We start from the raw sequence: 144,179 nt of genomic DNA on the forward strand, positions 1-144,179 counted from the left end.
ATGCTGTTTTTGCTACCAGAACAGAAATTGAACAGAAATTAAGTGGAGTCATCCAGAAGTGTTTGGCTGGCTGAAGCATTTATGTACATGGTTACTGTTATCCTGCCTGGATTACTTTCTTAGTATTGTGAATTTTACATGAATTCTTTTGTGGCCACTTCTTAACAGTAGTGGAGTGGCTCGTGGCCATTAAATTTGTCTGTTCATGGACTGTTCCTGTGAGGCCACTGTATTGCTTTCCTAAATAGGAAATTCAGTTCCAGGTAAATGTCATACTTAAAGTCATAAATTTTGTGGCAGATTCCAGGTCTCTAGGAGCCCTAATCAATGGCTGCAAAGCAATGACATATTCAATACATCTCAGGTTACTTTATATCACTGTTGCTTTATATTACTAATTACTGATATTGAAATACTTGAAGATGGAATTAGATTAAATACCATTTAGATACAATAATAGTTTCTAATTGGACCACTCTGGTCCAACTTCTGTCCCTACAACAAACAGCAGTTTGCTTCTACTGATAATTGCAATGAAACTGAAAAGTGAAAGTTGACAAAACCAACAAATCCTGACTCTCACCCCAAACTTGTGTTTTAAAATATCACTTGTTAAGCACCTGCAATCCCTTTAATAAAACAATGCCAGTCAGTTCTGCAGAAAAAGGGAAATAGCAGTCCCAGCTAATAAAACCTGGAATTTGTTGGGGCTATAAATATGGAAGTTCATATCTGAGTGGTTTAGAGAGTAAAGTTTTTACTTGCCCTGGGGATCCATGAAAATTTTGCAGGCAACAAGAGAGACAAAACAGTAAGATCTGGTGGTACATGATGTCAGGCAGTCATGAGTAGATGCGGGTAAATAGAGCTTCTCTATTTCTAGCTTAGAAGAATTTAATAATAGAGCTTTCTACTCACTTCTCACCACATAGCCTGGAACAAGTCTGTGTTTACCATTATACTATCATATATATATGTCTGCAAGTGCAACGCATGTAGCACTTTGGAAACAGGGATTTTACAGCTGTTTCAGCCTTCATTTTAGGACTGCAGCAACATTTTGATCTTGTCAGCCTTGAAAATGCCTCTTGAAACTTTTGATTTGTGGAAGTTCTTAAGCTGTACAAATGCTAATAGGCACACAAGGGAAAAACTGTGAACTGTATTACATTTTTGGTTTTAAATGCAAAGAAAGGCTGGCTAACAGGGCAGATAATGCCATATCCATTATCCGTTGGGTAAGGAAAGCAAAGACTATAGTACTGCATCGTCCCCTTTCAAACTAGCTCTTGAGAAACTTATTATAGATAATGCAGCCAGAGAGCTATGTAGATGAGAGGGGAAGATATTGGGCAAAGGCTGACAAAGTCAGCTCCTAAGCCGTGACATCCAGTATTCAGATAACACAGCCGAGAATGGAAAATACAACAGCTGAATGGAGTGAGGTAGACTTGCAAAATAAAAAATACTGTTCATTTGTGACCTCGTATAATGCACCTCTTTCTTCAGTATCACTTTTGCTGGGTTGATAATTCCATGTGTAGAAAGAGAGAAATTATTGTCTACTCTTGATGGAATAGAAAGAAGGTAACAGGTATGTTTAAATTAATGTATTTATTTTTGTTTGCATTGCAGTGACACTCAGGCCACCTATTCAAGCCAGGCATTAGAGAGCAGAGGGAATTGCAGTTCTGCATCTAGTTCTTGCATGTTTTATCCATTCAGTCATATATATATATACATATTTGTATATATATATACACACACATGGACACACATGCATTTATATATGTGTGTGTGTGTATGTGTGTGTGTGTGTGTGTGTATATATATATATATATATATGTATGCCTAAAATCTCATGTGCCTGCAAATGGGACTTGATTCTTAGTATATTGCAAATTCAGAATCATTTAAGGCTAAACTTAGAGCTTTTGGTTCCTATTATTTTTAAATGAAAATGACTTCATATCCAGTGATGCAGCAAGGCTGTGCTGGGATTTGCATTGGAAGGGTAAAGGAATGAACATGCATTTTTCATGGAGTCTTTCAGTTCCTCAAACTATGCATATGAATCATGGAGTGTGGAGCCACATAACATCCATGTGGATTGTTTCAGTAGAGTTGCAGGGAAAACTTACACCTTTGGGAGTAAGGAGTTCCCTTTTCCTATTGCAGTCTTACGTCTCCACTAGCCTTAGCGGAGCCTTTATGCCATCACTCTGCCGTAGCAGAGCATCTTTTTCAGTATTCGGAAACCTGATGTTGTTCAGTATAATGGAAGGAGATCCTGGGCAGAAAAGCTTTATTTATGAAAACATTTAGCTAGAAAATGTTAGATCTAGAGAGTGTTTAGCTAGAGCTTGTTCGAAAACACTCCTGAAATTGAGTGAAGGAGCTGATCAGGGAGGGATGTTTTTCTGTCCACTGTCACAGGTATCTCAGACCTGTCCCTTCCAGATCTACTGGTCTTGAACTCTGTAGATTACCCAGTGACTGGCTTCTAAGAAGCCATCCCACAGAGCTGAGTTTCCTTCCTGGGGCTTACTAGGAGACCCAGACTGGGTTTCAGATCGCAGAATTGCGAAAGAAAGGAGCTAATAAAAAGACACTGCAGTTGATTGCCTAGTCGCTAGGTGGAGTTGGGACTGTAATTTACAGGAAAATTGAACAACCGTCCTACTGCAGGAATGAGCAAAATAGAGGACTCATCCCTGTATTAAAGTAAGATAGCTCTCAAGATACCTTTATTTTACATATCTCTTGAGTGGACTATAAATCAATTCTCTTTAGTGGACTCTAAATCAATCCTACTTAGCAGATAATAAATATTGTAAAATCTGATTAGTGTCTAAGTTGATGGCTTTATAACCCTAGAAAACTTCTTTAGGAACCGGTTCTATAAGCAGGAAGAGTGATGTTTTGAATTGGTCTTGGATCACAATCTGCAGTTACTAAAGAATGATTGACAGCTCACAAAATCGTAACACCAATTTTTTCACCTCCTATGTATGGAGGGATACATATTTCAATCCACAAAACTTTAGAAAATTCAAAAGTGACTTAAGCACCATGTTGTTAGCTCATATGCAGATTTTACTCAAGCAGAATTCCTTTTTGGTTCAGAAAAATTGGGCAAGGATGACAATGTTCTGTCCTTAATCATCAGAATAGCATACACTGCACTGTAGTAATTTATGTCCTTGGCTAGACCATGTACAAAACTCTTTATATATTCTTTATCTCTCTGCCAAGATCTGAGTCCTGAGAAATCCAAGGTTGGATGAGTGAAAGTAAAATTAATTTTTGAAATGCTTTGTTTTAAAGTAATTTATCAGTATTTAGGGGCCCAAAGTGGCTTCAGCCTGTTACTTCAGCTCTTGGTCTGCTGAAGACTTGCACCAGGCTTGACTATAAGCACATCTGTCATCCTTTAGATGTAAACATGTCTGGTAAAGTACAGAAAGTAAAATACGTGTTTTAGTCCTTGCAGGATGAGGGCTTTCAACCATGGGTGAAACTTTGCAAATTGTTTTGTCACTGAATTGTTTTACAAGAGTTTACGAAACACATTGAAATACCAAGAGGAATTAATTTGCAGCCTATGTTAGTTACAGGAAACTTTGTTCTTTATGCAGTGCTATAAGACCTCAAAAACATCTCAAGCCAACCCGGTTAGTAGCTCTAAAAGGATGCAAAAATACATGCAGCTGCATGCCCTTCTTCAGCTGTTTTTAAGCACATTGTTTTGCTTATTTAAAAATCCCTAGAAGCAGGTGTTTCGAATAGATCTCCTGATAGATCCTGAACCAGAATGGCACAAATGGCACTCTATAATTAGATGGGGGGAGGGGGAGTGAATCTGATGTTCTTCCAAAGCTCATTAAAACAGGTCATGCACTCCAGTGCACAGAATATCACTGATGAGTGGTAGCAGAAGAGCATACTACTAGCTTGATAGGATGGAGAACATGAAATTATTTTCTAAAATCCAAGAGCAATATTAGAGAAGAAGGAGGAGGAAAAGTGTGAATCTTCATTTAAAGGGCTAAGATGTAACTGTTCCTGGCCGTATGGTGCTGAAGCAAAATGCAATTGAGCTTTGCCATTTATTAGCAGGGCAAATGTTTAGTGTTCAGAGATGCCAAAGCCGGAGTCAGTGTCTGTGCTGCCTAACCTGACTGGCAGTTATTTGGCAAGGTGCACAAAATCCTGGCAGATCTGGTTGTTCCCGGTGCTAACCATGTACTATACATTCCTGTACGTTTACTTTGACAGTGGTATAAAAACATATGTAGTGCCTGGAGCTGCTATTTCTTACTAAGGCTAATGCAGTTTTAGGAAGTATTTGACTTCAGTACAACTTCCGTGTGTGTTTTCTCATCCTTGCTTTCCAATGGCTGTTTTTTTCTGAGCCTGAAGGATACTGTTAATATGTAGATTGCCTGCCACATCACCGCTTGCTCCAGCAATGCCAAACGAAACACAGATTGCTAGCTGGCAGCCTTGGCTCTGCTGTGTTTACTTTGGCCAGTCAGAATGACCGCCCTGCATATGATAGCAGAAGAGGGAGAAAATATTGTTGAGTGCAGCAACTCACCCATGAAGCTTATTCTGAAAACAAACATGCTGTGGTTCATAGAAAGGTAAAAAACAGTAAAGCAGGGGTGTTCATGTAGAAAGCAAAATAGCCTGGGGTGACTTGAATACCTGCTGGAAAATATAATAGAAAGTAAATACTGTATAAAATATTGATAAATAGTTGTAAATGAGAGGAGATCTGGGCTTTAAAGGAAGAGTTAAGATAAACTAATTAGTAACCAGCTAACAAAATTAGTATCATGAAGCTTTGCATTAAAAAGGCAAGAATATTTCCTTGCTGTTAAATCCCACGCAAGTGGAAGCTTTGGAGAGTTCAAAGGTTCTTTCATGTGTGTCAGGGCAGAACGCCAGATTTCTGTACCTCTTATGCCCAGATATTAAGGAAGAACATTGATCTTTAAAAATCTAACATTACCTATTTAGACATGTTGCCTGTGTCTGCACCTCACAGTCAGTATGAGATTTTCTTCTCTAAATCTTCTACCAAGCAAAATATTATTCTCATTTCTACAGGGCACATGAGATGATTTGTCCCCACTCACAAAATAAATTCGAGCTGAAGAAATGAATGGAAATCTCTTGAATCCTGTCTGGTTCAGTGTTGCCTTATTAAATGATCTTTCCCAACAAACTAGTTATCCATACCCATATTATATGAACTGTATTAGCACTGTTTATTAGTTATCAGTTAGAGATAATGAAAGTACCTGTAACCAGGTCTGATTTCACCTGAAATCCTACAAATCCAGTGGAACAACAAAGCTGATGACCTTTTCCAGGCTGAAAGACTACCAGCCAGTCCTAATTCAAACCAGGAACAAATGACTACAGACTAATGTATCAGCATAAGACTATGTACTGTCACACTTAGTACTGACAAAAATGTTGCTTAAAAACAAGTCTTCTTTATTCTAGGGAAAGCAAAGGGCAGAATCATTACTGAGGTTGGCTTGGGTAGCTGCTGCAGAGTTGATGGAGTAGATGGAATTACATTGATTGACGTTTGCTGAGAATCTGAGGTAGAGGTTTTCCTGCACTGAATGATCTGGCAGGTTGGCTGGAGGTTGCAAACCAAGGAGACCATGGAAATCATGGCTATTCAGAAATGTGGGAAGACGCAAAAGGCTTAGTAGTTTCTCTGCTTCTACTGCTCTGTTGTGCTCCCAGCAACAGTCATGCCTGCTTTCCTCATCCAGTTGGTTCAGCAGTCCCCGCAAACACGTGAAAAATGCTCATGAGAAAAGTGAGGGGACAGCAGAGAAAGTCCTTGAGAAGGCTGAATTTATAGGCTCTGTGGCATGCACACCTGGTGAAATGGAGCAGTTAGCTATGCTACTATCAGCTTTGGTCTAGAAGATTGTGAAGTTTGTGTGATGTGTAGCATCAAGGAGAAGGAAGCTGCATAACAAGAGTTTGATGTAGCATACAAATTCATGACATAGAATGACTGAAACCTTCAATCATTCTTTATATTTAACATGCAACTTAATGGTAAAGCGTGGGAATATGTCCAGATCTCCACAATACATGCTATATTCCCAGACTGGGAGTTTCTCTTTGAAAATGGATGAACAAGTGTTAAGATGGATCAATAAAGAGGTCAAAGAACATTAGTTGCTAATTTGAAGTGTTGATCTTTAGGGAAGGTAAATTAAAATATAAAGAACACATGTGGTAAGTCTTTGCTCCTGAGGCAACATTTAAGACTGTCTGGGAAGCTTTAGGGACCTGAGTGACCCAGAATCTTACTGCTGTTGGGAGAGACAGAAATTAGCCAGTCCCTGACTTAAAGTATAAAATCAAAGGCTGACCTCTAGCACAGTGACCATTCCTGAAGCCATAGAGGTGGATTTAGAATAGATGCCATTTCATTTTCAGGCTTTTTTGAAAAGGATAGTTCAGAGCTGTTATGCTAGATCTTCACCAGAGGACTATAGGACACTATACCACCCGAGGTGGCACACCAGAGGACACTAGCAGAATATGTGTGTGACTAGCTAAACAAGTGCTACAGCTGTTTTGTGCTGCAAGACCTATCCAAATAGGCTTAGTAATATTAGCTGCCTCTCTGAAAGCCTGGCCTGCAATGTAGCAAGAGGCCTGGCACGCTCTTTGTTTACCTGTGAGCTTCTGTCTGCTTGGATATTTTAGAGCTGCCTACTTGAGTTACGTACTGGGATGCTTGGATACACCTCTGTCTCACCTGAGATTGCATTTGCAGCCTTGAAGTCTACCAGGCAGATGAGTTTAGTTTGGAAAGAGACAAGAAAATTATTTTTTTCTCTACTGAGGTCAGGAATATTTTTACCATCAAATTCAATGGCACTGGAAAAGTATTTTGTCCAGTGTGTGTAGCTCTGACTTCTTCTGATCACAGGGTCCTCTTGAGCTTAGTTGTATGATGTGACCCTTTCAGAATCACAGTGCTACTGTTACAAGCATCAGTTATTTTGATGATGTCTCTAGCCCAGCTTTAGATTCTCTTGTTAGCCTTTGGTCCTATTCAGTGACTGCTGTTTCAGTTCTGGGATTTGACATTTCATATTAGTAAGTGGTGTTTGTGAGACAGTGGGCATTTAGAGTAGGTGTGAGCTTGGCTGAGCCTCACATTTGATGGAGATTTCGTCCGTGTACATAAATCAGCTTGGTTATTGCAAGACCTCGTGATGTGCTCATTTCTGAACAGTAACACAAGCCAAAAAGATACATCAGTAAAGTGAATGACAGAAAGCAGATATCAACAGGAGTCTGAATGGAAACCAAATACTGATGAGAATGAAACCTTATCTCAGGATGCAGCATTCCCTGCTGCCAACAGCATTCACAAACCAGAGAAGGGAGAAAAATATTTTATAAAAAGTATAAATATATAAAGTTGGGAGATTCTCTTAGCTAACTACCCCCCTACATGCAGCTGTTGCTGCAAAAACGAACAGCAGGAATAAAAACAAATACATGCTTATTCTTCAGGTATGACCAAGTGTTAGCCATGGGGCTCCACTGAAATGAACATGCTCCATCTTGTGCAAATATGTATATTAATTATTTGGAGCTGCACCAGGAAAGCAAACCAGCTGAATGAGAGAAAAACAGAACAAAGAAACTCTGAGGCTTCCCACTGCCTACAGCAATATGCAGTTAACAGATGAATCTTCTGCTCATTTCCATTCTGAATTAAATGCCATCTTCAATGCCATCAATATCATCAATGTCATTGCAGTAACTGCTGCATGAGTTTGATGCAATAGCTGTTAATTAGACCATTTTGCTCTCCTTCAACAACAGCGTTAGAGTTCAGTTCCTAATGGAGTTCATCTTACTGTATTTTGATTTTGTTCAGATAAGTCTTTCTGAATTCTAAGTTCCTGTAAAGCAATAGAAAGTACAGCAAAGGTTATGGAATACCCTTCATACTTTACCAGCTCTTCTGCTTCTCAACATTACCTATCAGCAGCATAAACAGCCAACTCAATAATGAAGACCACTGACATAAAAGATAGTATCCTACAATCACACAGTGTAAGTGTTTTCATTCCTCTTCTCTCAGCGGTCAGCAAGATGAAAAAATGTCAGATCAAAGCAAGAGAGAGCAAACCAGTTACAACAATTCACTTTCAGAGTTTTAAACTATTCATTCTTGAAACACCATTACCTGTTCCACCCATCTTACACCAAGACAGTTGTCATGTGTACCTCTGATATTTTTAGATTAGTCAAAATACATCTAATATTTTCTTTTCTCAGCCTATAGCTATATTTAGCATGTCAGCTCACTTTCTGGATTTAGAACCTTGCACTGGTATGTGAAACAGCAGTTAAGTTCTTAGTTCACATTGTAGAAGCTGAGGTTGCTACATCTTCAGTCTGGGCAGGAAACAGAGCACACCTACCTGTCCTGATTGTAATTATTGAGTAGTGTTAGGATAAAGAATACACTTTTCTCTTATCTAGCTCTGTCTCATCTGCTGCTTTGTGCTTTCACAATCCCAACACAAGCAGAGGTGAGCTTCTCTGCTTCAACAAAATGGAAAAACTGAAGATAGCTTCCCGAAAACTTAGCTTCTCCAGTTCGTTGCAGGATCTAGCTGTGAAAAGGTTGCAAAGATTTCCTGATAACCCACCAAGGTTCTACTTCCTTTCTGAAACCTGTGGAGATGGCACTGGTTGCTCACCAGTTTCCCAAAATATAAACTGCCTATAATTTTGGAAGAATGTAATGGGTTTTATTGGGCATTGCTTTTGTAATCCTGAATGCTACTGTGGGTGTATTTGTACTTCATTTCAAAAAAATATCCAAAGTTGAAGATCTAACTTGTCAACCAAGCAAAATTTTCATGTATGTGTGCAGATGTATGTATACATATATACATATTAGTATGTATGTAAAATTGTTATACAATCAGATCTTCCATTAAATTGCTACAGATTCCTGCCTCTGTTGGGTATATTTAGGAAGAAAGCACATTCCTGCCACAGTTCAGAAAGTAGCGAGATATGTAAATTTTTTTGTGTACGGAGAGGCAAGTTAGTAGGAACCTAACTTTCTGGAACTGGAAAATGCTGTGCTTCGTATTTAGTTGCAGTTTCTGCCTCTCAGTTTCTTAGTTTATTACAACCAGTAAGGCAAATAGAGGTAGATCACGTGCATCTAATCCAACAGCTTCTATGCAAGCAACTCCCCAATGACTCCAAATGACTTAAGAGAAATTTCTTATTGCTACTGATGATGAGTTTGAGTTTCTACGAGTGTGAAGCTTTACTTCCAAATATGCTGAGAGGCTTAAAAATATCCATGAACAGAACTACTGATAATCGGTGTTGCTGAAATGTCAGAGAAGTAACTCAAAAGTATCGTGATGCAGTTTTCTTATCACTAAAGTTATCCCTGAAATGGAACAGAACTACAGAGGCTTTCATAATCTTTTTATAACATCATTATGGCATCATCTCTTTATAACACTAGATAGTCCTGGCTTCCAGGAATGGAACAGTAATGAAGCGAGCACATAGGGTACTTGGCAGTATCACACACTTGCAGTCCTGAAATTCTTCCTTGATTTTGAGGTTCAGTGGGAGTTCAGCCTGAGTAATTGTGAGGAAGATGAAGGAAAGTGAGCTTGAGGATTTAGACCTCTATTTATCTTTGGTTTGGAGCAATGACTATTTACAACTCCATTATTGTTTTAGTAAAGCTATAGAAGAATTTACTGAAAACTCTGTCTCCCTTGATTCTTAGTGTCTACATGATATTCCTTATGATAAATATTAATAATTTACAAGGACATGGATGAATGCATTTTTATAATTATCAAAAAAACCCATACTGCTTTAGTTTTTAAAATGAATTATTGTAGGAAACTAGCATTACATAAGGGAATTACATTAACTCATCAGAGTGAGTTCTTTTGCCTTTCAGTTCACCCTTGTTAAACTTTATTTAATGATTTTGTGTTTAACTTCTATGCACTTAGTGAAAACTCAGTATTCCTAGCTAGAGGACTTGATTCCTAAATGTTTCAAAATGACATGTATTTATATTATATCAACATATATTTAGAACCTGTTACAAGGCCATAAATAAAATTAACTTGAGAGTAAAAGTAATGAATTTGCTAATGATTCTTCCGTTTGCAACATCCCTTCTGATGTGAGAAAGCATGTTTTTTAAAGTATTTTAACTTGTTTCTGCCCCTGTAGATACCTCAGTTTACCATGTCACTGAAAGGCAAGGTTTGCCAAGAGCTAATGGCACTTACATACTGCTGACTTTCAGGGGAAATTAAATGCCCAGTCTCCTGTGTACTGCTGTATGGACTGTGCTTCCTCCAAGGAGTATATTTCCTTGGCCATGCAAGGGATATCTCCAGTCTTCTTCATAGCGGTGAAATGATGTTCTGACTACACTTAATTACAGAACTGTGTGATAAATCACACAACATCTGCTTAGTTAGTTTCATCAGGTACCTCTCAAAATTTCGCTTGTACTTTGCTGATCCCTCAGTTGCCATAGGGACTAATTCCAGTTTCCCAAAACTATAACATTGAGACTGGTGTGGAGGTTACAGGTTACGGCTCTGAATGAGCTGGCAATGGAAGGAGCTTTGCCACATTTACCTGCAAGAAGCACCAAGCACATCTGGTTAAGCAGAGAACCAAAAACTAGGGATAGGAAAAATTTAAATAAGGATTGGTGTATACTCGGAAGCACTAATGTTTGAGGACATTCTCTCAGTGCTATTTCAGCATAATGCAGGAAACCAGCTGATAAAATGTTTAAAGCATTACAGAAGGGGAGTCTGATATTTAATGTGGTTCGGATGCGTAAAGCAGTAAGCTGGGAAGGAACCCACAGTTGCCCACACAACACCTGGTTGGCCTCAGTGTATTTATGGATCTTGTATTTTGTTTGCCGAAGCCAAAGCTTATTCTAATACTGCTGGTGTATTTCTGCCTAATTCTTCCAAGACAGTGAGGAAAAGTAGTAAATCCTGTACCTTATTGAGAATTGAAGAGGATTTTTCCCTTTCTCTTCATGACAACAGGCTTGACAACAAGCAGAGAAGACATTTCTTTGTATCAGCCCAGCAGTGATAACAGAGAACATAATGCAGGAAAACAGAACATTCCACAGTGTTCCTAAAGAACTCTTGCTTCAGAAAAATCATGTGAAAAGCTAAGCTTTGAGTAGAGCATTTCTTCGATTGAAGCCCCACCATACTCCACAAGGGCCAATGTGGAGGCCCTCAGACTTGTGGATTTTCACTCTTAACAAGCAGCAGGAGGCTCACAACAGCTCCATGACTATCATCACTTCAGCTCCAAAATCTTTAACTGAATCCTAATCCACCCTGTGGCTGGGAAATTTTCTTGAATCTACAGCTCCCTGAGGACTCTGTTTTAGAGTCCCTGAAGAGTTACTAATGTATAAAACAAAGTTACACTATTTTAAAGGCAGTTCCACAAATAAAATCTCTCAGCACTAATGCATTCTATTTTAGAGTCTCCACCCAATCTCCTCAGCCTTACAAAGACTGGTTTGCTTCCATTACCAAAAATAGCATTGAAAGTGGGCACCCTTGACTAGTCTCTATCAAAAGTCAAAACTGAGATAGCATTGTGACTTTAGTATGCATCTCTGCTCAGAACAGTGTAACTCATGCAATACATTTATAACAAATTTTAAAATTTTCATCATAGTAGAGAGAAACTGCCATTCAATCCAGTGAAATGCATTTCAGTGTCAAAAGATGCCATTACACAGCACTGGCATCATTTTTCATCTTAAAGAGGATATTAAATAAGCACAGCAAATTCATGCAGGTGAGCCTACTGTACGAAACGTAAAATAAAACCACACATTGTTCAGGATGAATTATTTTAATGCTTATATTTTTGAGTCAGTTGGCCAATAACTTTGCCAATTTTTAATATCTGCATTTAGGAATAAAATGGATCTATGCAACCCACATTCATATGTTTTAGTCTGTTTCAGCATTGCCACAATCAGCCCCCTGTGGTCTAGGAAGTATCTTCTGGTCGGGACCTGGTTCACATAATCTAGTGCTACCGAGACATAAAAAGAACCAACATCAGCTTGCAAAAAGGGCATTTCCTTTGTGAAATGTGAGGGATAGCCTTGCCTAATGATCACAATATTTATGAAAGTTCAATAGTAGTAGACTGGAAAAATGAAAGGTCAGTCCACATGCAAAGACTAAACAGCTGTGAGTGGAAGTGAAAGATCAGACAAAGATCCAGCTTGGATCTAGAGCTGCTTTTTCAAGGTAGCACAAGCTGTGGCTGCAAAGAACAGTTGACAGTTAACATCTTTACATAGAAATGTTTAAGTTTGGATTTAGGAATATACTTTAATCTGCATAACCTCTGCCTTCAAGGCTCTTGAGCTCCAAGAATGATGAGGCAGGGTTGTCATTGCCCTTTAAATCATCTCTTTGTTAAGAACTGGAAATGATACTTCCGTTACATTTGGTATGATCAGGAAGTAGACACTGCATACTATGCTTTTTCTGTGTGCCATCATCCAATTCCTTTACTATGTCCTGATTAGCTGGCTTGAAATTTCAGCAGCACATGGCAGCCTTTAGGCCCCAGAGCTTTATTTTCTGTTCGTGTGAGTGAAACTGTGCGGCTCAAACTTACTACTTTTATAAATACCTCTTTTGGCTTCTTGGCCTGCTGTGATGATGTCTAAGGCCATAAGGTATTATCCCTGGCATACCCCTTAAAGTGCGCTTCACTCTCTACTCTACCTGTATTTGTTGCATATACTCTTCCCCCCCCCAACTCTAATCTTTTTCTCTCTCACCTTCGAATATGGGAAGCTGCAAATGGGGTACTCTTTTCTGCATGTTAGTTAATAATATCCTGATTGTGAAACTGGAACTTACAGTACTGCATTTCTAAGTAATCACAAAGACATGCTATAATAATGTAAGTACAGATAAGTAGCTGTGCTAGCAATCACCCTGTGCTATGCTGAAGCACTTGTCCAGCAGACTCACCATTAAGCAGTTACGTCATGGAGCTCTACATGGATTGGGAGAAGTGCATGGTGGAGTAGAGGGTAGGAAAGAGCAGCAGCCAGGGAGGACCAAGCCTAGCAGCTCCATGACTGGGCAAGGGCCTGTTTTTTTTTTTTTTTTTTTTTTTGTTTTTTTTGTTTGTTTTGTTTGTTTTTTTGTTTTTTTGTTTTTTTTAAAAAAAAGAGATAGAAAATAAGAAAAAATAAAAAACAGGAGTGCAGGCCACCCTGTTGACAAGATGAAGATGAGAGTGAGGGGATTTGAGACAGGTTTGTATGTTAGGTGCTGGTTGTGGATATAATGTTTTGAGGCAATCAGTGTTGGAGATACAGGAAATTTGAAAGGAATGCAGTGACAAAGGGTTCCTAGCTGTTTCTGGTTCAGCTCTGTGTGACTTCTAGTTGGTCCTTTTGCCTTTGCTAGCTGGAAAAGTGATGTAGGACTGGGCAAGGCAACCACTTCTTTGTGGCTCCTGCAGAAGCTGAGAAAAGGAAACTGAAAACCAGAGTTGGGCCATAACTGGTCTAGCACATATACTAATGGAGGCTGATCAAGTTTCTCATTAAATGAGCCTGTGTATAGGGCATCTTCACCTCTTGGAGAGGAGGGAGGAGAAAATATTTTTTCCAGTGACCTGTTAGTCTCAAATATGTCTCATCAGTTTTTGATAACTGCTGATGGTACTTCAGGAGAGACTTTAAGGTTTCGTAACTTATGGTAGCTAGAAATGTGCAGAATCAGAGAGTCAAATAATCTTCCAAACCAACATTTGTATGAGGTTATGGTTCACCTACCAGCTGAGATGGGAGGTGTGCCTATCTCAGCAATCCTCAAATAATGCTGAGAAATAAGAATTTGTGGTTTTGACAAGTCAAGAAGGTTCAGATTTCCAAAAGAGGCTTCTAATTTTCAGTACCCAACTTTAGGCTTTGTGGACTAGAGTCTCGAAAGTACAGCTCTAAGCTGGAGTTGACCGAGTGACATTTCTAATCGTCACTCCACCAGTATCTTCTGTAAATGGGGATGAAGTCACATGGGTTTTGTGAGGATAGGTTAATGTGTAGGCAATGCTTTGAAGATTAGCAGTGTTTAGAATAAAATTATTTGAGGAACCTAAGACAACTGACAAAATCAGTAGTTTCTTTAGTTAAAACAACTGAATCAGCTCCTCTAACAAGACTGGCAGACAATTCCTTCTCTCCTCCCTTGGAAAGAAGACCTCACAGTGTCCATACTTGCTCACTAGCAGGATATCAACCTTTATATACAGTATCTCCAAATTTGGTGACTGACCAAATATTAAGCAGCTATTACATTCCTTTATACTAATGCTGCATGCCCATTTCTCTCACTTGTCTGGTAAGCTGTCATTCTTCTTTAGTATTTGTAAATTCTTGAAGCACAGTCTATAGTGGTTCAATGTAGCAAAGCACTAATCAGATGGAGCTGATACGCAGATGGACGTGAGCTCCTCTGCACAGGCGCTAAGCTGGACAGATGTGAGCCAGCTTTATCTGAGAAGGCCTTAGTCTCAGTGATGCAGTGCTGTGCCTGAGTTCATGTGCCAGTATAGACCTGCTTTCAGATTCCAAGCTCCACACTTTCCTAGACCAATACTACTTAGGAACAGAGCGGCTCTCATTTATCAACAGATAGAAACTGAAACCACCAAAATAGAGTAACCGTTGCTGGAGAGTGATTCAAGGTTGTGACAGAGATGAAGCAGTAGGAGACTGAGCAGAGGAAGCTCATACAATGAACAAGAACAGCTTGTGTCACATTACCACCTGTTCCTCTGACATCTGAATTTATGGTCTAAACCATAAATGGCCTAAGGCCTCATTTATTTGAACTTGAGACAGAAACAACACATGCCGTACAGAGCTTACCATCACATTTCAAGTACTGATCACAAGAAAAACTGAACAAGCCTTACAGAATTTGGAGGCTTTTGATAACAACTGAAACATAAGGTACTTACCATACAACCAAATCTATTTTAGGGAAAGTAGACATCAAAATAATCTTTTCTAAGCTGAAATAAATCACAAACAAAAAATTACAAAATAAAACAATTAGATAAATATGACTGTTTGATTAGATTGCTTTAGGTTCTGGAGAAATCCATCAGAACAAAATCCAACTGCAATTTCCACAAAAGAAAAAAAAATCAGAAGGCTCTAAAAGTACTGTGGCAAAATTCAAGTCAGCACATTCCTGGCACTGTACTTTTCTGGAGAGAATAGGTATGTGATCATAATCTTGAATAAAATATTTACAATGACCAGGAAAAGTACAGGTTTTTTTTCAAAGTTCTATCATCCATATGAAAAGCATGGGACAGGTGGTAGTAACAAAAGGCTAGGGAACGTGATAACAAGTATTAATAGGAGTTCAAAGAAAGGAAGGTACAGGAAGTGTTAGATCCAGCTCTACAGCTGAGTTGGACTTGGTCCTCTGCCCTGACGTGTAAGAAAGAAAAATTAATATAGATCAATGTGGAATTGCACCAATCCAGGATTTGAGGATGCCAGTAAACAAGATATCCAAGATATCTGTCCTGCATGAAACACAGAAGATTTGCTTTCTGTATTTGTTTAAGAGTGGCAAATATCAATAATCTGGAAGAAATGTTTCAACAAGGACATCACACATCCACAATCAGTTCATCTTTTCTAGCAGCAGATTTGAAGCATTCAGGTAGATACCTGTTACACTGAAGAAACTCTCCAACTGTTTCTGGCTGGTTCCTATAACCTTCACTAATCCTGACTAGAAGAGTTGCCTGGGAGGGTTTGCAAAATCAGGTCTGGAAGCAGGAAGTCATTCTGTGTAGGTCCACATTCCATGTTTAGTTGTAATTATTTAAGCAAGTTACATAAAAGTGGTGACTATCTCCATACCTTTAAATGACTGCACCCTGCGTTCATGCTCTCTGGTATCTGCTAGTAGAAATCTGTCATAATCTGAATCTGTGAATGGCTAAAGCCAAGACTGGCTTGTAACAGGCAGCTCACTTGAATGCAGAGAGCCTCATTCAATTTCTGTTGACTTCCCTAGGAAATGAGAGTGCTCAGGACCTCTCAGCAGTACGCCCAAGTCCCCAGGACTATTCTCCTTCATTTGGATAACTATATTTGAAGTGTGCTGGGTAAATGTGAGAGATTTATGCATAACAGAGACCACTACGTAATTTCAGGCTAACTGCTCTGTGAATTAAATGTATTGTCTACTTTGTCTTTGAAGGCTGAAATATGAAACATTACATTATTAGGGAGCATAGACTGTAAGAAATACTATTATTTAACCAAACAAAAGTACAAGGTACCCAAGCATAGTATTGCTGAGCTATCACAGGGGTCATTGGCAGCTTTCTCACATTGTACATTATTGATTTATTGCTCTGATTTTGCATATATACTTATATACTGATATACTATATGATTGTAAGGATGATTTCTAAAAACTTGTACCTGAGAATACTAACTACTACCAAAATCAAATATATATAACTTGACCACTGAAGGACTTTAGTTGATTTTGTGACTGTGCCTTTTCAGTTCGATGATAATGGATTCCCTTGTCGCTACAGTTGTTTTTCAGCCTGTCATCATAAGTGATGTTTGTGTTTGTGTTAGTAATAGCACGAGAGTTCTCTATTGACTCTCTAATAATACATAATGAACTGCAAACCAATCCATAATGAGCACTTATCCTTTCACTCTTCCACTTTTTTTCTCTAATGCTTCATATCTGTTATTTACTAGGTGATTTTTTAAAAAGTTAAGAATTTCTGCTCCATTTAACACTTTGGCTTCCTATTTCTGTTTTTTTTTTTTTTTTTTTTTTTTTGGTTTTGTTTTGTTTTGTTTTGTTTTCCTCTGCAAAGGAAGAGGAAGAGGTGCATACTGAAAGTTGAAATATTCTGAAATGTAGCAAAAAATTGAACTGAAATCACTTACATTGTAGCAAAAGTACCCCCCTCCTCCAATATGCAATAAAGTGTATCTAATCTCTTATCTCTCTAGTTACTGTATCTAATCTCTGTATCTAATCTACTGTATCTCATCTCTAAAATCTGTGGTTACTGTAGTTGTAGTACATGTTTTTGTAGTAATTATGTTCTCAGTTGCTTTAATACATAGTTAAATATTTGCTCTGTAGATAGAGATTATGTCTTCCTTCTTTTGTCATGGTAATGAATGGAACACAAAAAGGCCATGAAAAACAGTTTCTAGTCACCCCTTTTGGCTTCCACTTGTGGTACTATGTACTCTCTTCCCATGAACACCTGGACTAATTTCTGATCATCAAATTTTCTGATTTCAGATGTGGAATTTTGACTATTGGCATGTGTAAGCCATTAGTATGTTGTATATTCCATGAGATTTCTTGTCTAACTTTCCTGAAGAAAGTGATTAGATGAAGCACTGTATTTCACATGTGGTCTTAAAGCTGAGGAGTTTTTTCTGTTGAGCTAGAAAGATTGTTTCTGAAATATCCAATACCTTTATTTATGCTTCCTAGATTAGGAAGAAAACTAAGAATGGAAAAGAACAAAACAGCAGATTCAGCAGATCTTATCTCACTATTTTCCCCCTTCTGTTTTCATTTGTACTTCTATTTCCATGCGATATTTCATACTTTTATACATCTATCACTGTTTGCTTCTGTCAGAAGTTCAAAGGCAGCCTGCTTTCATCAAGGAGAGATGGTATTGACTGATCCATAATACTGTTTCTACTTTTTTTGACCAATCCTTGATGCATATTTCCAGTTTTGAAAAGCATTTCATGAATCACTGGGCAGTTTGAAAAATCTATAGCGTAAGCTCATTACTGTGCTGGCTGCTGAATGTTTTCCATTGGTTGTGTTTGCAATGCAAAAATGTTGATTTTACCAGCCCTTTCTGTCAGGAAAAAGAGGATCATACATACATAAATAATATATATACATATATACATAAATAATAAAAGAACATGTGGAGTTGATACCAGCATGATGTATTTCATTCCCCATACACCTTTGCCTCCTTCTCCATTAATCTGTGCAAACTTTCATTGTATTGCAGCCTCCTTAGCACCTTTAGTCTCATTTTTCTAACCAGTCTTTCAAAAAATGCTCACTTCTCTCCTCCCTGAAATGTGGCACTCCCAACTATCCTCCAAAATGTCACTGGCTTAAGGCCCAGGACAGGCAATATTCTGTTCTAAGCTAGTGATCATCATTTAAGCTCCTATCTTACGAGGCTGCAAAGCTAAAAGTGGGACCTTTATGCTTGCGAGTGAGCTCCTTGCCCCAGCAAGCAAAGAGGGATAAAAGATGTATAGGAGTTAATTTCACTGGGGCCAGGACTTTACTCTGGAGGAGGAAGATCCAAGGCTTCACAGAGCACAGAAATGTAATGGAAATGATTATATGATACAACTTTAAAAGGGAGTCATTTTTAGATGAATTTTATATTTTTAAGAAATATCTTCTCGTGCTTAGTCACATATAGAGCCTTAGTAACTGAGATTCTTCATTTCAAAGGCAAAAGGATATCAAAGTGGTCCTAATACAATTAACCTCCCCCCTCCAGTCTATTTTAAGCACTTCTACCACCAATATTTTTCTGAATAACATCTTCGTATACACATTGCATGATGGCAATGTATTAAAATGCTTTCAGCCCTCCTGCAGAGTAACACACAGAATTCACCCAGAGTTTAACTACTAGTATCACACCAGCTCGCTCTCTTTTTTGTAAAGGGTGGTAGGTAAGCAAAAACTTCATTTTCTTACTTTCTTTCAAAATGCACAGCTCTAAATCAGGAGGGAGGAACTGCCGCGGCCAAAGCAGTATTTGCTGGAGTCACAGAGGAATTAGCTGGTGTGTTCAGGGAAAGTGTCATGGCAAATGATGTAAGGGCATCAATGGGAATGTGAGCCATTGCCTCCATCCTAGCTTGCATTGAATGTTTTGGTTGCCATTTGCTGAGATACTGGCATAGATGAAGAGTGAGAGGCTCTTCATGCAAGTGCTCATTCCAAGCCAATGATAATGTGGAAAATATGTTCATAATTGTTCATAAGATACAGATCATGCTATGCTGTTACTTTATTAACTTCTTGAGAAATCACCCTTGAATAGTTTCTTTGAAAGGATATTTTATATCTATACATGGAAATCTTTGAAAGACAAGCTGGGTAAAAATGCATTACAAAAGGATAGTTATTTTCTTCATTCAGGCAGCTCAGGAAAAGATGCCGTTTGAGCAGTTTTATTTAAGAATCAATGAAAGAATTCTGTCACTCCAAATCTGGTGTCAGTTTTGAGAAGTTTGTTTCTATCTGCATCACTACTTTTTACATGGATTTCTCAGTCTACATGAATTTTTGTTTTATATCATTTGTGTTCTCCTGAAGATGCCACAAGCAGATTATTATCTCAGTGTGACTCTTGTCAGCCTGTAGCTGCCAGAAAGGTGCTAGTGAAGAGAGTAAATTGGGAGAGAGGACAATCCCTGTCCCCTACTAAGCAGAAGGAAATCTCTCTTTAGTCAGGCTTTACTCAAAAATTTAGCCACAGTTCTGCCACTTTTTCTGCTGGGCTACCAAGAACACCTGTACGTGTTGCAATCTGTTTTTACTTCTAAGCTCTGTAGGAAGAGAAATACCTGAACAATAATGCATGTAGGGCTGTGGAGAGTAGTACCAGTCTTTGTCTATGCTTTGCAGCTTTTTTGCAGCTTCAGATTGAGTGTCAAGAACATGGAGCAACATATCAGCCAAAAATGGCAAACAAAACTGTTAATGGTGTGCCTGCAATGCTTTGCGTATACAGGATTATGGCAGAATTTTAAACAGTTAGAAATCCAGTTAAGTATTCTTGGCATTATGGGGGGGGGTGGGGAGAAGTTGAAGCAGGAAGCCTAATCAACTTCAAGATGTTCTTTTTTGACTTGTTTCCTCATAAATGCTTATGAGCTCAGCCTATGTTCTTCTATGCCTTGCAAATCTAACTATTCTGTATACAGATGCATTCCTACATATACATGTAGACTCAAATATACACAGTTAAAATACACACCTCAATACACACCTCCAGATAGTTAGAACTATTAATTTATAGGAGCTTAAAATTAAATTAAATAGCTGGGCTGTTTTCAAGATGAGTTCTGAAGTTCCCATGCTTACACATTAAAAAAACTCCATAGGATTTACATTACATGTTTTTGTTTCATTGTGCATTTGACTGCCAAGTATAGTGTCTATGATCATCATAGCAATCTAATTAAATATCTAAGAAGCAGAGCTGGACGTTATTCAAGTCAAGCTCAGCATTAAATTAGAAAATTTAGTTCATCTCCTTTATCAGTAGATTTTTGAACCACGCTATTCTACCAGAACCCATAAGCTTAATGAATTTGGTCAGACATACTGTGTAACAGTTGTCTGAGATACAGCTGAGAGCCTAAATCATGAAAAATGATGCTTCAGTGTGGCATGGCAAAATATATTAGAAAGGCTTAGAGATCACAGAACTGGTAAGGCTGGAAGGGACCTCTGGAGATCATCTAGTCCAACCTCCCAAAGATTTCCTGGTGGTAGTTCCACTGGGGCTTGAACCCAGGACCTTCAGCATGTAAAGCAGATGTGATAACCACTTAGAAAGGTCAGTCACCAGCAACCTGCTTGCTGGTTGAGAAACAGTGCATGAGCTGCCTTTTGTAGTCTCTTGCAGGAACCCACAGATAATTTGCTTTCAAGGATTCATCAAGTTGGCCCTTGTTTCACTAATCTGAGTGTCAAGTGCAACCACATAATAAAGAAATGCCAAATCTTGATAAGATTCTTCATATATTGCTTCATTTGTCCTAACAACTGAAACCAAACCCACAAATTGAATAAATAGCTAGTGTGCATGCAATATGAACAATCTTTCAGGGAGTGATGAAGCGTGTTTGCTGTGCTGTCTACTGATGTAGCACACACTTTTGTTTCTTTAATACTTTTTCCTTTCTTAAAAGGCACTAAATCCTGCATGCTCTGCCATTGCTAGAGACGGCATTTGTTTCACTGTTAGTCTACCAATGAATTAGTAAAGTTGGAAAAAATGGATTTCAGTGGCAGTTCCAGCCACGCGAAAGCTGCTGTTGTGGCCATGGTTGAGTTAGCCTGCTGATCATTTTCTCTTTAATATAATCTTTAATGTTATATTGGTATAGGTTAGATGCAAGGCCATGTATTAGAACTATTACTTTCATGAGTAATTTCAAGAGAAATATGTTCATGATTAAGACACAGATTATTTTTAAATGCTATACTGTCATTTTAATAACTTCATAAAAAATCAAGCTTAAAATGGGTTGTTTTGAAGGGGCACATTTATAAATGTGAAATTCCCAGAGCAAGAAATCTGTGTAATTTAAGGTCCTTTATAAAGTTCTCACAGCTTGCACCATTAAAGAAGGAAACAAAAGACCTCAGAAGGCTGCTTGTGAAAGGAGAGTGGAAAAGATTCTGTTTTCAGCAATCAAAAAGATGACATGGGGAACAGCCGATGAGAAACTATATGTTTACTTAAAAAAAAAAAAAAAAAAAAAAAAAAAAAGCTAGCGTTTGTGAGAAGAAGGTTTTTTAACTGGTTGTGAGGGCTAGAGAGAGATTGCATGAGAGCGAGCCCGCAAGCGTTGCCAGCACCAAAGGAGTTGAAGGCATCGATTTGGTTTTGTGTTGTTTTGTTTTGCTTTTTGGTTTTGGTGTTTTCTTTTGTTTTTTGCCAGCATGGATTTAAACTGTTGCCTGAACGCTGCCAGCTTCAGGAAATCCAGCTAGCCGTGGGAGAATGACGGATTTTCCGCTAGGGGAAAGCAGAAGTCGTGTACCGCGAGGGCCGTGCCCCGGTGCTGCCGGCAGGACGGACGCCCGGGCCGGGTGAGGGGCGCCCGCCGGGGCCGGGGCCGGGGCCGGGGCCGGCGCGGCGCGGCGCCTCCCGGTGCCCGCGGTGCCCATCGCGCCGCCTCCGCCCGGCGGCGCCGAGCAGCGCGGCCGAGGGGGCGGCAGAAGTTAACTTCCACCTGCCCGGAGCCGCCGCTGCGCCGGCGGGAGGAGGCGGGCGCGGGGGCGGAGGCGGGCGGGGCAGCCGAGGACCCGGCTCTGGCGGGCTCCGAGGGTCCGGCCCGGTGTAATTCCCCCCTAATCTCTGGCGCGGCGGCGCTTCCCCGGCCGAGCCATGTCTGCGGCGCCCCCGCCATGCAGAGCCTAGCGGGGAGCGGGAGGGCTGGCGGCCGGGAGCCGCACAAGATGAAGACGCTGATGGTAAGCGCTTTGCTGGCAGCGACCATCCCGCTCCGGCGGCGGGAGGAGCGGCGCGGCGCCGGGCTGCCCCGGGCGGGCGGCCCCGGCCCTCCGCGGCCGGCTCCCCGGCTCCTCGGGCTTGCGCGGCGGGGACGGAGCCGCGGAGGCGCGGGGAGCCGAACTTTCCACCTGCTTGCTTTTATTCGTGTTGCTGACGGTCGGGGGGTGGTTGCGTTCGTGTGTGCGCGTTTCGAGGAGCGCGTAGCAAGCCGATCTGCCTAACGGGGCTGGAGGGAGCCCGCGGAGGGCAGCGCCGCCGGCCCCGGCGCTCGCTGAAGCGCCCGCACGGGCTGTGCGAGCGAGGGACGAAGGGTGGGAAGGAAGGAGCGCGGCGGGGGGAAGCGCAGGGACGCCGGCGGAGGCGCAGGGGGGCTCCCGGGGCAGGGGGGCTCCCCGTCCGGCCGCCGCACTTTGCCGCGTCCGCCGCGGCGTCAAACTTGCGGGGAGCGGCGCGGGCCCGCGGCGGGGGCGCCCGCTGAGCCGCCTCTCTCTGCCCCGCAGCGCCAGGGGCTGGCCGTGTGCTTGGCGCTCACCACCATGTGCACCAGCTTGTTGCTCATGTACGGCGGCATCGGCGGCCACCCGGAGCCGCGGCGGCGGCAGCAGCAGCAGCAGGTGGCGGCGGCGCCCAGCCGGGCGCCGGGAGGCGGCCAGCAGCGCCCGGCGCCCCCCGGCGGGACCGGCCTCCTGGAGGGCTACATCAGCGTCCTGGAGCACAAGGTGAGCCGCCGCCGGGCGGGGGACCCGGCCCCCCGCGCCCAGAGGGTGCCTCGCAGGAACCCCCCCCCGCTCCCTGCCACCATCCCGCCTCGGCGGGGTGGCGGCTTTCTCCTGCCTTGCCCCGTGAAGGATGGAGAGCGAAGCGTTTTGTTTCAGGCGTGATTGCTGGATTTACCCTACAAGGCTGGGTGAGAGCTTGTGGTGAGATTCAGGCAGGGTTAAAGAAGTTGCTTCAGCACCTGGAAGGGAAAGGTCAGTAGGCAGGTGTTTACCCTTAGCTCGTTTAGTCTTAGCAAGCCAAGAGCTGTGTTTGCTTCCTAGATGACCTTTTTATCCTCCTCCTGGAATAGAAGGTGTCAACCCTAGTCTCCACTCCAGAAATGTGGGGGCACCTCTCTAATGGTGAACAAACTGATGTCCCTCTCCTTGGCCCCAAAATCACCTGGCTGGATTGCCAGACCGTGATGCCCCTTTTTTTGGAGACTGGCAGACTAAATGTGGTTATCTCTCATAGGACAGGCTGTGATTTGAGGTGGACAACTTGGGAACATCCCTGCTGATGAGCTACCTGAGCTCCAGCAAGTTACATGGAAGGCAGGTTCCTCTGTCCTGGGTGATGTCCAGGTTCTTTTGTGTTTACCTGGAGGCTCCAAAGACCCCTCTCTACCAACCCCTCGGATAATGTTTTGTATGCACAGGTTTAATGGTAAAAATGGCGGGGGGGGGGGAGGGTAAGGAGGAGGCAAAGTGATGATTTTCGACTTCTTAGTGCTTTCACATCAAGACTGGCATCTTTCTGAAGGATACTCTGTAGTCAAACAAGTTTCTGGGCTGAGTTTAGAGGTACTGCTGACTTTGATATACAGTCGTTTTTATTGTTCCTTCTGGCTTTACTTTCTATGCAAGAGCTATCTCTAGTGCTCTTAACAGAGAAATAGCTCATGATGATCCCTTGTGGGTTTTATTTGCTGTCTTACACAGTTCTCCTAGAACTTTTCAAAGCTAATGGCTGTTGGCTATACAAAAGGCAAGTTTGGCCTTGGATTGCTACAGTGTGAGGTGTTCTTTTGTCCTTCTTTGACATGGCTGTAGTAATGAGATTTAGATATATATGAACATGATTTTTGTGAGCAGTAATGATAACTGGGAAAGCATCTACAGGTTTTTAAGGCCCTTTATGTGAGTAGTCATCTGACACTGGTAACCTCCTATGGTTTCTCCTGACTCCAAAGCTCCCCTCATTAGCAGAACACACTTAAAATCAGTATTTCTTGTTTGTTATTTTCCAAGGTGATTTTAATGTCTCTCTGTGTTTTGTAAAGACCTGCTCCTCTAGCTTTTTAATATTTTTTTATTATGGTCCAACCCCCACAGATGGTGTATTTCTGAATTTCATTGCACATAGCTCGTGCCTCACAGTAATAATCTGCTGAAACTTTAATAACTTTTTCATGTAACTTCTGTGGGTTAAAAGAAAGATAATGCGAGTCCCTGCTGCATTCCCAGCTTTGTCTTGTTTTAATGCACGAGAGATCATGCAGGGAGTTATGCCGCTGTGGTACTCCCAAACCAGTGAGGAGACTGTAGGGAGACAATGGAGGAGAAAAGAGTTCAGACTTGATGGTTAATAGTGTATTTATTTTAGTAATTTAACAGACCCATATAGTTAGCATGGATTTACAACCCCAGAATACGTAGGTTTCCTGCAGAATAAAAATTGGAGAACGTGAAAGATCACAGGCCTCAAGGCTTTGGAAGGTGAAGGGTGCAGGATCAGTGATGATGAGAGAAAAAGAGATGTTGCGAGAACTGGGAAATAAAGATTTTTTTGGAGAAAGTGTGTGTCAGGTGTGACACTGGAGACAGTATGGGAGACAGCTTGAATGGCAGCACATAAGTCCACTCTAAATGAGAGAAAATGAAGGAATGTGAGCAGTTTAAAGAATATTAGAACTGCAGGAGGAGAGCAAGATAAAATTGTATAGCTGTGAGGAGGACACGATATTTTAAGAGACAGAGAGCTCTGGAAGGAGATGAAAAACTCCTGTTGTATGAGCACATCAGGCTTGGAAAGGTAAGGGGGGAAATGACTTCAGCAGTGATGTGTCTTGTTTTGATGGCCCGGAGGTGGCAGTGTGAAATGACAATTAACGGTAGATTTTTCACTACGCGGGTTCCTTAATTTTCCAGAAAAAAATCTTGGTTTATCTGTAAAGCTGAATAAACTATGCAAAATCCATCCGTTAACTGCACTATTGGCAGTTAACTGTAGACTAAATATTGAACTCAGATCTAGGAGCTAAAACGTGTTCTTAACTTTAGACAGGTTTTATACTTCTGTATCCCATGCTTTGGCTTAGTATGAAAACCTAGTTTAATGTTTTTAGTGCTGTTCCTACTCTAATGTGTTTAATGTGAGTAAGAAAAAATTTCTAAATATATATGTATATATATATTTAGAAGTTATACGATAAGTGATAAAGTTATTAATGCAAAGTTACAAATATGAGTGTTACAAATATGAATGTTGGCACATACAGAAGTTATGTTGTATAGACATTTCAAGATGAAGCTTAACTATTGTCCACATTATTGAAATACCACACAGTACATCTATAGCTAATAGCAGTGCAACTCATTTAGTAGTGCTGGCTGATCATATATGGAGACTTTTTGCTGGAAAATCAAGGTACTTGGTTAAAGCATCAATGATTATAAAATATAGCTTGCAGTATTGTAATTACCAATTACTTCCCCCTTTTATTTTGCATTCAGTAAGAATTGTAGTTCCTTGTCCATCCTATCAAGATAAGCAGCTAATCTCTGAGAGTATGTAATATTTTTTCACTGGGTTGAAGAGTCTTTGTTCCAAAGTCTCTCAGCATTTGGTCAGATTTGTGGTGTTTTCTTAGTGTTTTGCCTCTATAGTTTTTGCAACCTCATTTTTTTCCTGAATCAGGCAGCAGAGATGAGAATCAATGTTCATAGCTTTAGCAGCCTTTCAGAGTTTAGCAGTGCAAACTTCATTTTTGTTGAACTGAACTCTATAGTTTAAAAAAAGAGGGGGGGGGGAAATTAGGCACTTGCTTCAGCGAGTTGTTCTTGCCATTTATCCTCACCATGTCCCAGGCCAACAGCAGTTAAAAATCATCAGCTGACACCTGAAATGGATGAATGGTATTATTTGTTCCCAGTACCCAGGTGTCTATAGCTGGCAATCGGCACAGAAAACATGGTTTGTTGATAGTTGCTGTTGAGAGGTCAAGGACTGAAGGGGAGCAGAGAAAGAGCAGCTCACCCCTGCTTCCAGGAGCCGCTGCTTTGTGCGGAGGCACGTGGGCAGAGCCGGCACTGCTTCGCTGTCCCATCTCCTCTGTGGTTAGGAAGGACGAGAGTCCCAGGCTGTAACATCTTTCATGAATTCTTTGAGTGTAATCCAGAAATTTGAGAGAACTTGTCACTGGCGTTGAGGTAAGCAGAATTATGCTCTTCTGCAGGGAGGCAAGGAGATAAAACTTTCTGTTGATTTATCACAGTGCTAGCAAGGAATTACAGTGCTAACATTTTTAAAGCAATTACGCATACAAATAGGAAGTTATTAATGAAAGCAGGAAACCTAGCGCTATTCCAAACCTTACAAGAAATAAATATTTAACCATTATATTACTATTCTGAAATGAGGTGAGACCATGTCTCTGGATACTTAAAAGATTTTTCATTCAGTATTGACTCAACAGTTGGTACTACAAATGAAATATGAGTTTATCATGTATGTAATAGAATAGTATTGCGAGCCATCAAAGATTTTATTTCTTAGAAAACACAGTAACATCAAAATCAGTCTTGCAGACAAATGTGTTTAGATCCACATTTAAACACCTTAAGAGAGCATTGAAACCAATGTGAGAACTTAAATAATCTCGATTTCTTAATAATATAAATTATCATATGCAAAGAAATCTTTGTGATCCCTTTAAATTAATGTGGATCAGAGAACAGTGTAGTTAATGAAGTGTTTGAGGAAGAATCATTCTGCAAATAGTCCTATAGCTCTCATAATCTCTGAGACCCAGGTGTTCACTCTGGGACAGAACTGTTTTTTCTAGGATAGTAACTTTTTTCCACTTAAAATGGTGAAATACTTTGCCATGTTTTAGCTCTCTCTCTAATTCTGTCAGATAGAAACAGTCTGGAATTTGACTTACTACCAAAGTAGTTAAACTGTTGCCGTTTTTGCTGTGAATGGTTTGTGGGGTCATTAATCCAAGCTTCGCAACTAGCTTCTGTGGAATGTAGAAATGGGAAAAAGAGTGACATTATTTTGAGGGTTTTGGTCTCTTTCAAATGATCGTTGAATCGTAAGGCGTCTTGGAGCAAAACGGCTTCTCTTGCCTGAGGTGGGCTGAACCCACCGAGCTGAAGCAAGCCGCGTGCCGTGGTTTCGTTACAGGTTGCTGTTAGCCCCCATGAAGTCCTCGCCTGTAAAGGAGCGAGCACAGACTTTACACTGCAATGCTTAGTGCACTGTGTGCTTTATCATACTACGGAGCTGATGGAGCCTTCATAATGTCAGAGATCCACAAGGGGGAGACTTTATTCTAGAATAACCTTGTCGGGGGACACTGCCATGGGCCGTAAATCTAAGCAAGGTGCGACTCCGAAAAGCCTCTTTCTTTTTCTGTGTTTTGCTAGTTGCTTCTTTTTCTTTGAGGTAGTACAGTTACTTTTTAATAAATGTAAGCTTACTAAATTAAAACCCTTGTAAAGCTGACAGTTTTAAAAAAAAGTAGGACTGTGACAACAGGAAAATGTAATTGGATACACATACACACTCTCTCCAGGGACAATTATATTTTACCAGATTTACCCAGTGTTTGAATAATGACTGTCTTGTGTTTTATATTTTCTTGCTTTTGAGCTACTGCAATAGTCTACTTTTTCAGCCTGATCCGTCATAATACTGAGTTCATTCATTTTGATGATTCTTGTCTAAAATTGTTAGCAGCCTCCACATGGGCTAGATGATAACACTTACTTTGCAATACAGAGGATGTGACAGTGATGGAAAATGATACCTTTTGCTGTTTTCCAGATTACTTGGCACCTCTGCAAAGGGCCAACAGTTCCCTACCTTGGCACTGTTTCCACTTACAGTATCTTGAAGTCTCTTGCATATTATTGGTAGTAGGTAGCTGTGCAGTTAGGCATTTATTTTATTCAGCTTTTTGAAAAGGGCCCTGTTCTGTATTTGGAGAAAAATTTTACAGAATTTTGATATCAGTGTGTGCTTGAGAGAGAACACTGATGTTAGCTACCAGAATAATAAAAAAGGATTGTATTTGACTGTTACCACTATTGCTTAGTTCTTTATAAAATAAGTGCCATTAGATGGAATCTGACTAATAGAGGTAGTGATTCCAGACAGAGGTCGGGACTTCTTGCTTAGAAGAATTGATTAGAAAGAGTGCAGGAGCCATTGAATATTCAAATATCCCTGAAATTGAAAGACATTTAATATGCATCTAATACGTGATGGTATTACATTAATTCATATAATGTGATACCTAAAAGCCTCCCCAAACACAACATGTTCTGATCATTTCCTGGTTTTTGAGACGATAAAGGAGAGTAATTTGTCATTGTTACTTTGAAAGCGGAGAGATGTTTTGCAGTTCATACCAGATGAAGATCTCATCTCATGGAACTTCTGACATTATCCAAACTTTTGAGGTAGCTTTACTGTTTCATTGAAACTGAAACAAAAAGAGATTATTTCTGATTATTTCCATTGTTAGACTCAATGACCACATTTATATTTCCAGCACATGCTGAAGTATATTACATTTGATAACCGTTTACATCTGCCGTAATGTATACTTTTTGCACACTGCATTTCTCTGAGCATTTTAGGCTATTTTCACCTTTCTGTAAATACAGGGTTTTTTTTGTTTGTTTTGTTTTTTATGGCTTTTAATCCTTGGTGGAAATAAGTCTGAACCAGATGAGGTTTTCACTGATAGTAAATGTAAATTTTGCTCACAATCGGTGGGTATTTCTCAGTGGAGTTCCTTAAGTTTTCCCTTTGTCCCTGTCCTGGGTTGTAGGTTGAAATTGAGTGTCACCTTAACTATGTGATATCTTCAGAACAAGAGAGTTCAGGAAGAGTTTCTTTGTGCCAGTGACCTTCTAGATTAGCTCAACCTGTTTTGCTCAGTAGTGCTTTGTATGCACATCCTTGATGCTGAGGTGGCATTGATACTGAACAACGCAGTGTATTAATTTAACTTCTAATTAGGGCAATTATGATCAAATCAGCAGTCGTTTGGTGCTGATATAAGCTGATGTGACAGCACAAAAGCTACTTTGAAGGTGAAATGAAGCATCATGCTGCTTCACCTCATGCCTAAGCAATCTCCATTAGTCATCACTGTTTTGCTCTGATAGTTAAAGCTAAGAGTGTTAAGACCAGGCTAACTACTGAAGTTTCCTCGCAGCTGAAAGAACAAATACTTTAAGTTCAGAAGCCTCTGTTAATTGATCTCCATTGTCACTCTTGAAAATATCAAAATATAGTCTAGAAGAGTCACGTGGGAAGAGAGGGGACAAACCAAAGCCTTAGGTTTATGCCTTTAGAGAGTCTCTTCGCAACCGAGTTGCAAAACACAAATGACAAAGCAGAGCCCTGAGGTGCCCCATAGAGGTGTCCCTTGATAGTGTTATTTGCAATATAGAGGTCTGCGCTGAGAAACATATGTGCCCATAGAGAACATACAATGTTTGAGCTGGAGTTAGCCAAAGCTGGCAATACTCTTAGTGCCCGGATTAAATTCAGGGAGGCAGTTTTCCCTGTATAATGTAAGAGAAGCACAATGTGTATATGAAGTACAGTAGTAAATACTGGATTCTTACAGGAACATTATTAGAAAACTTTGGGTTAAGATTGGGTTATTTTAAAATATGGAGAGGGCAAACAAATGTAATTACTAGGCATCACCTTTGAGTATTTTTTCACAGTGACAGTGCAGTGGTAGTGCGAAATGTTCATTCTCCAAGTGAAGAGAACAGTAATGGGTTTACATAGTATATGGGCAGCATAGATCTGTGTTTTTGGGGTTTTGTTTTTTTTTTTAATTTGGATTTAGTAGTCTAGACTGTTGTAAGTATCATAGAACGTGAATATATAAATGTGTTATTTGTCCTCAAATAAAACACTTTAAGACAGCATTCATTGCAGCTATAGAAAAATTTCTATCACAGAGTGGATGGCTTGGTAAGAATTAACCTGGAAAAAGAGGAAGAAGATGTTTTTAGTAAAAAGCACATTTGGAATATGCATTTTGTTCACCAAGGCTTCCAAGTACCATAGCAAATACTATATTTTTTAGTTCAGTATGTTACTTGCATCCTCAGATATTGTAATGATTATAATATTGTAGAAACAAAATTTCAGTAAAACTTATACTGTCAGACAGTGTTAAATTAGAGTATATCATGCCCTCAGCTATAGCAGGTCATAAGTATCCAGAGTAGATGTAATAACATTCAGCAGAGCATCGGTCCTGAGAGTTACCTCTAAGGAAAAGAAAACAGTGAAAGTTTGTGCAAATATACACCCACATCAAGCTTTGTGCACAGAAAAGTTAAAGGAGTATCGTTATGCTTAGAACTGTTCACTAAGAAATAGGCTTCTGGAGATCGCGTTCATCACCAAAGACATGCTGCTTACCCGTTTCCTTGCACAGGGTTAAAACCTCTTCTCCTAGTTTGAGGCACCAGGCAGTGTTTCGCTGGTAGTGACGTGAGTCGCGTTCAGGCTCGTTTCCTTCTCAGCTTTCTCGCCTGCATTGCGTTCTCTGTGGATGGACGTTTTTATTCTGTTTTATAGAAATTCACCCTTTGGACCTGTACAAAACATAAGCATCTGAGGAAACACATAATCAAGGCAACGGACAGGATGGCAGCACGTGATTATTGGGTGATAAAGTGTGACGCAGAGATCCCAAAGCTAGTGGAGACTGGGTCAGTAAGTCCATGCGGTGTAGTTTGAGCCAGGCTTGTTAGCTTCAGTTTGAAGCAGAAGAGTTGCACCATACCTGAGCAAATAAATCCTCACCTTTAGCAGCTGTGTTTCTTTCGGAGCTGACTGGCTCCGCAGTGCGCTTTCTGTGGCACTCAGGGGTTCGGGGTGGACTGAAGCTAGCTGGGGCGTAATGGGGCCACTGGCGTGCACAGGTGGGCCGTTCGTGGGCGTAGTGCCAGGGAGCTCCAGTGCATGAAACTGCATTTGAAACGCTAGCTGTTCTTCAAGTCTAACCATCCAGACTGTAGGCACTTTGTGTTTGCAAAGATTCAACCACAACAAAAATATGTTTTGTTCTTTTTTTTTCTTTTTTTTTTTTTTTTAAAAAAAAGAAAAAACAAAAAACTCCCCTGCAATTTCCAAGACTTGTTCATAGTCATTTCTGAGAAAGCTTTTGGCCAAATCCACAGAGGCACTGCTCCCCTGACCTCATCTTCCATCAGCCTCTGGCAGGTCTGGCGCAGTCTCATCCCTGATGGTTTTTTCAGAGTATAGAGGCTCACAGGCGGTACGCGCTGTTGTGCAACCTGTGCTGCCCCTTCCCCGCTCCACTGTGAGATAGCGTGTGGCATGTTTGGGTAAGTCCTTCAGACACTTGGCTGAATTTCATCCTGGGAGATTAGAATAATGACAAACATGCTCCTAAATTTTGTTGCTGTCCATTTTATTCCTAATGCTAATGTAAAAGCGTTAGTTTTACACAGCTCAGCATATTGGTTGGCTCTAAAATAGAAACATAAAATCTCAGAATATGGTCAGTGGTCTGCAGCAGCTGCCAGAGTGATGGAGAATTAATGCTGCCTGTCCTTCCTCAGCTCATCTGCCTGTGTATTTATAGGCAAACTCCCTTTACAAAAAATAAGGAAAAGAAAAAAGAAAAGAGTTTGTAATTTATTCAGATAATTTCTTTCTTAACATTTATATTCTTATAATTGTTACTATTGATGACTATCCAAAGTACCTTTTGCAAATTAAAAACCTATAGTAAAGTCACTGTTTCCATTTGTTCATCTACTTGTGTATTCCTTTTGTAGCACTGCTCCGGCTTTGTTTCTGTTTTTACTATCGGTTCATTTGCGTCATGACCATTACGAAGTCTAGGTCCATGTGGTCTAATACTGCTCACGCTATCCATGAGAACTACCTTGGACACGAATGGGACTATACATAATAACCGGCACTTCAGCAAGGGCTTCCCCCTCTTGCCGAGTGCCAGCTGACACGATGTCGAAGCATATGGCTGTGTGGGATTCTGCCAGCAGACGCGAGCGTGCTCTGCCCTCCCTCTGAGCCGCTTGGAGAGGCATCAGCTCTGCCCTGGCACCTCAGGGGTTGCAGTTCACGTGTTGCTAAGCCAGAACTAACAAGCTTGACTGAGAGAAGGGGTTTATTACCTTGGGTTCGGCACATTTAGCGCGGTTATGTAGCTTCCACCGTAGTTTTGTGTGTCCTACAGTCTGATGCATGAGCAGAGCTTGCTTGTGGCTGTGCGGAGCATGGTCAACATTTGTTTGCATCTATCTGAAAAAACTGCTTGTTGTATCCTAATGGTCTCCTAATGCTTTTTCAGGGGAGTGTTTTCAACCCTCTGCTGCACTACCGGGAATTTCCTACCTAATACGGTCAGAGAATGTGACTCCAGCCTGCAGACTTCTTGTGCAAGGGCGTGCTTTTCGGGTCTGAGGCAGGAGCGTTGCGTACGTCCCAGAACTCTTGTTGCATAAATTCTGGTCGTTAGAGCAGATTGCCAGATGTTTAGTAGACCTGTAAAAAGGCTGGTTTTCAGTATTTATCTTACACGGAACAGCCTGATATGATAGGTAACATTGTGGGTGAGGTTTTCAGAGTCAAAAACAACTAAAATTAGGCTTACAGAGTAGAAATCAGTCATCGAAGTCATCTACAAAACATACTGATTTTACTGGGCATGTTCTTATCGGAGGAAAAAATGCACATTGCTTTGCTTTAGAAACTCCTTTGAAAATTGGGCCAAATTTTTTTTATTTGTAATATGACTATTTCTATATATAATATGCTATTTCATTTGTAACATGTTTTCTGATCTTCTTAACCATGTTCGTTTTTTTGGAAATGTTGACTATTGCATCTTAATTTCAGTCAATGAAGAATTTTTGAAGATGATGGGGTGTTTACTAATAACTTCACAATGTAATTAATGTAAGATTGCTGAGCCTTAATATTCCTCTTCCCATATGTAATTATCATATTCATAAATTTAATTTTGACTTCTCTTTTAATTTTGCTTTGTGCCTCAGTAGTGGTGCGAAGGAGCAATGAGGCTGGTTATAGGTAGGCTGAATATTCTTTACCGGTAGAGGTGTTGGTGCATCCCTGACGGTTTAAGGGCACAAATGAGGTACTTTGTGCAGCTGGTAGACATGGAGCAGGGATATCAGGGCCAGGAGGGTATCTGTGGTATTGGTGTGTCTGATTTCTGCCAGCACAGTGATCCCTTTTGATCTGCAGCAATTTGTGCAATGCAAAGCAGCTTACAGAATATCTTAAATTATGCCTGTGGCCATTTTGGCCTGGAAAGCGAAGTGAAGCTCTAAAATCACCTTTTATTCCCAGCTGTGCCAATTTGAAACTCAGCACTGCTTATTACATGGCAGGGAGGGGAAGGATGGCGATTCCGGTCTCACGAAAGGCAGCGGTGCTGGAGTGGCTTGGGCTCCCGCAGGCGGCGCAGCCGCTGCTCGCTCCCCATCAGAGCTGTCACTGATGCCAGGATGGAAAAACACTGCTTGGATCTTTGCGTTACTTTGATTTGGGGAAAAAAAAAAAGAAAAAAAGAAAACAGAATATATCTGGACTCTCAACTAACAGCTTAACTGTATTAAGATTTTTGAGGTGCGAGTAAGACAGAGTCCTCCAGTACAAAATCTAGCTTATAAATCACTAAAATATTTTCTCCTTTGATTTTTTTAACACTGGCCACATATTTTTCAGATTGAATATAAATTTGAAGCAATTCACAAGACCTGGAAACCTGGTCTTCCAGGTTTCGTATTGATATGGGATACAGTAAAACTGCAGTGTTGGGAGCACCTAAGAAATGGAGCTTATGACAAAAATACTGTCAAAGCCCTAATGCCTATAGTGGTGCTTTTGGGCACATCTAGAATAAATTGATGGATGATGAGATGCATTGGTTTTAAAGTTTCTCAGAACTGATCTTTATTTTTCATAAGTATATCACTTCCTAGGGATATTTTTCAATGTGTTATGAAGATGACTTATATTTGTAGTGCATAATGTGGAAAAAAATTGCTTTAAGATGACAGTTAGTATCCTAACTTCTGAACTTTCAGGGGTGATGGTTAATTTGCACAGTCTGTAGCAAATGAGAAAAGATCAATTCCATTTAGAAGTGCAAGAGGTGGTATCAACCAAGGTCATGCTAAGTCCAAGGACAAACCATTATTTAAGTCCTCAAGACTTTTTAAAATCGATTTATATTTTAAATCGAGTATATTGCTCGCAGGAAGTACGTGAAAGCCTTGTGACTACAATCAGAGGTGAAAGCTAAGGGCACCTATAACAAAGCAGTGTGTAAGCCCGTTCAGCCAAAAAGGCCATTGCTTTTTGAGTGTAGATGATGATGGTGCTTTTTTTTTTTTTTTTTTTTTCCTTTTTTTAAATTAGAATTATGTTTTTCTGTATCAGTATGTGCAAAGCAGTGCGTCTTTTGAAATTCAAAATAAAAGTAATCTCTTAATCTAGTAAATTTCTGTTTTTCTTGGAAAACAAATAGATGTGTCAGTATTTTTTCATGTCCCGTACTTTACATCAGTAAAAATATTGAAAATTGTATTACACTTTTTATTAAAGTTGTGCTCCTACACAGTAATACTCATAAGACATTTTATACTGCCTTAAGGATTAAGCTAAGCTCCTTTGTCAAGCCTGCTGGTATGGCAGGACTGTTAATCTTTAACTGTCAGAGTCTGGTTAGATTCTTTAGACTGAGGCCATATCTAAGCGCAAAGAAATTAAAAAGAACCTCCTTTGCTAATATTTATACCTTCATATTTTTCCACATAGCTTCTCTTTTTATTGATTGCTATGTTAGACATACATATTTCTATAAGAAGATTACATTTCAAGCCCTTATTTAGCAACATTGTAATTTGGTTTATGTTTATACTTTCGAAATATGAAGCCAAAGTTGACAAAAAGTGTTCAAAATAAATTAATGAAGATAAGATGTACACTAGGTGACAGCTCATTGAAAGGAGATCAGGGAAACCATAAGAACCTACTTTTCCTAATTAAAATTCCATAGAGTTGTCCACAGTATGTTCATGTTTTATTACATCAGTAATTACTCTTATGTTTTTCTTTCAAATTACAGCATTAAGGCACAAAAGAAGGAACGTGCTGTAGTTGCAGCATGTTTAGACAAGGCAGGACTTGAAACCAAAATATATGAAAAGAATAGTGAAGCTGGGAGGCAAAGTTACATTCATTGCGAGGGATTAAAGCTAATATTTTAGCCCCAGCTGGGTATAAAACTGGTAATTAGAAGAGTTGTGTCATGCTTATAGGTATTAAAGGTTTAGATTCACTCTGGGTGTCTCTACCATACCAGTCTGTTTAGTTACTTCAAAGTTGCCTTAGCTGAAACTTAAGAAAGGCTTTTTAGTAATTACCTGATTATACATACATAGTGCAATTTGTACAAATAAATGTAATTGTCGAAATTGATAACATGATCATCTAATGAAATGATACCATTTTGATGTGAAAGGAGTAGCCGAAACAGCAAAGATAGTTTTGGGTGTGGTGGTTGCCCAAATATTACTAATCAGGCTATATTGTTTTGAGAAATAGGAGAAGAAACCCTAAACGAATCTTAATTTCCTTTTTTATTCTCCTTCACATGTAGGTTTGAGTAGCTGTTTTTATATTTTACGCACACACAACTTCCTCATTTTCTGAAACATGAGGTTCTTTCCCTCAACTTATTAAATAATAATACTTTGTACTTACATATCACCTTGCTTCTGAGGATCTCAAAGTGCTGTAGAAACATTAAATGTAGACTACTGCCTTAAAGTACAGGAGTAGTGATTCCTTATTCCACATGGGGATAGTGAAATACAAAGTTAAAACCACATTTTTGACCTTCAGTGTCTGGCTAGGAATATCAGGCAGGAGTCTGAAAAATGTTGAAAACCAAGGGGACTCATCAGTTAGGAACAGGTCCAAAAAGCAGTCACTTGAGATCTGTGGTTTTCAAGCTTGGCTTGGAGGTGGAATTTAGAACCTTTTTCTGCATAACCCCCAAACTTCCGTGTGCATGGCTATAAAATACCTCTTCTGCCAGCTGGAGCTGCAGCACTGAAAAATGCTGCTGGGCACTTCCAGTGCAGCCCTTCAGCTTGAGAGGGGTGGTGGTGGAGGGTGTTTTAGCCCAAATAAAAGCTAACGAAAGCAAATGCAGTCTTTGATGTTGAGTTAGGAATCTTGCAAGGAAACAGAGCATAAAGGGTTCCAGTTCTTGCTCTGGAGACTGGTAAAGCTCATAAGTATTTGGGGAAGTTCTACCACACAGAATGAAGGCGACAGCCTCCCTGCCTACCTTCCTGAGGTGGCTTTCTGCTCTGTTTTAGGTAACTGTGCAACTCCTGCAGCCCTGCTCAGCTCCTTTGCCGCTTGTGGCAGTCACTAGCGGTCCCACAAGGCTGCCGGTGGCGGCCCCGGCCCGGCAACGTAGTGGAGCTTATGCACAGATTTAGATGGCAGCTTAACAAAACTCTTCGAGCTCGTGCCTTGGGTTTAGGTGTTCAGCTTCCACGAAAGCCTCATCATCGGGCTGAGACGTGCCATGGGCTTCCACGAGCTCGCTCCGGGGGACCGTGCAGGTGCCTCTGTGAACGATCTAATTTTCAGGGCACGTGGAGCACGCGCGTTTTGCAGCGCCAGCAGTGACTAGGGGCAGGTTAACTGTTTGAGCTTGGCATTTGATGTGCGTACCAGGCTTGCACAGCACCTTGGGCTCTAGTAAACTTTAATGGGACGTGCATATAGAGGCACCAAACAGCGTTAACAAAGCGCCCTCTGGCTTTTGCCTTAGGGCCTCAGCAGATGGCCTATTTATTGTAATGGCACCAACTATTTATAGAAGTTCATCAGTTTCTTATACCTTAAAAATATTTGGTATGTATTTTGTATTATACTGTATATTTGATATCTATTATATGATGTAGGTCAAATATTTAACAATTAAGTGAATTTAAGTGATGGGGAGGAGAATTATGATAATGCATTTCAGATTGTGAAAACTTTTTCTCTTTGGATTTAAGTAATTCCTTTGTATTTTAGTGTATAGAAAAATAAAATCTTTACTGCAGAAAAAACAGCAAAGACGATGATCTAAAATATATTTGAATGTAAATGTTATGTTTGTATAAAGTGCTTGACTGGCAGTTTAGGAAGAGCAGGAAAAATTTTACCGTGTACCTGGGAAGATCATCTTTAAGAGTAAAAGTAGAAGTGGTCTTTAGACTATCAGCTCCATCCTTAACCTCTCTGTGACGGTGGATCCAGAGTTTCCGTGCATATTCTGTGGCAACAAAATAATTTGTGATGTGACTATTTCAGTTTTTAGATCACTACATTCATTTCACATGCTCCACCAGCCCTCCTGTACTAAGTAGCTGGAGTCAGTATCAACATAGCTTGTATTTGATCTAGTAAATGAAAATGGTAGGTCCCCTGAAATTCTGTAAACTCAAAGGGCTCTCATTGTTTGCTTAGTGTTTACCTAGCCCTCCCTTTTCTTTTCCTAAAATTTGCAGTACCTAAAGAGCAAGGACAAACATATATAAATACAAGAACGCAGATAAGAGTTTCAATTATTTTCTATACAGCAGTAGTGAGATATGAGCAACTTGGTATGTAAATACAGGATTTATGGAGTAGCCATCTTAGAAAAAAGGAAGATCCTCTTTCAGTTTTAAAATTACACAGCTGAAGTCTCAAGAATTACCTCAGTTTTCTTTGCTTTGTGTAAAGTAGGAGCAAATATTTTTATCTTCGCTTTCAGAGGGTGAGAATGAAGATAAGGCAATCCTGGTCTTCTCATTTGAATTTGAACACATGGAGGGAAGAACTGCAAGTAGTTAATTCTGTCATCGTGGAAAATAAAACTCATAAAAGCTGCACTGCACAGCCTTGAGAGTCCAGGTGTACCAAGCAGACCATTCCGATTAGATACAGCAATATGCATACCCTGCCACCAGCATTGTAGCTTAAGCAACGAGATACGTGACTCACGAATGGTGAACTCTGACAAATAATCCATCAAGTGATGTTGAGACTCCGTCAGGAAAGGCAACCTCAAACTTTTTTTTATTATTATAATCCATCACTTCTTGTTGTGTATCTCCTAACAGACTTATATTGGCAGATTCTCTTGTAACCTTCTATCTCTTTGTGCTTCTTAGGAGAGCACAGGTGTAGCGTTGGATGATTAAGGCTATTCACACATGCTGCCCTGCAAAGCTCGAGGAAGGCACGCACACTCAGAAAACACTGCTTGGAATGAAATATTGCTATTCAGAGAGCCCAGTCTTGCTTCTGCTAGAACTCTGTGGAAATCTCCCCTGGAAATCAGCAGGAGCAGGATTAGTACCAAGTTTGCCGTCCGATCAGCTGCTTTCAGCAAAGGCTGCTGGTGCGGCAGGCTTAGTCCTGCAAGAAGCTGAGCACCAGCTGCCAATCCCCTAATAGACACCTCCCTTGCGTGAGTGCGTAGACTGTTCCCTGGTTCTGCTCTCATGTCTCAAAATCCACAGATCAATAAAATGTTGAAGACAGAAGGGCAGGAGTCATGCAGGGTCAGACCCACTCTATCAGATTTGTACTGGTTAGGGAAAAGAGTGGAAAGTCTTCTGACTGTGATATGAGGGCAAGTAATTGTTATGGCCCCAAATACTTTCTAAAACATACTGAATGATTCTTTGTATATGGGTCTCTCTTTTCAAGGAGCAGGAGAATTCAGAATACTGTAACAGAAATTGGAGTCAGAGTGATAATGTAGAGTTGGGATAAAGGAAATTGATTATTTTTCAGGATTCTCTGAGTTAAAGGGTGACTGTGATAGAATGTCACACTTGTTTTTCTATCAACAGTTCAAGGTTTTAATAAAGTATGACTTTGGCAATGCTAACTGCCACATATTGTCCCAATAGTGTCTGTGCAACCACCATTTATAGGGAATTTCCGTTTGAAGGTTGATGTTTCAGTGGTTATTCTCTGATCTGGGGAGATCCGTATGGTTTTATTTCGAGTGGTGCCAGGCTTATACTGTTTAAGGACACTGCATCTCCGCCTTTTCATTCTTCGAGCTAGTACTGAGCTAAGTCCCAGCGGTGCACTGAAAGGCCATAACTTCCTTTCATAAACCACTGACCTTTCTTCTTGATTATCTTTATGAACTGATGCTGTCTTTCAGTTAATAGAACTTTCTAATCAGGGAGCTAAGAGGGCTAAAATAGAAGTGACAGTTTTTGCTGCTGGTTAGATGTTAATTTGAGTCCTGAATGCCTTTTAAATATGTTATTCTAAATTTCAGGAAATAGCAAAGAGCACTTGTATGTATTAAAGAGACTGAGAAAACAAACAAAAAACCCCATCTGTCTGATAAGATTGAAGGATGTGTCACTCAACTTGAAACTAGAGATATAGGCACAAAAACCCTTTATGAACACAAAAGTGCAATGCATGATTATATTTTTCTATGCTTTTGGGGGAAGATTTTATTATTTTAAATATAGATCCTGCTTGTAAATACATCTCTGCTGAAGCTGACTCCTGGTTATTTTAGACCTATATTGAGACTAAGAGAAATGCAAGCAGCAAAATATTCTGGTGCTGGGCTGTGTCGTTCTTGGCTTGTGGTGAGAGTTAGAGTACCTCCATGCTGTCTCTAACTTTATTCTGTCTTTTTGGTAGCAGCCTTTTAAAAATAATAGTTTATTCTTTTAAAAATAATAGTTTAATTCTGTACTGTTTGCTCCAACCTATACTGATAGCTAAGGAAAAGATTGGTGTGAAGCTCTTCTTGGAACCTCACAATTTCTGCCTACTTTAAGGCTCCTGTCTGACATACTGAAAGGGTGAAAGGATAAAAGAGAATCAGGCTTATTAGTCTTCAGATTTCAACATTTCAAGCTGAATCTGTTATGCCGAGATGTGCCACCTTTTTCAGGAAGGGTGCCCCCTCCTGCTTGAGGAAATTAAGACTGTACATCTTGAGATGTTACAAGCTTTCCCTCCATAACAACCCTGGCAGAAGACACTAGTGATATATTTTGGGTGAGGGCTGGAACAGAGGTGTTGAGAGATCCACGTCTTCTAACCTTGCTCTAGCTCCCACCTTTCAACACCCAACTCCCATTTCCACAGGGGCTGTTGAGAACAAATGCTATCGGCACCTTCCTCCAGCCACACGTTCAAGAACCCTAGTGCTAAAATGAGTATTTTTTCCTGTCTTAATTTGTTCAAGCATTTCTCAAAATGCTCACTGAAGACATATTCTTCTAGAAGTGATGTTTTGTGCAGGACATGTCTCCCATCAAATGATGCTTTATTAAAAGCAATGTTTAAAGAAGGCAACTGATAATTTGGCTCGAGCAAGTAACGTTTGGCAGTTTCTTTCATCAGCTGGTTCTTAATAAAGAAATGAAAACCGTATGCCAGTATGGGAACTTCGTTATGAACAGACAGACCTTGCTGTTGTTCCTGCCAATGAACTAATTGACTTTGAGAGCCACGTAAACAGCACACATTTACAAAATATGGTGTTTATTTGTGTTTGTTTATGTTAACATTATTCCTTTAAGCCTTCTTGCAGAGCAGTTTCTGGGATGCCTGGTGCTTTCCAAACGTGGTTCCAGAAGTTGGTCTCAGTCTGTGGATGGTTCTTTTACTGTGATAAGCTTGGCTCTTGCATAGGTCTTCCTAAAGTGCTTTCGGTTCTTTGAGTAAAGTGTGGCTCAGTGTTGAGTCTCATTTTAAACCTGAAAGATTAAATTCAAAGTAATAGCCTGCATTTGTTTCACTATACGCCAGGCAGCTTATGGGCTGGAGGTGATCCATAAGGCTGTATCTTAGGCTGGAAGGCAGCCTGTGCTGTTTGCATGGACATTTGCTAGGTCAATGGCTGAGCAGGCAGCGTGTAGGAACATCTGATAGCTGATCAATAGGTGCAAGCCAGCAGGCCAGAGTAAGGGTGGTTCCCTTCACATCTGTACCCACACTTGCTGGACCTGCTGCCTGTCGGCTGTGGTTGGTGAGGGAAAGGAAGCAAATTCTTATTTGTGCAAGGAGATCGACTCAGGTGTAAAATAGGATAGAAAAAGAAAATCAGAAGTTTTCACTTTTCTATGAAGCGTTTGTCCTACAAAGTTGTGTAACTCTGTGTCGATGCTAAATCCGGATGAAGTGTTCTCCTCCCCGAAGAACTGTACAGAGAGCGTCACAGCCCGGTGCGGGATTTCGCAGGTGACTGTCTTGTTATTTTTTCTGAGACCATTCAAAGGTGTTGATTTTGCCTTTACTCTGTGTGGCATACCTAAGTGCAAAAGCAGCAGATTTTCTTTACCTCCTTTGCCATTTAGTCCAGTGTATGTATGTGAAATCATCAGTTTTGCAGCTGTTAGGGAGGAGACACCAGAGTCCGTATTTTCTCACTGCTAAAGCTTTTGGAAGAATTCTTCCAGCTTTTGTGATGGCTCACTTGGGCCAGTTCAGAGTTGCTGATCAAAATGGCCCATCTTGTTATTTGCAGTAAAAATGAGGGTACAGGTGGAATATAATAGTCTGCAATGAATTTGTGATATGCAGTGAACTGTGTTTCAGAAAACAAAGATTTTTGCTTCGAAGCTTAATGGCGACAATTTAAATTACCTATTTACTTATATGGTAACTGTGTTTACTTCTAAGTGTTTTGAGAAGCCAATGTGGAGCATAGCGAAAAGTTTGTCTTTCAAGTCAGAGAAACTAGATGCTTGGTCTTCTCTTGGTAAAGATTAAATCCTTTGTTGGAGGAACAGATAATTTCAAAAATGCCAGTTGTGTATTATGTATTGTCTCAGTATGACGTTTTTGTTAAAAAGTCCTCTTTCTTGTCTGTTATTTCCTCATCTCATTGCATCTCAGTGCAGTCTGTTTCTGGGCATTCAAATGAAATACACCATTAAAATATATAATACTGAAAACCTCGGCTGTAAAGTCCAGTGAGACACATTTTCCCTTTTACTGGTAGATTGCGATAATGAAAGTCTCTAATCTCATTAGTTCAAAAGAACCACCACTTAACACTTGGGTGCTTTAAAAAAGCAAGTAGCAGAAGAGACATGATTAAGTCCATAGAAATAGGAAGGAAAATGTTTCTTTTGAGGTAACAATACACTTATGCTAGTTCAGTTTTAATGTTCTGGAAGACAATGGAAGAAACTCTGATTTCGAAAGTAATTTGCCCGTGTCCTGCATGAGAAGATGTGATACAACTTCAAAGATGGCATGTCGATATTTTTTATTATTTATAATTTTATTTTCTGTCAATTTTTATGCTATTTATCTTCCCACCCTCTGTGAAAATGCGACACAATTTTGTTTTTAATTACAATGTTTATGTTTATTCTCAGGTGTGTGTTGCTACTCTTAGTAACTGTTGAATCTATCAGCTCTTCGTAGGCATACTTAGTAGGTAGCATTATGGTTTTGTTCAAGCATTTAAATTTGACTGATGAGTTTATCTATATAGTTTTTGCAGAAGTCTGTTAAATCCATTTATCTGAGATTCAGATATAATTGCCTGTGCTTGTGTTAACGCACTTTTCCGGAAGGTTTAGCATATACTGTAGAATCTAAATTTCAGTTTTTGAAAGAAAAGTGCTGATGATTTCAGTATTTGATTTATTGGTAGAAAATTAAGCTTGATAAGGGACAGACAAGAAGCAAATGGTAAGAAATAAATGTCAGAGCAATTCTGTGTGTATTTGTTATTCACCTGAGCAATTTTACTGTCTGGTTTGTAGGTCCATCCTATAATTCTGGATATCACAAATCTTCTCATCCCTTTGTGCCACTCTTAAATGTAAATGTCATCTTAAATTTGTTTCTCAGGCTGTTTTGTTGGAAACAGAAAAAATGCTAAAAGGTCAATCATATTTATCTTAATCCAAATTATTTTCAGTAATTGTATTTTCACCCCTCATTGATTTTAATGGGCCGTAATGTATTATTTGTGCCCTAAAATCAATATAACATACAAAGTACTATTTACAGAATTACGAGTTAAAAAGGGGAAATATCCATTATTATTCACGCAATACTGTATGTGTTGTATCAGCTGCATGGTATAATTTTTCAGATGTGGTACACTGAATCCCACTGAAATCAATGAGAAATGGATATGTGACTGTTCACCATGCTCATTTGTTGTAGTGTTTTGGTTATTTAGAGCTGCTAAGGGCTTATTACCAAAAGCGTATGTTTGTCTGTACTGCAGGGGCCCTTAAAATGTACCAAATAAATCAGCACTCAAAGTGGAATGATTTGCCAAGTAGATTTCAGGTGGATCTTCCTTTATGTCTGTCCTGCCCTCCATGTCCCTCATTTTGTCCTGTCACTTCTGCAGAGGGGTTGTAATGGGGTTGCGTGTGTATATTAAACGCAGGTCTGATCTACTCACTTTGAGTCGCGCTGTGGAGGACAATGTAGTGGTGCTGTAGGTCTGTGGCAGCAGGTCTTTGCGAGGGCTTTTATTTTAAGATAGATGAGCCATATTAATAAACAAGAGGAAGGGCAATCAGTAATTGTAGGTACCAGTACCATCATCCTGAGTTCAAATGGTTACTGATTGTATGCATCCTCTCCAGAAAGAGACACTTGCTGACGTATCTATCAAGTTACAGAGAACTCTATCATATGTTGTTACTTCAAGTTATAGTCTTAAACCTGCTGTTTCTCCTTGACCTTTTGCAAAGTTTTATCTTGGGACTTCCTGAAAGTCTCTTCGCCAGTAGATACCTTAGCCATTCACCCTTTTGATGGGGATGCATGTGGAGCACGTGGAGCCGTTCCAGCCTCTTGCTCCATATCCTGGGAGATGATTCTCTAAAATTCAGTGCTTCCCACACTCCCTACTTCACCAGCGGTGACGTCTTCTGGCATGCTAATGATAGCTCTTCCTTACAGTTATCTGGGTTTTCAGGCTGCAAGTCAGATGGTCTAATGTGGTGAACATAGCATTAGACATTCCAGAAATGCAGACAGTGCTTCCATCTTCTGCTTGGTTAGATTTTATTAAATAAAATCAGCTTGCATTGGATTCTGCAGTCCTAGAGTCAAAAACAAATTCATTGGTGTCTCTTATGGGTCATTTTAACGGATAGTAATAAATACTGAAAATATTTTAAATTAGTTGTCTGTTCTCTTTATTACTGAACAAAAAAAAAAAAACACACAAAAAAAAACCTTCACTTTGAGATAGAAAATCTCTTCTCTTAACTCCAGGAAACTAGGACATACACTTTCTTTTGCTTCCTTTCCCAAGAACTTCCAATTATGTCAAACTGAAGGCCACAGTCCTGCCAACGCATATGCAGAAGTCGAGACGCTGAGCTGTTTTAATTGTTGTAGTGGTATTTTATTTAATAATGTTTGTGGCAGACATCACAGATTGTATTAGAGACCTACAGGTTTAAAATGAGGATGGTGTGGTTGGAGCTAAAGGACTGAGTTGCTCTAGCCTAGGTTTTAACAGACTGATACCTATAGTGGAAGATACTCTCACCAGGCGACAACACGGATATAGGTATTGTATGTGATCGTATCACATATGATTGCAAAATGCACATTGAAAACTATTTTGGGTCCTGGATTATAAGAAATCCTGAAATATGGAGAAACTTGTGCCATGAATCTTAATGCCCTAACATAGGACTTCTTGAATTAGAAGCCAGCCTGGTTCATATACCACCTACTTAAAGTTGTTAAGTGAATTGATGAAACACTGAGTGTGTGTATCATAGTTCAGTAGTGCCTCTCTGCCAGCCTGTATGTTCATTTGCATAACTTCTGGCTTTTTGAAGCTAGAAAATGTTCAAGGTTTTCTGGTTTTACTTTGTTCTGGAATAAAACTCTATGAGCTTTTATTCCGCCCCACACACACCAAGATTTCAATTTAAAATTCTCAGCTGGTCTGCGCAGAATCTAGTACTATCGTCTTTTGAATATGACACTTCTACACTATTTGTCATGTGGTTCTTCCTGTCTGCATGTGACTGGAATTCCTGTGGCTCCCAGGCTTTACTTAATAGCTTAGGACTTTTGCTCTGGGTGTATGCAGAGCCCTTTGCACTGTTTGCACCTGCGCGTTTGCGTTGTTCTTAGGCAAGCGTGTCGCTGAAGAGGCGCTGCATCCCTGCACTAGCTTAGTTCTTGATACTTTAACTCTCCAGGCAGAAAAGTGATACTCATTTTTATGTTCTTTTGGGAGGAACAGAATATAATCGTAGCATTTTTTAATCAGAACGTGTGCATTTATTATTTCTAACACTCATTTACCAACCAACAGTTTCCTGTTGTGGAAGGTCTTGGCGGCAAGTTTGCGTGCTCTGCCTGGCAGTTGGAGGCCAGTGCGGTGGGGTGGCCCTGAGCGCACCTCGGTGCCCATCACTGTGGTGGGGGCTGCTGGGCTGGAGCCCCCATGGCCGTCTAGGGGGCTGCTGCTCGTCCAGCCTCCCTCCCTCTCTCTGCAGCAAGCACCTCTCTCCCGCTGGGTTTTCTAGGCTGCTGATGTGCAGAGTGGACTTTTGATCACCTGCCTTTCTTAACTGGGTTTTGATGTTAGGAAAAAAGTTGATGAATGTTGTTTTTTCTGATCTTCTCTGAATACCAGTTGCACCTGTACAATGTGTTTGAAGGATCATGAGTTGTGTTCCTGCTTAGGAAAGACTTTGTCTTTTAAATTTATGCCTGGGCACTGTCCATCATATTTTTCTGATACTCTCCTTGAGACTTCTGGTAGCAATTTGCCCACTCCACAGGCACAGTTTCCTTCTTTCACATTACAATGTAACACTCTTCATGAAATTCCACACTTTCTTGCCTGTAACCCTTTCCTCCTCTTTGCTCTCTACCAACTGCCTGCTTGCTTAGTCAACCATCGTGTTTCATGTTTTGTCCCACTTCTGTCTTTTAATTTGTATCATTGTGCTATGTCCGTCTTGGAGGTTTATGATCTTATTCAGGACCTGTGGCGCCTGAGTTGGCTGTTACGTACAAGGAGGATGCAATGCCCCAGCTTGGTTCTCCTCATACTTCCTTGGCTTTAAGCAGGAATTTCATTTGAGCCTTATAGCTCTAGATAATGTATCGTGCCCATCCTTAAACTACTGCAGACAGCTTAAATGTTCGGGAACAGCTGGGGCTTTGCAGGGCCTTAGCTCCTGCATGACTGCTGTGAAATGGGTTACAAATTCCCCAGCACTCAGAGCTTCAGGAAAAGGTGCCTCCTGGGAGCAGAGCCAGCCCGGTGTCCAGGCTGTAGCTATGCAAAATTTCGTAGTTGTGTTTATTTTTGCCGGCCTATCTCAAAATTGCGTTTCTGCAGGTGCGTTTCTTTTGTCATGGAAAGCATTAATCCCAAAGCAAGATATTTTGAATTTAAATATAGAACAAATTTACAGTTAATTGCCTCTCCAAACTGCACTGTAATAAAAGTGAAGTTAAATTTGATGGTAGGCACCCAAATCTTTATATCAATTACTAAATAAAAGCTATCATATACTGTCAGTTATTTGCAGGTGTAAATATCATTTGCTATAATGTATCAGGTGTTTTTGTTGATAGCTGGTTTGTTTGTGTACAGTTGTGGATATGTTGTGACAACTGTGAAGATTCACATTTCCTGTGTAAGAGATTGCATGGAAAAAAAAATAGGCTTTCTAAAGACATGTAGTGTCATGAGTGTTGTAGGATGTGGGGAATGCTCTTTTTAGGTATTTATTGAATAAATGAATAGCCTGCATGTTTTTAATAGGGATTCAAAAATAATGTGTGAGAAAGGGTTAATCCTTTTTTCTTGGCACTGCTATACCCTATCCTAAAATGAGACTGTGTTCTGGCAACTTTGTTAGTTGGGATTAATGATACTGACTGTACAGAATTATTTTAAAATGCAGTATATTTCCCTGTATGTTGAAGATCAAAGAAAGCATAAACTGAAAACAAATGGGATGTGTTTACTTATTTCACTCTAAGATAAAAAGGAATCCCAAGTGAAATTAATTTTAATTACTGATTTAATATCAGATAATTTGTGTGGTTCACGAAGAACGTCTCCATTGCTTTTAGGTGAATGGAGTGGATCTGTAAGTGTTGTATGTGGCTGATACCTTACGTGTTTAACAGTGAGCATATGATTTTACAGTTGTAATGAGAGATCAGGTTCTGAAAGGTTTTCTGTGGAGACAGTCAGTATCAGAATTGTCACCAACATCAGTATTTGTCTTTTTTATTATTAGTATTATTTTTTAAGAACCAATTAGTAATGATTATGGTGGATGCTAATTTCTGACATAAAGACGTACTGTTAAAAACTTTTATTTTTTCTTGCCAAATCATTCTGCTTTACCTTTCACAATGCTCTTAAATGGTTGCAAGTTTGGCCATTAAAATTGTAACTCAGCTAGTTACCTACACCTGTGAGTTTTTCAGACTGGACTCATCTAGCTCTCTTCCCCTCACTTGTTTTCCCCCTTGGTTACTGCCTTCACTATACAGCTTTAGTTAAAAAAATAACTAAAAAATAAAAAGCCTTCCTTTACAGTCCATAAAGATCTGTTATGAACAAACGTTGTTGGTGGTAATTCAAGTGATTCAGTGTTTCAGGAATAGTACTGTGTGTTACAGCATGTCAGGGATTCAATAAATAATCAGGGCAAGTCATATTTCTCAGTAACTAACATATTTGGTATTTTCAACTGTACCATACTTTTCAAACTTTATGAATGTTTAATGATTGCAGCATTTAATTATGTGTTCAAATTCCAAAGATTACATTTATCATGAATTATTTATTAGGATCAAGATTTTATTCATTTTTCTGTTCAGTATATAAGATTTTAGGAATGGGGACTTCAGGGTCTCTGAATACTTAGGGATTTATAATATTTGGGGTAGATTAGCATGCAAATACTAACTCGTATTAAGCTGAGAAATTACCAGGTGACACTGCTGTTGAAGTCCTGCTCCTCTTAGCAGCTATTCTTAGTTTTACTCCAGAAATGTCCACACGCTTTGAGGAATCCATCTTCAGTGATATTGAAAGATATTGGCAGGAAAAATAGACCATAATTATAGCCATAATTCAGCAAGGTACTTAAGCATGTGAATTCTTCTGTTACTTCAGTGAGAATAATTAAATGTTTAAGCACATGCTTAAGTATCTTGCTGAGTTAAGGCTGTAATAATTAGTGCTGGGCTCCTGGCTATTCTGGTCTAATTCCAAAATGGCATCAGCTTCCCCTGGTGCGTGTAAGGCCGTCAGTGGGCTCAGAAGTGAAGGTCTTTCACGAAGTGATCCAGTATCCTTTGGGAATAAGTAGCTACTTAAATCTGCATGTGATTAGCTTTTTATTAGTTGCTATCAACATGATGTAATCCATAAAAGTGGTGTTAACGTTTTTGTATCCGTAACTGAAGCCCTGGGCATAAAAAGGTTGCCTTCTCCCCCACTTTTGTTTTAATCTTGCACCTTATTAATGTGTAAAATACTTGGATTTTTTTTATATTGATGGTCAGAATCGGTTTGAAAAAGATCAGAGTGAAAGAGGGCGATAGCTGTTGGTTCTGCACAAGGGTTCAGCTGTCATTCTAAATAAATCTGCAGACGTTTCATGAATCCTACAGATTATAGATTATAGAAGGTTTTTTAAGGATAGTTAAATTCTACTTACTGCATTTGACTGTATGGGTCAGGCTTTGCTGAACTGAACTTGGCTGAATGCATGAATTTGCATTGCTTTAGCCAGAAAACTAGAAGCAAGGGATCACTGAGGCGACCTTGGTGAGCGGTATCCCTGGGGAACTGCAATGCAGAACCTTTTCTGTTGCTTATGTATTTATTTTAAGGCACAGCTAGGGGACCAGCCCAAATGTGCTAGGAACTGGACAAACATATAATACATTATCCAGACCTAAAAATCCTGGGGACTAAGTGTAAGATGAAAGACAATAGGTAAAAAAAGATGTAAGGTAAAACATAGGTACTGTTTATCAGATATTGGTATGATTAAACATGAATTTAAATAAGTAACGTTACTATATCAAACACCAAAAAAAAAATCAAAAAGAATGTTGGAGCATCACAGGATAAAATAAGTAACCAAATTACTTAAGAATTTCAATGCTTCTCATAAGTGCCTCTGCAAAGGCAGGTTCTTACAGTACCACAAGATGTTTCAGAGGCGCTAAGCTCCTACGGTCCAAAGTGAGCCCCGTGTTGGTAATATGAGGTTCGTAACAGAAGTGTGAGCGTACCTGCACGTGTGTGCGTCACTCCTGGTTGGGCTGAGTGCGTGCGGTAGATAAAACAGAATAAAATGTTTTACGAAGTTTAAAAATACATTAGCTAAGATTAAAGTTATTAAACACTGGGCTGCAGAGGAAGGTTGAAATGTTTCTTTGCAGCACTGATATCAAAGCAGCGTATCTGATACATGGGGAAACAGCCACTGTGGGGATTAGCTCGTATATCAGGTATGTTGTTCAATTAATGTCTGTGTGTTTGTTGCTCTCTCAGATCAACCCTCTCGTGTCCTTGTATTGGTTGTGATCCATTAAGAATACAAAAGGCCACATTCGTCAAACTCTTCCAATATGCATAGAGGTGGCACTGCAGACGTGCAGTAACAGTAACTGTGAGGAGAAGGGTGTTTTGGAGTAGGCGGTTATGTAGGGGCTGCAGAATATTAAAGCACTTCTGCATGATACACTTAATTTTTGAAGCATTTTTTGATGAAGAAAGCTTAATAGTTAATAGAAATTATTTTGAAAGAAAGCTTCTGCTCCTCTTTGGTTTGCTGTTGTGACACTGCGCCCTCATGGGCTGTGTGACGCTGCAAGGTACTTCAGCAGCTGTCAGAAAGGTACGTCAGACCGTCGTAATCTGATGAGCTCTCCTTGGAATAAACCTGAGCTGATGAAACAGTCGGCGAACCCTTGGCCGTCTCAAAACTGATTAGTAAAAATCCAGCCAGTCTTTGCTCATGTGGAGCATAACATATACCAAGGCTGAATGATGGAGATTTTCCACGGTGACTGACCACTACTTAATGCTAATGGCTGCTGAGGGCATGGCCGCCTCATTTAGAGGAACGTATCCCCCTTCAAACACAGCAGAAGTGTGGTTACGTGGATACTTCGGTATTTGTTGACAGGTAACCACCTCTCTTGGGGCTTCTTATTGATATTCCAGACAACTCTGGTCATTTTTCCATAGGTGTCAGTAGTGCAGGGACTGCTAAATGCACAGGAATGATTGATTCAGATTTATGCATGTTAATTTTCAGACTTTCAGTCTAGACTCTTTAAAATTAACCAGTCATCCACTGAGAGATAACTGAATTTCAAGGCACTGTTTGACAAACTATTGACAGCTCATGTGGCACACACACACACGCAAAAGGCGGCAGCTACTTGCTCCTTGGCAGATGTCTGACAGCTACAATACTCCGTCTGGAATATAATACTCCATGTGCTCCACCTGTAATAAATGCACTTCTGAAAACGGTTCAGCAGACCAAGTGTGCACATTTCTCTTTAAGGAGGATTTGTACAGACCAACTGATGTGATTACTTGCATGTATCAGATTATAGGATTGGTCCTGAAGTCAGGGGATTTACTTGAATGTACAGTCAGGGATCATGACCTTTGCCTGCTATCAGCTGAGCATACCACAAAATAAATTGACACATATGAGAGGTGGGGTATATATGCATATAGATGTGTGTATGTGTATACATATATATATATAGAGAGAGTTATGCTGAGTGATTTGAACTAAAATCTGCCTAATAATAACTCAGTGAAATCCAGGCATGTCTTTGGCAGTCTGCATTAGTATCAAGTAATTATATCCAGCTAAGATAAAATGAAGGTCAAGACTGATTCTGGCTATTAGAGCTGGAGTGTTACTTGCTTTATTGAACATGTTAATTCAAAGCTGTATTAGGAAGGGATGAAGAAAAAAAATTCTCCAGAGTGAGTATCATAGTGACTTTTTGGAAAGGCTGGTCATAAGTTATTTTTAGAAGTTAAAGGGCTTGGGTTGTTTGCAGTTGACTCTTTGTATGTTGGTTGGATGCACACAAGCTGCCTCAAATTGATACTAGTTGACTACTAGTCAACTAGTAGAGTTGAACATAGTATCTGATTTAGGGCCCTTAAATGAAAGATCTTAACTTTTATATAAAATAACAACACACAGAACAGCATTTGGCAGTTTGTAAAACTCATCTGAATCATACTGGAGAGAGGTCATAGCTTGGTGTCTTGACTTGCCTTAGACTGGTGAACTTCTATAATGACTTTACTTAATCATTTAGCGAGACTTGATCTAATCGTACCATCATGAAATCATTTTTTAGTAATGATGAACAACACTATCTGAAACATTCACATGATGCCTCAAAATATTAGAAATAGTATAAATACCATTTATAGTATCTCTTCTCTGATGCCTAGTTTCCAGATTCTTAACCCTGCCTTGTGGACTGAGATGCGTTCTTGGCTAATGGCACTTTGTAATGGAGCTGGCAACACAAACCAACACTGGGACATTCCTGCCCAACCTTTCTTTTCTTATAGGACCCTTTCCTAGTACAGCCATCTTCATCTGTGTCCTTCCCAACACCTGCAGGTGCCTTTTGCTTGATTTCTGTAGCAGTTCTGCTTTGCCATGCAAGAAGGCATGAACCTTCTTGCATGGAGGTGTGAGGGTTGTGAACCACTGCGCGGAGGGAGGAAGACCAAGCTTGGGCCCATCCTGCTGTCCCTTGTCCCTGCTTGGACCGGAGAGGCTGTTGAGGTGGCAAAGTCCAAGTACAGAGTAGCATAGCATGGAAAAGATGACACAGAGCAGAGCTCAAGAGCGGGATCATGCAGTATTAGGGCCCTGAGGGTGCACACAGCCCTCGCCGTCCCTGCGAGCTGCCACGTGGCACACAGGTACTGCACCAGCGTGGTAGAGCTGACTTAATAATTTCAGTGTGCTTCAGTGTCACACTGATTTTGAATCATGCTCTTTGCGATGCCAGCATATTACCTGTCATCAGTAGGAGGGGATCAGATGGCACAGAGCAATATTACTGTTGGAAACAGTTTGAAAACTGTTCAAAATTTTAATATGAGAAAGTTTATGAACCAGATTATTTTACTCAGTGAGGAGGGTACTGGCAACCTCGGCTGATGGATTCTGTGACTAAACCAATTTCTCTCCTATTCAAATACATTAACTGTGATAATAATACCTTGAGAAATCCAGAGGCCCAGTTCTTCGAAAGTGGATGAAAATTGTCATTGAGTTCAACAGATTAAAGTGTCTGTGTGCTTTAAGGATCGAGACCTAAATATTTTAAAATCCCTAGTAGGAGTAATGGAAATTAACATCTTCCAACTGTGACTGTGTCTTTGATGAATGTATTGGTTAGCTGTTCGTCACTTCTGTGGTTCTGACCTGACTCTTTAAATTAGTATTTGTTCAGAGATTTGTTTTTCATAATGGCCCCAGTAAATCTAAATATAAAAATATATTCTCAGTTATTTACATTCTTTTCTTTTAGCACACAACGAGTGTTTTAGAGTATGCATTTGCATCGGAATAATTCATAGAGTTTATTTCAGGGCTATTTATTTCCTCCCAAGCCCTCTTTCAACATAGCAGTAGTAGAATTATGGATATTGTGATCTTCTTACGAATTGCTTGAGTTAGGGCAAGTTGATACTGAATAGTGATTCAGGAGTTCTCATGTGCAAGTTGGGATTACAGGAGTCATTGCCTAAGGATGTAGCTAGAGATAGCAGCACTCAATGGTTGGGTCAGCTAAAAGGTTAAAATAAGTCTCCGCTCTCTATGAAGCTGTTGGAGAAATCCAAGCCAAATAATGCAGTATGTATGTTCATCCTGGCACCTCGGATTGCATGCTGTTTCAGCTGGGAGAAAACAACCTGCCTATATGTTGATGCCATAGCAAAATACTTCTGATATGTTGATACCCTTCGTAAATCTGGCCATGACAGGGGAAGATGTAGTGTTTTTACATTAAAAATAGTTTTAGTTGTGCTCATGAGTTATTTTGATATTTCAAGGGAGCATTTCTGGATGGTAGGATGGTTCTGTCAGTGTGAGACGTTTCAGATTTACTACTAGATATTCTTGTCTCAGAGCCTGTCCTGCAGAGGTCTGCTGCTCTGCTTCTCCGACAGTTGTACATTGTAAACATTTCGGTTCTTATCAGCCCTGTCAGGAAGCAGACAGTCTGCTGCTCTGTCTATACATTAAATTGTATTCTGAAAATGGAAATATTTGGAATACAAACATTCTGAATACATATTCCAAGCAGCACAGTGATAGAGAGCAACAAAAATAATATAAATGCTAGACTCTGACTTGCAATGGATAACTCCATTGAAAGCACCTCATTACTGTGGGTCTATTTCCATCTTCTATAATTATATGATGCAGAGAAATATTTGTGGGACGCCTGCATGAGACAACCCTCAGGATGACATCAAAGAGAAGAAACGTTGCTTTTATGTCAATACTGGGGTGCCTTGTACAGGCAAACAAAAGCAAACTGTTTTTTATGCTTCTTTTATCAGGAATGCCACATTCCTCATTTCTGTTGAAATGCACCCTCTTTTGCTAGGTCTGGCCTATATGCAGTTTTTATTCTATTATGTTCACATCCCTAACTGAAATGCTTATCTTCTGCCGTGGACATAGATGTGTTAGTGTCAAAATGCGTTATCCCAGAAGCGCTTTGTATTCTTGTCTTCTAAGAGCAGCTTATCGTGGAGGAAACACCTTCACAACTGCAAGCCTGCATCCGCACTAAGGCAATTGCTCCGCTTTCAGTACACTTTTACAATTAAAGCAATTTGGCTTCTGCATGTAGACTGTATTTCAGTGAGCACGCTGCTTTTGAAATGTTCTTAAAGATACTCATTTTATTACTGTGGTGTCTGTTTATACTCCTGCCTCGCAGTGGCTGTAGCCTGCCGCAGGAGTGGCAGTCCCCGAGGGCCCTTGCGGGGCTCAGGACACCGCTGGCCCTCGGGGGCAGCTCCGTGGGAGGAGGCAGCAGCTTTCCCCTGCCCTTGACCAGCTGCTAACTGCTATGTTCAGCTCTCCTGAGAACACTGCTGTTTCCCTCAGGAATGCGAGAAAGTAATTTCCCCAGATAACAACCAAAAACCCAATTAAGCTTAGATTAAAGGAAAGGAGGATTTATTGGTGTTTTATGGAATAGAGAGAAAACAGAAAATAAAAGATAGGAGATATTAAATTGCCTGAAGTGGAGACACAATGTCCAGTTGCTAGCATTATTCTTCAGTTTAAAGAATAATTAGTGGTTTTTAGCTGGTTTAACCATATAACAGTAAAATATTGGCTCTCTCACAGCCCAAAGCCATGTTTATCTGTTTCTATCAGAACTGGAAAGACTGACATGCTGTCTGTGAAACTGTGGGGCCAGAAACCTGCCCAGTGACTAGGCCTCTGACTTTGATGTGCAGGTGTCAGTAATTACAAAACATTTTTATTTGCCCAGTGGGATGCTAAAATACATGGGAAGACATTTTGTCTCTGGAAATTGGGCCAGATATACCAGATTTTAATTTCCATTTTCCCAGTACATCATATGTTAGCATGTGATTATTTTTCTTTACACCTTCTATTATAATGCATTTCCCACATCACTGTGATCTTCCAAGAGGAGAACATCCATGGTCCTGATCACCTGTTTAAATGGGACACGAGGAACTGCCTAGCTTGGAATACAAGCAAACAAATTATTTGCATATCTTTAATTAACCCCGTCTTCATTTAGATTAGGATTGCCTTTAGTAAATGTCAGGTTTCTTGACCAGTTGAATAAACAACTTCTTTCATGCATTTCAATTACTACGCTTTTGTATTGCTAATGAGACTAAGCAACACTTTCTTGGAGGCAATCTTAGTTTAGCAATTTTATTCACAGTTTTATACAGATACAGTGTTCCAGCCATGTAAATTAATGATGCCATCTCAGCGTTAGAGGTGGATAGAGAATTAAAAATCAACATGACAAATACATCAGGATTAATTCAAATTGTGAAGCCACATTATAACTTATCTTATTTTCATTTTGCAAAGTCCCAAACTGCTTTTCAGAGTATATCCAGAATATATACATGTATTACAGATTGTTCTGCCCTGAGAAAGCAGCAGCCAAGTGGATGGTATCCCATCCACTCCCCAGGAAGTTTTGATCGTGGACTGAATGCGAACTCTAGCCATGCGGGAAGGACCCGCCATCTCGCAGGAGCAAGCAGGGCAGGACTTTGGGGCTTTTCAGGCCTTGCGGGGAGGGCTGTCCTGCGGGCAACCGAGCGGGGCTCAGTGCCAGGGAACTCTGAATTTTTTTGTTCCTTAAATAAATCTTCAGTGTCTTTTCCCAGTTAGATAAGTTCTGTTGCACCTATTTATGCCAGAGGAAACTGAAGGAAAGAGAAATTTGTTTTGTAACATTTGCGTAGGTCAAAGGGCAAGCACAAATTCTGTCAAAAATTGAGGTTACAGTTGTTGCTATCTACATCTGTTTAGACATTTACAGTGTTATTTCTGCTGTGGTATCTGAGTGCCTGAACACAATCCCTTTTTAAGTTACTATTCATAATATAGCCAAAGTCTTACCAAAAACCTTGTTTGCTTGGACAGCTGTCTCTCTTGATGTTTTGGCAGTGTGCGAAGTGCTCTAAGGGCAGAACTGTGCTCTGAGTGACAGCTGCAGAAGCAGTGGGATAAACTGTGGTAGGATGGTCTGTAAGTGATCCCTAGGTCTTTTGTAGTTAGGCAGATGAAAGTGGATTATAAATAATTCTCACAGGTCTCTATTAAAAGTAGCATTTGGCTTTTTGGCTGGATTTCTTCAAAGAGGCCTTTGGAGCTATTGCACTAGGAAAGCAACCAGAGATATTCCAGGATCAAATGGTAAAACAGCATCGGGGAAGGTTAGAGGGATGTATTTGCAAGTCAAGAACACAATAAAGGGGATCTAATTATAGGCTTAATTGCTGTAGGTAATGACAATTCAAGCTACTATATTTAACATAGTCTGGATAGTATAACTAAGGTCATCCAGTGAACAAATCAACAAATCCAAAGCAGATTTTCAAGAAACATTTAGAAAGGTATGGGTCTTAGACCCACTGAAGCCAAGAGGCTTTATGAAGAGAGTCTAGTGTTCCAGCAGGAAGGATTTCACCCTATGCATAGCAAGAGCTGTGGCTCTGATTCAGAAAGCAAGATTTCTAGAAATATATATGGGTAGCGTTTTCTGGCTTAGGGCCCATGATATACTCTAGTTGTAGACCTGGGAAAGGTGGGGCAGGGTGCTGAGGTCCTCTTACTGAATCCATCACAGGCTGGCTTGGTGACTTAGTAAGTCATGTGCTAATATTTACAATTTTTTGCTCCTAGGTCTCTCCACAGTTAAATTACCTATCTGTCTTCATAAAAAGCTTTAGCATCCATGATGAATGGTGCTATATAAGTGCAGTAACTTGATATTTTTTAGAAGGAGACAAATAAGGGCCGGTGAAGGTGTTGACTAGGTTGGTGAATGTAGCTGTATTCACTTCTTTCCTAGTTTCCATATTTGTAGTTCAGAAGAGCGGAAACAATGTGGTATTAATTCATGGTCTATAAAACAAAATCACATTTTTAGTCTTGCATTTCAATCGGTCTCATTTTTATGAACTTTGCAGTTGTGTTTCACTTGGGATGTATTTGGCCGCTTGACAAAGTGACTGGAGATTTATAATTCCTTATTAGTAACTCAAAGCTCTAAAGGGAATAACAGAGTACTTATTTACTTTTCTAGGTCAGACTCATGATGTAGGAGTTTAATGAACTTCTGCTAAATAGGAATTGAAGCAGAATTAAAATATCAGAGTTCTTCTGTCCAATAAAGTTATTCATCGTATTTTCTATAGGTTAAATATTTTTTCCATGTGCAGTGCTGTTTAGGCTCTGCTTTCTGAGTAACCAGGAAAGAATAAGACTTTTGCATAAAATCTGGTTTTCAGTCAATGCACTGATGTGATCTTGCTCTGAAATTACATTATGTCAGGCAACTGTATTTATGTATTAGTGTTCAGGGATGCAAGATCCAGGTTCAAATGTACTGAAAAAAAGTTTGTGTTTCATGTTAGAAGCTAAATCGATGATGCAGTTTTGATGCCTTTCAGATATTATTTGGATCAATAAGGTGGGCACTTCTCTGTTAAGAGCATGTTCAAATCCACTTTCAGGAAAAACAGTGCAGTATCTATGCTTCCCTGTAAGTGTGACTGGAATACAGTGTTTCGTATTCTCAGGAGACAAACATTGGGATTTAGTTGAAATTACGAAATTGGTGATGGAGACAAAGATGCAAGGAAGAAATAAAATAGCATGTTACATAACCACAGCCGTGCTTTTCGCTGGATTTGTATTGCAGGAGTAGCATCTGTTCTTTATTAAAAAGAAGATTTTGTGTTGCAGAAATGCCTTTGAACCAAATATAGAAAACATCATGATACATCTGAAGATCTAAAATATTTCATATTGTTGGATATTGTTTAAGCCTTGGAGGTATATCTGTGTATGCACGCAAGATGCCAAATTTCCATGTTTTATGCAATGTTCAGTAAGCATATACCAATTAACTTATGTTTAAGATGATATACAATACCTGGAAATAAAAACTAGAAGGACAAACCAAGAGATAATAGGAAATGGAGGAGAAAGTATATCTTCAATATCCTGTATTTTTCAAGCTTATTCGTGTCTGTGAAAATGCTCCTTCCTTCGTTCTGACCTAAATGCTGATCCTGAAATAAATTCCTCTGCTCTTTTTTCTTTCTGAAACCAGAGAGCACCAGAGAGAAACCACTTTTGCAAAAACACCAGGCCCTCAACTACACAAGCAGGTCATCTGCTTTGCTGTGTAACGTAGCCTAGTGGCTAGAACACTCACTGGCAATTCTGAGGGTAGAAAATTAATGTTTGAGACGATTTACAATCCTTTTGCTAAGGATATGGCCCTAATCTCTAACCTACAAACTACATGGGGGTCAGAGTGTGTGGAGCTGTGGCATGAGGAGGGAAGAACAGGGCAAGATGGAAGGCTAGCCTAATGCTGGGGAGAGCCCATGTTCAAGCCCTGCTCGCCTGCCTTTTTCCACATATTGTCCAATGACCATTTTATGTGCAATTCATGCAAGTCCTTGGAGCATAGATTAGCTTCTTTAACCTTCAGGCAGGTATGTTATGCAGTCCCTGTTTACCATTTCTTCTGGTTAATCATGTTAGGTTTTGTTTTTCTTTGATTCTGCACAATGTGGTGGAAAGGAGTTGTAAACTTTGAATTCTTGTTCTGCCTTACTCCTCAAGATTCAAGCTGCCAACTGGCACTGACTGCAGGACTCTGATTACTCTGAGATAAGAGAGATAAAGTGCCTAGCTTGACATTTGGATCCTATGTGCTAAGAGTTACATGGAAAAAGAGCAAAGCAGCATTCTTATTAAACAAATTTGACATGGAAGAGAGGGAGGAGGAATTTGATAGTCACTTTTCTGCTTCTGACCGCAGAAGGCTTGGCTCAAGAGCAATGCAATACTATTATTCTTGCTTTTAAAAAGCACTTAAGAAGCAAGACTGCAAATGGTAAGGTGGAATTTATATGTAATACTAAGTAAGTGAGGCTATGCCAGTGTGACGCCTAAACAAGGAAGCGAATGAAGGAAACTTCCAAAGCGTTACTGGTCAGTCTGACTTTGTCATTGGTCGGTGGTAGGACCTGCTGTTGTTTTTTGTTTGTCAAAAAGAAAAATTAAGGAAAGAGAATGGGAAGCTCTAGCACTTCTGAGGGGAATATCTGGTCCCCATGGCAATGGGAGCCTCTTTAGGATGGGGATAACAGGAATAACTTCCAGTGCTATTTTTGATGGTGAAGGGGGGAAATCAGAGGCCAGAACTATGGTAAGGAGTCCTGTGAGTGGTGGGAGAGGACAATAGGTGTGACTGCTGACTGGCATGGTTGTTCTGGAAGAGGCTCTACAGTAGAGGTGGTACCCGTAAATTGGATGGAATTTGGCTTGATGGAATTTGGTCTGGGTGGAATTTGCTTTTTTGTCATAATATACTTATTTTTCTATAGCAATAATATGCCTCTAGAATAAAAATAACCTAAGAATGAGAAAGACTGAATACAGAGGAAGAATATCTATTCCTTGCTTTGGGGAGAGGCTGGTAGACATGATAACATACTAATAGCATTCATATCTATTTATTCCTTGGCATGTTTTTTTTTTCTTTTTTCCCCCCATGTAAGATATATGAACTACCTTAAAAACTGGGTCAGCTTAAACAATGTCACAAAAACTCATTCCAAAGTGTATATTGCTGCATACCTGTCGCACTCAGCCATTGGAACAAATTTCCTGAAGAGACTGGGCGTAAGTGGTAATGTTCCCCAGAATTACTGGTTGTGAAAGAATCGCACTTTTGCAGTTTGTCCTGTATGAAACAAAGGAGATGTGGCAAACTTGTGTTTAATACACATAAATGCAAGTAATTTTGTCTTTTTTGCTCTTAATCTGATATTTCTGTCCGTCAATTTTGCATACATTTGGTAAATGCAGTATTATTCTCATGGTAGATTATTCTTGCTGCTTAAGAGACTGAGCTTACTGACATATCTAGACATGGAAATTTACTGTGAATTGCCTGAAACCCTTGAGAGGCTGGAAGTTCCTTAAACGGAGTTAAATAGTTTCAGTGTAATAATGGGATTGTTGATGATAAATTGCAATTTACATATGGAAGAAAGCCATGATGTCCTTTCATGGCGTGTCTTTGCTCCAACAACTATTTATGATCGCACTCCAGTGCAGAAAATGTAAGACTTGTACCCAAGAACAGCCTCTCATCCCAGTTGAAATGCCCGTTGACACTAGGGAAAAAGAGCTGGTGGCACTGACCTGCCCCGGGTTTCAGGTGAGTGGGCAGCTCGGCAGAGCCCGAGCCTCTGCTTCCCTCGCTGTGTTAGCACAGGCTGGAAGGGCTCTCGGAGATGGGTTGTTAGCGTTTCTGCATGGGGGGGGGGGTGATGTTTGGGGACAGGAGTTGAGGTTCAGGCCAGCTCTGCAGCTGGAGGCTACCCCAGGAGTCAGAGATTCTGCTCTGCAGCTGTATCTGTTTGGTCTGTGGGATTTTTGCTGCAAGGAGGCTGTGGTGGTTTGCGATGCACGTCAGCCTGCCAGGCTTACTTACCAAGGAGGTGACTCATCCGTTTGGGATCAATTTTTAGGGTAGCTTGTAACATCTCTCTCATTTGACATGAAGGATTTGGCTAAGTGTTTCAGTGAGATGTTTACAATCTCACTTAATTTTTCCTTTCCTTTCCCCTTCCTTTCCTTTCCTTACCATAGTCACTGCATGAGTGCCACGTGTGCCAATTGGGAGGGAGAGTGCCCAAAGGAGAGGCTGTTCTCCAAGCATCGGGGCGAGGGGGAGGGATCCTGACCCTAACACAGTTTTAGGTGAGTGTGGCGTGCAGCACTTCTCAGTCAGGACCCCTTGGACACCTGGGTGGAGAATAGATGCAGAGCTGAGTAAGCAGCGATAGCTCAGCTGTGGTAGCTACCAAAGCCTGACGTGAGCAACCACGACTGCACTTTGCACCTTCTCTAGACATGACAACTCTGCAAATCCAAGTCAAACCATCAAAAGTTGGGTTCAACCAAATATATCATTTTAAAAATCATAAGATTTAAATACTTATATGATATTTGGTGTTTATTTTTCCCTTTGCTCTTGGAGTCTCGTTGACTGCTGAGCATTACACTTTTTGGTTACTCTGTCACTCTGAGAGTCAAACTTGTTTGCTTTTAATCCCACCGCTCTGTGAGCTGAGGATTTAAGGAAAGTGTACAATATTATGAAATATATAGTAAAATTGTAACAATTGGCAAAATAGTAACGTGAGTAAACAGATTATCACTCTAAGGCTACTACACGCAATAACTCTTTTTTTTCTATTGGTGGTGCCTAAGTCAAGAAAGATCTTACACAGTGACCAAAAGGGAGATTTACTAAGGTTCAGCAAAGCTCTTAATTTGCAGATTCAAGTCATAAGCAACCTGAACTCTGTTTGTGAGAGAATAAAAAAATCTGTAAATGATGAACTTGTAAACTTATCCAAGTTACCAAAATATGCTTTGTTAAAGTAACAGCTGTACAAATCTTTAAGAAAGGGTGAATGCTTGCAGAAAACAGATTTTATAAGCAACCCATAGGCTGCAGTTCAGTCTTAGGAGGTGTTTGGTAGCCTTCTGCAAATAGCAAGCGTAAAATGAACAGAAAGAAGCCTGAAATCTGTAGCAAGCTCAGCTGATTTCTGTAACATCCTAAAATTCACATTCACATTCTGTAACATCCTAAATTGTTGATGTGCTCCCTCTGTCCTTCAAAATAACTTTCAGGGGTGTTTCAAATGAGTTCCTAATTTACCAGATGTGCTTCATTTATGTTGTATCTTTGCAGTGGTAGAATATGCGGCATAGAGATTTTATCCTAGGAAATAAAGATATCCTGGGGAGTTAGCAACCATGAAAGAAAGGAGAAAAAAATGAAGAGATTGAGAAAGGAGAAGCTTTGTGCAAAGGAAACAGCCTGGATTTGAGAGCGAAGTCAGTGCTGTCAGCCTGCCTTTGAACACTTGCTGAAGTGCATTAGACAGTTGTAAAACAGAAATTAAATCTCCCTCTTAAAAAACAGCAAATTTTAACTGATGCTGGATAAAGAGGAACATCCTGTGATGCTATATGGCTCGTTTTCACAGCCAGAAATGTTAAATTTTTTCAGATATTGCAAGACTAGCATTTACCTCTTTAGTAAATAGAAATTGTGGCTTGTGAAAATCCATGTAGTAAATTGCATTTTGGAGAGCGTTAGCACCTTATGCAGTATGGAGACTTCTTTATCCTTTTTACCTGACCTACTAAACAATTGTAAATTTTTCTCTATTTAGTAAGCTTTAGCTGAGTGAAAAACTGCCGATTGTTAATAAAATAATCAAATAAGAAAAGACATGGTATTAAAATGAATGGTTAATATGTGGAAAATTATTCGATATAGAAATAAAATGCCTACGGTTCTATTAATTTTATCAGTGCATATAGAATGCACAATTATTATGTATAAGAATTACATATATCATGTGCAGCACACTGCATGGTATCTACCAGATCTTTGCACTGTAAATAATTTACATTTATTGCCAAGCAGAATCAGAATTTTCCAATCTCAGAGGAAAATGGTCTTGTCAGCCCATCATGTTGTCATTCTAACTGAATGCCTGGTAACCATTTCCACAAATGTAAGTCTAGACATCCAAGCTCTTTGCGGATGAGATAAGTTGTTTGATTCCTGGAGCCAATTTGCTAAAGATGCAAGTATCTTTCTTGAACTTTAGGTAGCGTTTGCTCTGGGTAAGAAGAACAAAGAGAATGCTGGTACTTGTTTATGCTTTGGGCTAATCTGGAAAGGACAGAATATTTTATTTATATTTTATATACCCCCTGCTACTACAGTTGCTAGCAGGGAGAAAGGAGGCAGTTTTGTACAGTGATACTCACGGTACTTAATTAATACTCACCAGAGCTAAGCCCTGTAGAAAACCACAGATAAGGTTTTTTGTTATTGAAAAGAAGAGATAGGCCAGCTAACTAGTACAGACCCAGATTGCTATGGATAACAACAGAAAGTATGTAGTTATTTTTAAGGAAGACAATGTATTAGTATATTGTCCTTCTATGGCCTTGTGTTGGTCATTTGTACTTTTACTCAGCAGTGATAAACATATTGTAAAAAATTCCTAGATAATATATGGATAACTGGGTCTTCAGGTAGGACACAAAGCTGTTATTCCGAGTATGAGAGAAGGCTATGTGAATGTGCAAAATAAACACACAGAGCCAGATTCTTTCAGACTATATTCAGCTATACATAGTAAATATATATGTAATTCACATTTCCATAATAAGGGTTTGCACACTGCGTAAAGCTTGCAAGTATGCTTCATAAGGAAATTCTGCTGAAGCAATTCAGGGTGGTGATCAGGGGCTGTGATGTGTCACTCCTGTCATTTGCAAATCGCATGGATACAGAGTTCCAGAACAAAGTTGGTCTGACATGAAAAGATATGCATTGAGCTTGAGTATATACTTTGCATGTGGTATGAGTGCTGTGTCTGTAATGCAGATGTCCTCTCTTAAGGAACATTCGCTTCAAAGCATTATGCAAACAACGGCATTACGGCTGGCGGCTCCAGCAGGTCCTGGCCGTGGCCTGCCCTGCCCAGTGCAGTTGCCCCAGTATCATCCACCAGCAAATGCTTTGGCTGCGATCCCGCTGGAATGGTATTTTCTGCCGAGTTAAAATAAAGCCGTTGGCTAGGATCAGTGTGATGCCCCACGGGACCCTTTTGTGGCTTCCAAAGCTGCGGCATTGCGCTTCTACATTTTGTGAGCCCAGAAGGAAAGATGAACCTGGTTTCCTTGGGCTGTCTGAGGTGCCACTAGCTGGCAAACCAGAAACATCTCCCCTTCATGCACGCTAAAGGAAGCAGTAAGGAAGACACGTCTTTACTGGCTCCAGGAAGGAGCTTTCCTATTCTTGTGTTAGTGAAGGCTACGATTTATTACAAGCTAGTGTGGGCAGAAATTAGTCACTCGTGTGGAGTAAGTTGTTTTCTTTCACATGTTTTCTCCGTTCCTGGTTTGTAAGCTTCTGGCATGTTCCTGCCTCTTGGAAGAGGCATTTGCATTTTCAGTTTGTGTGTTTCTCTTTTTGGTTTTGTTCTGCACTGGCAAATCAGAGTGGAAGAGAGATGAGAATTGAAGGAAAAGATGTTGAGCACAGCCAGGGCTGCCGCAGGAGAGTTTGGGTGGTGTCTTCAGATACTACTAGGACACCCAGACCCTTTGGAAATACATCCATGCATGTGAATGAAATATAGAAAAGCTGAGGTACTCGTCAAGGGCCTGATGAACGTCATGTGTCACTTTTTGCACTGAATAACTGCGGACAGGTTGCTACTTAAAGTGAACTATTGTAAATGAGGAGCACAGATCTAATTCTGCCTGATACGGCTTATTATCCATCTGCGAGATTAAATATGTATGTTGTACTACTTCAGGAGCGGCACTCACCTCTAGATATCATGCTCCTGGATTTTTCTACTTTTTATGTGCAATTATATTTTTATTCCATATTTTGGCAATAGAAGGCTTAGTCATACACGTGAAAGAAAACATAAAGTCACAGATATCGTGGCAATTACCTGTTTTATGACGATGTTAGGGCTTTGTCTTGTGAGCGCCCTGCAAAATGCCTGACATTCATATCTTAACTAATTATTCAATGAAGGATTTGGCAGGTCAGTCAATGGGAACGATGTACGATGGACTAAAATTGATCACACTTCATTTCCCATCAATTGGCGGAGCAAATGGGAGCTCAGATGATAAGTTAGAGTAATTGCCAGTCATTTTTGGGCTTATGCCTTCATTTTCTTTTTCCCCAAATGAGAAGCCCCCAGACTGATGAAAGTGGATGTCCTCTGATGGTGATGAATAAAGCAATACAGCATTTTTGTAGCCTCTGAGGGGTGTGAGGCTATTTCTAGTTCCATAATTGATGCTGTTGCATAGTCCTATAATCACCTAACCTTATTGGATTGTCCCCATGTGAAGATTTGATTTCAAATTTAGTAATCATTATACATCATTTATTTTCACATAGATTACAGGTTTGTCTGTAAAGTGGCAGAATTTCACCCCAAAGCACTTTGCATGTCACGCTCTCCACTTCTGTTCTTTTTGGATGAGCTTGTGACCCTCCCTTCCAGCTTTGCCGATTTACTAGCAATTAGGAGGCTTCCATGACAGATTAATTGTGGCCTTTCAAAGAAAGATGAATCAGGTGTGTGACCACAAAGAAGTGGTACCCTAGGACCTTCCCTTAATATAGGAACACAGAGTTATATCTCGTGATATCTAAAGCAGGACTTGAGCCCACCTCACGCTCCTAAATCCAGCTGTAAAATTGCAGTTTCAGAAGTCTTTCCTTTGCTGCTGCCTAACCCTGGAGGCACAGAGACCACGGAGATGTTTCCCTGTTTGACTCTGAAGGGAACGAGACACCTCAAGTTCTTTTCCTCTCTGGTGCGAGTTGTCTGCTTGGGATATGGAAATTGGACTTTCTTTCTCCTAGATGCTCTATCTAGCAGAGCAGGTCAACTGTACACTCGTACAGCCAACCTGACCCCCTAAAAAGAGGGTTGAAGGAGTGCTGTCAGCTACCTGTAAAAGTCACTTCTTCCTAACACCATTATCCAGAGGCTACTCTATGCTTGAAGGATGGGGCTTTTGCATGCCTTCTAGTTTTTAGTGTTATATTATTTTATTCCTGTAAAAAAAGCTGCTGCTTTAGTTTTTGGGACAGCCATTAATTCCTTTGGAAATAGTAAATATTCAAAAATAATCTAGTTTTTATAGGACCAGGTATTTTTACATTTACAAGCTGTCCTTTGAAAATATATTGATCGCGTTTTATTTGCTTTCCCAGGCGTCTATTGCTTAATTCTGATCGGGAGAGAAAAATCTGATTTCTGATGTGGAACCATCCACATGCTAAACAAATACATATTGAACCAAAATAAACTATCTTAATAACTTATTTTTCTAATTAAATGCAAATGAAGCATCCATTGCAGTCTTTCAAAACAAACGAAAACCCCGGTGTGTTTAGCATGTCAAAACAATTTGTGCTCTGTTCAGGATGTTACAGTAATTAAAAAGGAAACTAGCTGAGCCTTCAGAACATGTCCCATTCTATGAAATGTCATTTAATTTCTATTTAATTATAGTAGTGCTGTAGTGTGATTATTTTTTGGTAGATGTGCTGCATTATTGCTATTTTATGTGTTTTGGGAAACAGAACACATAGTCCAAAGCGAATGACTGGGACCACCCTCCAGCTGTACATGCTGACGTGCGTATAAAGTCTGGCTGCTGGTTTCTGCCATCCCTCCTATGGTTCTAAATTGTGACCCTGGAGAGGTGAGGTTTGCCAGAGATGCTGTTAAGACTGCTTGATGAAAGCTTGTCCAGGTGAAACTACAGTTCTGGGCTGCTGCTTGGCTCAGGCAGAGGTACGGGACAGTGACCGGGAAAGCTGGTGTTGATTAGAGAATTTAAATTTTCCTGATGACAGATCTAAGTTAGATGTCCAGGCTTTACATATTGACAAAACGGCTGCTGTTTAATGGTGATTTAAAACACGGAAGGGTTAAGGTGTTTTGAAAGACACCTGCAACCTAGCACTTCTTCGTGGTGATGTCGAATTTTCCTTTTCATTCTTCTACCACCATTATCGCCCGTCATCTTGGAGCACTTCGGGCTGTTCGTTCAGTGCCACTAAAGAAAGACATGCCATCAACTGAGCTGCTTTCTTCTGACTTGTTTCTACTCTTCCTACACTTTTCCCCCCTTCCTCCAAAAAACAGAAAAAAAAGAGCAAGAACTATTTTTCTTTAGTGTCACTGCAGGTAAAATGCACTCTAAATGACACAGACATCACATTCAAGGAGTACAATTTAGGACTATTAGAGTAAAATAGATATATAAAGCACCCACAAACCCTTTGGGAATTTTGTGTGCCACACTATTTTACCTGTTTCCAGGATGTTTCCTGACTACTGCTGCTCACTAAAAGATCATTCGTTTTTCCCTGGTCTCTGTGATATCTGTTCTTAAACTCCCGCTTTGTACCTTCTCTGTAGCACACCCTTCTACCCTGCTAATTCCCTGGCCTAATCTATTGAGTAACTGGGATTTTAAGTTACATCATTCCCCAGTTTTTTGATAAGCTACATGTTTAAGTGAGGAATATTACTAAAGGGTGTTAGCCAGGTTCCTGGGAATCACCCTTCACTCAAATCAGATGATGGTAAAATAGGAATATAAGTATTTATTTGCCACAGCCATAATAGGTGGCAGAGTTACAAATGTCTGTGAATTAAACAGATACCGAAGTGGAAGAAAACCCTGCTTACTCTACATCTAGTAAGGTCCAATCCCCTCTCTCCATGCACCTAGCTGACTTGCTGCCAATTCCTTCGTGACTTGTTTTTTCAAGGATTTGCTGTACGGCTCAGGTTGTGTTCCTCGGAGTGAGCCCGTCTTTCTCTGCAGCCAGCTTCTTACCTTGGTTCTTCCAGAGGCTCCAGTGAACTTCAGCCTTTTCCCCCCAGACTTAATTCCCTCTGATTTATGCCAAAGATAATTTTGAGGCTCCTGCTGTAAATTGAAGACCATCTCCTCTCTTCGGGGAATCAGCTTCCACATTGGCGGATAGGGCGACATTTCTTATACTTGATTGTCTGACTAACCCTTGTGATATGGACGTTTCAGGGCTAAATGTTTCCATCCACTGACTCTTCAGTTTTGTATTAACCTGCACGCTGACAAACAGGCTAGGTACAAACATCTGAATAGGATAAATATGTGGTTTTTTTGTTTGTTTGTTTTGTCTCTTGATCAGGTCTGTGAAAAGAGCAATCAATGATTTGGAGAGAGAACATGTTAGGAGTGCTTGAGACCCATCAAAAAAAGAAAAAAAAAAAAGCAGACCCAAAGCTGACCCCCTAATTTCACAGGATTATTTTTGATATTTAGTTGTAGTCCAAAAGTTAAAAATTACAGCAGTCTGTGATTACAGATACAAATATGAATGTTACACATCTGTCCTCAAATTGTTTTGCCTTCATCTAGTTTTAGTCCAAAACTATATATACAAATATTTTAGCTTAAAACACTCTCTCATTTCTACATATGTGCATGGGAGAAATTTCCAGTGACTTTGTAAAACCAGTAAAAATCCAGTACCGGTCTCCAGTAGAGTCGGTGAAGTTCTGTTGAACCTGATAACCTCCATAAAACATTTTAAACTCAATATCTTTTAGCAAAACTCAGATTTTTAATCTGATTTCTTTCACTAATTTCTGACGTAACAGCACATTGGAAATTAGCAAGAGAAAGCGCATCAGAGTGGAGAGCTGGCATCTGTTCTCAGAGGGACAGAAGTAAGGAGCGTAGAGCCGTCTGGGTTAATACGAAGTAAACTGCTGAAGACTACGTGGAGCTAGTTGTACAAAATTGAAAGACTTCAGAGGATACAGGCAGGCTGGATGTTTTTGAAACTAAGACTTTGAGCAAAGGAATGAGGAAGTTTATTTTTTAATTACAGTGTACTTGAGTGAGATAGAGAAATTCAAAACAAAATATGTTCTAGAGAAGACTTCCCATGGGGTCAGGACTCTTTCTGATCAGACATTTGGTCCCAAATTTGGTCTGGCCTGTCCTAGAGACTCGGCATGCTGTGTTGGTGTTGCCGTGCAGAAACCCAGTGCCCTTGGACAGGTTTGCCTATGTCCTTGCAGCTCCTGGCACGTCATTGCCCTGTAGAGATACAGCTCTAGTCAGAGCACAGATGCATTTGGATGAGCAAAGGGGTTTCACAGCAAGACACAAATGCTTTAAGTTGAAAACGGAGGCATGGAGTTTAAGGATCAGTGATGCTCGCCTTTAAAGCTAGGCTAGATAAAAGATTGCTCAGAGTGACCCTGTAAAGTTTGAAGTATCAGACAAAACCTTTCACAGCCCTGACAGGTGCAGAGGGAGCAGCTGAGGGCATATTTCCATGAAGCATTTAAACTGCAAAGAATTGCCAAAACATACCTGCACACACAAAAGAAGACGCTGACTTGAAAACATTCTGAAGCAAAAATCCAAACTGTTCAATAGCTTTTCCGTAGACCCTTGAAATACTCCAATTTTCTGAAACTTCAGTGATAAGTTTGCACAGTTGAGACCCCATCCTTGTAGCTTTATTACATTTTAGTGCAAGTGCTTCTGCAGCGGAACAAAGTAAAGCAGTTTGATGTAATATGGATGTCTATTTGCACTCCTTTTAAGATAAACATTAGGCAATAACCATTTCTTTAGAACCTGTATATTGTTCATATGATTCTCTCTCTTGTGTAACAGCTCATGTTCATCAACGTGATACATTCCTCCCTGATTTTCCAGTTCTGTCTTTCATTGAGGATATTCTTTTCTTTCTCTGATTGCTTTTTCTTCTTAGGCCATTACTCTAGTTGATAGCTTCAGGTTATCATTGTATCCTATCTCCCTCTCCAATAAGCCTATGATTGATACTAATCTTCCTCATGGGACACATTTATAGGATGCAGGTTGGAAACTACTCTCTAAATCTTAGCTTTATACGTGCTGACAATTTGCAAGGTTGCACCTTATATTCACTTCAGGTGGCTTAGGGGAAAACATCAGCACCTTGTAATCATACTTCCGAATAAAAAATGTGGCCCGTATACTAAAAGCTATCTTCTTGCTCAGGCTCCTGTGCAGCTCCAGCTGGTATTTTACATGTTTGGGGAGGGCCTGGTATCTACAGTCAGTCAGTCTCCTGTAACCAAACCCATGCCTGCTCTTTCTAGTGAGAAGAGCCATATTTTAATTATTCTAATGAAAGCTTTGACTAGCAGGCAGTCCCCTGAAAAAGAGTTAATGTGCTGGAAAACACTTCACAAAGCAGAAGACTCTTCATTGACTAATGTGCCTAACGGTACTTTTTCTAAAAAATTATCCCAGTGAAAGCTTTATGGAGTGCATTTGATTTATTTATTTATTTATTTATTTTTGTAATATGGCCTCATGTTTTGGAATTGAATTAGATTTGCCTAAGGACCATTTGAAAATAGAATTATTGTATTTTTGCTACATGTTTTGTAGATGCCTGCCAGTATAGTATCACGGAAGGCAAAATATGCCATTCCTCTGAGAAATAAAAACAAGGGCAGTGATCACTGGTCTGACAAATGCATTTGCTGAAGTTTGGCTATTTCACTGCTTCTACATATTAAATATCTGAAGACAGAGTCCAGTTATTTAATTAACTCAGGAAAATTGGTGGGAAATGAAGATGCTAATGTTTGCAGTCTTTCCACAACATTTGCATATTCAAGCTCCACAGCCTAAGAAACAAAGAGAAATAATAAGAAATTCATTTGTTTTATCTTTTATCTTTTTAAACAGACATGTGTTTATCTTCATAAGCAGACTTGCCAGACCTTTTTTGAATTGCAAAGTTTTGCTGCAAATGCTTGTTATTTGGATTTGCATAAGGATTAACAGTGTTGAGAAAGTGGTATCTCCTAACCTTCTCTGTTTACTTGTGCAATATCAGTCATTGGGTTACAGTGTTTTAGGGCAATCAGTGCTTTTAGCTCAGTGGATAATGCAGTTTGTTTTCATGGCAGATTCTCTAAAGCTCCGAAAGTCTACTTCAACAAAAATTATAAATGTATTTACTCTGGGGATATTTTTAAGACCTCTCAGTATCTGCTAGTGTAAAGGTTAAAAGATGAAAAGTGCTGAACCTTAAGATGACGACCTGAGCTAGAATGTGTGTAGTGTGGAATTTAAGCTGTATTCCCTACCTGAACATAGGTATGAAAACTGCATGGTCAAAGCAAAATCATGTCTTAGATCAGGACTTGGCACCGCAACACCAAAACTCTGAGACCTGAGAAGAGCAAATACCACCAAAGGCTGAAGCTGCTCCTTATTCTAAACTCTCTGGATGTTTTAAGTGGTCTGGTATATTCCTTTTTGTTCCAGCTTTTTATATACAGAATTGCTACATAATTATCCCAATTTACATCTGATTCATTCTTGCCGTTCAGAGACTAGTTTGAGAGCCTCATTGAATAGGGTGTCAGATGGGACTTGAAAATACCAAAGCAAATTCTCAGTACTTATGTATCTTTTATTCATTTTTTTCTCTTTTTCATATTATTATGATAACACCATTTCAACCTCAATATATGACAAACAAACAAAGGTATCAGGGAGCTTACGTTATTTTCATGTGATCAGGTACCCCAAAATAGTTGTATTTTGGAAATCCTCACGTGCCCAGCACATTCAGTAATGATACAGGTTGAGCCGCACCAAGTTGCAGCATTGACTCAGAGACCAGAAGTTAACTTGGAAAATGAGAAGCTTCAAGGCTTCCATTCTACATTAAGGTGATTGTTGGGAATTTTTCAAAGATTTGGCCTTAGCATCATAGGTCTTCTAGAAAAAATACTAAGGAAGGAGACGCAGCCTTTGAAACAACACAGTACTGCTTGCTGCTCGTACCTGCAGTGAAATTGCAATCATGGGCAGTTACTTCAGGTAGGTTAAAACAATACTGTGCAAGCCAGAAAAATACGAAGTCTAATGATTGCAGATCTGCTGCTGCTGTAAGGGGGAGCTTGAGCCACGCAGCCAGCTACAAGGCTGGTGAGGAGGCCGTCGGCCAGCTAACGAGAGGCTACACGGGACACCTGTTGTGGCATATGGAGGAACATGTGCACACTGGGAGATTTCCAAACATAGCATTTAAAGTACGTAGCATGAAGTAAACACATGAGGCGGCTGTGGACTGCAGCTTATGGATGCTTAAGAGAAAGGTATTAACCAGTTAAAAAGGACATCCTGGAGACCTGCTGGAAGACGATAGCCGCTAGCTGGACTGGCTGCGTGTACGTAACAGCAGCTCAGCTTGGTTTCTGCAAATTTGGTTTGCAGGCAGTTGAGCCTCACTGCTGCTGTGTCAACAGCAATATTCATTGCATGCAATGAGTACAGAAACCTGAGTGATGAAGGTGATGGCAAGAGAAGGTGGAGCCATGCGGAGGGACAGGGCTCTGCGAGCAGGAGCACCATCTGCAGCGAGCCAGTGGTGCAGAGGGGGCTGGGGCTCGGCAGAGGCCAGCACGCCCATCGCGATGGGGACTCTCCTCGTGGCTGCTGGAGAGAGCAGGGAAGGAGCAGCCAGCCAGTCATCCCCAGCCAGCCGCTTGTCAGAAACCTCAAAGTTGCCCAAGGCTACAAGAAAGTAAAAAGTTTTTTTTTTCTTTTTTTTTCTTTTTTTTCTTTTTTTTTTCTTTTTTTTTTTTCTTTTTTTTGGTTTGGTTGTTTTTTTAAGCTTAGGACAGTGTGTGCTGTTCCTGGCCATGTGTTAGTTCCTCAGTGTTGTTGCCACTGGACGAATGATCTCAACCCTGCAACCAAGAACCAGCCACAAGTAATAAACAACATTGAACACGAGGTGAAAGCAGGGTTCATTTAACATCCTTATGAAATGCTGATGAAGTTCTGTGCACAAAGCACAGAAACGCAAAAAGCAGACAGTGAGGTAGTGTACAGGGTGTTTCCTAAAGGCAGCCATTGCACTTAGGAGAGGCGCTAAATGAAGTAGGTAAGGTCGATGTGAAGCTCCTACTAACAAAATTCACTTTTGGAAAGAAAGAAGGAAGGATAAAAGGCAGGAAGTTGCTCTGGAATAATAGGAAAGACAGGAGCCTCCTGAACCAGTAGGATGATTTCTTTTAGAAAAAAAGTACAAATTTTATTTGTACTTTTTAAACCACTAATATGGGTCTTACTGAATTCAAGTGAAAATGGGAAACTTTACCTTTCTTTACTTATTTTTACCACTGGTTTTACTTTAGCAGTCGATCTGGGAGTTGTATAGCAGGTTGTTGATATGGTTCAGGGTGAAGAAGACCTACCATTTTTCTTTCATTCTGGGTCAGACAGAAGACAACCATCCTGATACTGGGTAATAACATGCAGTGTAAGAGGAAAACAGAGCTGTCAAGTATTCCAGCCTTATGGCATGCTATTAGTAGCAGCCATATTTCAGAGTTACTTGAGCAGTCTTATTGATGTTTTGCACACTGCAGTCTCAAATGTTTAGTTAAAGGTCATTCATCCATAAGAAATATGCATATTCTTTAACCTTTCTTGGTCTCTCTTGCTTTCTCCCAATACGCCTTGGAAATCATCTGCAATACTTCCAGCTGGGTCTATTAGGAATGCTCCTGATCATGAAGGGAGAGGGGTCGTTTTCTCAGTAAAGAGCTATTCTTGATTCCAGAATATCTACTTTGGGGCAGGGGAGTGGGGCAGGTCACCATTGCCAAGATAAAATATGTATTTCTTTTAATTTCTAGAGAGGAAATTTTTATATTACTGATAATGGAATGATCTGAATATAGGGTTCTGAAAAGTAGGTCATTAAGTACTCAGCAGGAAAAAGTGTGTTTTCTAGTGTTCCTAATTTTACTGGAGGGGAGTTGTCTTGTTTTCTAACTCTTGGCTTTAAAACCGAAAGTCTTTTATAACAAGAAAGAAGAAGAAAACTGATCATTTGATTTCACCACAATGAAAATAATTATCTCTAAGAGTAACATATTTTGAATGAGAAATAACATTTTTGCATTGATTTCTTTCAAGCAATAAACTGTCTGAAAACAAAATTTTTCTGTTATTGTCCAACATAGATTTTACAGTCAATACAGAGCAGAGATTGTCTGAAATTGGAAAAACACAGAAACAATTATGGCATTGGTTTGGGGTTTCAGTTTGTGGGTTGGTTGGTTGGTTGGTTTTAAACAACCCAGAGCTATGTGATACAGCAATAGCACTTACTGGGCATATATGAGCCAAAGCTCACAAGAGTCACTTTGGCCTGTGACACTTCCAGAAGTGCAGGTTGCACTCACTTGTTATGGCCACCACGGTGCTGTTACGGGCTTTATCAGAACCTAGCAAGGTTCACCTGCTCTCTTCATCACCTTGGTATAGCCCATCCATCAATGAAAAGCAGAGGTTGAGTTTGCCGTCTTCTGCAGTTCAAGCACACTGAGCTGCTCACTTTTGTAAAATCTCCTTTCTCCTTCTCTCCACCTGTATTTTAGATGCCTGGAACTGAGAGAGAATTCAGACAGTTTGGCTGATTCTTGGATCATTCACTCAGAAAATGCCCTGAACATTGATGTGACTTGTTTGTGTTGTGGAAGTAGCCGTGTGCTGTGCCATGCTGTGCTAGGTGCTGTACGTGTAGTTCAGGGAAACGTGACTGGATATTTCACACATGGTGAAGGTGGCTGGTGATGATGGTACTGTTCAGTGTCCACAGCTTTTACATGAATTGTATGATGTATTTCAAGGTAGTGAATACAGATGTCATGAAACCCACCTGCCTCTCACCCTCGCCCTTTTCTGAGCATTTTGAAGCGAGGCTAATGGCCTACGGATTGCATTTCCTACCTAAAAATATAACCTGTATGTTTTGAGTTTGGTTTTGGGGGGTTGCTTTTTTTTCTACATACCACTGTAATAATTACATTAGCACAGAGCTTTCTGTGGAGTTAATGTTCCTCTGGTTTAATGGCCCCTGGTTATTCTCAGGCCATCAACTTTTCCCAGCTGGTCATCAATCCCGAAGAAATGTCTTGTGCCTCCATTATTATTGCTTAAGTAGGTGACATTTGTGGTACAGCTGTTGCCTCCCAATGAGATAATACTACAGCCAAAAGCTTTTTTCTCCTTGCTTTCAATATTGTCAAGGCATTATAAACAGGTGGTATGAGACTGTGGGTGCAAGTTTTGCAGATTTGGACTTTAATGAATCTGAGTGAGGCCAGTGCAAATGACTCACCCTGAGCAGCTACAAGGTATCAGCCCTGATGCATCATTCAAGAATTATTTGGGCAATACCTGAATGTTTCTGTGTGAAGACTTTCTGGCCAAAGGAGCAATTTTGAAACAAGATCTGGGACAGATGTATGGTGTGTGGGGAGAGGGTGTTAATATTTTTCTTCTTGCAAATGTTGAGTTTCCTAACAATTGGTGGTTTCTCTTTAAAAGAAACAAGTTAAGTTGTAGCTCAGTAGGCTAGAAGCCAGGAGAGGCTGTTGGGTGAGAATGTCTTGCTATGTGGATATTCAAACCCCTGCGAGTTAACAGTGGTGCTGAGCACGTTTCCTTTAACCTCATTAACACTTCATCTTGCTTTTCCAAGCATGATGGTGGAGCAGCTAGTTCACCTTAGAGCCTTTTGCTAGGTAATTCATCAAAGTGGCAGATGAAAGCCTGAAGGAAAATACATGTAAATACTGTTAGGAGCCTTGGCTCAGAAAGCCATGAACATTTCTACCCATATCGTTAGCTCTGGATTGCAATACATATAAATGAAAGAAAATGGATTCTTTGTTTGGAGAAGATGGGGATATAAAGCTTATTGGTGATATCGTTATGCAAATTGCCTGTATTTTTAGTTATTTCATCTTTAATGAAAAAGGACATAATCATTCATTAGCTAGTCTCACAGAAAATAAACTCAGACTGCATCCATGAAACAACATCCTACATATTCTTTCAGAAACTTTAGAATTAAAAACAAGTTAATTAAGTCAAACAACCTATTCAAATCCTGGAGTCCAAAGCATTCTTTGACAGGGGACTGAGATTGTCTTAAAACTTAGGCTATATCTTGTTTTTGGTTTTATTGTTTTAAGTTGTTCATCGCAGTGTACTCATTTAATCATTTCCTATATATAAGTTGTTGATTACCAAGTGTAATCATATATTATGCTAGTCTCATTTCTAATAAACTTACAAGTTTCCATTTGGAGATGTGCTAGCTCTGGTTGTAATGGCATGGACAACTAGTTGCCATGTGGAGCCACAGAGTCTGATCTCAAGAGGTGTCGGGGCCTGTGTTGTCACGGGTGGTTTAGGTTGCTAGCATCTACCACAACCAACAAATACTCTCCAGTCCGTAGTATGCTACACGATCAGGCCAGTGCAGCAGTGCCAGTGCCGACTGCTCTCAGCATATCGTGTCTGATAGGGAGCTTCTTGAATTAAATAAACCAGATTTTGATAGGCCAAATTACATGCCAGAAAGGTACCGACACCTGAATCTCCAAAGAAAAGTAACTTTATGGTTAATGATGAAAATAAATCTGATAGACCTCCTCAGAGAAGATCAGTAGATCCAAATGTTCTTCCAAGAAACCTAAGACTGGTGAGAAAGCCACAGTTCAGCTGGCTTTTCTTCTTCTTTTGGAGAGCCATTACGAAAGAAACGATAGCGTCAGGTCAGCACGTCGCCCGAGACAGGCAGTCGAGACGGGCGTCTGCCTGGGCAGGGCGCAGAACCTCCGTGTTCTGCAGTCGCATGTTACTGTTCTTGAATATTGCAGGTTTTCTTTCAGAGAGTCCCACCGAAGAGGTGCACCCTCAAACACTCTTGGCTTCCCGATTTACTATATTCTTGTTAGGAATAAGCCCTTTGGGGATGCTGTTAGGTAATCTATTCCCCCTTTCTAGTTTTCATGCTGAGCAGCAGATGCACTTCCATACTCCTCTTATTGACATATATTGGTGGCATATTTCAGGAACATGATTTATAATGCGTTTTCATTTTCATGAAAGCTTACTTTATTCTCATGATTCCAGTAGGTCAGGCACTCACTGAACAGACGCCTCCTCTTCCATTTTATTGCATAACTTTTAAACATGACCTGACAAGTTACGAAAGTTCAGAGTACTAACTCACCGTCATGTAAAATATACGCACTGAGTAATGACCAGATCTGCCTGTTGAGCCGCAACGAAGGAATGAGAGCATCTCAGTGGTTATGATACTCACTTGGAAAAAGTACGGAAGGACTGGACCAAAAAGTTTCCTCCCTTAGCTAAATGTTCTAATGCTGGGGCTGAAAAGCTATTCACACTTGTGGTGTCTAGCACTGGGCTTACAAATGATTATTTCCTGCATAAAATGGAAGAAGGGGAATCAAAAATAGTCTTTATTATGGCTCACACAAGAAGTACTAGGCACCAAGGGACACGAATGATGGTATATGAAGGTTAAACGCAGGGGAAAAGAGGATTTAAACAATGGTTTTGACTTTACTCTCCAAAGGAACTTTGTTTAAGGGCCAGATATACCTCCCCCATAGACAAAAATGGGTCCTATTTATTTGGGAAGACTGCTAGGAGAGGTTTATGTAAAGTCCTCTGAGATTTTTCTATACATGCCATGTATATGTAAAATATTAGTTATAGTCATCATTTACATAGTGAATGGGAAGGTGTTTACAGCTAATTTTGAAGTATGTATGTCTTTGCAGCCTTTAAAAATGCACTGCAAGAGCTGTGCATTGGTAACCAGTTCTGGACACCTTCTAGGAAGCAAACAAGGTGACAACATCGACCAGACAGAGTGTGTAATACGAATGAACGATGCACCTACTCGAGGCTATGGAAAAGATGTGGGAAACAAAACGAGCCTTCGAGTCATTGCACACTCCAGTATTCAGAGGATTTTACGAAATCGCAACGAACTCTTAAATATGAGCCGTGGAGCTGTATTTATCTTCTGGGGTCCCAGCAGCTACATGAGAAGAGATGGGAAAGGCTTGGTATATAATAACCTGCAGCTGATGAATCAGATACTGCCTCAATTAAAAGCATATATGATTTCTCGCCATAAGATGCTTCAATTTGATGACCTTTTTAAACGGGAAACCGGGAAAGACAGGTGAGAAACTTATGTGGATTCATTTGGGGGATATAATACTGTGGTATAATAATCTACTTTATATGCATCAGTTTCATAGCAGTTCAGAGGGAACATAATTCCCATTAAATACTCTGCTTCGTGAGCTATAATATGATAGGACATGCCAAGTAACATCACTTGTAACATAAGTAAAAAAAAAATATGCATCAAAATAATTTACATTGAGTATTGCCTCATCAACTTACAATACCAGAATCAGGATGTATTGCTTATATATCCAAAGTGGTAGGAAATGTTTAAATCTCACTTTTGTGTAATATACCTTGAAAGCTTTCTACTGATTCTGAAAAATCAAAATGGATAGGTTATGTTTTCTTATAGAGGAAATGCCACCATTTTGTGAATTATAATAGTTGTTTATTCAATTTAAGCATTCTTGGAACATTGTGGCTGTAAAGCTTCTTGTAAAACAAATAAACATTATTCATACATTAGGTGCTTCTGAACAGTTCATCTTACATTTCCAACTGGGAAAATGAAAGTTATTATGATAGTTACATCTTTATGAGACTGTTTATGACTTGCAGGCTGATCTTCAAATCAAATTTTTAATAAGTGACCCACTGCAGGACTTGAGCATTTTCACATATAATGTTCAAAAATTGGCATTTAAGCCAAAGACTTCCTGGAGGGAAATACATTTATTTTTAATGAACTCATATTTTTTACATACTAAATATGCAGCTGTGAAAAACAGAACAGGGTCCCCACTTAGGTACAAATGAAGAGGTAGGTTTATTGCGCAGTAACTCCTGGTGAAATTTTGCGTCTTCACAAATACTGTATGTGCACACCAAAGCCCAGCAGCTGGGCTTGATCCTCTGTGGCTAGGGGATGGCAAAGGCAGAGCCAGTGACACAGTGAACTGCTGCATCCCGTTACCTGATGGGGACTGTATCTTCGCTTTGCGTTTGCTCTGCCTGTCCTATGCTGCACACTTTGCTTGCAGAGCTCTGTTCAGGCATAGTGGATCAAACTAAGTATCTGAATTCTCAGCCAACTTACACTACCACTAGAGAGCGCAGTAGCAGTTCAGGTCTTGCCATTAAAGGCCCTCTCCTCTGCGAATCTCTTCCTTTGCTGGACGTAGGAGGAAGCGTAACCAAGGGAGATGCCCGGCCAGCTCAGCTGTGTTACTGTCTTTTCCAGATTTGTTCATCCAGAGCAGAGCAAGCGAGGCTGTTATAATCTGTGAGAACTGAGCAGTGTAAAGGATTATCTGAATGCCCAGTGTTTAGAGGCGTTCGAGACGGAGAGCAGCGGCAGAGCCGTAACGTGTGCTGCCAGCAGCCGGAGGGCCACGTGCTGCGCACAGGGAAGCGCGCGCTGCGATCGCTCTTCTGGGTAGCACCGCTTGCAGCCCCCGGTTCTGAGGAGCAGCTTACTTTCCCTGCGTCAGTCTGGCCAGCTCTGCAGTGGGCAGCCAGGATCCCACCCCCCTCCTGACACCGGCTTTGCAGTTGGTGTTTTCAGGCAAGCTGCTGCTTCTGGCTCTGCATCGCCCGCCTGGACCAGGCCTATAGCGGATTTCTGTCTCTGCACAGGCACCAGGCCCAGCCTGGAGGAGCTTGAGGCTTTACTGGCGTTATCACAGGCTATCTCAGGCTCAGTCATGGGCACCCTAAACTCCCAGTGTGAATCAAGGGTGCTTGGACGCTAGCAAAATTCAGCCCCATAAATAGGTCTTGTTGCATTTAGGAAACTGCAGGCTCTGCTGTACAGCAGCTGCTCCTTTAGAGGGCACATACAGCATACTTGAAGGACTAAGATGATGATTAAAACAAGAGATGAGAATAAATGAATAGGCAGCACAGCGAGAGAGGACGAAAAGAAACAGGAACAGTATGGAATTTGTAAGGAAAAACAATTTACATAGCTGTGGGAGCAGGAGCAGAACATTGTGCATCCCAGAGTGTTCGCTGTTCACTGGGAGGTTTCTGCTGAGCTCTCTACATTAATGCCTACAAAAAACAAAGGAGGGAGAGGGAAGTCTGACTGCAAGGTTTCCGTACTCAGATCATTCATTTCTGTCTTGAAAATGATGAGAAAAATATAATTGGATGTATTGTGCCGTATGAAGAAAAAAAAAAAAAAAAAAGCTGATTTTGAGATGAAGGGAAACCATCAGAAAACATTGCCAGTTAAATAGTACAGTGAATGACAAAGGCTGCAGAGCAATATACTTGGTATTATAAAGTAACTGTACTTGAAAATAACTTTATAATTGAAATAAGGGTACATTAAGAAAATATGATTCAGAACCAATATTACAGTAATTAGATAAAGGAAGCATAAATTAAGTAACTGCAGGAAGAGTATTTCCATAGAGATTATAAATGAGATTTTGGTGGCGCAGAAAGGCCTTTAATTGTAATTTAGTGTGCACTACAGAATTATCAGCACAGTGGGTTAGTTCATCATATAAAAGAATATCTGATAATTCCCCCTAATAAGCACATGACAGTTCTTCATATTCTTTCATTATAGCTGATAAGGTATAAAAAACAGTATGCTTTTGTGGGAATCTTGTTCAGATCTTTTATGAAAAGGCAAGACATTGTAACCCGATCCTGCTGTCCTATAGAGGTGGTATCTGAAGAGTTGAATAAGTAAGTTGAATAAGTTTTTAAATCTTTATTCCATTTCTTGGCTTTTAAACTAGTTTATTTCAAATCAATTACTTTCCTATTTATTGAAAACAGTAAAGGACAAAATAACTGTTTGTAAGTAAGTAAGTGGCACCAAACCTAACCCAGCACGCAGCCGAAATAGCTTTCCTGGCCTGGGCAAAGGCTAGCCACTCAGATCAGTGTCTGAATGTAACTGTTCCCTCGGTTTTGGAAAGTAAAGTCTAGTCACCCGAAACCACGGCCTTGTGCGTGCTCCCAGGTACGCTAGCCTGGCTACGTACCTCAGTTGCCTAGTGATTCATAGGCTCAAAAACTCTCAAGCAGCAGAAAAGCAAATTTTTAAGCTATTCCCTGCCTTTCCTGTTCCTAATAATTTTGAGCCAGAAATTATTTACTGTTTTGTATTGTTGTAGTGCCTGAAGGCCTCTGCCGAGCTCATGACTCTGCTACTACGCTGTGACAAATTGGTCCAAAAAATGCTTAAGTACAAATTCAGAAAATAAGTAAGCCCCCATGATTTGGACTAATTAGATACTTAAATCACAGCATATTATTCTCAAAATGCTAGCCTGGCCTCAGTCTGCATGTCAGGAGCAGCAAAGGCATACAGGTACTTTTCAGGAGCTCACGTATTTACCAGGTGACCCATGAAGGACTGGACAGACTACTTAGGCTCCCTCAGCGTCCTTTAGGCCTTTTTGGTTAAAGAATTAATTCCCTTGTGTTTACAATAACCTATTTCACAGAGCAAAAGGGAGACCCTGGTACTAAACATTTCTCAAGCCGAGTGTGTTTAAAACACCTTCCTCCTCCTGCATGGGAGGTGACCAATTCCAAACCAACTTGTGTAGCATTAGCTCAGGAATCTGCGTGACATGCTCTTGCCTGCTCATTTACGATACTAGTGATGCTGGCACTTGCTTGCAGTGGGTGTGCTGGGTTTAGGGCCCTGCTTCCAAGACTGTTTTGTATTCAGGATAAGTTAAAAATTACAGGATAAGTTACAAAAGTGGGACTGGGCACTGGGGTCAGGACCTTGGATTCCCCAGGTGAAGGCTCTGATGTAGAACATCATGTTCTCTCTCTCGTGTACTTTCTTTGGGCTCAACGAATTTCACAGAGGTCAGATGGGGTATACAGGAGTGGGTTAACGTAGATTCTGTATTAGTACTATCTGATGCAGCTTGTGTGTTATATAAAAGCTCTGCAATGACTCAGCTTTAATAAGAGGTGAAAGGAGTAACAGCCAGCCGCTAGGACAGTCCGTACTCAAGAATATGAGACTGTCTTTTTTGGGAAGCAGATAACATGAGCTTTTAACTTCTCCTTCCTGAGGTATTTCTCTAAATGAGTGACTAGCCATGAGGGAGCGCTGCTGCTTCCCCATTCAGTGGTCCTTCAGAGGAGACCTTGCAGGGGATTATTTTTTTCTGATTCCAGAAGAGGACTGAAGGCTGTAACTCCATTTCTGTTACAGCTGCACGACTTGGTCCTGTAGGGGTGTCCCATCCTTTGCCACTGCACCTTTAGGATGCTCCTCACTGGCATTTCCTTGCTCATCCCAATCCCAACTCCCCCAAGGCTTTCAGGGTGAGTAGGAACTTAACACAGGACTGGGATGTTCAGTGCATGTGCCTGGCAATCAGTGACCATTATAATACCTAGTTCTTATATGCTAAACAGCAATGACAGGCAAATGCTCAGCAGTATACTGTTCCCATTTTGCATATAAGGGCCTGTGAGACAGCCCAGATTGTTAATCTCTTATATTTGTGAGCAGTTACTTACCTGAAAGCACGTACTGATTTCTGCAGTCTGTGAAGTAGGCCAGGAACGAAGCTGCCTTAGAGGGCTTCCTGGGGCAACATCTCTCACATCTCTCTCCTACAGTCAGGGCTCCCTGGGGCAAGAATGGGGTGCAGGGCCTGGGAGGAAGGTTTCCCAGGTTGGCTCAGAGACAGGCCCAGCTGCAGCTATCGCAGGAGTTTCCTGCCAGCTGCCACAGAGAGTGTCTGGGCGCGTGGAGGGCTGAGTGGCTGGAAGCATCCAGAAACCAAAGCATGGGAGGGGAGGATGTGACTAGACTGAGCACTTGAGGCCAGATCCTACTGCAGAAGATGACCTCCTCTATATGGCTTGGGGGTAGCATCTTAAACAGCCCTTTTCATTCCCTGAGATGTGTCTTCCTGAACATTTAGTGTGGAAGTTCCAGTAAGTGAGTCCAGATATGTAATATTTTCCCAGTACGTTACTAGCAGAAACATATAAATATAGGACATGAAGTTTCAGTCACTTAAGGTAAACTTACCAAAAGGTCAGCTAAATCTTAGCATTGCTGTGCCTAAAATTAACTGCAGCAAGGGCAGCTTCTGCATAGATTAGTCCATTGACAGAAGATATGAGTGAAATCATTAAAAGATGAATGAGCCAAAGTAGTGTTGGTTGCCCAATTTTCATAACCTTTCATGAGAATGAAAAAAAAATGCCCATAAATTGCTTCAGATATCTCAAGAATTACTTGTCAGCCTAGAAACTTAATTATGTTTTTGCTTTCAGGAAGATATCCAACACTTGGCTTAGCACGGGCTGGTTCACAATGACTATCGCATTAGAGCTCTGTGACAGGATAAATGTTTATGGCATGGTGCCACCGGATTTCTGCAGGTAGGATTTACTTCAGAATCGTTATTAGCCAGCAAGGTTGAACGTTATAGATAAATATCTGAATCTTTTTTTTTTTTATATGAAATATGTCTTCAGTCTTAAAGTCATTAATTAACATGTCCCAAAATCTGATTCTGAAAACAACAAACACCATTTGATTATGTTATATAAAAGTTTTTGTTTGTAGTGTGGGAGAATTAATCCATCTTGTTGGTTTCTTTTAACTTCTGAATATTTATCACCTAAAAATAATGCAATCATTGGCATGAAATTAATCTGAAAAAAGGAGTACTGGAAAATATTACTTTTACTTTTTTTAAATTTCTCCCTGCCCCTTAATGGAGGAGTGAAGTTCTCATAGTGACTAGTTTCTAAATTGATCTTTTTACATAAATAAAATAAAGATTGTTGTATCTGTGTCACATAAATCCCAGGCTTCGAGTAAACTGGATTCCTGAATAATCCTCACAACAAATATAATTTGTTTCTGCAGAATAGGTAGTCCTGTAATCACCGACTCTGGTCATGCAAAATGTGAGTTACAAATGGTACAAGCAGCACACAAATTCTGTCAGTGGAAGCTAAGCGACCAGTTGCCACTGTAATGGTTTGCATAGCTTTTACAGCTACATTATTCCTCAGGCCATACTCAGGACTAAGGCCTGAGGTGCTGGTTAATGTTTCGCTATAGGTCAGTGATAGGAAATCACTCTTCCAGACTGGACCAAAATCATGTTTAACCACATGATGCAAAGCACCCATCCTGTATAAAATTAATATAAATTTGTTTGCATCGATAGTCTTTATGCTGAATTAAGTATCATCCGTCCTTCCATTACTAGACCTAGCTCTCTGGCCTTTCAGAGAGATGTGGCCATTTGTCCGTACCTTATCCTGATCCCACCCCGCTATGGGTGACCCAGCGATGCCCAGAGCTGGTACTGACAGTCATGGAAAGATGGCATCAGTGTAACATTTCATCACCTGCTCCTGAACCCCTTCTCACTAGGAGGAACTTACTTTCCTGAATTTTCTCTTGCAAATTTACTAACCTCACTGAAGTCTAGTTCATTAGTGAGAGGCCTTCCAGGGGCAAGTGGTGCAAGGCTGCAGTGACAGGTTAGTTCATCTATCATAAAAATAGGATGGTTTGTTTTTTGTCCTTCTGAGTAAGAAGAAGGATAATTCAGGCATCTGGATTTGTCCTGGGCAAAAAGAAGTAGAAATCCCTGAAGAAATTACAATATCAAATGTCAACCGTAAATTCCACTTTGTTAGAACTTCTACAAATTGTAACAAAACACTGATGACAAATGTAGTAATGTACTGCCAGATTTCAACATGAATCCTCCAAGGAAAATAACAAACTAGATCAAATAGTCCAGACAACATAAATACCTTCTGCAGAACAGCACCTCAGTTCCCCTGTTGTTTCAGCTGGCCAAGACACACGTCTCCAGTTCCTATGCTGAAATGGTTATGCCCCTGGCATCATGACAGCGACCGCTCTGTCCTCCTCCAGGCTATATTCCAGTGCACATGAAAGTAATTCTTAAACTGATGAGCTAAAAATTGCAAATCAGTGTAAAACAAGGCACAATCCTTACTTTCCAAACAAGGTCCCTACTTGTTAAAGTCAGATTAGCTTAGGCAGGCATACTTAGTAAAAAATAAACAAACAAAAACCAAAACTGTTTGAGAGGCTAAAATTGTCAGAGATCATATGAAAGGTTTTCATAGAATTAATACACTGTAATCAAATGGATATAATACTAAATTTTAACGCAAGACAGACAGTAATCAATCCTATTATTGAGAGTTATAGTGACTGTTTATAGCCGGTTTAACAAACCATGACATAAAAGTTCACTTATCTCGTCATAAAAAGAAAAAAAGCTGTTTCTTAAAATCAAAAGGATATGAAAAGTCTTTAGCTTAGGTTTATTCCTCAACTGACAAGTAGAAAAACAGTAGTGGCTAAGCCTGGAGAAAGCCCTTCACGAAGACCTGTAAAAAGAATATGGTGCCGTAAATGGAAATTAACCCTCTCAGTTTGTTGTTCTTCTGCACACTAGCAAGTTAAAGAGGAGTGCTTCCTTTCAAAGAAATAAGGCAAAAAAAAAAAAAAAAAAATAGAATACTGTAAATGGTGGTACTTTAAGCCAGACTTCCATGAAACCTCTGGGTTTCATTCAGATGATACAGATACAAATATGTTTTATTTGCTGTGCAACTAAAGCATCTAAGATTTAAAAAAAAATCTAGTATTCTTATTTCTATGCATGTTCAATGTCACCAAATCTACAACTTCAGCAGCTACCCATTATTTTTTTAAATACTAATTTGTGGAGTAAGTAATGAGTATAGAGGGAATCACTGTCACGGAACTAAATTAGCATCACATTGGTAACATGAAGGACATCTCAAAGGTATCATGAACATCATACTGTTGATTCTGCTACAAATTACTAGCTTAAGATCATTAACCAAATTGCTTCTTACCCAGGCAGGAAAAACAGTCCAGCTAAAGGAGTGTGCATTACAAACTAGAAAGATTTGTCACTACTAATTGCAACAATGTGTTTTAGATTCATTTCTATTTACTTTCACTGGCTATTGATTTTATAGTTGAACTGGAATTGGTGACCTGATTATTGTGAATTTCTGAATATGCTACAGCAAAGCTGTATGTAATATTGAATCTCTTTACTTGGCTACACAGTTACGCTGGACTGTATTAGGGGTTAATGGCTTTGATCCTGCTCTCATGCTGTTAAATGCTTCTGACTTGCTCATTCTAGAAGGAAGATGAAAGCCCATACCAGCATGCACGTTGCAAAGATTTTTGGAGAGCGTGCATGCACCTCTCGCTCTTCAGTCACAAGAAACTCAAGGAAGAGTCTTGCTGTATTGTTTTCAGTGTGCCGGGATCTACTTTTCTCCTCTGCTGGAGCAAGCCAGTACCCCAGACTGGCACCGTTTCCCTCTCGGAGCTCCCTTAGCAGCCTGCACCGTGCACAGGCAAGGACTCCTGAACTGGGCTATCAAGGATTCTTCTTTTTTCCCCCCTATATCAGTAGCCATCGTGCCCAGAGAACACTACAACTCCTGAATGAGCTACAGGGCTGCAACTTTTCTTTGTGGCTGCTCAGCAGCATCTGTGGAAAGGACACAGACATTAATGCAGTTTGTTGTGACGCCAACCCCCGTCTATCCGAGTTATCGCCTTGCATGGGAAAAATATACCATTTTTGGTATTTCCACCTATGCAAGGAGAACTCGAGGTGGTAGTGAGAAGTGACCTCTTGTCTCCCTCATTCTCTTCAAGGGCTTTCTGGAGCTCTCAGAAGCTTAAAGCTTATTCAGAGCCTTATTTTAAAAGATGTGAGTATAGAAGCAGATCATTTTCCTATGGAGGATCAGCTGACTGCCAGGCCATTTCCCATCTGTGATAATTTGCCTGAAAATTGGCTTTTGAAATCATTTAATTTATTCCTTCAAGCACAGCTTATAAAACCAGTGTTTTCTTACCTCCGTCTCCTCACTTTCAATTGCTTTAAATCAAGAGCAAAAAAAAGCAGTTGTTGCAGTCACATTTGCTGGGATATGAGGGACTGGGGAAACTTAATTGGGAGGTGTTCATAAGAAAGATTTTAAACTCCAGCCGTATGGCAGCTAGTCATGCCCTTTAATCCTTGCACCCGCACCTCACCTCCTTACCTAGGAACTGCGGCATTGTTTGGCTTTGTGCAGCCAGAACAAAACGTATAAAGGGTTCAGCAAAACCGGGCTTGAAGGTCAAGGAAAGGGGATACCAGGAATAGAAGGCAAAAAGTTATCCAGAAATCTTCACAGTCCTGGTGTAGTGCTTTGCCTATCACTCAGCAGGATAATGACATTTCAGTCACCCTTCAAAATATGAATTCTTGCACAAAGCAAGTGACTACGTATAGTTTTGTGGGCTGATTTATTATTGCTTTTAGTTTGTAAAGGAAGAGGTTGACCAGAACATGATATGGGATGGTCTTATTTTTCTGCTTTGTTTCTTTTGAGGCAAACGCTGTTTACTGTATTTTCAGCTTTCAGTGTGGGTGGATACCATCTGTGGGAAAACGTGCACTGAAGTGGCAAAGACTAGATGATTGACATTGGGTACAAGCACTTACGCTGTTGCTGTGCCGGCAGGCTATTAGGCAGGAAGTATAGTGTGTTTTACAAAGGACCTTCTCTAAATTCCTCCTAGCTGTGATATTAATATGCATGCAAAGTCTGACAAAATACTGATTAATGTCCAGTATCTGTCAGTGATAAAACAGCATCTGTTTTAATGTTAATAAATGAGGTGGCAAGCAATTTCCTTATAGAAATTACTCATGCATTTCATTTGCTGGTGACACAAGCTAATTGCAGAGTTAGAAGATAACACAGTACAGTTAAATTGGGTTATAGTGTAGTTACTCAAGGCAGAGTTCAAATGTAAAGCTTACTTGCATGAAATCCAGGGGGAATCCAGAACTCCCATGACAGGAGAAAGACAATTCTTTCTTGTTACCTCACTGTCTTCCAGAGGTCTTAAATCCAAACTGTGGCATTTGTGTGTTTAGCCTCAAAACCTCAGTCAGTCCCAGAGAGGCCTAAAGTCATCAGCATCTTGACTTATATGTTGGAAATCTCCCCCAGTTCAGCCAGTGAAGCCGCATACAAGCCTTGACAGCACCTGTCAGTCAGGGCCCGAAGCCAGCGCGATGCCCGGGCTGTGCCCCTCTGCCTCTCTTGCTGGCCAGGCCCCATGCAGCCAGTGCGTCTGCAATATTTTCTGCCAGGATAATGCACAAAATACAATTTAATATAATATAGAATAATAAGTATATAGTGTGTATTATACGGTATGTAGTATATACAGTATAATAAATTAAATACAGTAGGAGGCCCAATGTATCAAAACGTATTTGAAAATTTAATTGAAGATTGAGATGTGAGTCTGTACTTACTGGTAGCTAAAAAACCCCAATCTATTAAATCATATATGAAACGATATTTTTAAAATTAAAAAAATACATGCCCTAGATAGATAAGGTTTTAAAGATTTTTTTTTTTTTGTTCTCTTATGTATTCCTGTGAGAATATATATATACTGTAAATTTAGGATCCATCTTATTTTAGAAATGCAATTTTATTTTTAATGCTAGTGTTGTAAGATTGATCACACTGTGATGTTACTAAGAAGCTAGATTGATTGAATTAAAATGTTAATCTCGGATACAAATGGAAAGCAGCAGCAGTATCATACATTACCACTGCATATATAATATGTATATTGGTAAAATAAGAAAAATTAGAGAATTGTGTAGGTGACAGAATTATATGATAAAAATAATGATCAGGACAGAATACTGATAGACTGTGGATGCATTCAATTGGAAATAAGCTTAAATATTACCTCTTTAAAATGAAAATAATAATGCAGAGCCAGGGTTGTCAGCTCTGAGTTTAGCTTTCTTGTTCTGTACTGGGGTCCTGTTCAGCTCAGGTTTTAACACAGAGCAATTTCAAGGCTTTAGTAAGTGCTAGTATTTGGATTAACTTCTGGTTATCTTTTTCTTACACCCAAAATAGTTCATGGGGATCTGGCATGCAAGCTTTATGCTAACTTTGCTGTGGCTTGAAAAATGTCATTACAATTGAGTTATTCTGTCTGAACAGTTATATCTCTTTTAGTGTTTGATAGAAACAGTTATTTTGTGTAAGAGTTCTTGACAGTCCAAAATACTTGTGCTCAAAAGTAAAAACACAAAGGATATAGGTTAGCACAGAGAATAAATAAGGCCAAAGGAGAATATCTGCTCTGGTTTATGTTACATACATAATGCAAATGCACTTTTTGAAGCATGTAACATCAAAATATTGAGGTTAAAACCCTTAAAATGATCTTTGTCCTAAATACCTAATTGCTCTTAAGACTATCCTATGCATCATCACATGGGTACAGCATCTCCTACAGGTTAATGCTGATGAGCTCACAAGGTCAAAAGGATACTATGGGTGGACAGATTTATTTTTAACCTTAAAAATTAAAAATTAAAAAAATTATCCATTAAAAAAAAATCCAAAACCGCTCATGCGTGCATTAGATCTGTTTGATTATAAACCCAGCAACAGCAGGCTGTATCACCACTCAGACATGCAGATGTGCTAATGAAGTTGTGCGCTTGCATCCTTATGCACCATGCTGGTAACGTTCACCTGAGCTGGTGAAGTTGAAGTGTCACAGATAACCTCCTGCCCTCTGTCTTTCCCTTCTCTTTCTTCCCGCTGTTCAGTAAATGCCACTGCAAAGCTTTTTACAAGTCACAGTGTAGATGTGAATCTCTTAAGCAGTGTGCTTCAAATTTCAGGATGGTAACGTAGCCCTGTGGCATTCTCCCTTATTTTTGAGCTACTGCTGTCCTTTATTTAACAAGGAGGAGGGGATTAAAAGAAAACAACAGAAAGAGCAGATTAAAAACTATTCCCCATTCTGATGCAGTAAATACGCAATAAAAATACAGATACCTAGAAATTTGGTTCAACTAGGCGAAAAAGCTTATTGAAGATATCAGCTTATTAAAGATAGCATCTTTTCAATCAGTAAAAAGGAACATCTGGGGCTTCCATCTATTTTCTTTCTTTCACAGGGATCCTAATCATCTTTCCGTACCTTATCACTATTACGAACCTTTGGGACCTGATGAGTGCACAATGTACATTTCCCACGAGCGGGGCCGAAAGGGCAGCCATCATCGTTTCATCACAGAGAAACGAGTGTTTGAGAACTGGGCACGGACATTCAATATTCACTTTTTCCAACCAGACTGGAAACCAGAACCACTTGCTGTAAATCACCCTGAGAATAAGCCAGTGGTCTGAGGGAGGAACACAGAAGACTGCAATCACAGTCACCCACTCCATCAGCTTTCAGGGTGTTGGACCTTCTGGGACAGCAAGGCAACCCAGATGAGAAGAGTAACAGGACTTGCAGATGAGAACTGCAACAACAGTCAGGAAGTTATGATGGAGTATATCAAGAGTACTTTGTGTCAAACTGTACATTAAACCAGTATATAGCCTTTTCTGGCCATCTGACTTCCTGTATGTGTATGTGATTTGTGAAAAGCAACTTGAGTATCATTAATGGATGGTTAATTCATTATGGTTTTTTAAAGTACAATGCCACTGAATTTTCATAGTGAAAACTTAGAGTACTTATTTAATGAGGTTTTTATGCAACCTAGGCCAGTATTTTTCTAATTCACAATTATGTGGTTATCTTTCATAATCCTTCAGATCCAGAATTAATACTGCTGACGGTTTGAAAGGCCTAGCTTTTTATTTAAAAATTTTGTTTGAGGAAAAAAAAAAAGAATTCTGTATAGCATGTAATTAATATTTGATTTGGAAATTTAAAATTTTGGGGCTCCATTCCAGCCTGAAGCCTTTAACAGCAAAAATAGTCTCATGTGCAAATCTAACTCTACAGGCTGACACCTCATTTTAATATGACAATAGTAGACAAAATTCCTTTTGATATGAACATGCATTTGCTGCTTATGCTATCAAATTGCTGTTTAATCAGAGGTGGAGGGAAGGAGGGCAAAGTTTATCTGAAAAATCACTGTCTATAGCAACATGTTTGCAATGAGTAAGAGACCAACTAGGGTCAGAGAAGACTGCATTCAGTTTTGCTCTTATAGTCCTGCAAGAGACTGAAGCAGCAACCGTCTTCCTGCAGTAACAAACAAACTGCAAACCAGACAACAGTGGCTTGCAACGACATGACCAAGTTTTTGAAAACAAGAAGATACACTATCATGTACTATAATACTGACCATACCAGCCAAAAATAGGAATCACATAGACTATAGCACTGCACCTTCAAAATCTCTGCCTTCCATTTTGCCAAGATCATCACTGATCTCCTCATAGACCCTGACTGCACTGAAGTTAAGATGTGAAACAAGTTCTGTAAGTAGAAGATTGCCTCCCTAAAAACAACAGTTAGCACCACTTGGCAGTTTCTTTCTGAAGTATTAGAGCATGGCTAGTCCCTGCAAACTAAGGGCAGCGAACAGTGCTAGTTCTGTATATGGAACCTCACAGTGTGTCTTATTGGGTTATATTTGGCTTATGAATAAAGAAGATTTCAGTTACAGTATTTTCCTTTTGCCTCACAAATATTGAAATTCAAATAATTCCCTTGAAGTAATCACTAGGAATAATTATGCATGAAGTCTTGTCCTTCAGGTGATGAACCTCTCACTAGACAAATACTAAAGCTAGAACAAAGATATTATCTTAAAATGTCTAAACCCAAGAAGCTCAACCTCTGATGCAATACATGGAACAGGGACCAAACTTGGTATCATTTAAACCCATTTATGACACAGTGTCTTCCTCTTGCCAAAACTTGATAGCAATAGCTGCAACTACCCTAAAGATGCCCCAGTTCTCTGGGGACAGAGCGCAGCAAACTGCTCCATCAGAAGTAAAACACGCTGCTACCCCATAATCCTATGGACCAAAATAGCCAGCCTCAGAGAACCACCCTCCTTGCTGCAGCCATCTCCACTATCAAAGAGGAAGAAACTGCAGCCTATTTTGCCTTAAAACTTGACTTTTCGTGTTCTTCCTGATATGCATCACTCAGCATACAAATGAAATGCAAAGTGCTACTATTGCCAATTACTTATAACCAGCCTTGTCAGCTGATGTTTAACTCCATCTCTTTCAGTGTTTGTGTTTTATTCCTGCCATTTGATTTCACAAAATTATAGAAAGAACAGGATGGATTTTGACCTAATGGTAATTTGAACGTCCCTTTCAGCGTGGGTACTGGGGCACACGGCCAACATATATTGCTCAAATTGATGAACTTTTGTCAAACTGATTTATAGATCATTTCTAATGTGACTGCAGGAATTCGTACAGATCACGGTAGGTCCTCTGATGCCATAATCCTTTTGTTACTAGTGGTATAATAATAAAAAGATTTTTGTCATGATAAAGTGTAGAGCACTTTTAGTTTTTCTATAAATCCATCGCTGCAGGATGTGTATGCTAAGTGTTGAAACTGTTAAGCTGTTGTCAGAAATAGGCCGTATTAAAATAGATTACAGTCATCTATTTTTAGCGTTCAGTAGGACTTGCTACACCGCACTGAGCTCCACATGCACGTGTTTCCTGTCTGCAAGACTAGTCAATATAAAATAGACCAGACAAAGCATTAAGGATCCGCAGAAGAAACATGAAAGAAATTGATATAGAGCCTAATATCTAACATTGAATAGAACTTCGGATGTAAGGAGTTAATATAACAAACAACAACTGTGTTCTTGTTAACCTTATACATACCCAGTCTTGTAAACAGCACAACAAACCCAAAACTCACTTTAGTCTCATCAACTTCCTATGAAGTTTCAGCACGTTTCCCCAATCTAATTAGAAAATGTGTGAAGGAGTATTTTCTAAGGGTGAGTCACACCTGCATATATAAAATTCACTACAAAAGGAATGTGGTGAAGCCAAAAACAAATCAAGTTTTAAATAGAGATTGAACACAGATTTAAATACAAATAACTGTCTTCTCCCTGCAGTCCAAAAAGCAGAATGCAGAAGAAATGTAAATGATTTTTTAAATACTGCAATTTTAACTTAAAAATTACTGATGTCTTTTTATAAAGGCACAATTTTTGAACTACAGTATATCCTGTTACATTTCAGCCTGAAGTAAGCTTTTATAGCCTAGTTATAAAACATATGGATTTATGACAGAAGATGCTGTCAGACCGAAGATACGTAGTACTAGTAGGCACTACTACCATTATCTGGTTTATGCTGTCTTCTTACACTTGTCCCTACAATTTGATCAATTCATGATCTTCAGTGTGCATCATCACCTCACATATTAAAAACTGCTCCAAAACAACGTTTACAGACATCAGCAATTTTAAGATCTACGTTATTTTAGCCCTGAACTTCTACGGTACCCTATTCTTTTATGTCTGGCTTCATCAGAGTGTCTGTTTTTCATCTTTCTTGAAGAACCACAGCTCTTTTGCCATGACACGTGCAATTGGAGTTGAAGATGACAAAAAAAATAATCTCTGCAACTACTGCCCTTGGTTTCTGTTATTCTGGCACAATGACAACAAGATGCCCAGCTAACAGCATCATGATATAAAATAATAATATGATGCACTTTGAGAAAACCTTCCATCCAAGATCTTAAAGCACTTCAGAAAGACAGGTTAGTATTATTTATTCCCACATGGATAGAGAAACTGAGGAAAAAGGAAGTTATACAATTTACTAAGACCATGTTATAACTTTAGCACCAGACTTTGGAAGAGAATTCAAGTTCCCTGACAACAACTCCTAGTTCTAGCCAGCAGTGTGAGGAACCAAGACTTATTTGAAAAACGCTACCACGCATAGGCAATTTCGTATGACTTATGACATGTCACGTATGTCACACACATATACAGGTATGCATATATACACACACATGTATGTATACATGCATGTGTGCATGCACATACACACACACACATGTGTAAATTGATCAAATTCTGCAGAAGATGTTTACTTAGATAATAAATGTAGGGGTCTTCTGCATTATAATCTCAGCAAACTTCTCATGAAGTTTAGTGATTTTTACTGCATATAGCTCTAAGGACACGAAAGTAGATTAATTTTTTGGAAGAACAGACCAAGTACATCCTAAGCATTATATGAGGTAGATTACTACCCACTCAGCAAATTTTGAGGAGTGGGGAATCCAAAACAACAAGCAGTAGAATATGGTTTGTAATATCTAAATATATTCTCCAGCGATATAAAGATCTAAGGCTGGAGCTGATACAGTGGGAAGTCATTGTGGCTCTGTAGCAATGACTACTCTGTACTGCAAAAGTTTCTTTTGAAACTCCTACAACTATCGCATGCTCCCCAAAATCCCCCAAATAATTCTGTTAAGCACCTCTGACTAATGGAAATTAAATACTGTATTTGCTCTAAGGAGACACAATTTCTAGTTTAATTAAAATTGTAGCTTAAAGATTAAAAAAATACAGGGGGTAAATAAGGAAAGAGTTAAACAGTCAAAGAGTATTTGTAAAAAACTCCAGCAAAATGGAGTACAAAGGAGTGAGAAGGCAGACAAATCTTTCAAGTATCTGTACTTCCACTTCTCCTGGCAGGATCAGTTAACACTGATCAATTTGAATTTCCAGCTGCCTACTACAAAGGAGACCTTACAGATCACAAGAGTTTTACAAGGAAAAAAGAAATCTCTGAGAAAAAATCTAGGAAATAAGAAATGAGTCTGTAAGATGATGAGAAATGTCTCTGGACTGAAGCAGAAAAATATAAAACTCAGGATGTTTTATAAATGGCTTTGCTTAATGCTAAATACCTGTTAAAGCCACTGTATTTTGAAAAATTTTCTACACTGAAAATGACAAGAAAACATGAAATGTTAAATTACGCCATATGGCCACAGTGAAGATGGAATTTCAACATCTCAGTGGAAACAAAGGCAGTCACTTTTATTATGGGTGACTGTAGAACAGACTCCCTAGCAAAATGCAGTAAAACGAAGAACTGCAGACTTGTGGAAACAGGCCATGAACTGTCATCTCCTTTCTTTCTGTAGCAGCTCTCACAGGGGCAATAGCAAGAAAGCACACAACTGTCACAGGATGTACTCTTGCCTGTTCCAGGCAAACTGGTAAGAACTATAATGAAGAACAGAATTAGCAGACATAAATAAGCACTGGCTAAAAATCAATGCAGCTTTTGCTAAGAAAAGGCTTGCCTTACAGATCTATTTGGAGGTCCTCAAAGTTCTCTGAAGCACATGGACAAGGAGATCCAGTTGATTAGTCCACCTGGATTTCCAAAACTAGTTTTGCAAGGCTGCTCTTCAAAGACTTCCAGAGAAGTCATGGTACCATGCATCCTCACTTAAAGAATTCATTTGAACACAGGAAACAAAGGCTAGGAACAGATCACTAGTTCTCCCATTAGGGTAAGGTTACAGGTGGAATCTCACAGAAAAATGTCACTACCTACTTTCCCTGTTCTTCTGTACTCTTTGCTTGTCATCTGCTATAATCATTGTTTGAGACAGGATACATGAATGAGACCTTGTCAAAAATAACAACAAAAAAACATTATTAAGAAGTTCTTATATCCAATGAACATTAACTTGTACAGTACACCTCAGTTACAGTCTTGCCATGCAAGAGTTTAAGGCAAGAGCTTAGGTTAGGTTTATGTTTTAACAAAAAGGCAGAATAGATTTATGACTTACAGACATATATTTCCCCTCACCTTTTACATCCTTCCAGTATCTAAGTCATACACAAAGCTGGAACGTTTTTCAGCCCCGTTACTGCATTTTTTATATATGGTTACACATTTGTAGTCAGCTGTTTATGAAACACTCTGGTCATTCCTGGTCACTCCATCACAGACAATACTGCAGAGAAAGAGCAGCTATACAGAAACGAGCAACAAAAGTAAGTACAGAAAAAAATTCTATACAAAGAAAATGCAAAGACAGGGACTGCTATGAAGGAGGGTAAGTAAAAGAGCTTTGCAAAATACTGAAGTACACTGCAAAGTTAAACTGATGATCCTATTTACCATTCTTCCTGCATTACAAAGACCAAGAAGGGTTAGAGGAACCTAATCATCATCACAATTTCAGCCTCAATACTTTGAGCTACAAATTTAACCTAAACAGGAAAACCGGCACAAAAAAATTATAAGTAACTAATTAAAAAAAAAATCAAACAACAATTCTTCATCAATATATCTAAAAGGACTTGACAAAGAAAATATGTATCATTATATTAGAAAAGGATGCAAAGAAAGCACAAAGAGCCTAACCTTAAACACCCCCTACACTCAAAATCAGCAAAAAGTCAAGCATTTACTACAGGACAGTATTATTTCAATAAGAACTTTCAGAGCTGGGAAAGGACATACATCTGCTATATCAAGTTAGATGGCTTTGGATACACAGAATAGTATGACATGCCAGAAAGAACATGAATGTCTCAAACAAAACACACACCCAAGTTGCCCATGCCGGTCTCCACAAGAAGTATGTCACCAAAACCCACAAACTGTCTGTGCAAAAGGAAGTCATTTCACAAGAAAGAGCATTTATGCTAGAGCTTTAGCCAGCATAGCTACTCTGCTGTCAAAACAGTCAATTACTAGAATAGCTGATTTTGTTCAAGGAATTCACGTAAACAATGCTGCCAAAATAACTTCTGCTGATACGATCTGCATCTCTAGTAAGACTGTCGGCCAGAGTAGCAAAACTGATAGGCCTATATGAACAAGGCTTTAGTGTTCTATGCAAATATATTTAAAAAAAAAAAAAAGTGCATAGCAAAGCAGACAGGGCAGAATCAAACATTCTGATACACACATCTTCATAAACTTTGAATTGAAACCTTAAATGATATCAATTTAATCAATAAATCATGCAGAAATCCTCATTAAGAAAGAAAAATGAAGTAATTTTAAAGAATTTGCAAGTGAAACTAGTGCTATGAAATGCTGATTTCAGAATATTATGCAGCAGCACGCACAAATTTTTGTCATAAAGCAACAACACTTTCAAGGTGCATTCCATACAACTTGTTATTTTTAAAAATTCACAAAGAGATATAAAGCAGAGATAATAATATGGTGCACACAGCAGAAGATATTATCTTCAACAAGAAACGCATCGACCTGTGTGGTTTTTTTTAACTTCGCTTTTCACTACTTAAGAAAAAAAAAAGGCAAAAAAATCTATTATGCTCGTTATTGTAGACCAGTGTTGAAGTTACGGTTGAGAAGACATTTTCATTATATACACTGTTTTTCTCTGTAATTTATGTCTTTCTAGATAAATTAGCCTCTTAGAAAAAATACTTTATGCTTGTCCTCAGCCCAAAGGTGAATTAGTCTGGAAAGCATGATAAAATTCTACCAGGTCATAGAAGAGCTCTGCAACATGGATGGAGCTGGAAGATGCTTACAAGGGGATACTGAGTTTTCAAATGCTTCTGATCTTTGTCCCAGAATTGTACCATGTATGAAGGTTGTCCATCCAAATGCCACAGACTCTATGAAATACATCACTCCCATTCCACGAATTGCCTTCTACTTCACCTATTTATTTTCATCATGTCCAATCATCCTGAACCTGCAGAAGCTATTCAATCCAGAACACAGTGAAGTTCTGGATCAAGTCTAACTATCCACCAAGAACCGCTGTACATCATTTCCCCATCTGTATTAATGGGTTGTTAGCTCAGTTTTCAGAAGTCTTCAGATCTGAACCTTCTTTTTACTTCTTCCAAGACTGTCTCTCCCCACCATGATAAATTCTGCTCTGCGCTCTCACCTCTTTGATAAATCAGTGATTTAGTAGTATACGCAACTCAGCCCTGTGTTACCATCTCATGATCCTCATCTGAAGGCCTATTAGGCCATAAGATCCATTCACTCCCAGTATGTAAGCTTCCTCCATGCGGTACCATACAATGGTATCCCTAACTGCTGATACAGCAATGGGAATGGACACAATTTGCAAACACTGAGAGACAGAATCACATTACATTTTCTTTCCTGCAATTAGTAATGGAGATTAGCCCCTTCTCCCCAAGAGTCCACTTTCTCTAGAAGAGATACACTGTTAGTGATATTTATTAGTGATATCTGGTCCATCTATGATCTTTGCTCATGCTAGGAAGACAGAAATTCATGGTGATATTCAGATAAATAGATATATATAAAGTTTGGCTGGCACAGACAAATCAAATACTGATAATTTCATAGCCAGATTTCTTTCTTTACTGATTTCCATGCAACTCTTTTTCCATCTATTACACAAATATGGCTTAGAGTCATAATTTTGTGTAAACATTTGGGCATGGTCATACAAGACAGAGTACTCAAATGTAGATAGCATTTTAAACAGTTCAGAAATCAAATGAGGTATATAGGCATGTGAAAATATATGTAAAAGAACATCAGCCTACTAGTATCTTCAACTGAATGATAGTAATGCATTTCAGTAAAAGACAATTTGAAATAAAAAAGCTTATTTAATAAGCTATTATTCAGTTTTTAAAGTTATTAATATTTTTATCACCATTAATATTCTAAACAATTTAAAAACAACCTCTTTCAAAATAGGTTAGTGCAATTGTATAGTACAGAATTCACACATGAATGTCCAAAATCTTGCAAGCATGGGCATATTTGGGTCACAGACCTATCTAGACAGACTCTACAGACTCACAAAATGCTGAAAGCAATTCTGCTCTGGACGTTTCTATGCAAGTAAAGGGCACTGGCATCAGGCTTGTTTTCTGGATTCCATGCAAAAGGCTCATCTGTGCGCAGTGGAGCAAGCATCTGCACTGCGCCAGTGTACTGTTTGTCCTGTAAAACCCAAATGGTGTGCGAGAGGGAAAGTGTTCTGGCCAGTTCCCAGATCCTTAACTATGTTTGAAAGGCTGTCATAGAAAGCCAAAAATTACTAACCTTAGGGGGGAAAAAAAAAAAAAAAAAAAGAGCGAGCCTTGAGACACTTCTAGAGTTGCTTTCAGACAATAACCACTTGAAGAATGAAAAGCATAGAGCAGGCAATTATATGGCAACTCTGAGAACCATCTATTTCAATTCACACGTAAAAATGTTAGAAATGTCCAGAGCATAGTTTGTTGCATTCCAGTCTAATTGTTGTTCTCACTTCAATTTAATCACCTTCACAGGCACACTTACTGAGTGCTTCTATTCATAAATTGCATTTTAATAACCCACCTAATTGCTTCCTTTTCCTCAGGTAGATAAGCTTTTACAAAGACAGTATCTTTGGCATCTTCTGCTACTTAGAAAATTCAGCTCAGTTCTGTTGATTTTTCTACCTACTTCCTCCAAATGGTGCCTGAAAAGGTGAAAAGGAGAAGTTAAATAAGGCGTGAGAGGTTTAAACTGTAACAGAAGCAAGGCAGAAAGCTCTATCCATTTCACTTCTAAAAGTGTATCAAAACTTGGCTATAAAATTAATTTTTGACAAAAATAATTGTTACAATAAAAATGAAAAAAGTATCAAGGCTGAATTAAAAAAAACGAAAGGCAAGCAGATCCTCTAAGAATAAATTCTGCGGGGCTTTTTTCCCCATGTCTAAAACAGATTTTAGTTCACTGATGCACTACAACCAGCTAAAAAAAGCAGTGGGTCTTCTCATTTTAAGAAAAGTGACCCTTGCCTGTTTTGTAAGTATCAGAGTTTGTGCAGGAATTTACGATTGGTAAAAGATGCTCTCTGAAATAAACACCACCTAATGAAGAGATTCAGAGCAACTTTTCTAATGCTGTTTGGACCTGTTCAAACCCTCCCTCTCTCAAGAGGCCACTTCTCAGAAGCAGAGCTTTTATCCTTCATGCTAAGTTGTGTTGTTCCTGGCAGAGATACCTGCGCATCAGTGATACAAAAAACTTCTCACCAGCAAAGCAGAAAGAGCTCTGTAATACTACCTCTCACAGAATATGCTTACAAACGTGCAAGGACACATGTGTGGGGAATGCCTTTGTTTTAAATGTAGCTTAACAAAAGCAGCTGAGAACAGTTCTTGTTGTTCAGCAAAAAATGCAATAGGAAGCTCCAGGTACCATAAATTTATAGCAAGGTTGAGATGTAATCGGCAAGAATTTACTACTAGGTAATGGATAATTTTGTACCTTTCTCCTCTCCATGCCTCAAAGACGTATGGAGGGGGAAAAAAATGCTTTTTATACCTAGATGTGCTATAGTGCTGTTTTGCTCTCCAGCATCAGCCCTTTGAAACAGCTAAAAGCCTCAACAGCTGCCTTCTCCGTAGCCCTTCGAGTCACTGCCTACACACAGCCCGCTGAGTAGTCCACTACCCCTAACCTGAGGCTGTGGTGCCACAATCAGTCTGAAAGAGAAGAAAAAACAATAAAAATGTTTAAGCATTCAGATTTGTATGTTCTGTGCAGTATGAAAATGTTCAATACCATATACCGCCAAGTATAATGATCTTGGCTCTGATATTATGTGGGATTACAAATAATTCCTAATAATTTTTAGAAGTAAGTATCTAAAATTACACCATGTATATGTCAGCTTTATTATTAGGATAGAGAACAGGTTCCAAAAGCATACTGCAAAAACTTCTCTTACCTGGTAGGCTTATTTCTGTACATGAATAAATTTGCCCTTCTTGTCACTAAAATGACAATACAATATACAGACAAAACCCATTTAACATACATTCATCAGTAAACGTCCAAGAAGAACAAATTGGTATGTCAAAACAGAATTTACAAAACCTGAATGATAAAGCTCATTTTCCCAAGCGCTCAGAAACTACAGAATACAATAGTACAATTTATAACATTTTTCATCCTGATGCCAAAGTCAATTTTACTCTGTGCAAAAACACTGTACTGAAAACCCAGGAAGCCTCCAGCTCTCTAATGAATGGAGTTAAAACACAAAGCCTATGAAGGGTTTCTAATGGACACGGTGAAGTCCTATTTTTTACTCTTTCTGGCATTTTTTTTTATTCAAGTAGATTCAGTGAGGTCACTGTTTGACTGCATTTTGGTTTTACTTTTACTAACTCAAAGAATCCTAAAGCCAAAATTGCCTAAGGTAAAAGGATTGATCTAAGGATGGCACTTAACAGAAAAACAAGATCAATATTTTTCTACGTTATTTTTATTTCTGTAGAGAAAGCTTTCAATATGCCATGTCAAAGTCTGCAAAGTGGCTTAAATTTTTATTGATAAAATGACATCTTAAATAACATTCTGCATACTGTCTCGTTCTTCAATCATAGGTGACTATTTCTAAAATTTACTTAGAAGCACATGGAAAACAATTCACCCATTTACAATTCATAATCAACCTCAGAGATTCTGCTAAGATGTTTAAGGTCTTTCCTCCTTTCTTAAAATTTAACTATAAACAAAAATTGCTCAGAAAGCATTACAATATATTTGAACAAGATAAAGTAAAAAAAAAAAAGAAAGAAAATTTAATAACAATTTGTTAGATTCTTTTCAAAAAAAGAGGCAGACTGTTTCAGAAGAACGTTTGTAAGTGACGTTTCAACACTGTTTTTTACTACGTCCGTATTACACATACACAGAACTGATGGCACCATTGAATCCCAAGTAGCAGTCAATGCAAACATCTTGCTTGCTCAGATTCAGAAGATGTGTTTCATGTGCTTGATTCCGTATGTTTTAAAGAAAACCATGATAATCAATGCCCAGAGTCCTAGAATAAATCCTCCAGGAGGATGCCAGTCCTTTTGCTTTGGTTTCTGAACAAAAGAAAAAGAAACAAACAAAAAAACACACACAAATATATATATATATATACACTTATATACACATATATAGTATATATAATGTATACTGCTACATATATATAGTTATATACACATACACGCCATGCTTAAGTTTTCACATTGAACAGGCATTGTGTTTATCAACGGGGAAAAAAAAAATCCTTGTCGTAGAGAAAAAATGCCCAAACAAGCTGTATTTCTTCATAAAGCAGAAGTATCTTTCTTCTTAATGTGGCTGAAAGGGCTTAAAAGCTGGTGAGAAGTGAGCTTACGACCAAGCAGGGAAGTAACGACCACGCAAGGCCCCCAGAACCGTGCTGGAGACACCACCTTCACGGCACATTATCCGCACTGGGCCTCTTGTTCAAACACATGTGTTTGGACAGAATTTCTAATGTCTGATCCCATGTTAATGTCAAAGAAAAACTTTCTGGGTATGAAAAACAGTTCCTACCAGTGAAAATATGAACAAAAATGGACTGCTGTTGTTTTTTTTATCCCCTCGAATGCTTTCTACAGCTCCTTCCATACTCAGAATTATTTAAATAAACAGACACCTAACCATACAAAAAGCTAAGATTCATTGTTAAACGAATATCATAACACAAAGTAGTTTTGTTTTAATGTCAGTTTTCCAGGAGGCTTCGTTGAGTCCAACTGCTTTTCCTCAACTGTAGAAATACATTTTGCAATTTGTTAAGGTTTCTTCTATCACACACTTAACAGTACAAGATAAAACTCATCTGTCCCCTTCCTGCTTCTCCCATATTTATAAATTTTCAGATACTCTGTATTCTGTGAGAAATGCATTGTAGAAGATAGAGCTGCAGAGTGCCCCAAAATTTGTCTTTAAGGCTAAGAAGAAAGGTGAATACCAAGTTTTGCTTGTATGATGACAAAAATATCAGAATTATGGTACGGAGAACTCAGCCCCTCGAGCCTACATCTACTCTTGCCTTCAGCAGGCACGCTGCATAGATCTACGAGGCACAGAGAAGACTTCTACACTATTACAATACTAAATACTGAAGTGCTTGCTGAGTGTATTATTCCTGCCCTACTGACAGATTTGCATGACTTTGTCCTTCTACAGAATGACGCACAAGGAGCATTAAATGTATTTTGGTTTTGTTGCATTTAAGTCATATTTAAAATTATAACTCTGGCATGCAAATAACCGTAACAGAAGATGGTACTGTTTCAATTTCTGCATGACTCTGCTTATGGAAGCCTGCTGTTTTCCACAAAATGCACCAACTGGCTGGTGAACTTCAAGGCAGGAAGGAATAGTTTGCAGCATCTGCTCTTTCAAAACTGCTTTCTTATCAACAAGAAAACAACACTTGTGGATTGCTCAGCTTCCATTTTCTAAAGCCAGATAGTTTTAACTTTAAGATTTTTGCTCAAATAACAAACTTGTCATTAAAAAATTGAAGAAATAACCATGTCACCCAAGGCACCTGAAGAACTTGATTCTCTGAAACATCAGTGAATTTATTCTTTCTGATAGAAGAATCTTAGAACTAGCATTATAGTTTACATTAATACGTACAGAAGTGAAGATTTAAGCAAAGACAGTGTTTGTATATACATACATATATATATATACACACATACACAAACACACCACCACTCAATTTCCTAAGAAACACACATCAGCTGCAATGGATGCAACCTTGGTAATTCACCACCTCACTCATAATTCACACATCTCCATATAAACATCTCAGGAAATCAATGCTAAATGTACTAAAAGGCTGCCAACATATCTCAAACCAGAAAGTAATAGCACACCCGCCTTTTCCACACCAAAGAACTTCCTTGTTTAAATCTTCCTAATTAACCCATAACTTCGTATGCATATTGCAGTGCTCATTTCATCAATCTCTTTGTACTATCAATCTTTCTTTTCCTGGATCTCAGACAAACTCCTTACTACAAAGTGGCACCTGACCCTTCTAGACAAATGACTTCAATTTGCAGGCAGTGACACTAAATGCCTGCCTCTCCTATTTTGTATAGAACACATAATTTAATTTCTTTAAAGAATTTATATGAATAAATATTTAAAAGGTGATCTATGAGTATGCCTTTACATTTTGTCATGTCGTGTACTGAAGCCTCCTCCATGAAATTCCACAAGAAAACAGAGTCTAGTACAGCAATGTCTCTGCACTGCAAAATCAAGGATGCACAAATAAACAGTTTAAAGCCATGTGCCACAGCTTTAAAACATATAGGATATATAATTATAAACATGATGGTATCACAAAAAATAGCTGAGGATATACATATTACATTCTTAGTCATCCTAAGAATAAATATATCTTAATGAATAAAATTTAAATACCTGGAAACTGAAACCTACATGAAAATACTAAACCACAATAAAAGGGCAGAGATGCAACTCTTCTGTACATTTGTAACAGTCAATAGTGAGGTTAACTGAGCACAAAATTGTATTGAAATATGCCATTATTTGCTCCTAGTGGCATACAGACAACCGAAACCTTATGAATACCTAAAATGGGATTACACAGGTTCATGCGTGAACCTGCAAAGTTTATCTTTAAAAGCTGAAATAAATAATTTCCTTAAATTAACTTGATCCTATTCCAAGAAAGCTCATCACTGACTTAAAAGTGTAATTAGCTTTTGACTCTGACAAGTCTACCACTCCAAAATCAAGTCCAATATAAACCAGAAAACTCTAGTTAAAAAAAAAAAAAAAAAACAAAAAAAAAAAAAAAAAAAAACCACTTTGCCCAATTGGTCAGGTCATTAGTGAATTAGCATTAGTAGCATTAATCATTAATGAATATAAAGTTTCTCCTCGATTCTTAAAAAATTCAATGTTTTGCCTATTAACATGGCACAGCTTAGGGTCTTACTCCAACAAATTTCTCTTAAAGTCAGACAATTGTTGAAAGTTGGGCATTTTCTCACTTTTGTGAGAAAATCCAAATGGGCAAAAAAGTGTGAAGTATTGCAAGTATTTTGATTTGCAATTAGTTATCTATATTATATCTAGACTGATGTGAGAGGGTGTATTATTACAAGACTGAGGACTGTTTGCAGTACTTATGCCTAGCTCGCTTTGCGACCGATCAGGAGGAGAAGAGGCAATAGTTCTTACAGCTCAAATTACTCTTCCATCTAGAATTCTGTTTGTAGTAGTACTCCCTTAAAACTTTTCTAGGCATCGCTCATATAATTGACATATTTAGGATTTGTCATTTACACTGCATACAACCCCAGTATAAACGCTCTCTCCCTGCAATAGCAACTGTAACACATAGGTGAAATGCACATGTAAAACGGTACTGTGTGCCAGGAACAAATGCATTTAGCAGCTTAAGGGCTAGTCACTACTGAATTGCTGGAGATTCTGAATTAAAAAGATAGGTAGCTAAGCAACAGCAAGTTTCCTACTGCAAACAGCTTTCTGTTGTACTCTTTATAGTTCTGGTAAAATCGTTATTCTGCAGAACTTAAAAACAGTTAACAGAAAGCTGCTCCAATACTGTAATTAAGGAGAGGATAAAACAGTGTATTTGCAAACTGGATGGGTCTGGAGGGACCCTAATGGAGAGTATCCAAGACTTTCAACGAAGGTGTTTCATAAAACATACAGTACTTGCTATAGCAATTAAAATGAACTTTATGGAAAAAAATAATAAAATACATTAAAGTTCAAGTGGTAATTAGATTAAGAATGGTCTGATTTTAAAAGGTTAAATCAGAACAGAAATAAGATTTAAAACATCACATATTAACATTTCACGTGCAAAACACTATGCTAAAGTATCATTATAATCCAACCCTATAATCCTCTTTCAGCAGAGCTCCCTTTTCCTTCAGTGCTCTCAATAAGGATTAAAATATTCCTAAAGAAAGCTTTAGGTTAAACTCAAAATCCACATTTGGATGGTAACCGTAGCCAAAACAATGCATAGAATGTAAATATAGCAGTTTTACAGGCAGGAAAGCATTAATATCCAAACTGGGACAGGCCGATTCTAAGTCTGCTCCAGCATCTTATGCAAACAGGGCTTCAGAGAAGGGGGGCAAAACCTTAAAAATGATGCGTACGGTAACTCGCCTATGGGGAACGTTCTCCCCAGTGTGAGACAGATGGTGCTGATTTGTGTCACAAAACAAGAGTGCAAAATATCTAGAAGGGCTTTGTTCCAGTGAGTCCATTAAAATGGCAGTTACCATATTTCAAATTAATCCCTGCTCTATTTCCTCTATAGAGTTTCAGCTCAGAGAGCCTAGGCCTGGTTTTGGTCTAGGGGAGTAAAACGTTCCCCGGGGCTCCTGGGGCCTTCAGGCAGGCAGCGGGGAAACCCAGCGGACGCCCCTCTGCAAAGGTCTCTCCGCCTCCACTCGATCTGGGGGTCAGCGAGCAATAGCGGGGAAGGGGAGCAAGGCTGCTCTTTGCCACTGCGGTGCCCAGGGTCCTTATTAAGGTCGTTAGGTGGATTTTATGCATTTTGGGGTGTAGATTTCTTCATTTTCTTCACAGACACTCACCATTTGAATGAATATTTGTATTTCCTCCACTGCAACTTTGAAGGTTTCTCAAGATATCTGCTTTTATGTTTACAAGGTCAGTACTAAAGACCAGTGCTAAAACAAGAAAGATCTACGTTTCAAAACAGCTCTTCAGAACACAAACCTAGCGTCAGATCCAAGCCTGACGCCACATGCCTGCTTCTCCTCTCAAGGAGAGAGGGGGAAAAAAAAAAAAAAGGCAATCTCAAAATGAAGGACAAGGTAACTCCGTGTTCCTCCTGAAAAGCCAAATTCTCCTATGCAGAATACCATGGCAATAGCATGTGTTGCATACTTCTTACAGCCACTCCATAACAATTTGGATTTACTTGGAATTTAAAATTTCAAACTGGGCAATCATTGCAATTCTTATTAGAAAGCACAAAACAAAGGTCAATTGCAGAATGAATTTTTATGCATCACAAGTTAAATCGCAGTATAAAATATGCCCTCAAGCTTCCAGTGAAAGTATGCACTTCTAATTTGTTGGTTACAGTGTTGATTTGGGGTCCTCACGGGGAGGGGGATCTTATAATTCCATCCATCTATTAATAGTTTAATCTGCTTTTGCGCCCACAGCAAGATTAAAGTCATAAGAGAACTCCAGCATAAAGGATGCCTGTTAAAGTGTTTTTGTCTGATCTCCCAGTTTGTATTTATTAACCACAGTGCCATGATTACAGCTATCCCCAATATGAAAAAAATGATGAAGAAAGTTCACTCACCACCACCAGTAAAATCTTACGGAAGATACAGGAAAGAACATCAGTTAATTTAACATGTCAATACCAACAACTGCACTTTAAACAAATCTAATTTATTTGAAAACTGTAGGGTCACCATAGCTACTATAGCTCCATACTGTTATGATAGCATTAGTTCATTTCCTTCCAAAACATGTTACCTACAAGAGCTTTCCAGAAATTAACTTCTACTCCAACCAATGGCTGCTCACACATTAGTCTCAACTTTCAGTGTTATCTCTCGGCATTACACAGCACTTTAAAGTGCTTTTAGTGGTTTAACAATTATTTATGCATCTTCCAACCAGTGAAACTATGCATAATATACTACTTCTAATTATGGGAGGCTTTCCCAGCACCTGAGACTCAGGGCAGCTCAATTCCCACACAAGCCACCACTCAGACGAATGATGCCCTCTTGGCAGACACCCTAGGGATAGGGCCTCCAAAACAAGACACGTGAGTTGCTAAATCCAAAGCTGACAATTGCAGCTCTGTACTAGTAGCTATAGCAATTCGTATCCATCTTCGATAGACCAGCACCGCAGAGGTCTTACCTGCTCAGTCAGCAGCGAGTTATCATGATGGCAGTCAGGAATAAGTGTATGCTTACGAATGCAGAAGAAAAAAAGTCATAGGATAAAACTGCATTTAAAAAAATAATCTGTCCCTCTTTTTAAGGTCGGCTGAGAAAATTTTCTATATTTTAATCAACATCATACTCCAAAAGAAGCCACTATCATTATTTTCACAAAAGAGTACCTAAGTCCTCTATGGATTATATTTGCAAACACAAAGTTTCATGCCAATTTAAGCATACAAATAGAGAAAACGAACGGCTTAATTTAGCAGACTTGAAAGTCAAAACTTGGCCACTGTTACTTTGAGAAGACTCCTTTATAAAAAAAAAAAGTATTTATTTAATTTAAAGAAAAAGAGGATTATTAGCCAAAAAAAAAAAAAAAACAACAAACAAACAGCTAAAGGCATTCAGCACACGGGATATTGCCATAAACTGGAAGACAAATTTATTGAGGTCCTTACACTGGAGGAGGTCAGAACATTACAAAAATATGAACTTACTTAGTTGGAAGGTAGATCTTAGTGGAGATGATCGCCAAAAATAAGTGACACACCTGCTGCTACCCAAACTTTGAATTAAGTGGGCAGCTATAGCAGATGCAAAGAACAAAGGAGGTGGAAAAGGGCAGGTAGAGGCTGATAGTGTGACAAAGATATTGTACATTCACTAGAAAGGAGTGAAATGGTCCAAGCTACATTCAACAGCACTATTTTTGGAGCACTACTGCCCACTTCCCACTGGGAGAAAGTTATCTCAAAGCCTTCTGCAGTAGAGATTTTGTCCCTGCAAATAAAATGACTCATTTCCAGTGGGAGCAGAACCAGAACCAAAATCTCAATTTTACAGAGAAAAGGCAGTATATACATAGGAGGGCCCCCACCTCTTTCAGTTTGTGATGATTACTCCAAATACCAGCCTTACCTACCTCCCCCTTTCCAAGCAGCACACCATTCTCTCCTCCTGCTTGGATTTACCATAGTGTCACTCAGGACCACGAGGTGAACCCATTTAAAATGCATCTCAATTAATAAGCTCCAAGGCATGTTTTTTTCCTTAATCTCTTATAATTAATTGTATGCCTCAAAACTTCCATTATGAAGTATAATCTTGATCATTCAAATATAAATTAAGGTGTATTTGGCTATATGGAGAAACCATGACATTCATAAATTATTATACTTTTTTTTTGTTTTTTTTTCTTTTTTTTTTTTTTTCTAAGATATCCCATGGGTATCTATTCATTTATTTCCAGGTGGCAGGCTGTATTAACAACAGATGTTAGACAGCATTAGATCTTATACGCAATATGCTATATTGACTACAAAATACAATCAAACATCTCTACAGTTACATTTTAAGAAACTGCAATCCAAATAAATATTCCCTATTCACTTACCTTTTACTGCTCTTCTTTTTTTTTTTTTTTTTTTAATAAGGAGTCTCCAGAATCTTTACAACTAGAATTTATGAAGTTCTCCTTTGCTATGAGCTCTGTGCAACATTATATATTTGAGCAATAGAGCTCCAGGTTTTGCTTGCACAACCCAGAACAGCAATACATTTAAGAAGTAAGAAAGAAAAATGGATGGAAGGAAAGAAGGCAGGACTGAGGTGAAAAGGTGCCTACATATTTAAATATGCACGATCAAACATGGCTGTGTTTTTACTGGAAAACATTTCCATTGAGAAATCGGAATGTTACAGATAGTGACAGATCCATTTGCTCCCCCCACTTTTAAAGGCAATTTTTGTACTCAGTGGTTCTGCGCTCACGCGCTAGACAAGTACTCTCATCCACATCTATGTGGTATATACTCCCTACGTGAGCAGGGAAAAAGAAAAGGAGACAGAACTATTATGAAGTATCAACCTAATACTTTTGGATATTCTAGCTCCTATACAACCTTGAATACAAATCATAAAAATATGGATGCAGTGGCAAAACTAGCTACTTATTTTGTGGTTGCACTTATTACATAAAGTCAATTTTGTTGTCTGCTGTGTCAAAGAAAAAGGTGTCTCAGAAAGCACATTTATTCCTGCGAAGAGGTTTTGTAGACAGCTGTCATTAAAAAAGATTGGCAGATTTATGGTATCATAAATATTCAGTGCTCCGACATGACATTTACATGGCACCAGTTCATCAGTGGAATGCTACATGGAGCTAAACACAGACAATCTTTCTGGAAGAAAAAAATGCTAAGCTGAGCACACACACTCCAGGCTATCACACATAATACGTACAACATCTTTCCAAAAGGCTAAGTCCTTTAAAAAGCTATAACCCTAGATTTTATTTAACAGCAAACCACCTGCACTTCATCTGCCTACTATCTAACCTAACCTTGCTTACCACAGTACTTCTATGTGGTTACCCAATCCCATGCAAGGGGGACATCATCTGATCTCAAGCCATAAACGAGTATGCTCAAAATACTCTCTAACTGGTCTTTTGGTGTTGAGAACTGTCTCCATACAATCCTCCTTAAAATACATGATCCAGCTCTAATTCACACTGCCCAACCACCGGAGCTGGACTGCTCCGGGAACACGGTGTCCCAGGGGACAACTGTCCCACGCGGGCTGGGGAGGGTGCGAAGGCAGCAGAGTGCTGGCTGCGGCAGGGTGCCCCACAGCCACCACGGGAGCTGGTCCGTGCACAAGTGACCGCTCACGCAAAGCTGGAGCGCACACCCACACCCACAGAGAACTACCACCGCAACAGCGAGATGGGATGCTGTTTTGCCTGTTCAACAACACAAACACAACAGTTCCATTACTGGAGTCTTTATTCATTTACTCCTTCCGTCCATTCTTAAAACGGGAATGATTTGATCAAATTTCAACCCTCTGAATTATTTAGTAAAACAATTCCAGGCAGAGCACCAGAGAGCAGCCTGCCAATATCTCTATCTCCAGCCATTCATCAGTCCTGTCAAGAGCCCGGGAGTCACGCTGCCGCGCTCCTCACAGCGTGCTACTGGAGGGTAAACAAAATATAATTAACATAACACAAAAATCACCCACAGCACCTCACGAAGTTTACATGGTTAAGTGGGATAAATGCGAGAACATATTTGGGGCTAACAGTGTTGCCACCCGAAGAAAAGTGTTGAGCAAGGTATCTGCCACCACAGCCCTGCAAAATGTGTCGATTGGTAACGTTTATATTCTGTCAATGTGAGCTTATTGGTAACCACAACTTGTCATTCTGCATATGTTTAGAAGAACAAATACAGTAGCTAGAAGAAAAAACCTAACAAAATTGTTACTGTTAATTTTACTACTCACTGAAATGCTTTTTAAATAAACATGGTCTATCAGAGAAGCTCTCGTGCTTGTAAACAATAGAAAAAGGTAATGATTAATAAAAACTCCACAAGCACTGAACTGACATCAGAAAACTGAAATTAAATCTTGCACCTTGGATAGCCTCCTATAGCATATTTCAGTAATCAGGCTTTCATAAAGAGGTCCTGAACCTGCATACATTTAGTGAGAGGTAACACAAATTGAGTCAAAGAATTTCGGTCATTTACTCAAATTAAGCCCAAGTGTTTCCACACATGTGCACGCTCGCATTGTGCCAATGGCCGGTGCAATCAGGATCGACTAATGATACAAGGAAGAAAAACTAATAAATACTTTGCCCTTTGCCTGAATAGCTCAGGATATGCCCTTTCCCTCCACACCACACACACACATACTGTGTGCGGGCACTTGTTTTATTCCAGACGTTACTATTCCAGGGACACAAAAACCGGATCTCTGCCTTTGCACCAGTTTCTACCACAGACAGGCCAGAGAAATTCTGACCAAGATGTGCATCATTTCAGGAGATGCCAATGGCTGCTGCTCTTCCTGATATTCACAGCCTAACCACCTTTTGCAGAAAAATTAGCTCAGAGATAGGAAAGATAGCTTTTTTTTTCTGCATATACAACAACAAATCTTGTTTATTAACAAACATTTAGAGTATTTTATACTTCATGCTTGCCAATAGGTTTCATTACCACTTCAAAGTGTTTTCCATCAAAGTTGTTCCATCCACTAGAACAGTTAAACTGATCATCAAAAAAAACCCCACTCTGGAATAGTATTTCTTTTGTTAAATATCATTATTTACTAAAAGAAAAATGAATTAATTTATCATTTAAAGTTATTCACAAATCACAGTTTTCCTTTCATTAGGGAAGTTCTAAAACTTCTGTTCAGATTAAGTGTAATTTTAAACTGCTATCCTACCATTCTATAGGCTCTCATGATATAGATGAGATTTACTATGTGTTAATTCAATAAAGAGTAACAAGGAAATAAATGTAGCATTAATGATATTTTCAGAGTCTTTAAAAAGATCAGTATTTATATTAAAAGACAATAAATAAAGTTACTACAGTAACTTTTTTCATGTAGTCTTTTACTGCTGCAGTTCACTTAAATAATAGTCAAGATGATAGTTTTTACAATCCCAAAATTCTAATGCTAGGAATTACACTCTCTCACTGATACCTTCGTAGTTTAACTGTCTCCACCCAATATTGATATCTGGTATTTGGATGTAATTGCAAATAGGGGAACCAGTCTAAGAATACTATTTCACTCCATTAAGCAAATTTTCTCACTATGATATGAAAAATGTCAACTACTTAATTAGTACACCTATTTTTCCCAAGCCCCTAAGTGTACCTAAGCTATGTTTTATGATGGCCCAAGGAAAAAAAAAGGAGGGGAGAGAAAAAACATAACACATCAATTATGCCTCCACTCAATTGTACAACTGTTTTAAAATGAGTGAATAGTTAAGACAAAATTGAAAAATTACCGTAATGGGCTTTTGACACTTCCCTGCTGAAGCAAAAATTAATTCTAACTCTCTGTTTTTATGCAAAGCCTTTATAATTTCTCTAATCTCAAGTTCCCATGAGAGGGAACACAATACTTTAAAGTACAAGAACATGACGCTGGCATCTTCTCTTTTTACTTATGCAGTTTATTTGATAGAACTCTAAACCACTAAGCCTCCCTTTGTACTTAATATAAGCCATTCTCAGTGGAAATACAAGTTAATTTAAGTGAAATGAACTTTTAGAAAGAATGCATTCTCTTGCACAGGAAGCTTCACTAAAGAAAAGCTTTTTTAAATACAGCATCTGTTTCCTGAATTGCCCTAGAATTTGTAATAAAAATAAACTAAAAAGAAGCATAGTTTTTAAAAGGTATTTTTCCTTGTGAACATTATAAACATAAAAAACAGAGCCTAACTGAATAAGTTATTTATCATCTTACTATGTTTTCCAGTTTCATTTCCACCCTCCATGCATGAAAAAACTCTACCGGAGTAATGAATGAGTGGGTTCTAAGTAAGGCATTAACCTTCTTCTGTTTTATTAAAAGTGACTAATATCATACTTACTGCTTACATTACAAAAGTAAATCAAATGAACCACTGATATACTTTTCCATAGACACTACGATACACGGATCACACACTACATTCACAGAGTTGCAGTAATTTATTTCATAAATTTCTTTGCCCTCAACCACACTTGATATATTTGTACATCAGATACGATGCTAGAGCAGCACATGGTGTATTATAATGCCAACAAACCTTTTAAGGTCAGAGACAGCTTGTGCATGTATTTAGGCTATTCCCACGTGAGTCAGAAGTATATTATTTGCATATCATTATGCACTGAAAACCTATTCAGTTATCCCCACTGAAGACAACTCACCACAGTGACCTAAATAGTATTCACTTTTCTAGTATCTGAAGGAAGAGTAAATAAATTGGACCCAGCGCAGATAAATCCAAAACGGCTCAAAACATCTAAGAATCCAGGCTTAAAAATGACAAATGCAAATGAGTGCAGACCAACATACCACAAAAAGTCTCACAGAACCAAAGAAAGATGAAAATTATATGCTTAATAGACAAGGACGACAATGCTGAGAGTGAAAACGGCTGGAGAGAGAATTCTAGCAAAAATGCTCCGACCTTAGCTAAGCTTATTATAGCCACAAAGGAGTGCAAAGAGTCTCAAATAAAAAAGCTCACTTAAAAATAACCTCCCTACGTTAGCACCTACAGGAACAGTTTTAATATCAGCTGCCCAACACAGATAGCTCTTGACACTTGAGCTGTAGCACCGTGCAAGAATTCACATGCCGCCAGCAACGGCGATGCCTGGAACGCCACGTATTTGTTTCCTCCCTACCTGCTGCAACACCATGCACGCTTTCCATAACCACCACAGCTACTAACGTGCAGTAGCAGCTCCCCCAGTTTTCATTCCCCCTATAATTATGGTATTTTGACTGAACTTCTACCAACCTCTACTTAATCAGTTTTTCTAGGCATCCTTCCCAATTTCAGTACGGTACTAAGAACAGAGAACATAAGCAAAGTATCTAGGTACTCTGTGCAGAAAGTCAGAATAGTTTAACATAACAGTCCTTTATGGCCTTAGTCTACAAATAGGAATCTCTCCTTGTTAGTCTTGCTTTGGTTTTTGCCAAGTGAAGTTTACTTAATGCTGTAAGCATTTTTGAACCTATCTCTGATCAGAGTAAAACTCTGATCACAGCTACAGCAGAGGAGAAACAATAACCAGAGTTTTAAAATCACACCTGTGAGCAGGTCATAAAACACAACCAAAGGGATCATGGTATGATCAAGTTCAAAGCTAAAATGAAGACATATGAAAACCAAGAGCATACACTGAAAGCTTTGTGCATATGGGATCTTGCAACACATAGCTGATTCAGCTGTAAAACCCATCATTATTTTTCTGAATATATGAAATACAATAACCCTTAGAGTTCATGGTTGTCTAGTGACCCTTCAAATGCATCTATCTGAAGTGCATAGAAGAGTAAATTACACAGATCTAGAGTGCCCTGTAAACCTGACATGTTGCAGTCACTTCCTTCCTCCTTCATTTTACATCCTAGACAGTGCTTATTAAAAAGAAATGATTACAGGAATTGCCTCTTAAAGAAGCTGCAACTCCAACATGGAACCTGTATGAATTACAGCTCCTTTAGCACCTGGGAATCTTTTAATATATTTTTAAATAGTACATCTGACAATTCTACGTGCTTGTGGATATGAAACTGATATCTCTTAAGCCCAATGCATTAAATGGATGATACTACATTCACATACAATGCCTGATACTATCAGTACTCTCATGGCAAACTGAACACTCCCACAATATGAACAAAAGCCTCAAATTTATTTCAACTTTCCATAATAATTTTCATTCTCTCTCACCTGCTTATGACAAATATAAACAGAAATTTAGGGAATTTACATGTATCTTATCAATTTTGACTTATATCACCAATTTTGGTTGGCATTAGCAATTCTGTAGTCACACTTTCAGCCAGCTTAAGCTGATCAGGATGACTTTTTTGGTAGCAGTAGTTTTCAGCTCCCTGCTGTGCTTAACATCAGCGTAGAAAAGAGAGCAGGGATGTGTATTAGGAAGGTGGGGAAGGTAAGGTGGCCTGCTGGACCCCTACCAAGATTACTCCAAGCAGATTCTCAAATTGACTCCATCCCACCACTGCCAAGAATGAAGATATAATGCCAATTTTAAAATACAAGGATTTTCACAGACCATGGAAATAAAAGGACACTAATTGGGAAGAGAGAACAGTTGCTTCCTAGGCTTCTTTGTCCTAGCTGCAAGATCACTACAGCCTAAAAGACAGTGGCTTATCATGCTGCATAAATTGCCTCCATTTTAGCAATCGCATCTCCCTGAAGAGGTAACCAGCAAGACAGCAGAACCACAAAGCTGGAGCTCTGCAACGGCAGCGTGTATACTACTACAGTATCTTTGTGGAGGAAGCATGGTTTAGGCATGCAATCCCACTGCTGGCTGCCGCTTCTTGAAAGTGGTGACAAATACACTTTCCAAGACATGACACCAGAGAGACTGGAACCTACGGACACCCAGCAAAGCTAAAGTATTTGCACCAAACAGACCATCTAGATAGCTGTTCAACTAAACATTCTTAACAGAGCTATGCAGTGTTTTATCTGTGCAGATATACACATTTGACTGATAGAAAGGATTACACAGAGAATTGTTTTATTGCTTTTAAAATATACTGGATTTCTACTTAAAAAAATGCAAGGAAGGAGGTAAAGTTATAAGTTTACTGTATGGATTGGGAATAAAGGACAGAATGTGCATGCACCATTTCTGGCAAGAAAGAACTATCATCCTCAGCCTCCAGTTTCTCTGGGTAGCTGGCATAAGACATGGCAAAGTTATCCATTATAGAACCTGTTCAGTGTTGTATTTCTACCAAGAAATAACTAAAATAAGAACCCTAGAATTGACTGGGGACCTCATAAAAGCTAACTTTCAATGTGTTTAGTTATTTCATGCATCGTATTCGGCTATAATTGGAAGAATTTAATACTACATTCACTTCCCCATAATGCTTGGTCAGCAACAAAAAGCACTAATATTTTTTTTCTGGCTCTGGCAAGCAGTGTTGCATGCAGACACAGAAGAAATAGTCTCCATGCATGAATATTCTGGTAGTCTACCCTTCCAGAAACTAGAGCTCCTCATAATTACTGGTATATTTTTAAGATTTGGGAAGCAGCATCTAAAAGAAAATAATTCTAAATAATATTTCTGAAATACTTATGTTTATTGTGTCTTGAAGATGAAGAGTTTCTATCTAGCATTTAAACCTAACAGAGATAAAGTAGCATTACCTTGCCCATGGTTAAGAAACACTGTAATAAAGATTCTGGATAGGCAGCGAATGATTACCCACATTTCTTTATGTAAAGATGGAAGAAAAGAAACCACTTTACTCAGTATCTTCTTCCAGAGGATAAGGGTTTCTCTTACGCTTATATGGAAAACATAACAAAACAAAGGCAGCTGTGCCTTGCATGTACAAAACAGATCATCATTAATTTATGCTAACTCCATATTATTGTATTCTGTGATAAAGAAAAACTGATCAGAAAACAATTGCAGATCAAATAAAGTGAATTTATAGTTTAACTTCAATCTTTTACAAAAATACTTAGGCTACACTCAGAAGTATACTCTATTTCAGGAATATTACAACTTTGCTAATGAGATCTCATTACTCTGTTGGGCTATTTAATCTGTGTAGGAGAAACAAAGAGCCAACATTGTCTTTTGTATGGACTACAGGATTAAATGCGAGGGAGCTGTTCATCATCACTGATACTCTACAGTAATTAACTGGATGAAAAACTACCTGAAAATATTTCTGGTTTAATGCTTTGCCATTAAAAGATCGGTAACGGTTACAACCAAGTCCAGAATGTGTTTGGTGATTTCCTGAAATGAGACAGAGAAACAAAGGAGTATTCTATAGAACATGACACTATCAAAATAAATAAGTACTCATTCTCTAGATTCAAAGGCACACATGTTGAATGCACTCACATATGCACAGCAAGACACTTGCTCAATTTTTTTTTACTCAACTCTACCATTGGAAGAAATGTTAGGGTATGAATTTCAAAGCAGCTATATACACTAGGTTGCACACAGTGTCAGCAGGAACATCCTTGCTGCTCTATGATATATTTGTTTTGGTAGCTGGCAAAACGTGCATTATTAGCTTTTGACAAAAAGTTTGTTTCGATCCTTCTGAGCACAGAGTTTTCTACAAAAAAGCATAATAATTGAAGGAAGACAAACAAAAATAAGTTTTTTTTTTTAACCAAATGCAACAGTGAGAGAAATTAAATCCACATACTGATTCTAATTTGGGAAGAGAATCATGCTCTTTTGTGTTGGATAACATCCGGTCAGGATTCCACTTGAGACTATTTCCACTAGAGTTATAAAACATAGGCAAACCACCTCTATTTTACAGTGCACAAATATATGCTTAATGCAAAAAAGAGAAGGAATCACCGCCTCAAAAAACAAATCTTGAAGGCAACCCAAATGCCCTAGATGAAGAAAGCCTATTTCAGCAAAAGCTGTACAACACACGTGTTTTTGCACATGAGTATAATCAGATTGCCTAGCCCCAAAGGAGCTTCAGGTCAATCACTGAGAAAGAAGTCAACAGATTTTTGTGACATGCATCAGAAAAATTTCCTCAATTTCCTCACCTGCAATCTAAAATAAATAGGAACACTGGCAGAACAGGCTGCTGTTCTTGCATAAACTTCTTTTTGCCATAAGAAATAGCAGCAGTAAGAGGACAATGTTGTCTTTGTTGCTAGTGTTGCTCAAAATTGCAGAAGTAAAACCTGAGCCAGGCAAGAATCCTAGTGCAAGATGATATGAAACAAGGCTTTCACCTGTCTACTGAAATGGAACCACTGTTTCTCTGTGCAGGGCAACCATATATTATATTTTATGTTAATATAAAATTGAATTTTAAAGTGGGAGTATTTTCTAATCTTTGATACGAAACACTACGTTTTTAGCCATCCTGAAAATGTTCAGTTTTCATAGAGATATTTCTGAAAGGACTGCTGTCCTACCAGATGCAGCAATTCTTGAACCCACAAGATGAAGTGTCATATTTTATCTATGACACCATCCAGCTGAATCCTCTGAAAGAGTTTTAAAATGCAAGCTACAACTTAAAGCTATCTTTAAAACTCGTCTAAAGGAATGGATTTTCAAAGAATATATAGATAGCTGCCTCTAAAACTTTACATGTCCAACCTAATACATCAGTATATCACCCATGCTTCTGAATCTCTTAGCCTATGATACAATAAAAAGCAAGTAAACTTACTAAAGTACTTTAAAACTTTTAATAAATTATTGTCCATGAAATAATATTACTGTCTGCATGAAACATAAAAACCTGTAATACCTTTGTGCTATTAAGCACCCTCCATGCTTGATTAAAGCACCCCTAATGGCTTTTATAAAACACAAATAACATCTCTAAAATGCTAATCACATTGCATTTTCAACAGATTAAAGTGAAATGAGCCTAATAATGTGCAAACAAATGTATTCTAGCTCAGCTGCTTGTCACTGCCTAACAAAGCAGACAGAAACAGTATTTCTTAAAAAATTTTAAAGATCTTTTATCAGTAAAAATCAGTACCTTAATTTCATACTTAGATTATGCAAGAAAAGCTAAGCTTTTTAAATTCAAGTTAATGTCTGTTAAATGAATGTGAACTGCAAATGCATGATAAGTTATCTACTACTTCAGTTTCACTTTAATAAACAAATATTCTTCATTAGATTGCATTGTTTGCAGTGGTTTTCCATGAAACACATACAGTGAACACTGACATGGTCAAACTGGCAAATATGTGTCCATTTATGTAAGGTTCATGTCCTGTCCTACTCCTCTAGAAAACAAACATACAAAAAAGCTGAAGAACAATAATTTAATATTTCTTAGCAAGAGGAGTTTTATCCAACTTGATTAAAAACCAACCAATGGGAAGTTTATATTAGAAAACTGTTTGTAAGAAAGCTCTGCGTATATAATTCTGTCTGTAGTGGAACCCAGGTTCTACAGAAGGACGAAAGAAAGTGAGTCTTCCTGTGCAAGAGCAGACCTGTCTAGTAAATCTGGGTTGGTTAAAAGATCTCTTTGTAGAGGAAACATGAGTGTCAGCTCTATCCATTTAAAGTAGCATCTGCGAAGGTAAGATCTTTTCATAGGAAAGCAGTAGCTTTTACTATTGCTGGCTTGTACATTCAGGTAGGAGAGCTTCTTCCATCAGTCTTTTTATCTACAAGGTTGTCATCAACAGATTGGGTGAAGTAATGTCACTAAAACAAAATCTCACTACTTAGTAGCATATAATCTAAAATTTACTTACTTGGTAGGATGAGGATAGCAAGTAGATAGCAATTCTTGTTTATAAAGATACAAACACACACAAATCAGAACTTCAAGCCCTTCTGGTCCAGTACAGACTAGCACAACAGACCTACGGGAACACGATGTTCGCACCAAAGGGTTGACATGTTGGGTAGGTGGCTGACAATTTGCCCCCTGTGAATAGTGGCTCCTCTTCAGCTCTTAGCTTCTGCACAGACTCCAACAGCTGCATATGGTGTTCCCCAAAGGGCTTTTGTTTTAACAATTTACTGTTTTCTGTATTTGTTTCTCAGCATAAGCCACCAATGGCTTCACTGCTCACACAGCCCTAGGCCAATCTGCAGTTATCACCATATTTTTCATCCCTCTCTAGGCTCTCAGTAAAAACGTATCCAGCTCATATGGAATTAATCCAGTCAATTCAAGCTGGGTGGATAGCGGTTAAAAAACAAACCCAACAAATGTGGGGAAAAAGAACCAAAAAACAAAAAACAAAAACAAACAAACAAAAAAAAAAAAAAAGCAAGCCAACAGAGGCTCATATCTCTAAAAGACTCAAGTAGTAAATATGCATGCAAACCACCAAGCTTCTAGTCTTTCTTCTAGGAGGAAGAAACAAAGGGTAAAACTCCCAGGCACCTAGATGACTACAGTTTTTTCCCCAGAAGAGCTGCTGTTTTAGAAGACTAAACACAAAGCACGACCATTCTGTTGAAGGTGCAAGGAAACTGGACCAGATGGGGCAACTCAGGACTGTCCTTCTGACCCTCTTTTAACATTATGCCAATTTATCTGATCATTATTTTACAATGGACTGTAATAAATAACTATACAAGTTGATTCTGATCTGAATTTGTTCATTTTGTTTTCAATTATAACAACATCAGGAGATCTGGCATTTATCCACTGAAATGTATCTTTCTTCAATAAAACATTCCTCCATCAGTAAGACACCTTTAATGTCACTCTGCTACAATTTAATTCTCTTCGATATCCTAAATCACAGTTAGGCAAATATATATTACCACATAGCAACATTCAGAGCATGAGTGGTGTCACTGAAGTTTGGTACTTTTATTAAAATACTGTGCTGAATTGAAGGCGCAGTAATGAAAATTCTTTACGATAAATGAAAACAGAATCTTCTCAAATGCAGTTTCCCCTGTTCTTTCACTAGAGCTGTTTGAGACATATCAAAAGTGCAGAATTTAAGTATTCTCTCTGGTTTTTTTGCCCTTACTATTCATAAACTCATTCTACATAGCAGCATTTTATATACAATGAATCTCATTAAAAAAGATGTCTTGTGGGGGTATTCTTCTTAAAGCTTAACTTTAGCTATTTAGAAGTTTATTTAAATATTTTTCATTTGAAGACTACATGATTACAGCTCAAATGCTTGTAATATAGTATAATAATTTAATTTAAGAAGGAAAGCTGAGATTTGATTCTGTTTATTCACCAGATTGCCTAGTGCTTTTCTACATGTTTTTGCCAACTTAAGTACTCCAAATATATATTGCCAATATAAACTGTCTTACGCATCGGAATCATTTATGAGCCTTACTGATGTCTTTTAATCTTACCTAGAAGTAAAATGCACAGGGGGTGACAAAAAAAATCTTACACTCGGTACAAAACAGACAAAGGACTGTATTAAACACAGTGATTATCTGTTTGGACAAAGCACCAGAGATTAGTACCACAAAGAGCATTCACTGCTTTTTGATATCTTGACAATAAAAAATGTTTGTTTATATAAACTTAACACGGTCCTTCCACTATGTGTTCCAGTTGTCAAAGATCCCTCAGAAATGACACATTATGAGCTTAGAAATGTTAATCAACTGGTGTAGAGTATGCTTAGCTGACTATAATTATAGAATCATAGAATCAGTAAGGTTGGAAGGGACCTCTGGAGATCATCTAGTCCAACCTCCCTGCTCAGCAAGGTCACCTAGAGCATGTTAGACAGGGTTGCATCCAGGTGGGCCCTGAATATCTCCAGAGAAGGAGACTCCACAGCCTTTCCGGGCAACCAGTCCCAGTGCTCTGTCATAAGCCCTGTGGGGCTCAAAAAAGGCATCAACACCATACAAAGCTAGGACATGATGCCTGGTTTCCTCACATGACAGCTAAACAATGATCATTTTATTCTGCTCCTCTACCTCATAGAGTTTTCCAGTTAAATTACACCTGCCTAGCTGCTCTGTGTGAATCACAACTCTACAATATTGGTAAATTTGATACAGCAAGCAGATAAGAGTATATTAAAAAAACCCACATTTTTGCCTTTCCAGAACATGATATTCTATTATAATGAAACACACAGTAGCCAAATGAAGTCTCCTTGGTTATTACTTACTTAATGCTGTAAAAATATTGCTATGACATTTTGTCTGGTCGACCATCTTAAAGGTTAATTCTGTTTCCTATTTGAGATTTTCCTCTAGGTGAGCCATCCTGTGCAGCTTCTATTTACTGATTCCAAACAACCCACAAACTGTTTCACTCTCACTGTTAAGAGCATATTGACTGGCTGCCTGCTCTGCTGTTTAATTCATTTATGCTGAGAGTCAGGCATGAAGACAGAATTTTAAATGTGACATTTGCGGGCTGTTGGGTCATCTGAAGCTCTGACAACACCAGGGAGTTCTTGACATACAAACTGGTCCTGATTTCCAATCTTCCCTGTTCTGAACACATCAGATATTCCTCCCAGAGGTGCAGATTTCAGCCAAAAGTTTTAAAAATCCCTTGTGTTTACATCTTGCAGAAAAGACCAGCACACTTGAAAGTTTTAAAATAAAGCTCATGTTTCCTTTAAGGTAAAACTATCTTGCCTGCAGCAAGCAACTCAACTGCTTAAAAACACTGATTGACAAAGAAAAAGAAAGATTTACAATAATACTTGATTCTCATAGGATTTTGTAAGCCACTTTGGCATTTGGTAGACTTTCCTTTGCTCCTGTTGATCTTTAACTGTTCAACTTGAAGTCTGAAGCCACAGCTGTATCAAACATTATCTACTCTGTCTTATTACTACCCTGACTGATATCAAGTCCTATTTTTCAAGCTGGAAGTTTCTATTGTCTCAAGGCAGTGAACAGGCTGTATCATTCTGTCTCCCAAAGTGAATCATCATGATCTTCCCCACTTTTTCAGAATAAACCTGATCACCTGAAATATTCCATATTGTAAAATACAATCAGGAAAACAGTAATATGAAGTTTTCAGTCTTGACTTCAGCAAATTTATGTTTTCTCAGTCCCTGAAGCAGGACAGGCACTCAAAAATAAGCCCCAAAATAGATTTTCCTGAGAAAATTCTGATTAACTGAAACAGATCATTTTTTTTTTCTTTTCGAAGAGCATCATCAGAAGGGAGATACTAAGTTTCAAGACTTTCATGCCTGTTATTGGCCATGGCTCATTCCACAAAGCAGGCAAAGTCCACTGTCTTTAACAGATAAGAATCAAGCTGCAGAAGGAAGACATATGGAATGCAGGCTGGGCTGCTCACATCTTATCTACCAATAGGATGGACTGAAAATTAGGCTTGTTGGGCCTTGAACTCTGAGAAAAGAGTAAGAGAGGACAGAATCATCTTCAAAGAAAAGATCTCTTGACCCTTCTGGTCATAGATTAAAAAAAAAAAAAAAAAAAATCAGACAAGCTGTAATAAAAACTGTATCCTGCTATTCAATCCCAACTCAAATGTCCATGTCAACCCTCATTGGTGTATCTATTTAAGTGCTATTCCACTGATTTAAAGACACAGTTTGAAGGTATAAACTAGCCAAAATCTTGATCTCTGTTTTTCATTATGCAAAAACCAAAAACAAGCAAAAAACCCTATACAAAGTAGAAAGTACAAGGACACTGCTGCAGCTGGAGACAGAAATACTGCTAGCATTTCCTTTGGAATTATATTGGGAAGGGAGATCGTTTGCCCTGCTCAACTCTTCATGACAATTATACCATAATAATGATGCTATAGTTCAGCCATGTTTTCAGGAGTGGGAATATGATTTGGATCAAGATGCAAATTAGAAGAAATTCATGTTTTTTTTTCTTTTAAATCAGTAGACACATACAATTTTAACAGCAACCTCTGAAGTGAGAACTGTGTCATATTGCAAGCATCTTTTCATTGCTGAGTTCTGAATAACACTTTTAAAATTTAATAGTTGTCATCTGAACAAGAATATGTTGTTTTTACATACTTCCAGCATAAGCTGATTGATTCTCTATGACCTAGAAAAGCACATTACAGATGTTGTTTATCCTCAAAGAAAATCCTTAAAATAGAAAGGCATACCTGGTGTATTATCTGAGCCACAGGAAGTTGTTCAGCATACTTCAGTGGTTCTGCTGCCAACTCATCCTTTGGAGGCCTAGGAAAAAATGAAGTTAACAATTAAGAAAGTTCTCACAATGTTTACCAAGTTAAATTACTGAAATTTAAGGGTTCCAGGTACATTGCTGTTAAAAGTATGTATCTAAGGGATTATTTTGCTTAAAGAGAAATGAAAGCGTATTTTAAGTCCTTAATAAAATATTTTTCTTACATAGTTAAGAGCAGTAAGCTATTAAGCAGAAATGTGTGTACTACTGTAGATTTTTTCCCTCCACTAAGACATGTAAAACACAAATTTAGTAGCAGAAACCCAAGAAAATCTTTTAATTTAGTTTCAGATGAACAGAGAGCTGATGAAAGATGCTGGATTGAAATCCTCACAGAAAGAAGTCTTCTGACTTTACAGAGTTGATTTTGCACTGTTAACACTACAAGCTTCTTATCCTGCTAATATAATGCAACTAGGAACATCTCAAAAGGTGAGAGGGATTATTCACTCTGATTTTCATTTTTGCTGCAAGAGCCCATTGGTGCTCAGCTGAATTGTAAGTTAAAACAGCACAAACACTTGCACACTTGTCAGTGGAGCAATCTCTCCTACTGTTTTCAAACAAGCCAAAGTACTGGTTTGAATAGCAGCAGCACAATGCTTTAAAAACAAAATGCATCATTTCCCTTAGAACACACTGTAGTTATGAAAATCCAGAATCCAAAAGCCATCTCTTCAAAGACTATTTAAGTGACAGCAAGTTAAAATGAAAATACGTTTTAAAACTTTCAAGTATACTGCTTTCTTCTATTGAAAATGCACAGCATGTGCTACATTTTCAAAGTACAATTCAAAGTTTTCATCAATCATTCCTCAATCCTTGTACTACAGAGGTCTAAATCTAAGAGTTTCAGTAATACGAGAAGAAAGGAAGGGAAAAAAAGTCTCTCTATCAAAACAAGGCCTTTCCCCAGAGTTCAAGCAGAATTACGTCCATAGTGGGCAAGACACATTTTCCAGACTTGACTAATTTACACCTGTTCTAGTCAAAATAGATCCATCCATGGATGGTTAATTGACATGCAAACAGTCTGTCAGGTAAGAGCCAGAGACTACAAGGTTAGTCTCTGTAGTGGGAGTCAACACGCTGATGCAAAAGAGAGGATAGTAAATGTACATCTTTTCCTTCCTCCAGCTCTGGCTTTCTGTTGTTGTTTGCAGTGCTTTTAGCTCCAAGTAAGAGCTTGAGTAAAGAAGAATACCCACAAACTTGTAAAGAATAGAGTATAAGGAAGTACTGAAGACTTACTTTATAAGAAATAAATAATTAGAGCAGAATCAAAGAAATCTGGCAACATTTCAGAGATCACAGCCACAACTCCTCTAGAACTTTTTAATGTGCTTAAGAAAAAAAAGTAAGCAAGCTCTGAATTACTGAAGCTGATCTACTGAAACAGCTGATCTACTTCAAGCGATTGGGCTACTGCACCAATGAAGAATCAGCACTCGCAGCATGTTAGTTACTTCCCAAACTCCAGTAACTATGATCTGTACTCCAAGGAAGTGACAACTGAAGGAGTAATTATTTTAGTGCACTCTGTGGAAATATCAGGAAAAATTATTATCCATTTCAAAAAGCCTTTCCAACTGTTTAGTGTTTTCTGCAGGACAATTCACAACTGAGTGGCTTTTCACGAAGTGTTCAGGTCTTTCTGAGATGTTTGAAAAGCTTTCAAGTTCTCCACTGCTGAGTAAAATGCTGATAACTAGTGGTAGCATTAATTCTTTTTAAATCCCATCAATTTTTCTTATATATATATATATACCAACTACACATGTAACATGGAGAGAACAGAGCATTAATATACTGCTGTTAATGTTCACACACAAGCATCAGAGCTTAAAATGACTTCATAGTCAAGGATTCTCCCAATCAAGAAGAAAAGACAATCTCATACAACAGAAATATAGACCTACTTGTTCTGCTCCCTTACTAATTCATTCTCTCACATGCACTAGGCAAGGAAAGGTAGAATGCAAGCAGAAAATAAACGTGCCTTCGAAGGCACAGTTAAGCACCAGGATCGGTATACTAAATAAGCCTCTTAGCTATGAAAGTTGCTTCTTGGTTTTGTTCATCACAGGCAGGTACCTCGCAATATAGCATCACTTTAATAATAAACTTTACTTTGCACCAGCTCACAAATATTCACATTAATTCAGCTGTGGTGTGCAGAATGAATGTTTCTACTTATTTCTCTATTAATTTGCATTATTTTTGGAGGTATGATTCCTGACTGGCAAGCACATCACTGTTTATTTAGCTATCCACAGTCTGTGCAAATTTGAGGTCACCTCTGTTCTATTGTGATACCGCTAGCTGACACAGCACCTTAATTTATGGATACCAGATACATAAACTCATTTTTAGTCACAGTTCTATATATAAAACCACTGTATACAGGACAAAATATTCATCCAAATCTCAAACACTATCTCCACAGTTTCCACTGCAAACCTGGGAAAAAAAAGAAATTTTATCTCAGATCTCCAAATGAAATACTTGCAACACCTAAAGTTACTATTAACTGAACATTAGCAAGAAAAGAAATGCTTGCCTGTTCTATCAAGGACTTGAGATATCTGGCAATGCTCTCTATCTAGACAGAGTCAGCAATCCTTTGCATAGTCGAACATCTTCCTTGGTCAATCATATAAAAAGACCTTTCTTAAAATGTCAGAGGAGTAAGATAGAGAAAAAATATCATGACTACTTTGAGCCTTAGGAAGTATTATTAAAGAAAAAGGAATGTGAGAATAGCATAAGTATTTCTTCTCAAGTACTTAGATTTAAAACAAATTCAGGCTGACAGGAATCTTTCAAGATCAAGAAAGATTATTTTGTAGATTTGTTTAAACTATCTTCTGAAAAAAATCAGATCAAACTACACTGTTTATATGTGTATATGTGTGTGTGTGTGTGTGTGTGTGTATTTATGTGCACACACGCAGAGGTATTTTGGAGGTAAAGTTCAAAATTATTCTCTCAAAGTTTTTGCTTAAATGCCTTGAACTTCTGGTATGTACTCAGTGATGTATTACCTGTGAAGACTACAAAAAGAGACTTCTCTCCTGTGGATGAGCCCCCTCAACTGGATGAGGATATATCTGGAACAAATCATTAACTTGAACACGTCAGGGACCATGCTAACAATTAAACACCAGAGATGATTGCAAGGCAGTGCATAAGTCTGTTTAATTCAGAATTATAGAAGCAGCTCATACTCCATATTAACAGATTTCTACATTGGTTAGTTTGGTCAGCTTACTAGGTGGATCAAAGAAAAAGCCATAATTAAGGTAGTCAGTAAAGACTAGAAAGAATTATGTGAGGACTTACAGAAAAACTAATACCACATTTTACAACAGTCTTAAGATTACTAGTCCACTACATTGGGCCTTCAAGACTAGAAGCATATTCTGTAAAAGCAAACCCTCTTCTAAAGAAAGCAAAAAGGACAGAAAGACCGCAAAACTAGAAAGGAGAAAAATATAGAAAAGGATATTCTACTTTGCAGGGTGGAGGAAGAGAACAGGTCAAGAGAAAGATCATCTCTACTACCATCATCCTGACCTTGCTTCTCCCTTTCACAGAAGGATGCAATTAAGTTGGCTGCTACTCTCTCTCTCCAAAGATAATTCCCAGATGCCTGGGGTTACATCCACTTTTACACAAAAACTTACATCGGAGATAAAAAAAACAATATCAAAAAATCATCTCAGTTGATCGAATCTGTGCACAGGTAACATCTGATGCAATCTGAGGCTGTAATTTCACAAAATAGTTGGCCTCACCATATCTGACACTTAAGCTTTTATAAAATTAAGAACTAATTTATTGTAATGCAAACTTGTTTCTGTGTTTAATTTCTTTCAAAACAATTCTATTGCAAAACCAAAAGTTATTTTTCATGAATTAATTTTCCAGTAGGAAATGGTCCTTTCTGTCTCAATCGAGCATGACAGCAGAGCGCTGCCAACAGTGCCAAAGCAAGCTAACACACTGGCGTATCAGCACATACTGCAGCACGCCTGACAGCTGGTAATGCAAAGCATAAGGAGATCTTAATTTTAAGGGAGAAGACTAGAAAGAGACAAGAAATCATAAGGGAAGTGGGAAGCAGTAAGAAAAAACAGAAGAAGAGAATCTTGAAAAATTCAATTTGAAAGTTATTTTTATATTGCCACTGTGACTGCTCTTAGATGGAGGAAAGGAAGCAAGAAACAGAAACTGTGGAAAATGAATGTAAATCCAGCAAAATGCGTCAAGATATTTAGTGAAAGATCTTATTTGTTATTTATATTTACATGCTATTCTATGAGGAAAATCCTGAGAGAGTCAATACATACTAAAGAAATAGAAATCCCTATTATCAAGAGGTGTCATGTTTTGCCACGAGTGTTAATCCAACCTATGGTCTGCTACACAGAATAGCTGCAGTGGGTTTAGGGGATGGATGCAAGTATGGCAAAAATACAGGAGAGAAAAAAGAGCAGCATGTAATCATTAACTGGTTTGCTTACAGCAGAAATGGTCAGTTAGGATACAGAGAGAGAAAAAGGTCTTAATAAACAGGACAAACTATAGCACTCAACTATAAAACTTCGTTCCCTGGGCAAATGTAGACATTCAGTAATTCTATGTATTACTGTGATTAAGGATGGTATTTCTTCCTTCCTACACAGTCTCTAGATTTGCCGTCTCAAACAGCCCACACATTTTTTCCTGCATATGGTCCATGCATAGGTAATACTGCACCTCTCTGAAAGTATTGTTCCTTGAAGATAAGTTCTAATATATAATCATCTCCCTCAGAAACCACACAAAATCAGAGCGTTAACAAGGCAAAGAGAACAGGATATCAGAAAAAGAGACATTAAAGAAGAAGGGACTTTGGGATTACCTTCATCTTTATTAGCTGCTGATGTACGTAACTGACACTGCTCCTGAACTGCAGCCTTGTTTGTTTAACAGATAAAGTGTGAATAGTATAAATGAAAATGAAGTAATGGATTGTCCCGCTTCCAAGAGTGACTTGAAGTCAGAAATACTGCGGCTGCTCTGACAACCAGTACGTGACCAAAGGATACAAAAACATGCAACAGTGGCCTAAACCAGACACCCCAGAGTAAAAGGTTGAAATTATTAATCCAAATCCATGTATAGCACTGATAGCTTTATTGACTGTAAATACATGAATGTGTTTGCATCTGGCAATAAAAAGAAAACAAAATACCAGAGCTTTATGCACCACATCAGAAAAAGTTATTAGGTACCCTATTAAAGAGAGAGTGAAATGGGCTATGTCGGGTTTGAGTGAATAGTTTTTAAAATTGGCCATTGAGAAATTTATCTACCATGTCTATACTACAGAAGATTAAGAATTAGACCTTGGATTAATGCCAGGTACTTGATCTATCTGCTAAGTCCTAGCTTACATATTCCTAAGATTGGGTATGTTCAACCAGTAGGAGTACCAATGTACATTGAAAATGCTATTGCTTGAAAAGGAGAGAACATGGTTAGCTCTGCTCTCCCCCCATAAATATACCAGTCAATTCTTGTCTTATTTTTTAAAAAGGAAATGCAAGATTAACCTATAAATATATTCAATCATACTGTTAGTCACAAACAAGAGTAGCAAATGTTCAAAAGTAGAAACATTCCAGGGAACTTCCTTACAGTGTCTCCTTTTTGGTATCCATTTCTTCAGCTAAGTAATCGAGTCTTTAGACTATTAAAGAAAATATTTCAGTATCAAACACTGTTGCTGCAACCTTTGCTCAGGTTAATGCACCTGTCCTCCATCAACAGTCTGGTACACCAAATAACGCAAACATTTTCACTCACTTCCATTGTATTGAGCTTTGGTAAACTGGACAGCTGGCAGCTTACCTTGGGTGACCTTGCCGGACTGTCTAGCAGAATGCTAATGTGCATCTTTTGCAGATCACTGCTTTGGAGCCTCAAAGTCACATCTTTCAATGGCTAAGCAGGTAGTGCATATTCAAAGATGAGGGGAGGAGGGAGCTATGTCTACAGTGGAAATTCGCAGGCACCTCACGATTCACAAGTACAACCAAGCACACCAAGACTGTTCAGTGCAAGCATCCGCAGTGACCTCCCACTTCAAAATGCTTACAGCAGCAGGGGTATACTATGAAAGGTGGCTTAAAAAGAAGACTGTACAAAAATGAACAATACAATACAAAGACAAAAAAAACAGAAGGCAAAAAAATGATCTCTGATATAATGAAAAACTAAGTCAATTTAGACACAATCAGATTTATGATTTATTTGAAGAGGAGGCAACTTATTCGCACTGAAAAAAGTTTTAATTTAGTTTGTTGGCTTTTACAGAGATATACTCTGTTGAACAAAGAAGCAAAGCATCTTATTGACTGGAAATGCAAACTACTTCCTGTAATTTGTTCATTTCTTTTCTAATAAACATAAAAAATTTTCACCTGAACTAGCCATACACACTTATTCCTGGAGTTTAATAAAACACACTAAGTCTCTGAATACGTGATGATTTCCGTTGGGCCTGATGAGGTCTGTTAGCATTTCCAGAGTCTGAAAGACTCCTCTGAGCTTTCTAAACTGGACAAAACTACACTGTAATGAATGTTTCCAGTTATCTGACTGTAGAGCTTTACATCTGCCATTCTGCAATCCACTACTAATTTCTTATCTAAACACTGTGATTAACTTTTGTCAAGCAACATATCCTTAATCATCTCACGCTCTTAAAAAGAGACAACAGAAATAGGTAATGTGTTTCAGCCAACCTCTGTTTTTCAACAGTATTTTTCAGCATAGATTGATTGTTACCACTTCCCTGCTCTCTCCTAACCAATAACTTTGGTGAAAATACATGCAAGTCACTGAAGAGGCTCTCTCTTCTTGCTCTTATTCTCAGACTTAGTGCAAGACACAGGAAGAGCATTAAAAAGAATATTAGCTTAAGTAAGCAGAACTGACTTTGCTGCTACTGGAAAACACACGACCTGTAGGGTTTCATTCTGTTATCTCAAATATTCCACATTTTGGGTAAATTAGAAAATCTTCTTCGAACTAATTTAAACTTCAAGATGCTGCTGCTGCTGAAGTACAAAATGCTAATCAAAAACTGTAGATAAAAAGGCCCGGCTACGTCTCTCCTCTATCACTGAAAATCAGCATTTGAGTCCACAGTTAAATCAGGTGCTCCTTACTTAAAACTAATCCATAGGTGTTAAAAAAAAAAAAAAAAAAAAAAGGAGGAAAAAAAAAAGAGAGAACAGAAGTGTCTCTGCCAAATTTCCAAAACTCAGGACATATTTATACAGATGAATCCAGCAATGTTAGAAGAGCTTCTACTGACAGTCCAAACCAGTCAGAGAAGGACATCTTCCACGCCATGTTCAATCTTGCATGTGTGCTACCTAGTAACTGAGGCTATAACTTTACCCCCTTTGTCCTAGTGCTTCCTAATTGCACAAGAAACACGTAAAAAGAGTGGTTAAAAAATGTAAGTTATTATTGCTCTATTGCTCTGGAAACACTGACTGAATTTCACAGAAATTTTAAAGAAGAATCCTCCTTCTTATCAAACTACCAGGTCACTTGTACTGTTTAAATACTAGCAGTAAATGTTAGAATTATACTTTTCAGCCAGACAGGGCAAGTTTATTAATTTTTCATAACTGAAAGTTTATCAGCAATGTATAATCTCTATGCAGACCAATCCATCAACAACTATCAGTACACAGCAAGTCAGAAAAATCAGAGGAAGAATTTTTTATAATTAAGAATTAACATGAGAATGTGGCAGGACAGCAATTCTGTTATTTAGTCACTGTAATTAGCCTTTATAGTCACCACTCCATTAAGTGCATATTTTGTTTGATATCACTGTTTCTTTCTGGCTTTGTTCAAATTAAACAGAATGTATGTGCACATTTTTATTGTTAAGGCACGCTTTACAACAAGTACCTTTTAAAAAACCTATAACACACACATTTTAAAGAAATAAACCGAGACTCAATCTAGATTTGGAGAATACATTTTGCACAAAGTCCTCAGTTTTCTACTCCTGCAGTGTATATTTCTACTTTCTCAGTTCATGAGTCATGTAATGCACCATCCAGTTATAATTTCTCATGAGACTGCCAAGTTCACTGCAAAAAAATGTAGTAGCCATCGTAATGTCTGTTCTCTGCCTGACACCACCACTAGACCGTCTTCTACCTCATCCTCCTTCATTTTGAACTCCCTACTCTGCCCTTCGACTCAAATTTATCAATATTAGATCAAATTCATCAATGATAGAATTAGGGAAGTATTGTTTTTAAAGGACTTCTGGAGATCATCTAATTCAACCTCCTGCTTGAAGTTGTCTAGAGATCCAGGCAGCCACAGCTTTATCTAGCTGAGTCTTCAGAACCTCCAAAAGCCTCTCTGGGTAACCTGCTCCAGCACTGCTCTACCCTTTTTGCAAAAACATTTATCCTAATGTACAGTACGAATCTCCCAAGCCACAACTTATAGCCAGTATCCCTTGTTATACCATCTGCTACCAAACGAACAGTTTACCTTAGTTATCTTTGTAATTGCACTTCAAGCAGTTAATGCCTTGTTGTGCCTTGACTTTATACCCTGCTATATATTTTGTTTTCATGGGGCTAAACAAGCCCAGATCCCTGAGTCTCTCCTCACAGGCTGGTGCTCTAGGCTCTAATCAGCTTGGTAACCTTCTGCTGGAGGCCCTCCATGGTCTCAGTGTCTCTCCTGAATGGGAAGACCAAAAGCCAGTCACAGTATTTCAGGTGGGGCTTCACCAGCATTGATTAAAGAGAAATAACAGTGCCTCAATCTGCCAGCCATACTCTTCCTCATGCAGCTCGGTACGCACTTTGCCTTACTGATGATGACAGCACATAGTTGGTTCATAATTCAACCTGGTGTTCACTACTGCTTCCAGGAGAGGCTGCTACTCAGTCTGTCAGCTTCCAGCCTCTATTGATATGAAATAATAAGAAGAAAACGGTAGACACCATGAACTTCTTTCTACAAGGATAGAAAAGCATATACTTGTACCAATAATGGATAAAGCATTTGTCGAAATAAACATGCTTTACCCTGGGCACTTTGAAAATTAATCTTAAAAAATGACAGTTCTGTGCTCTTAAGAAGTGGTTTACTTAGCAATCAAGCCTCCCCTGAACGAGATGTTGCATTTGATCTTTTTGGATACATCATCATTGATAACACACTCGTATAACGCAGAAAATGAAGGACTTCAAAATAATACACTACAAAACTTAACCAAACCCTTTCCCTTCTTTCACGAGTACCACGTTTATTCCTCTGCTTCTCTTTGTAGCCAAGAGGCATAAGAGAGGTGATGGCAGACAGAATAGAGCAGCATTCTGTATCAACCTACCTCCAGCAGTAAATGCTTTAAAAGATCTAAAGATTTCTCCTGCCAGTACATGTACCTACATAACACTGTATTGTTAACCACTTTAGGAGGGCTTTTCATCACATTTTAGCTGCACAGAATGTATATAGCTCTTAAGTTTTTCTCAGTCTAATGTTCTAAACTGTGATTTTTTGTGACTTATGTACTTTTTGTGGGAGTTTGTGTGTTTTTTTTAAACAGCAGATCAAACTTCAAACTCAAATCCAAATACTTACAGACTATATTCTCTGAGGCCAAAGTACAGCAGGTTACTGAGTGTTGCTGTTGAACAATGAATCGACTAACGTGTCCCTCTAAACAGCAGTCACCCTTTCTCTTCATATGAGTATTTTATGGTTGGCATTTCTATCCTCACTTATTTCACTTATTTCACAGTATTGGGGCCAGAAATGACTCATCTACTGTCTACCACAGACAACTGCATGCCACCCAGATAGCCCTTTTTTCAGTTCAGTTCTGCAGTTAGACCAGAAATAACTTGAAGTTCAGTGCTTTCAGGCCAGAACAATTTCGGTGGCCTGCTCCCAGGAACATAAGCAGCAGCAAGTCATATTTTTCCTGGGTCAATACCTGGCATATCACTTGCCAACCTGCCAACAGGCATATAAACTTGGGGATTCCCCTGCCTGTCCAGGCAAGGCAGTAGATCTGAGCACTAGGGACTCTATCTCCTTCCACTCAATTCAATGCTGTAGCAGTTCCAGCATCTGTCAGCTATAGCTGTAGAGGAGATATGCCTGGATTTGCAAGCTATGCCCACCTTCAAAGCCAGACAATAAACCCGACAACTCAGATTTCTAATGTTCCAAAGTGATTTCTAATCCAAACACCTGACCTGAAATCTGGTATCTCGGACACCTGCCAAGTCCAGGTTTGCGATTAGCTCACTCTAACTCTTGCTGGGAAGAGACAGATGCAGTAGCTCCAAGCACGCCACAAGCTATGAGCTTCCGTTCTCTCTCCAGTCTCCCAGGACAAAGCTAAGGCAGGAAGAGAAGCAGCTCTGAGTGGGCCACAGGCATGTCCTTCCCCATCTCTCCCTCTTAGAATCACCTTCAGCTCTCTAAAGTGTTTTATTTGGCTTACTGCAAGACTAAAGAGCTAAAATATTTAATATCAAAGGGCTTTTCTAAAAAATTTCAGTTTATTTCCACATATGTGTTGATATGAATTCTAATATATAAAAATCCTGCAACATCTTAATCATTAATTTTATAAATATTATGCAATATTTACGTAATCAGCAAGATTTTCATTATGAAACAATAAAGCAAAAGCTATTTCTATGAAATGTTATGTTCCTGCAAAATTAAAACACACATTTTTCAGGAACACCTACATGAGTGGGACCTTGCCTATGGTAGAAAAAATTTGCCCATTAGCAGAATTATTATGCTAATGAAAATGTTTCACAAAGACTAATGTTAATAATTATTTTAAAATAGGACTTTTAAAATTAAGCCTTTAGTATTCAGTCAGAATATTAAAGAATAAAGTCAGAAGAAAGCTTAAGTTTACCATGCTTTTCTAATATTGCCCCCAAAGACAACAGGACATGTACATCAAATGGGTGATCTGATTTTACTTTCCAAAATCAAACGAAAACAAACAAAAAAGACCCTTGACACTTTTGTCAGAGGACTATTTGTGGTCTTTTTTCTTTTTTTGGAGACAAATATAATGGCTTATATGAAAATTATTTGGAAACTTAACTAAGACTCAATATTACTAAAATAATCTCAGCTTTTACCCTTTTCTACTGATAGGTTCTTCCATTATCTAAAAATAATTTCTTCTTGCAAATGTTTACAATCTACAGAGCATTGTATCTGTAAATCCGAAATTAAGTTTACATTATCAGTAGGCATTACTGGCAACAAACTGTGTAAAGCAGAAAAGATCACAGTGTGAATTTTAAATCTTCAGGCTCTCAACATACCTTATGTGCAAGAACAAATGTTTCAGTGCAACTAAGCTGCTTCATAACTCTATATATGTGTACACACATATATAAAGAGGCAAGTATAAAATTGAGCTCAGAATTAAAAGTTTTTTCGTTCTTTTACTACCGATAATGAGCTCAGGTTTCTTTTTTCAGCCTGTGTAAGGAATAACTAACAATTACAGAAACAATGGAACAATGTCAATCGCACAATAATATGTTAAAGAAAAAAAAATGCAAAATGAGGAAGTACAAAGACAAGAAATAGCTAAATATTTTCTTTCTACAGTTTTGCATGCTGCATATCATCAAATGTATGGAGTCAAGTGAAGAGTTTACATTCTCCCCTGCATCTTTGTGCAAAACAGACGATTTCTAAATTAGCAGTTTCTCTCTCTTTTTTCCCTGAGTAGTGTATCTGTCAGTGTATCTGTCAACAATACCAAAGTGCTTTAACAATGCACACTGAAAATCCCTTATACTTGCATCATAACATAAATACCAAATTCTACTCTGATTTTGGAGTAAGTGGTATCCAAAAGTGTATGGCAGCAATTGAATATGCTGGCCTGCTATGGAGGAAGATTAAAAAAAAATACTGTCTTTGTGCATTTTAAGAACAATACCTCTGCAGTAATTTTTCTATGTCTACCCTATGGAGACTATATATTCTACCAAGATCTTATTGTAAAACTCAGAATATGCATTAACTATTTGTGGTTAATGTATGCACTCTTTATAGCTGTTGGTCAATTGAGATTTCATGGGCACAGACTGTACACGCATTTTTTTATGCTAATTATTGCTGGATTTATTTTTCATACTTTAATGTCTCCCTGCCTTATATCCTAAAGAAAACAAAACTGCTTCCACTGCATTTATGAAGGCAATGATGAATGCAGCACACACACCCATCCTCACCAATGAATATATGATAAGTCACTTTGAAATGAAAAATTTCCATTTTAGTAAATATACTGCACTGTAAAGGACTGAACTTTCACTAGAGAGCTGCTTAGTGACTGCAGTCATTGTCTTATTACAGAGCCCTGGACTGAAACGTAATAATATAGCATTTACTGATGCACTGTATTCATTGAGGGAGAAAGGCTTGAAGGAGAGCTACAGTGGGGAAAAGAGCCATACAGAAGAACACCTGCCATGTCAAGCTGCCTGCCAAGCGGCCAACGACATTTGCACTGCCGCACTCGCCCTGCAGCACAGGCAGGGGTGCCCCAGTGTCACGGCAGAGCCACGATGCCATTGCGCTCACAACCTGGGATGCATCAGGAAAGCATACATGCTCTGGTAAAATACGACTGATGACAAGAAAATAACAGTGCTGATGGCTCCCCGTATCAGGAAAGCCCCAGGAATTTCTGCTTATCTGAGGAATGTTTTTTTTCTTCATTTAAAAATTTTTGCTGCTAAGGGTTTTTGGCTATAAAAAGGATGTTGACCAAGTACTAGCCAGTGTATCCTTAGTAAAGCCATCACTCTACAACAGGTCTTTTAAAGGAAAAGGATGAGGAAAACAAAAAATCAGTAAAAGAATGAATTATAAGGAGGGATTATGTAGTCTGAATTCCACATAATGGTATATCCAGCGCAACACAAAATGGATTATGTTATGCTATAATCACCTCCAGGAACACAACGAAGGAGTGTTTCAGAGTTGTTTTTTTTTTTTAATAGAACAAAATAGAATCATTGATCTACCAGACAAAAGTACAATAACTCCTACAAACCAAAGGTATACATTATATTATACACGCTGTATTTCTAAAATGACTTTCTGTTGGAATCTTATTCATTCCACTTTTACCAGCACAATAAATTGACTGCACCCTATCGTAATGCACTCTCTGAAATCTCCTTCTCTTGTAATTGTGGGAAATTTGCAGGTGATAAACCATAACACAAGGGATCCTGAGAAAGAATTCTCCAAGTAAAAGCTAAGTCAAAAATTACCTTCGAAAGCCCCTAGGAAAGACATTATTTCACAGCAACCACCTTGGATAGCACTGTGAAACACAGGGAGTTCTCTACTACTTCCACTCCAAGACACCACGTCAGCTATAAATACATCATTACACCAGCTTAAGCTGTCACAAATACGGATATGCAAGTCTATGCATAAAACAGAATGCACTTTTCTCTTGCCTTTTTTTTAAAAAAAAGGCAGTTTAAGACATAGAGTTAGCTGTTAAATTTGAATAACTAAGGTACATAATCATTATGGAAAACTGAAGACTTTTAATTTAGTGAAAGACGCACTTTCCTCATATTCATTAAATCTGGAGAGAAATACTGTGCAAGGTGATTTATTTGCTTGCACCACCTAGTGGAGCTTAGTTGCCTCTACTGCAGTTGTCAGAGCTCACTCAGGTTCCCACTCGGTGACGTTCCTGACACTGTATTTTCTCACATGTGTGATGTTTAATGTCTGCAACATCACTAACACATTTCCACACATTTATAAAAATGTAGTACAACAAAAAACGAAACAATGATAGAAAACAACTCCTACTCTGCTTGCATTAAACAAGTTCAAGGAGAACTTAACAGAGATGCCAGAGAAAATTATTTTGCAATATAGCGTTTACGAGTTTCCAACTTGAAGGACACATCGACAGCTCCCTGTCAGAGTGTACCGCATAAAACCCCAACAGTCTTAGCAGATGTGTTATGTGATAAAAGGCTTCATCCTGAGATCAGGAAGATTTTTAAAGGCCTTTCAGGTCAAACCTTGGGCAGAGCAGGCACTCTGTGCAGAGTGCTCGGTCTTCACAAAACGGAGCCCATCAGAGAGCAGCAGCTATCTCTGCCGGAGGTACAACTACAGCAGGAAGAGGCGTGTGAACTGCTCTTATACCGGTTCCTCCCCCAGAGTTTGCGCTTCACGTAGGGGCCTCTCTTTAAGGCTCTGCCCTGACACAGGCCTCACTGCTTGAAAACCAGTCGCCCTGCAAAAGTCCTTTTCTCAGGTCGACCCACTGCCAAATATAACGTCCTCTTTACAATAAGGAACTCATCACAAGTATTTCATTTGGGTTCCTAAGAGGATTTTAGGGAATAATGCAAGATGCTTCACTCTTCTACATGCTTCCATATGAGAGGAGAAAAACTGTAATTTCCTATCATTTTATAAAATCGTACTGAAAAATGGCCACTTTTTCAGGACCAATGCCTTCACCCCCCCCCCCAGAAGAACAGATATGAACAACTGCACTGCAGTTGTATGCAAAAATCCCAGTCTACGGTACAGTCTGGGATACAGAATTGTGTTTTTAAAACATCAGAGGATAAGTATGCTGCAACGAAGCAGATGCAGTCTTTTGAAGTGGAGACAGAAGCAGCTAATGTCTGCTCAGGCTTTATTTAAAGAGGATAAAAGGGTTTTCATTTCCCTTTTGTACTCAAACTTTTAGATTGTTTCAATATTCATATAAATCAGTCTTTCAGGGTAGAATATTAATGTGTATTTTTCATTTTCATAGCCTTCTTATTCACTTAAGCATCTAACGTGGACCATTCTGCTCTACAAGGACTAAGATCAAATTGACTTGAGAGTTGCATAGGAAGTAGAAAACAAGTGATGCTTGCAATCTTATTACATGTACATTCGAGGTTCACCCACATAAAATCTAATTCTGCCCAATTGTGAAGCAATATATAGGCTAAGCACTAGAGTTAATACTCAACAGCAAATCACTGCAGAATGCCAGTTGCACTCCGAAGACAAAAATCAAAGAACAGGCTTTAAATTCAAGAAATTGCTGGTATCAGAGCAGCAGTTCAGGCACAAAGGCGCAGGGAGTAGATTGTATGTATGCTAGTATCCTACATAAACCTGTTTTAAATCATGGAAGGGGAAGGCACACACCACGCAAGCTGACCATCACTGCCCTGTCTTGGAATTTACATGCAGAAGCATTTTAAAGCTGCCTTTGCTACCGCCACACTCAAGAGCGTTACATAGCTGACCTAACACGTAAACCCATGAAGAACTCACAGGATCCTTGCCGTGGGACGACTTTTATCACAAAAGCTTTAATTAATTAGTCTACATACAGTTTATGCTGTGAAAGACATTCTCAGAGACTATTTTACCACATAGGCTGGGACTGTACAACAGGCTAAGTACTCAGAAAACCACCTGGAGAGAATAAGAAAAAAACCCTCATGTAACTTTCACCACCATTTTCACCAAATTCATGAAAATATCGCCTTATTACGGGACTAAGGCACTCCATCACTAAAACTTTCCTTATTAATAATGGTCCTCATATTTTTATTTTAAAGACAATCAGCAGCTGACCAGAGGTTACTAAGTGATAAAAGCTGTGTATTAATCATGTTTGTCTTAAAATTTAATTTTGTAATACTTTATCAAATGGCTCTCATTTTCTGTTACACTTCTCTTTTTACTTAGCGTCTATCGAAAGCACTAGTGGTTGCTATGGTAACTTCAGCTCTTTTTCCACTGTTCATACAGGTTTTCATCAAACCCAATGACTTTTTTTTTAATCCTACCTACTCTATAACAATAGTTCCTTGACTAATGTGCTGTACGCTGCACTAAATGACAATCCTGCTATTTTACAGTAGTAACTGGAAAAACTACTATGTATTGCTAAATTTAAAAAAATAGCAATTGAAGGGGGTTTTTTTCTTAGTGTCTGAGAACAGGTATTTCCTTCTTTTAATCTGATCGTTATTCACATAAAGCATACTAATTAATGTACCAGTAGGTATAAGTTAAAGTAATTCACAGAAACAGTAATGTTTAATGAACAAGAGACCCTGTTGTGGCAACTCCACTGCAAATTTTTGAAGAAAAAATTAAAATTAATCACTATTGTTTCATATGGATTAGGCAAGACCCAGAACTAAACAAAATGAGAACTGAGTGACTTTCTGCAACTGCTGAACAGGCTTCACTTCTCAACTACCACTGCAGATCAGTCTGTTCAAATCTCCCTGTCATCCTGTCATTTAAAAAAGATCAAAACAAAACAAAACAACAACAAAACAACAACAAAAATCCCTTCTGGTCACTTTAAGATATTTCTCAAGATTAGAACACAGTTTGCTATCAAGGTGGTGTAAAACCGACAAAAAACAAGTGGTAGATGCCGACAGATTAAGTATATGCTAAGGCCTGACTGAGCCTGCTCCAATCACTTTTCAGTAACACTCTATTTTAAATCTATTTTTCCATGAATATTTAAGTTTGGACCTAAATTCTTCACAGTTTCTTCTTGAAGTTTTGCTTTTCTTTGAACTAATGCAAAGGAGATGCTCTGTTGATGTTTTCTAAGGGCCAACATCAGCCTTTTCTGCTCCAGACAGGAAACACCTTTCCTGAATAGTTACCATTTTACTTACAAAAAATAAATACAGCGAGGCAGCCAAACTCTGAGCAGTTTGAACAATTATACAAGATTCATTCCTCATATAGGACTGAGCAGTAAATGTATAAATCCACAACACATCAAACCAAAAGAACTTAGATTAACTCCCTCACTCACTAAACATTCCCAAACTAAAGTTTTACTCAGCTTGAGTTATCTGAATCTGATTTTTATCATGAATCTAGAATATTTACAGACAAGGTTGGGCTGGAGATAATTTGGTCCAGTTCAGTTTGGTGGGATTTTAATAAATGACCTCCAGTAAACCATAGTTCTTAACCCTGTCACCCTGGTGCGCCACCCCTCCCTGCCGCCCCCCAGCTTGGCTCCCCCAGTCTAGTCCATCCACAATCTCTGCCAGTTTGCCCCTGCCACGTTTGTTGTCTTGGGCTCTTGGTCTGCTTCTCAAAACCAACTGATATGGCCTGCAAAACACAGCCAGCTGCACAGCTACGGCATCCACCCGCTTCCCACGTGGTATTTTGGGAAGCCGAGCACTGCAGATATGCTCAGTATATAACGCATGTCTTCAGTAAACCTCCTTCGTTATCACAACATGGGGACTGCCCTAAAGCTGGACTGTGAACTTTGGTACACTTGGAAGAATAAACTCCAAGTTAACAAGTTAGCAAGGAAGCCTATCGACTTCACAACGACAAAGTCTACCAGTTCCAAACGAGAACGTTAGCGGTCTCATGGATGATCCAGAGTTTGCAAACCGCAAAAATCATAGCTGAAAATCAAGGAATTAATTCAACTTTAATACTGTTGTCCTTTTAAGTGCTACAAACAATATTAGCAAAAAATGTAAAGAAGTCACAAACTAACAAAGTTGCTACTTCAGATAACTCAGAATGACTCTGCATTTGTTTGGCAATGGGCTGCATTCAATATCCATTTACCCAATTAATGATAATTCAGTTTTTTTTCCACACCACACATAGGAAAATTTTCCTTCATTTCAATTCTTATTCAGAAATCAAAAATACATTTGTTTTTCAGCTTGGGTAGATGACTAACACGCAAATTGCAGACCAATTATTTCTGATTATATTGATTGCCCAATTCCCTCCTCTCCTATTAACAGTTTGTGGGTGTTTTTTATAATTTAGTTTAAGAAGAGGTATACCTTAAAATTATACATTTATTCTACGAAGAAAATTATAAGTGTGAATAAATAATATTTCACAATTTGTTTCACTTCATTTCAGTAATTCTGTTTCTTCTCAAATTTCTGGTGAAGTTAGCTTTATTATGTAATTACTCTTTTGTATAATTTTGATTACATTTAGCAAAATAATCTGATTACTAGATGAGCACAGTAGGCATAAAATGCATTAATATATTAATTAATCCCTGTTTTAATTTACATTACACTAGCTTTACTGAGATTTCAGCTTGTTACAATGTGCAGGTTGAATACTGATTTGCAACATTAAAAGATGTTCTCAGTAGGTGGGATTTCCTTTCTAGCAATATCTCTATTAGCTATAGTTTCTACAGCTTTCTCATATACTAGACTAGACATAGACAACACTTGGATAGAGATTAGGCCTGTTCAGCAGCTGCATTTTATATAATATAATCATTTACATAGAAAATAAGCTTTTCCTCCCCTTTTTTGCTTGAAGCTCAGCCTCTCTGTGTGTTACAAAGAACTATTATTTTAATTAAATCTCATTTTACATCCAGAGAAAGAAGAAATAATTAGAAACCAGTAAGAAACAATTATCTAGGATATACAAAAATTCAACTAAGTATTTCTTGGGTGATATACTACCGTAAAAAAAATTCTATGTCACACTACTAATCACTACTATTCTAAGGCAACTCTTGCGTCTATTATTACTAGCAATAAAACCCACATGTGTGTGCACAAAATTCAATACAGTGATAATGATAATCTTTTAAGAACTGCACTGTAATTTTAAATGTTTTATATTTACTATTAGATGAATTTAAGAACAGTCATAATTTGGCACACAATTAGCAAATGAATCATATATATTCTTTCATGGTGTTAGAGAAATAATTGTGCTTTCATGTAACCATGATACTCAAATATGATAGGAATTTCTGACCAGTAATGGAAATTCTCTATTTGAAGACCATGCAAACTCCACCAGTAAAATTTTTTCCACACTATGTCACCGAACTGGAAATGTTCCTCTCCATAACCTTTCAGCAACAGTGCTGCTGGAAGCATTCCCAAGAACGGCAACTAGGATAACTGTTTTCAAGGTGCTTCCCAGATGTTTGCTCATTAGTAAGTACATAAGACTAACACATCACTTAAAATACCGTGAATAAAAATATTTAGAGCCACTACTAATCTAAACCAACTTTGAACCTGTGGCATGTAAAGTCTTCCTAATGGAGCTAGAGCAGTATTTCCACCAATCTTTCCTTTACAAACCTGCATATTACTATACACACATATTAGTCAGCAGTGCCATTAGTTTTGCAAGCCATTTTGCAAAATATTCTAAGGAACTTTTTCTACCTAATTGCATTCTTTTGTGCACATACACAGTTTTCAGTTCAAAAACATTACAGTATACTGCAGATTTATCCATTTTATACATACACCGTGTTTTTATGGAGACATTCATAAAAACTCCTATGCATATAATAAGGTAGAAGCCAGGTCAGAATATTTTTTAATAAATTATCTATTAGTAAAAGCTGGATCAGAGACAAACTACACACAAAGGAAAAAAGAACTAGGATACTCTATTTGACAGCTAAGGAAGAACCAGAGATTATGTCCTCTATGGCTGAGATTCAGAGCAGTTTCACTTAGTGACTGTTCTGCTCCAATTCCCTAGATAAAATTTAGACCTACAGCAAGCAGTTTTCATTCCTATTCTATTCCAGCGGGTAGTCATGGTTCAGACTCTTAAGCAACCAATAGAAGAAAAAAAAAAAGTCAGTAGGGAACTATGAAGCTTAAATATTATGTTACAGTTAAATTGAGATAAACCTATAAGGTTCATTACTAAATTCTCACAAACTAGAATGAGTCATAAATTGCTAAATATGTGGAGATACAATTCCTACTATTTCAAAATGAAAAAATATTATTGAAATTTTAGAACTGCTAAAATATGCCTATGGCAACATGCTTTATTTGCGGGTAATACAGGGCCAGGAATCATTCAGTAACCCTTTCTAATTTTTAGCTCCTACAAATTATTTACTACAACTACAATATTACATGTACCAGCCCACTTGTCAAACTTAAGCAGCTACTGTGGAACTTTGGCAAAAACACACCCTTATCTGTTTTTTCACA

At 38.9% G+C, this 144,179-nt stretch overlaps 2 protein-coding genes across 3 annotated transcripts in view; one reads left to right on the forward strand and one right to left on the reverse strand.

The window, feature by feature from the left end:
* Positions 1-22,382: 22,382 nt before the first annotated feature.
* On the forward strand, positions 22,383-90,629 carry ST6GALNAC5 (ST6 N-acetylgalactosaminide alpha-2,6-sialyltransferase 5). Its single transcript, XM_062581271.1, has 5 exons — positions 22,383-22,448; positions 22,989-23,207; positions 77,762-78,171; positions 83,400-83,507; positions 90,182-90,629. The coding sequence occupies exons 1-5, from the start codon at positions 22,383-22,385 to the stop codon at positions 90,411-90,413; spliced, it is 1,035 nt and encodes a 344-aa protein (XP_062437255.1). The 3' UTR covers positions 90,414-90,629.
* Positions 90,630-100,684: 10,055 nt separating this feature from the next.
* The window catches only part of PIGK (phosphatidylinositol glycan anchor biosynthesis class K), a 72,524-nt gene continuing 29,029 nt past the window's right edge, over positions 100,685-144,179 (reverse strand). Inside the window, exons 10-12 of one of the 2 annotated variants that reach the window (XM_062581336.1) lie at positions 123,971-124,046; positions 117,086-117,168; positions 101,836-101,911 (exon numbers count right to left, since the gene is read on the reverse strand). In XM_062581336.1, the coding sequence (XP_062437320.1) occupies positions 117,103-117,168; positions 123,971-124,046 (142 nt within the window). In that variant the 3' untranslated portion in view covers positions 101,836-101,911; positions 117,086-117,102. Of the gene's footprint in view, positions 101,912-117,085; positions 117,169-123,970; positions 124,047-144,179 lie in introns of both variants that reach the window. The other variant, XM_062581335.1, reaches the window with a different exon arrangement.

The sequence above is a fragment of the Rhea pennata genome, chromosome 8 (assembly GCF_028389875.1).
Source record: "Rhea pennata isolate bPtePen1 chromosome 8, bPtePen1.pri, whole genome shotgun sequence".
Classification (NCBI taxonomy): Eukaryota; Metazoa; Chordata; class Aves; order Rheiformes; family Rheidae; genus Rhea; species Rhea pennata.

Bases quoted from the DNA above. Each gene is read 5' to 3' on its own strand.
- ST6GALNAC5 (XM_062581271.1), top strand. From the start codon at position 22,383: ATGCAGAGCCTAGCGGGGAGCGGGAGGGCTGGCGGCCGGGAGCCGCAC. The intron at 78,172-83,399 runs GTGAGAAACTTA...TTTTGCTTTCAG, and splicing joins CGGGAAACCGGGAAAGACAG to GAAGATATCCAACACTTGGC. The intron at 83,508-90,181 runs GTAGGATTTACT...TTTCTTTCACAG, and splicing joins GTGCCACCGGATTTCTGCAG to GGATCCTAATCATCTTTCCG.